Raw genomic sequence first — 144,179 nt, forward strand, 5'->3', positions numbered from 1 at the left:
GAACAGCCATCCACCTCACAACAACATCCAGCCCATGCACCTGCACCCAAACACAGCAGACAGACACCTCCTACAACCGCTCCCTTTTCCTTCAGTCCCAAACCTTCACCCTCTTCCCGCCCCAGTGTCCCTAAAAAGCTTTTCCTCTCCACCCTTGACCTCTTCCCTGCCCCTCCGCCCTGTCCTTCACTTCGGGCAGGGTAGGCAGAATCCAGGCCAGCACCTCAGCCACCCAGTCCACGGCCACTGTAGTTTCTGCAGCTACTGCAGGTGTGAGAGGCTCCAAGGAGACACCCGTCAGCACTGCCAGTGTGCCTGCACCAGCTGGCTAGGGCAAGAAGGGACCACCAGCTACCAAGGGCAAGGAGGCACCACCAGCTGGCAAGGGCAAGAAAGGACCACCAGCTACCAAGGGCAAGGAGGCACCACCAGCTGGCAAGGGCAAGGAGGCACCACCAGGTGGCAAGGGCAAGGAGGCACCACCAGGTGGCAAGGGCAAGGAGGCACCACCAGCTGGAAAGGGCAAGAAGAGACCACAAGCTACCAAGGGCAAGGAGGCACCACCTGCTGGAAAGGGCAAGAAGGGACCACCAGCTGCCAAGGGCAAAGACAAAGGTCCGGCCACTGCAGGCAGAATGGATATGGGGCTTGGTGCTGGAGCTGAATCTGAGCACACAACACAAACCATGGCACTTCAGCCATCTAAGGCTGCAGGGGAAAGGCTGGAGCCTCCCGCCACCACTGCTAGCATCGCCACCAGCACTGCCAGCTGCACCACCACCGGCAGCGCCACGTGCACCACTGTCAGCACCACTGCCAGCAGCAGCCCCAGTGGGCAGCCATCCAAGGCTGCAGGGGAAGGGCTGGAGCCTTCCCCCACCCCTGCCAGCACCACCATCAGCACCGGCATTACCACCACTGTGCAGCCGTCGCAGCCGGCGGATGGACTGTAGTCCTGCCTCCATGGAGTGTCATGCATCCTGCCCACTGCAAATCTCGTGGGTCTACACACATGTGAGGGACTGTGACATGGCACTCCCCAAGTGCTGCATCACTGGGCACAAAGCCCCCTTCAGAACCAGTGGAAGAAGCCACCCAGATGGAAGACTGTGGTTTTGCACTCCCCAGGACCAAGCAGTGGGCAGACCACCCACTTGAGAGACTGTGGCTTTGCACACCCCAGGACCAAGCAGTGGGCAAACCACCCACTAAAGAGACTGTGGCTTTGCATTCCTGAGGACCACTCAGTGGGCAAACCACCGACAGGAGAGACTGTGGCTTTGCACTCCCCAGGACCAGGCAGTGGGCATGTAGCCCCCTCCAGGAGCAGTAGCGTTGTACCATATTTTGACCTGATGCCCCAGCAGTGTTCTCTCTGTATTGAGGCAGGAGTCAAGTGGGGCCTTGGCCTATGTGATATGGCCCTGTGGCCCACGGATATTATGGAATGGGCGGTGTCCCTCCATTTGTATTTTTGTATATACTGTGTTTATTTTTGAGGACGTATACCTGTTATTTTATCTTATTACACTCACTTTAATCAATTCCTTTTGTCCTTGCATTATTCCTGCGGGGTACGGGGTGTATATGTAATGTTACTGCATCTGTTTGTGTGTATGGTGTTGGGGTGGGAGTGCTGCATGTGTGTGTGTCACTCTCTTTTTCTTCCCCCCTCCCCTGTGTGCTAGGGCGGTTCTCACTGTGGTCGTCTTCGCCGGCGTTGGTATTCCTGGTGTAGGAGGAGGTAGACCAGCATGGGTAACACCTGCAGTTCGGGCTCCATGGCGTCGTGGTTGTTCCCTGATTGTCCAGAGGTGAGTCCTTAGCCTTCTGTGTACTGTTTCTGCTGTGCTTTTGATGGCTTTGGTACCGTCCCGGTAAAGGTGGCGGATTGGCCTGTTGTAATAGGGTGGGCGGTACATTGTCTTCTGCCTGGCTGTTGGCGGTTACTGCCGCGGTGCTTGTTGCAACCGCCGTGGCAGTCGATGTGTTAAAGTGACTGTCTGTGTTGGTGGTTTCCGCTGAGGTCATTATTCCATCTTTGTTTACCGCTGGCCTGTTGGCGGTATTACCGCCACTTTATTACCGACCACCAGGGTTGTAATGAGGACCATAGTGTTGTCTGTGATTGATGTCATTCAGACAGACATGTCCCTTTTACATCATGGACAAAGTCAGCTGCGTTCCATCATGCAGTTAGGTTGGACGTTACAGACTTTGAAAAATGGCCAAATTCCATGGAAGTACATTAACGGTAGTGAATTGTTCACCGCCTTTAATTTATCCAGGGAACAACAGACAATGGCTACAAATCAAGCAAGTTTCACCATGCTTTACATAGAGAAGTTGCCTTTCACAGTTGCAGAAAGTCGTATAACAATATGGCTCCTACATGATATCATAAATTTGCCCATTTCCACTTTTTGTTTTTTGAAATGCCTTACACATCTTGCTGTGGGCAGGTACGAGCGACTAGGCTATAGCTATATTAAAGAAGAATGGGAGTTGCCCTTTGAATACAAATATCTGAACGGCAAAACAGAGGTCTTTCTCAGCGGAAGCGAATGCAAGACTACTGTTAGTCATTCAGTTATCTCCAAGCAGGTGTCCCTTCACGGCCTTTGCAATGCAGGGGTCACACATTTCTTTTTCAGAAGGGGACTCCTGTCTCTTTGATTTGACCAGCATTTCATGTACTTTCGAATGGAAGTGATGTGGTGCTGAGCGACCAAAGGTGTTGCAGTATGCGACCAGGAATTGCCTACGCAATTTCAGTCTCTAAGGTCGTTACGTGTTGTGGACAAGCTTTATTCCCTACCCACGCAAGAGGTAAAAGTATCAGAAATGTGGCCTCACATTGATACTGTTCATGTAAATTACGACAAGCTGAGCAGACTAAAGGTACTACTGTTCCGAAAACAAGTCGCATTGACATCAGCTAGAGAGACGTATGCTCTCCAGATTGCGAGATCATCAGCCGAGATACAATCCCTATTAAATACCAACTTCCCAAAGCACTTTGGAGAGCTGGTATCCAGAATTTTCAATGCCTTGACCACTACTGGGATTGTCCACTTCTTTAAGGCTGTTGGGTCTTGATTTGTGTCCATCTTCCAGACTGTCTTGGGAGTCATTCCATCGGCCATCCATTCACTTTTTCCAGTGTGTTTGGCGGCTTTCCTATAATTTTGACATTAATTGGTGAAATACTGCTGCTATTTATTCTGATTCGCAGTGGTTGTGGCTTTCCAGCTAGGCGCGGCAATGGAGCCAATCACACCAGCTCAGCTGTGCCGTGAACACATTGTTCTGGTCTTTAATGCTTCGTTGCTGGAGGAATTGGAGGGTGATTGGTCATTGCCATTCCGACCACTCCTATGGTGCGTGCAACCAGTCTTTTGCTGCGTATGGTGACTCTTCGAACACTTGCCTACAGTGAGTCTTGCTGTTACACCAGTGCCTCCTGTGGACCAAGCACTGCTGATGTTTCCGATGAGGGTTCATTCAAGGTCATGCCCCTTTAGACTAAGGCTGATTCGCGAGGCCATTTATGAGCCCCCCTGGGTGAACGATCTGGCTCTTTTTGGCATTGTAGAGTGCCACTCCTGCAGGTGGACCTGCACAAGAGACTACTACGCACTACTACTCCGTGGATCCGTCTGCCTATCCTGTGATTGATCTAACATCTCATGATGTGGCCTCTTTCCTGATGTCATTTCCATTCAATGGCTTCGAAGATGCTCTTCAAGATCATGACTATTGTTAGAAAGAGTGGATGATAGGCTTATTATACCAATTTCAAAGTTGCATATATTGTCCTTACTTTGGCCTGCCGTGTTTGTCATTATCGACATTATGGCTCTCATTATGACATTGGCGGTAAATGCCACTTACTGCCATGCTGACGGCCGCCAACTTACTGCCGCGCTGGCGAATATCCGTTCACCATACTATGACACACACACACCAATCCAACAGAACACAGCCACATACACAAATCCGCCAGACCAAAGGTCAGTGCAAAAGTGACGGTCCCAAACCCCACACCGTTACGCCAACAGGACAACGCTCATCACATTATGACCCACGAATCACCATGGCGGACATTCAATGGTGGTAAACCATTGATGGTACATACCGCTGCATCCACAATGGACACCCACAGGTAAAACAACACGACATTGGACAATTCAAACAACACATACCTGACACCCACACACACACCACACCCACACCATTATAAAACACACACCCACATTACCCACAACCCTTTACGAATACAAATCATTGCCACCAGACAGACACCAAGACCACTGCCACAACTAGACACACGCACCATCTACATGCATACACCCCTCACGCATTCCACATCACACACCCCACCACATTACCTAACACACCTTCACCAACACACATCACATAACACCCCTGGCACCACAAAGGCACCCCTGTTTCACTGAGGAGGAGTTAAGGGTCATGGAGGAGGAAATCGTCAGGGTAGAGCCACAGCTCTTTGGAGCACAGGTGCAGCAGATTTTAATAGCAAGGAAGATGGAGCTATGGCGGTGAATCGTGTACAGGGTCAATGCCACGGGACAGCACCCAAGGACAAGGGATGACATCAGGAAGAGGTAGAACGACCTACGGGGGAAGGTACATTCCATAGCAGCAAGGCACCAGCTCGCTATCCAGAGGACTGGCTGTGGATCTCACCTCTCCCCCCACAACTCACAGCATGGGAGGAGCAGGTACTGGCAATACTGTATCCTGAGGGCCTGGCCAGAGTTGGAGGAGGTCTAGACACTGGTAAGTCAACTTTTTCACCCCCCAAACCTGCATGCCATCACACACCCACACTCTCACTCCCATTACTCCACTCCATCCCACACACATCACCATCACATCACACCTATCCCACTGCCAAGCCCTGCATGCTGTACCAATGCATGGACACCCCTCCCAGCCCTGCATGGACACTCATCACCAAAGCATGCACAGCATAGGGAAACTAACATAACTACAATATACCAACATACACAAGCAAAAGCTGGCAGGGGAACAACAACCATAGAGGGGAAGCTACACAAGTACAAATGTCAGACACCTGATGCATAATACATCATTTACATCCCCACAGGTACCCCAGCCAATGTCACTGGAGAGGAGGTGCAACCACTATCCAGTCCCCCAACAGAAGAGGCCCACAGTGATGACAGTAACTCTGGACTTCTGGATCTGGACAATCTATCTGGCCAATCAGGGACCACTGGACAGGCGGTCACCCAAGCACAGCCACAGACCACCACAGAGCTTCCCCCAAGAGGAACCAACACCACAGCACCCACCCAGTGTACCCACACCTCTGTCCCCCGGACACGTCAATCAGCAGTGTGCCCACCTGTACAGGGACTCCAGGCCACACCTTGCACACAAGACAATCAGGGACCTGGGGTCAGTGGCAGTGGGCACATGGTTTAGGTAACAGAGGCACAGGCCAACAGGGACACTGGAAGGACTGCTGTGCCCCAGGGGGAGGACAGGACCAGGGAACCGACTTTCCAGGGGGCACTCTCTGAGATCCTGGGAGCCTGCCAACATTCCCAGGACACGATGGGCCAGATCCTAGACAATGCGCAGGAGAACAGGTGCTGCAGGAGAGACAGTATCAGTGGATCAGGGAGGACTTGCAGGCCATCAACGGCACCCTGATCTCCATAGCAGGGGTGCTGCCAGACATGGCCAACATTATGAGGGAGGCAGTGTCACACCAGCGGGCCCCTACCATTAGCCAGTCATCTAAACAGCCATCCACATCTGCTGCCGCTAGTGGCCACGAGGCCTCGCCACAGGACCAACAGGCCAACAGCACCCCTCCCCCTGCAGAAGGTGAACAACCCTGCAAACATTCCCTGTGAACCAGACAGAAGCCAGAGACACTTGCCAAGGCCACCGCCAAAAATGTAGACTCTCCTGATTGTCCCCCTTGTGTCCCACTCAGTCACCTTGTCCACCTTGAACTTCCATTGCTCCCCTTCCTATGTCCCCCATGGACAATGCACCTGTGCTACAAACAGACTGGAACAATACCCTGGACTTTCCTCCATCATTACCCCATCCCATTGCACTTCCCCCTCTGGATTCTAGCACTACAATAAAAACCATTGGATAAAAATCAACTACTAGTAATTCATGTATTACAAATTTGTATTGATAGAAACAGCTACAACCATTGCAAATGAACTGTACATAGAATGTGCATAGAATTAATTACCTGTAGATGGCTGTTGTGATCACACCAGGAGAATGTGTCATATCACCAACACCTGCAAAATTAATATCCAGAGGTAACAGTAAGTAGGGCAAAGATGTTGGTAATGAAAGCATAGCAATTCCACACAGAATATAACAATACTCATAGAAATGTAAAGTTGCACTGTCTCACCTGTGTGTCATTGGAAGTTCTGATGGATCACTGATGTTCTGTTGTCCACATCCTCATCCTCTGCCTCCTCATCCTTACTGTCCTACGGGTCCACTGCTGCTACAGGGGCATCTCCAGTCTCCTCCTCATACAGAAAAGGTATATGGCGTCTGAGGGCCAGGTTGTGCAACATGCAGCATGCCACTACTTTCTGGCAGACCTTCTTGGGTGAGTAGCACAGGATCCACCAGTCAGATGGAGGCACCTGAACCTGGCCTTCAGGAGGCCAAAGGTCCTTTCAATGATCCTTTCTGGTTCGCCCATGTGCCTCATTATAACGTTCTACTGCCCTTGTCCTGGCATTCCCCTCAGGGGTCAGTAGCCATGATAGGTTTGGGTAGCCAGAGTCACCTGCAAATATTGAGGGACAACATTTCGCCACACACTATCCTATATGGCCAACACCATAGGCATACACCAACATATACTGGGTGGGAACCAGGGATCACCTATTAACCACACCCTGTGCCTCTGTAGTTGGGACATCACATTTGAGATGCTGCTATTCTCCAGGACAAAGGCATCATGCACCAACCCTGGATACTTAGCAATGACGTAGGAGATGTACTGGTCCGCCAAGCACACCATCTGCACATTCATAGGTGGAAACTCTAACTATTACTGAATACCTGTTCATTCTGTCAGGGGGGCACAATTGCAATATGTGTTCAATCAATCGCACCTGTTACATTGGGAATATGTCCCATTGGATAGAATCTGACCTTTACAGTGGCCAAATCCTCAACCTGGGGGAATGCAATGTAGCTGCACATGTGTTTTATCAGGGCAGACAAACACTCTTGTTAGCACATTTAAGAACATTGGCTGTGACATTCCTGCTGCCAAGCCCACTGTCACTTGGAAAGAACCTTTTGCCAGGAAATGGAGAACTGATAGCACTTGCACAAGAGGGAGATCCCAATGGGGTGACGGATAGCAGATATCAGGTCAGGATTCAATTGGGCATACAGCTCTGTGATTGTAGGCCTGTCCAGTCTATAGGTGAGTATTATGTGCCTGTCCTCCAGTGTAGCCAAGTCCACCAGGGGTCTGTACATGGGGGTATGTCTCCATCTCCTATTCATCCACAGTGGTAGGTATCTAAGGGACACAAAAGTGAGTAGGCTTTCACAAACTGAACAATGGAGCCACAACAGCAGTCCACAATGTGCAAACATGTAATGGGACAGTGTAATCAGTGAAGTATGTGCCTATTAATCTTGTGATGCAGCAATAATCGATAGGCCTGTTCACCCCCCTGAAATGGAGACTGCCTGTCCTGTGCTTAGGGACAGGTGGAAGTGAGGTAATGCCCCTGACGTTGTGTGCCATGACAGTAGGCGGTCGTGAACCACCATGCAATTCCTCATTGGTTAATATTGGGCTGTATGTGGTACAGTGGCCAAAGGTGACGGTATGCACCGCCGCAGACGTAACTACCATTTTCTATCAGATTCCTCACTTGTTTCCTGACCTTCCATAGGAGAGGACCTACACTGCATGTGCTGCTGTGACCTGTGTCTGGAACCTACCAGGGCTCGTGTGAATGGGGAAAGGGCCCCAGCCTTCACTTCTGAGGAGTTGGAGCGACTGGTGGATGGGGTCCTACCCCAGTACGGACTGCTGTATGGGCCTCCAGACCAACAGGTGAGTACACCGTGTGCACGATACATGTGGCATGAATGGTTGGAGTTGTGTGTGAAGGCCTCATGTAAGGGAGGTGGGTGGATGTCCTCTTGGTGGTGTACATGTTGTGGGCTGGGCTATGTGTGTTCCAATGGTGATGCAAATGGGCATGTTGCGCCATTTGTGTGACAGGCTGGACTGTTTGTCTAATGGTGTTCTCCTGTCTGTATTGCCTCTGAAAGTCAGCACCCATCAAAAGAAGGGAATATGGCGTGCCTTCGCCAAGGAGGTGCGAACCCTGGAGGTCTATGGCAGGTGGAGGACCCACTGTCGCAACGGAGGGAGGACCTGAGACACTGGGCACATAAGACCGCGGAGGCCCAGCTAGGGATGGCCTCCCAATGAGGAAGGGGTGCCCGTCAGACCCTGACCCCCCAAATGTCCCGCATATTGGCGGTGGCTTACCCTGAGCTGAATGGGCGCTTGAGGACAACACAGCAGCCACAAGGGGGTGAGTGCAGTGGCTATCATCACAACTTACGGCTGGTGGGGTGGTATCCGGGTGGTGGTTTTGTGTCGTTGGGTGCCCCTAGGCCAGGCCAGACATAGCAGCATAGGTCCTATGGTGGCTAAGGGTTTGAATGGGAAATACTGTTTACCTAGTTTGTTAGTATTCCCTCTTGGGCGGGGATGCGTGGGTCCCAGGTGTGCTGCAGTTGGCGGTGTGTGCCCCTCCTCAATCCTTGGTAACTAGCACTTTCACTGGTAGTGCCATGCATAGTGCGTAGGGCTGTTCCCTGTGTGTGAGGGTGCTGTGTACACCGACGGTGGTGCTGGTGCAGTCATTGACCCTGTATATCCTTTGTCTCTCTCCCCCCTTTCTTGTTTTGTCATCATGTCCTTATGTGCATTAGCATCATCTGGCAGAGGAACTGAGGCACCAGTGACAGAGGGAGCTGCATCCCACAGGACCCTGGAGGCAGAGTCCACCGACGCTGAGGGCACCAGTAGGACGTAAGGCGAGGGGAGCACCACAGCAGAGACTGGAGGGGACAATACAGACTCTGATACCTCCTCCAATGGGAGATCCCTGCTGGTGGCAGATACCTCTGTGACCACCCCAGTTGCAGGTACAGCCGCCACCTCCATACCAGCACTGCCCTCCCAGTAGCCCCTCAGCAAGTTGCCCGTGCCCACTCACCCAGGAGGGTGGGCATCTCCTTTGCCCTAGGCACCTCAGGCTCTGCCCCAGTGAGCCCTGCTGCCCTGAGTGAGGAGGCTATTGACCTCCTGAGATCCATCTCTGTAGGGCAAACAACGTTTGTGAATGCCATCCAGGGGCTGGCAGCCCAAATGCAGCAATCAAAAGCATTCCTGGAGGTCATTCACAGTGGATTGGCCGCCCAACAGAGATCGATTCAGGCTCTGGCCTCCTCTCTGATGGCAGCCATTGTCCCTGTTTCAACTGTCCCCCCTCCAACTTCCACTTTCAAGTCCCATTCTCCTCAACCCCAACCCATCCCAAGCACACAGGCAAACGAGCATGCACACAAGACAACACCCAAAAGTGTCACAGGCAAACACAAGCACCACACTTCATCCCACAGGCACTCACACAAACACCATTCAGTTGCAGACACAACAACATCCACTATCTCCACTGTCTCCCCCTCCTCCTCCATCTCCACCTCCTACCCAGTTGTGTCTACATTCACACCTGCATGCACCACATCAATATCAACTACCAGCATCATCACCTCACCAAGCAGAACACACATCTCACTGGCAGACACCTCCACAACATCCATGCACGCATCCCCTGTGTCCCCTCTCACCGTGTCTGTCCCCCCTCCTAAAGTACAGACATGCAAGCGCTCAGACACCCAACAGCCTTCCACCTCACAACAGCATACAGCCCATGGACCTGCACCCAAATCCAGCAGACAAACACCTCCAACAACCACTCCCTCAACCTTCACTCCCATTACTCCTCCCTCTTCCAGCCCCTAAAAAGCTTTTCCTTTCCCAGATTGACCACTTCCCTGCCCCTCCCCAAGTCCTGCACGAATGGGCAGGGTAGCGAGGACCCAGCCAAGCACCTTAGTCAAACAGTCCACTTGAGAGACTGTGACCTTCCACTCCCCAGGACAAATATCAATAGGCATGTTGCCCCCTCCAGAACCAGTGGGCTTGTTCCAGCATCCGGCCGAGGCGCACCCCTCCCCTTGAGGTGCCTGCCTATTTGACAACTGATGCCCCTGCAGTGTTCTATCCGGATTGGTGCAGGATTCGAGTGGGGCCTTGGACTGTACCCTGTGGCCATGTGGGCCCTTTGAACTATGAACTGGGCAGTGTCTCTTTTTTATACATGTGTACAGATCTGCATCATGGCCAAATCAGATTTTTCATTTTATTGTTGGACTGATTACAATAATTTTCGTAAATTCTTGTTGCCTTTGCATTATTCTGCAGATTTTTGTGGTCAGATTGTTTTTGTAATGCATATGGTTGTGTGTATGGGGTGTGTATGTCGGGTGTTTGTCACTCTTGTTTTCCTCCCACCCTCCCTTGTGTGCTAGGCATCTGTACTCACCTTTGATGTTTTCGCCGGCGTTGGTGTTCCAGGTGGAGCACAATATAGAAGATCATCGGAAGGACTTGCAATTCGGGTTCCATGGCGGCATGGTTCTTCCATGTGTCTCCAATGGTGAGTCCTTTCTCTTCTGTAATGTGTTTCCGCCAGGCTTTTGATGGCGTTGGTACCGCCCCGGAAAAGGAGGCGGAATCTTGTCTCAAAATATGGTGGGTGAAACTTTGTCTTCCGCCTGGCTGCAGGCAGCTACCGCCGTGGTGACTGTTGTTTCCGCCCTGGCGGTCGGTGTGGTACATTGACTGTCTATCGGAGATATCACCCAAAGGTCATAATTTGGCAGTAATTACCACCAGCCTGTTGGCGGTATTACCACCACTTTATCACCGACCGCCAGGTACCCAATGACGGGCAATATCTCTTTGTATGTTTTTACCTGTTGCTTTTTAACACGTTTTTAAATGTGATTTTTTATCCACTTTTTATGCTTTTAGCTTTTAGTTCAGAGCACTTTTTAGCATTTGGGTTCATTCACCTTTGGGGGCTCCAACTACTGGCGTTATACTTGTTACAGCAATGGGGAGGGTGTAGTGAATCTTAGTTTTAGTGGGATGCAGGAGTTAGCTCAGCCTTTGGCTTGCAGACATGTGCCCCAGTCATTTAGTGACTTTTACCCTATTTAGCTTGCTCTGTTTAAGCACATTTATTTAATTAAATCTTTTAAGATGGCTGCCTTGTTTTTAGTTAGGCCTATGTTTTAGTTTTGCGTTATCAGTGCCACCGTGCTAAGGCGTCAATATCAAGCAACAAAGATAAACAATTTGTAGGTGTTCACATTAGGTACTTTCCCTCTTCACGCTTTCGAGGGAATTGTTTACCATCCCAAGCATTTCTTGTTATCGATTGTTTGGGAACAGACCTACGTCAGGGGTCCAAGCAGATCAGTATAAATACTCCTCACTTAAACAGAGAGTCAGAGGGATTCCGACCACATGCCATCGCTGCTATCAATGCTGCACTTTGCCTTGACGCTGACCCATAGTCTTCGTGTCCCTACAGAGTCTGAGCTAGAGACCTCACTCCAAGGTAACAAGGGTTGGGGGCTCTTCTCATGGAAATGGCATTGGCAGATTAGGTTTATCGCACCTAGCTCTCTTTTAGGTTAGGGTATTAGGACATATTTCACATCTCATGTCATTTCATGATATTGCAAGATGGTGGGGGTCTTTGTATTAATGACTCTTTACCATTCTGTTTCTTACACTGTTCATTATCCTAATCATTGCAGCCTGTGCTACTTATCGCAAATTGCAGTTTTGTTAAATAAAACCTATTGAAACTTTACTGCACCTTCTTCATTGCCTGTGTTTGAATGAGACATGGGGCCTGATTACAACTTTGGAGGAGGTGCTAATCCGTCCCAAAAGTGACGGTAAAGTGACGGATATACCACCAGCCGTATTACGAGTCCATTATATCCTATGGAACTCGTAATACGGCTGGTGGTATATCCATCACATTTGGGACGGATTAACACCTCCTCCAAAGTTGTAATCAGGCCCATGGTGTTTTTGTGAGAAAGGGGTAATCACCGTTTAACCCTCCCTGACCAGGCTTCTTGACATCAGGTCTATCTCCAGTCATATCTCATGCAGGGTTCATTCCTCAGTGGTAAGGAGTCAGGAATCTTTGTGATTTATTTGTCCTTGAAGAAGGCAAACAGAAGATCACCGGCTTGAACTTTGAGCAGTTTTAGTACCTAAGTGCCAACAAGATTCAGAAGTCATTGGGGCCTTGAATGAGATCTCTTTTCTAGCAGGAGTCATGAGTCTTCTTTGGTCAGGGTCTTCTTTTCTTCAAACAGTGATGTTCTGAGGAACAGTGGTTAGTTGAGATACTAGACTTACTCTGTGCACTAGCAATTAAAAGTTGAAATTCTACAATTCAACCCTATATTATTGTACCCTCCCAACTCGATTTGCAGGTCTTCCTCTTTGCTTTACTGTAGAATTATCCAGAAGCCCTTGTTCCAAGATGGTGGATCCTCTCTGAAATTACTGTTCAGATGATCTCTCCTCCTACCTGACCCGGTCAAAACTAGTTTGTTTCCCTTACTGTGAATGGAGTTTGGCTGTATGGGAGAATCTTTGAAATGAATTAAAAGAACCCTCAGTGGCATCCTCTAGTTGATCGAGAAGGGCTCAAGCTGCCCTACTGTTACTGTACATTCTCAGATGGCTATACCCTCCTGCCATGAGGTCAACAGTTAACATCTGTCTGCTTTTCCTAGACTCAGGCATAGGCTATTGTTCTCTCAGACAGAGCCATTTACTTACCAAGCCAATTATTTCATCCCTGGATGGGTGTGCAGCAAAACTGTCTTTAAGGCAGTTTTGGCTAGCATTTAAAAAAGGACTGCTAGCCCTGACATCCTTGGTGTGGTCTTTCCACAAACATTTTGTCTTCAACCCTCCTGTTTGCTGAAATTTGTTTTTGTTAGCTTTAGGACTCTGGACACTTTACCACTGCTAACCATTGCTAATATGCATGTGCTCTCTCCCTAAAGCATGGTAAAATTGGCCTGCACCATATCTGCATATTTAATTTATTTGTGCATCCCTTTTCATATGGTACTGCATGTACCCAGGGCCTGTAAATTAAATGCTACTAACAGGCCTTTTGAACTTATTGTGACACCCGCTAAAGTAGCCCATTAAAACTTGTCTCAGACCTGATACTACAGCCTGCAGTGAAGTTTTAAACTGCCTTCCATTTAATATATATAGGTCACCTCTAAGGTAGGCCATAAAAGCCCTCACGGCAGGGTACAAGGTAATTAAAAAGTGAAAAAATTTGATTGGGGAGCAGGTTGACATGTCATGTTTGGACTCAAATGAATTGTAATTTAAAATCCTCTTTAATTGTAAAAATGGATTTTATGTCACAATTCTGGAAATGACACTTTTAGAAAGTTGACATTTTCCTGCCCTACTTATTTTTGTGCCTCTGCCAGTTTCCTGTGTTCCAAGACTGTCAGTGCTCTGATGTTGGGATTTGTGTACTCCTGCCAGACAGTGAGACAAAGGGGACTGAGTGTAGGCAGTATGGGTCACACAAAAAATATTCCATAGTACAGCACATAGGCTGTCCATCTGTCTGGACTTTTAGAAACAAGACTGTGTAACTCATACTGAGTCATAGTTCAAATCCCAAGGTAGAGGCCCCCGCACCATGGAGAAAAGGGATTTGTCAGACATTGACCTGTAGAATAGGCAAATATGGAAGTGGATGATGTCACCTGCTTGAACCTTAGACATACCAAATCAAAGTTATCCAACACCACATAATCCAAGATACAGACAGATGGCAGTACAACAGTCCCTGATCACAGGCCCGTCATGATCCAGTTACCATGCATCTGGTGGTATGACACACACATATGTCAGTGTTGTTACACAGGCACTGTGGCCTGCAGTGATGAAGCACATCTACAGCTACATACTTGTCATGTAAAACGTATTTAGCCAATGGTAAGGTAAAATGATCTGTTTGCAATCTATGACTAAAAATGTCATGCCCACATGATGACATACATGATGCAAGTGGCCCACCACAGCACACACAGCAAATCCAATGGGCACTTCTGACCTTCCACCCAAACACTGTGCAGGCTGTTTGGCACAGTTCTCGTGCACCCAAACTCTGTGACCTTCATTACCTGGAACAATCCATGTCCACTTCGTCACTCCTGACAGCATCACAAACCTGCCAATGTCACAACTCTGAAATGCCCACATGAGGATGTCATTGTGAAGGTACCTGTACAAAGACAAAACAAGGTCTATAGGCTTGGAATCATACTCATTACACAAATCACATTGCAAGCAACTGGAAAATCTCTTACATTGCAGGGAAACTAACAAACAAAGCAACATCCTCAAGGTGGTGATGTGTCAAACACAACTTTATCAAGCTGCCTTTGTCTGGTCAATGCTGTGTCAGCTCCCTAGCTGTTCCTTAAAAAACAAACTCCACACATTCTAACAACTACAATTCATTGTTAAGTCACAGGCATATCATCACAATACATACTTATACTCATGAAAAGTAGCTGTTGATGAGATCTTCCCGCAACTCAGCTCCTTCCTCTTCACCATTGTCATCCTTACTTGGCATTTCAGGAGTCCCATCCAGTGGCACTGCAGGCTCCCGCTCCTGGGATGTATGGAATGTTCCTACGCAGGTCGAGGTTGTGGAGCATGCAGCATGCCAAAGTGATCTTACACACTTTCTCGGGTTAGTAGGGGAGGGCTCCACCTGTCCAATCAGAACACTGAAATCGAGCCATCGGGAGTACAAAGGCATGCTCCGCAAGCCACCTTGTTCTTCTATGGGCGTCACTGAGGTGGACTTCCCCTGGTTTAGTTGGATTCCTTATTGTTGTCAACAACCAAGGACGGTTTGGATGCGCGGAGTCTCCTGTCAAAGGGGTGGGAAATGTTTGCAGCAATGAGTCCCACACTTCATGATTGTTGCACCTGACATTGCACACACAGAATCAGAACAGACGTGAATTAGCAACCAGCCAGGCCCGTTCTGATTGCAGTTGTGACATCAGCTGGGGTATGGTGCTGTTCTGCATAATGAAGAAATCATGGACTGAACCCGGATAACTGGCACATACATTTGAAATGTAGAGAACTGCCAAACAGGCAACTTGCATGTTGAAGGAGTTGAAGTTCTTCTTGTTCTGATAGACTTGTTAATTGGCATACAGTGGCATCAAGCCAAAATGTGTGCCATCAATGGCTCCCAACACATTTGGGAGGTAGAAAAAAACATAAAAGTCAGCCTTCTCATTGGCTAACTCCTCACATCAGGGAAACCGGATAGAGGTGACAAGGTGTTTGAACATTGCTGAGAGGACATCCCTCAACACCAGACTGAACATAGAATGGGACATACTAGCAGACAGTTCCACTGTATGTTGGAAGGACCCTGTGGCCAGGAAATGCAACACTAACATGACTTGTACAATGGGTGGTATGCTGGTTGGATACCTAATAGCTGGCACCAGATCGCCTCCAACTGACTACATAAGTCAACAATTGTTTGTCTATCCAGACGGTAAAACATGATTATGTGGTGTTGCTTCATGGTCTGCAGGAGTGGCAGTGGATGGTAGACAGGAACCTGTAGCCTCATCCCTCTCCCTGGGTTCCACTATGTGACAAGACATGATTTGTAACATTAGTCAGTGTATTCACAGAGACATACATGATGTATGCCAAGTTTGACATGTGACACAACATTTCAGAATGCAACTACACAAGAATTACATGTGACCCACAAGCGTTCATACACACATGTGTCCACAAAATGGTATTGGACCAAACTAGGTTTTGTGTGACACAATTGCCCCTTGAAACGTGACTGCCTTCCCCAAGTGCAAAAATGACTGTCAGTGTTGGTTGACTATACATTGCTGTTAAATGTCATCAGTGCCCTGCAACATGCTAAAATGTTGGTTGAGTAGAAGGACCTACTTGACAATACAAAATCAGCATGTTTGTGAGCTATGACATATTTTAAGGGTGTGACGCAGTTCAAATAGTCCAGTACAGCATTTCAGGCTGCCAAAATGGTGGTTGCCTGACCTACTGTACTGGACATTAGGAACCACCTGCGACCACTGTTGGAAGTCTTAATGGTGGCAGGCAGTTGCAACCGTGGCGGACATAGCCATAGGCTAACGTTGTTGCCAGTGGCGGCTGCGGATCAATGGCTGTGTCCACTGGTGGTGACGACTGCCTACGTGGCTGGTGTGACCACTATGTTCTGCAGATTCACTCGTATGACTCCTGACACTGCTGCCAGCAACACCTCCAAATCGTGAGCACTGTATGCCGGCTCTGGGAGCAATCATGTTACGTCCAGCAGGCGATAAGGTCCCGGCCTTCTGGTGGATGTGGTCTTACACCTGTATGACCAGCTCTGTGGCTCACGAGAGGAGCAGGTTAGTACCTCATATGCACAATTTTTTCTCTACTTTCCTTTCCCTCCTCACAGGCTGGAATTTTCCCATGTGTGCCGGTTAGATTACTCGTGTACCTGATGTAGCAATCTGTGTGAGATCAATGGAACTGACATTGTGCAGGTATTGGTGGCCAGTGTCATATGTTAAGTTCAGTCCCATTGTGTTGTGTGATGTTATTTGGGATCCTAGATCCTCCTTGTGTTGGATGCACATAACTAAGTTAGAAATAGTTACTGCCATCCACTGCCAATTCTTTCCTCATGATTGTTGTAAATGTCAAGCAACATGTATGTGTATGACAGCATGTGCTGTTTATGCATGTTGTAGGAGTCATTTGATAGTCATGTGAGCAATGTATTTAGTGCCACAGATCTACAAATCTCTTCTGCCCTTGTGAAACTGTTGTGTGAAAGGCATGTCATGGGTCACTCTGTCCATCAGGTTGCCACACATACCACATGAAATGATGTCATGTCATGCATGGTAGTGATGGAAATGGAGTGTCATGTAGGTTCTGTCACCTCAGCCTACAGAGACCAGGGCCTATCAAATGTATCCCCCAGAATGGGACCTAGTCTAGGCTGTGGTTGAATCACTGTGGCTATGCAACTGTGGCATTGTGCCCACTCCCTGTACACCAGCAGATCCTGCCATGTGGCCAATATGAGGCTATTGTGGCAAAATCTGCCCTGAATGCCGCATTTCTTTGACTAGATTAGAAATGGGTTCAGGAGTATATCATTCATGTAGTCCTGTGTGCATTTAGCTTAATTGTCAATGTGTGTCCTAGACTCATGACATGTCAATTACTCCTACAGCTCTGTTGTCACCTTCACACAGGTCAAATTTGTCCTGTACAGGCACATCACGTGCAGAAATGACAGCTCCACAGCGCAGACTGTGTGTTGATTTCTGGGAGGCCATGATATGTCAGTAGTTTGGTCACATTGCAGAAATTGTACAATGCATGCCTTTGTTTTTTGGATGCCATTTCTGTAGGATAGACACATTTAACCAAAGGACTGTATCGTGGTACAGGTACATGCCACAGAGCCCCACCCCCTGAAGTTGAATGAGTCTGCATTTGGTAGGCCACATGTCCACACACGCACAAGGAAGACACTTCCTGTACACACCATGCCAGCCACTTCATTGTTCCTCATGTGTAATGTTGATGTTTGTACTCTGGCAGTTGCCTGTAGGGACTGCATGCAGTGAATCATTCTCACAGAGTGTTAATGGGTTGGTCGATTCATGCCGAAAGAGTTTACCCTTTATGAGCCACATAGGTATGGAGTGTTTCATAGTGGCTCAGATCACAGTACAGGTTGATAGAGCATGCGCTACCTGTTGTCAGTAAGCTTGCTTAGTCATTGTAGGCAATGAGCAGGGTACTAGGTTGGTCTGCAGATGCCAATACAGATGTCAGTGGTCATGTCTCTGTACTTCTTGGCTTGTGTGTTTTATTCTTGGGGAGTACTGAAAAATAGAAAAGCCCTAGCTTGGTGATACTGACATATCTGTGACTAAACCATTTGTGATTAAACTTTTGTATATAGGCCCTCATTATGACATTGGCGGTGAATATAAAAGTGGCGCTAATACCGCCAACAGCCTGGCGGTAATTACCGCCAGATTATGACCATGGTGGTGATACCTCCCATAGACAGGCAATGTACCACACCAACCGCACAACATACACCATTCACACACACACCATACACAGAAGCAGATGCAGAGTAAAACCAATGTCACAGGACCCACGTCTAATTAAAACAAGGACCACATTGAGATTTACCAAACACTGTAATTTGATGCCAACAGCCACCATATTGTCCATTCGAAACCAAATGCAGACGTCAATGTCCAGAAAGTGTCAATGGCCAGTCCATAGTACATTCACTATGGTTGACTGCCCCACAGAGATGGATCTCAGGAGGTCAATAGCCTCCTCACTTAGGGCAGCAGGGCTCACTGGGGCAGGGCCTAGGTGCCTGGGGCGAAGGAGATGCACACTCTCCTGGGTGAGCGGGCACGGGCAACTCGGTGGGGGGCTACTGGGAGGGTGGTGCTGGTACGGGAGTGGTGGCTGTACCTGTAGCTGGGGTGGTTCCAGAGGTGTCTGCCACCACCAGGGAGCTCCTATCGGAGGAGGAATCAGAGTCAATGTTGTCACCTCCTGTCTCTGCCGTGGTGCTCCCCTCACCCTCCATCCCACTGGAGCCCTTAGCATCGGTGGACTCTGCCTCCTGGGTCCTGAGGGATGCAGCTCCCTCAGTAGCCGGTGTCCCTGCTCCTCCGCCAGATGATGCTAATGCACACATGGACAGGGTGAAGAAGTAAATAGGGGGGGAGAAAGGGAGAACTTGGTTAATTACAGCACCAACGCCACAGATGGCATACACATTACCATCATATACAGGGATCAGGATTGAGCACAAAGCATCGCAGTGCATTCCATTGGCTAGGTACCACAGCAAGATGTGAGCCAAACACTACCAAATCCACCCCTCCTGGGACCCACTAAACCCTGTCTGACATGGAATGCCACCTAGCTAGGTTACAAGATTTAGCTATACACACATTTACCTTGAGCTGGACCATGCAGCAATGTCTGAGCTGGCATTAAGGGGCACCCACTAACTGAAACCCACCACCAGGATACCATGCCAGCCAACAAAAATGGTTGTCACGCTCACTGTACTCACCCTCTTGTGGCTGCTGTGCTGCCCTCAAGCACCCATCCAGCTCTGGGTAGGCCACCACCAGTATGCGGGCCATCAGGGGGGTCAGGTTCCAACTGGAACCCTGCCCTCGTTGGGAGGCCATCCCCAGCTGGGCCTCAGCGGTCTTCCTGGCCCAGCATCTCAGGTCCTCCCGCCTTTTCCTGCAGTGGGTGCTCCTCCTGCTATAGACCCCCAAGGTCTGCACATCCTTGGCAATGGCATGCCACAATCCCTTCTTCTGATGGGCGCTGACCTGCAGAGGTAATACAGACAGGAGGACACCATTAACCATACAATCCAGCCTGTGAAAAATATGGCCCACAAATTACATTTCCATCCCCATTGGCACACACAGCACCCAGAGCCCTGCATGTACACTACCACCAGACATACCCCACACCTTGTTGCATGCATCGCACGATTACAGAGGCACGGGGTGTGGCTAATAGGTGAGCCTGAGCCCCAACCCAATATATGTCAGTGTATGCCTTCTAGAATCATCCCCCATACCATTGTGTAAGGCTAATGTTTGTCCCTCAATTCTTGCAGGTGACTCTGGCTACCCAAACCTGTCATGGCTCGTGACTCCTGTGAGGAATGCCAGGACAGGGGCTGAGAATCAGTATAATGATGCACATGAGTGAACCAGGCGGATCATAGAACGTACCTTCAGCCTCCTGAAGGCCATGTTCAGATGCCGTCATCTGACAAGTGGATCCCTGTGCTACTCCCCTGAGAAGGTCTGCCAGATAGTTATAGTATGCTGCATGTTGCACAACCTGGCCCTCAGATGAAATGTGCCTTATCTGCAGGAAGAGGAGATTGGAAATGCCCCTGTGGCAGCAGTGGACCCTGAAGACAGTGAGGATGAGGAGGCAGAGGATGAGGATGTGGACAACAGAACATCAGTAATATGCCGGTACTTCCAATGACACACAGGTAAGACAGTGGAACTCACCATTCCTCTAATAATTTATGTTTTCAGTGTGGCTGTAGCAGGATGGCAGTCACTTCCTTTGCATCTCAACTGAATGTCACCTATGCCTTCTCAATTTGCAGACATTGGCGTTATTACAACTGTGTACTCATGTGATGACTACAAACACTTACAGCTCATTATTTGGATACTATACTAAAGCTCATGTTAATTGCATAATATGTAACTGTTAACATGATTGCACATTTTCATCACATAAAGCACTATCACTCAAGTTGTGTCCAAGGGTGTTTATTGTAGTACCATTTATAGAAGGAATAGTGCAATGGAATGGGGTGATGGTAGAGGTAAGTCCAGGGTATTGGTCCAGACTGTTTGTAGCACAGGCCCAGTGTCCAAGGGGCCATAGGAAGGGGAGCAATGGCAGTTCAAAGTGGACAAGGTCAGACAGTGGAACATTCAAGAGGGTCTCATTTCCTGGCAGTGGTCTTGGTGGCCTTGGTCTTGGCAAGTGTCTTTGGCATCTGTCTGGGCCGCAGGTAACATTTGCGGGGTGGTTCACTTCTGCAGGGAGAGGGGTGCTGGTGGCCTTTGGGTCCTGTGGCAGGGCCTCCTGCCCGCTAGCTGCAGCAGATGTGGTGGGCAGTTGACTGGCTAGTGGAAGGGGCCCACTGGTGTGCTGTATATTCCCTCATGATGTTGGCCATATCAGCCAGCCCCCCTGCTATGGAGACCATGGTGGTGTTTAGGGCCTGCAAAACTTTCCTGATCTCCTGATGGTGTACCTCCTGCAGCTGCTGGTTCTCCTGCATGTTGTTAAGAATCTGGCCCATCTTGCTCTGGGATTGTTGGTAAGCCCCCAGGACATTAGTGAGTGCCTCCTGGACAGTCAGTTCCCTGAGCCTCTCCTCCCCTTGGCGCACAGCTGTCCTCCAAGTGTCCCTGTCCCCCTGTGCCTCTGTCCCCTGAATGGTGTGTCTACAGCCACTGACCTCAGAACTCTGATTGTCTTGGCTGTGAGGTGTGTACTGTGGTCCCTCTACAGGTGGGCACACTGTTGATTGATGTGTCCTGGGGACAGAGGTGTGGGGACGTTGGGTGGGTGCTGTGGTATCGGATACTGAGAGGGGAGGCTCTGTGGTGGACTGGGAGTGGGCTGGGGTGACCGACTGACCAGTGGTTCCTGATGGGCCAGGTAGTTCATCCAGATCCAGAAGTCCAGAATTACTGTAATAAATGGGGTCATCTTGTATTGGGGGACTGGAAAGTCGTAGCACCTCCTCTCCGCTGGGATTGGCTGGTGCACCTGTGGAGATGTAAGTGATGTATTATTCTTCATGTCTGTGACATATTGTACTTACCTAGCTTCCCTTATATCACTGCTGTTGCCCTGCCACCTTTGTTTGTGTATGGTGATGTATTGTGGGATTGTTAGCTCTCCATGCAGTGCATGCATTGGTGGTGGGTGTACATGCAGGGCTGGGAGGGCTGTACAAGCATTGGTATGGCATGCAGGGCTTGCCATTGGGGTTGGTCAAATGTGTAAGTGCACTGTGTGGGATGGAGTGGAGTGATGGGGGTCAGGGTAAGGGGGTGAGATGGCATGCAGATATGGGGGGTGACAGGTAGTAAGCATTGACTCACCAGTGTCCAGTCCTCCGGCTACTCCAGTTAGTCCCTCAGGATGCAGTATTGTAAAGACTTGCTCCTCCCATGCTGTCAGCTGTGGGGAGGAAGTGGGGGACCACCGCCAATCCTCTGGATAGTGAGCTGGTGCCTTGCTGCCATGAAACGTACCTTCCCCCGTAGGTCGTTCCACCTCTTCCTGATGTCGTCCCTTGTTCTTGGATGCTGTCTCACGGCGTTCACCCTGTCCACAATTCTCCGCCATACCTCCATCTTCCTGACTATGGAGATTTACTGTACCTATGCTCCAAACAGCTGTGGCTGACTATTTCCTCCACCATGACCCACAACTCCTCATCTGTGAAATGGGGGTGCCTTTGTGGGGACATGGTGTTGTGTGGTGTGTGTTGTGCAGTGGGTGTTGAATAATGTGGTGGGGTGTGGGGTGCGTGACGGATGGATAGGTGTTTGTGGTGTGTGTAGTTGTTGTGATTTGCGTGGCCATCTCTTGGCTATTTTTCTTGTTCATAAAGGATTGTGGGTAATATGGGTATGTGTTTCATAGTGCTATGGGTGGGTGGTTGTGGTGTGTGGATCAGTGTCAGGTGTGTGATTTTAGTTTTGGCTAATGTTGTGTTGTTTTGTGTTTGGGTAATTGGTGTACCCCCAATGGTTTACCACTGTTGAATGTCCGCCGTGGTGATTCGTGGTTCATAATGTGGTGGGCATCGTTTTGTTGGCGTAACAGTATGGGTGTTCGTACCAACACTTTAACACTAACCATTGGTCTGGTGGATATGTGTTTGTGGCAGTATTCTGTCGGTTTGGTGTGTATGTGTCATAATATGGCGAACGGATGTTCGCCCCCGAGATGGTATGTTCGCTACATCACTGTGGCTCTAAGCGGGATTTACCGCCAATGTCATAATGAGGGCCATAATCTCTTGATTTGTCTTTTGCATCAATGGAGGTCAATGCCCATCAAAAGAGGGCACTTTGGAGAGCCATCGCCAAGAAGGTCATACCTTGGGGATCCGCAGCCAGCAGAGCGCCCACTGAAGTAAAAGGTGTGAGGACCTGGGATGTTGGGGCAGGAAAATCTCTGAAGCTCAGCTGGGGATGTCCTCCCAACAAGGGTGGGGTGCCCATTGGACCATGACCCCCCTAATGGCCCGCATTCAGGTGGTGGCCTATCCAGACCTTGACAGCAAGGCAGCCACATGGGGGGAAGGGCATATTCTTGCCTCTCACATTGCCAAGTGAATGTGTTAGGTTCTGATATCTCCCCCAATGATTAGGGATGAGCCATGTGTGACACAGTGGATGAGTGATTGTTTGTGTAGACATGTCATGTGATGCATACTGATTTGTCTTGCCTATTGGCCCAGGGACCTAGGACACAACTTTGTACATCCACAAACAGCTTGTTCTCCAGGGATGACATGTGGATGTGTAGATTTCTGAATCAAGTACTGATTGTTGTTGTAGAGTGTGTACATTTTATGCAACTGACCACTACTACTCAGTGCTCCAGGCCAAAGGTAAGGAAATGATGGATCAGTGTCCTCAGCCATGTGTCTGGGTAAATGAGTATGTTGGCATGTACCACTCAGAGACTACTTGTCTTCAGCATATAATGGGTGCTGATGCCTCATTACAGTCTGTAATGTGAAGATGGACATTATGCATGTGACAGAGAGTACATTGTACTTGGGTACAGCTACCTTATCAACACTTTCCCTTGGTGAGTGGGGAATGTCCATTGACATGATTTATGCGGCATTGCTATTGCCAACATTCCTTGTGCCTACATGTCAGCATGTGTCCCTTTCTCATTAGCAAAACATTTGTAAGCTGCTGTTTCATGCATGATCTACCTGTGTAGGTGGGATGATGTCTGTATTACCACACATACATTTGCATGGCAACCTGTATGTGGACTAATAGATTTACAATCAGGGTATGTTTTTATGTGGTGCCAAATACAGGAGTGTGTCACCATTGATTTGTGGCAGACACACACCCTCATGTGTTGTAGCATGTCATTTGGCACGTACATCTGCAGTAGCAATGTGGGACCTGACAGGTAGGCCTAGAGTTCTGAGCCACAATGTGCATTCCAATGCATTGATGTGACATCATGTAACAAAGTGCACTGCACATGTGTAATGGGTAAGGTTTATTTGCTGACTGTTAGCATGCATCGTGGACTGCCTAGCAGTTATGTTGAACTCACATGTGTTTGGGTACAAATATTCATCCATAGACATCTTGGTCTGCATGACCATAATAGAGACAATGATGTAGCTTCCAAGTGGGCAACATGTTGTGGGTCTTTAACAAGTACTTGCAATTCGCTTGGCCTATCCAATATACAGCGGACTAATGGCATCTACTGATACACTCAAAGTATGCCATTGTAAGGGGTGCAGACATTAGTGGTGATTTTCCTGGGGCTTGCTGATTTATTGTGTTGGGAATTTTAGAGACATCTCTTCCTGACATGTTGCACATGATGTCTACAGTGTCCATTTCCAGATAAATGTTAGTACTGTCTCCATGACACCATTGGGATAAATATCACTTGGTGAAGTGTGCATTGTGGAACTGCTTTCAATGTGATATGAGCATATCCATATCACCTTCTCCAGGCTATTGTACTTTTTTCAGCAACATAACAGGATTTTGGAGCATCATTTCTTTCTGTTGTGCCATTATGTATGTGACAAACAAATGTGTGCATGCCCTTGTGAGGGATCAGTGGGAATGCATTTCTCATTGGCCCACTATTGTGTGACAACAGGTAACTGAGGCCTGCTCCATGGGCCACAGCTTTGAGGTTAATGAGGTCTCCCACTACTTCAATGGTTACTGTGATTGCCAAAAGTCAGCCATGCAATTGTAGCTGTGTGATGTCCTGATTTTCATTTGGGCAACTGCTGACATTTCATATGGTATGTATGCATATGGTATGTGTAGGAGGCTGATCTGGCTTATAGTGGGTACCTGATGGTACTTACACCTTGTGCCAGGTCCAGTTATCCCTTATTAGTAGATTAGTAGTGTTCTAATAGCTTAGGCTGATAGAGGCAGAGCAGCTTAGGCTGATTTTAGATTTTTGGTGATTTTAGATCTTTTTCCTACCTTTTGCCGTGTGGGGTCCCTCAGGGCTCCTCTTTAAGCCCAACGCTATTTAATGTGTACGTGGCACCACTGGCAGAGCTGGTTCGTTCTTTTGGCTTCTTTCCCACTTCATATGCTGATGACACTCAAATCATTATCCCTATTGATAAAGACCTTGAAGAAGTGGCTATCCGCTTCAATGCTTGTATGACAGCAGTCAATCACTGGATGAAGTCCAACTGGTTGAAACTGAACTGTGAAAAAACGGAGATTTTGTGCTTTGGAATTGAAAGGGTACATTGGTCCTCTAGTTGGTGGCCTGAGGAGTGTGGGACGCTTCCTGTTCCACGGTCTACCTCAAGAAATTTGGGAGTAGTATTTGATGAGCAACTGTCATTCAAACCTCAGGTCAATCTGACAATCAAGTCCTGTCTGTGGACTATGAAGAAATTAAAAAATATATTTCCTTTTATTCCACAGACCTGTAGAACTACCATCGTTCTGGCTCTAGTCATTTCCAGATTGGATTATGGAAATGCGCTCTTACTTAATTTGGATAAAGAATCTTTGCACAGACTTCAGCTGATGCAGAATACTGCTGCCAGGCTGTTATTAAAATTGCCTCGTGGAGCCTCTGTTAAGAGGTGCCTTAAAGATCTACACTGGCTTCCGGTTATCCATCGGCTTTCTTTTAAGGCTCTCTGCATCACTCACAAGGCTGTCCATGGGATTGGGCCTGCAACACTTACCACCAAGTTGCAAAGGTATAGGCCTAATCGGCTGTTGCGCTCGGCTGGTGCCTATCAAATTCAAATATCCCGCACTAAGAAAGTAAAATGGGGAGACAGAGCGTTTACTATTGTAGCTGCTAAAATCTGGAACTCCCTACCACTGAATATAAGGCAAGAACATAATTATTTAACATTTAGGAAACTGGTCAAGACCTGGCTGTTCCCCCAATAAGTTTGGGAATTCTCTGGCCAAGTTCCTCCGCCTCACTCAGTTAGCGCTTCGATGCCCTTGGGCCGGAAGGCGCTTTATAAATACTCAATACAATACAATACAATACAATACAACAAGGAGACATGCAAAGCTCCTACTATACCACTTATATCATATAGGTACTATATCATAAGAAAGACAATCCTCAGAGTTACTAAAAATAAAGGTACTTTATTTTAGTGACAATTGCCCAAAATATCTCAGAGGAGATACTCCCTTAGCAGTAAGTAAAATACACAAACCAAAATCAGGTAAGTAAAACAGTCAGAAAGTAGTGCAAACACTGTAGAATTCAATAGGATGCAATAGGCCTAAGGGGAACACAAACCATTTACTAAGAAAGTGGAATGCGAACCATGAATGGACCCCTAGGCTAGTGTAGTGTGTAGAGGGTCACTGGGAGTGTAAGAAAATACTAAGGGTGTCCAAGATACCCACCCCAAGACCCTGTAAAGTAGGAGTAAAGTACTACTATTTCCCCAGAAACATACTAAACTTGTGATAGAGGATTTTGCAAACACCACAGCAGACTGCAAAGCACTGCAGATGGATTCCTGGACCTGAGGACCTGAAAAGGAAGGGGACCAATTCCAAGAGTCGTGAACGTGTCCAGACAGGAGCCCACTAAACCCCAGATGAAGGTGCAAAATGGCTCCCTCTGGATGGAAGAAGCTGAAGATTCTGCAACATCGAAAGGTGCTAGGAACTTCTCCTTCGTGCAGAAGATGTCCAACGGAGTGCTGGAGAATTCAGAGTTGTTTTTTTGGCAAAAGACTGCAAACAAGCCTTGCTAGCTGCAAGAGTCACAGTTGAAGAAAAAGGGTGCTGCCCGGGTCCATGAATGACCAGGATGTCGCACTTGGGAGAGGAGACAGAGGGGGCCCTCAACAATGTTGAGAGCCCATGCACAAGAATGTAGCACCCACAGAAGCACTTGAACATGGGTTCAAGAATTCTGAACACAGTGGTCATCTCAACACTGCCAAAGAAGGTCCCACGAAGCCAGAAATCAACTCAGGGAGCTGAGCATTGCAGGACAGAGTGCTGGGGACATAGGCTCGGCTGTGCATGAAGGATTTTGTGGAAATGTGCACAAAAGCCCTGGTAGCTGCAGTTCCCATGGTGCACAGGATTACTCTATGGAGAGAGGAGGCAAAGACTTACCTCCCCCAAATTTGGACAGTTGGACCACTGGACAGTCTGGGTCACTTGGGTCCACCACCTGTGTTCCAGGTGCCACGCTCGTCAGGATGAGAGGGGTCCCGGAGTACCGGTGACGCTGAGGTTTGGTGCCTGCTGGAGCAGGGGGAAGATTCCGTCAACCCACGGGAGATTTCTTTGTGGCTTCCAGTACAGGATGAATGCAGGCAGCCCACAAAGCATGCACCACCAGGGAACAGTTGAGAAAGCTGGCAGGATTAGGTGCCACAATGTCGCTGGTAGTCTTCTTGCTACTTTGTTGCAGTTTTGCAGGTGTCCTGGAACAGTCAGCGGTTGATCCTTGGCAGAGGTCAAAGAGAGAGGTGCAGAGGAACTCTGGTGAATTCTTGCAAGTCGTTATCTGAGGAAACTCAGAGAAACTGGAGAGACCCTAAATAGTGCTCAGAGAAGGATTGGCCACCTAGTCAGGTAAGCACCTATCAGGAGGGGTCTCTGACGTCACCTGCTGGCACTGGCCACTCAGAGGCCTCCAGAGTGCTCTCACACCTCTGGATTCAAGATGGCAGAGGTCTGGGACACACTGGAGGAGCTCTGGGCACCACCCCTGGACTGGTGATGGGCAGGGGAGTGGTAACTCCCCTTTCCTTTGTCCAGATTCACGCCAGAGCAGGGACTGGGGGTTCCCTAAACAGGTGTAGACTGGCTTATGCAAGGAGGGCACCATCTGTGCCCTTCAAAGCTTTTCCAGAGGCTGGGAGAGACTACCCCTCCCCAGCCTTTAACACCTATTTCCAAAGGGAGAGGGTTTAACACCCTCTCTCAGAGGAAATTCTTTGTTCTGCCTTCCTGGGACTGGACCTGCACAGACCCCAGGAGGGCAGAACTCTGTCTGTGGGGTGGCAGCAGTGGTAGATGCAGAGAAAACCCCAGAGAGCTGGTTTGGCAGTTCCCGGGATCCATTGTGGAGCCCCGGGGATGCATGAAATTGGCACCCCAATACCAGATTTGGCATGGGGGGACAATTCCATGATCTTTGACATGTTACATGGCCATATTCGGAGTTACCATTGTGAAGCTACATATAGGTAGTGACCTATATGTAGTGCATGCGTGTAATGGTGTCCCCGCACTCACAAAGTCCAGGGAACTTGCCCTGAACTATGTGGAAGCACCTTTGGTAATGCAAGGGTGCCCTCACACTTAGTAACTATGCACCTAACCTTCAGCAAGTGAAGGTTAGACATATAGGTGACTTATAAGTTACTTAAGTGCAGTGAAAATGGCTGTGAAATAACGTGTGCTTTATTTCACTCAGGCTGCAGTGGCAGTCCTGTGTAAAGGTTTGTCTGAGCTCCCTATGGGTGGCAAAAGAAATGCTGCAGCCCATAAGGATCTCCTGGAACCCCAATACCCTGGGTACCTAGATACCATATACTAGGGACTTATAAGAATTGGTGAAAATGGTCACTAGCCTATAGTGACAATTTTAAAAGCAGAGAGATCATAAGCACTGAGGTTCTGATTAGCAGAGCCTCAGTGACACAGTTAGTCACTACACAGGTATACACATTCAGGCCACAAACTATGAGCACTAGAGTCCTGGCTAGCAGGATCCCAGTGAGACAGGCAAAAAACAAACTTACATATATGAAAAAATGGGGGTAACATGCCAGGCAAGATGGTACTTTCCTACAGTATGGCACATGTATAGGCCACTTGGGTGTAGCTTGATGCTGGGGCCTACTTGATATCATGGTGATGTTTACTAATCAGCGTTGTTCAAGTGTGATCATGGACATGTGATTATGACCCAATTCCTCTTTGGCTTTGGAGAATCAGCAACGGGAAGTTAAGGAGACAGGGCACAGCGATTGGGGATGCATATGACCATGGGACCTCGGGTCAAGACACCACAGACACAGAGGGACCCATTGGCCTGGAGGGTGAGAGGAATGCCACGAGAGACACCGGAACATCCTCAACATCATCGGATTCTTCCTCCAGTGGATACTCCCTAGTGTTCGCAGACCCATTGGGGCATACCCCATAACCACAGCCACCAAGCAAACAGACATACAAACATCTACCACTCCATTCCCCAGCACCTCTACCTCTCAGCCCCCCAAGACACACAAACACACACACAGAGTGGGAGAGATGTAAGACTCCCCTCCAACCTTTTCCTGTAGTTAGTACCCCCTTTGAAAGGGTCACTATTGACATTGTGGGGCCTCTGGATCCCAAGACAGCCATGGGTAACAGATTCATCCTGGTCTTGGTGGACCTTACCACCTGCTACCCTGAGATCAATCACTTCCTCTGCAGTGGGTCATGCTTTGATGGGTGTTTTTACCCGCATGGGGTTCCCCAAGGAAGTGGTATCTGACAGGGGTACCAATTTCACATCCACATCTATGAAATCCCTGTGGAAGCAGTGTGGGGTAACTTATAAGTTGACCACTCCTTGCCACCCCTAAAGCAATGGTCTGGTTGAGCGATTCAACCGTACCTTAAAAGGCATGATCATGGGCCTGTCAGAGCCCTTCAGGCGGAAGTGAGGCATCCTCTTGCCATGCCTTCTGTTCGCCTACAGGGAGGTGCCTCAAAAAGTTCTTGGCTTTAGTCCTTTTGAGTTGCTGTATGGCCACCCTGTTAGGGGACCCTTGAGTCTGGTGAAGGACAGCTTAGAGAAAGCTCCCAGTAACCCTCCCCAGGGTGTATTTAGCTACATGCTGGATTTCCGAAACCAGACTGCCTGCTTCAGAGCTCTCGCACAAGAGAAACTGGAAGCCAGCCAGGCAGATTTGAAATGGTGGTATGACCAGAATGCCACTCTGGTCGGGTTTCAGCCTGGGCAAAAAGTGTGGGTGATGGTGCAGTGGAGCCTCGGGTCCTCCAGGACAAGTGGACTAGGCAATTTGAGGTGGTGGAGCGCAAGAGTGAAGTCACCTACCTGGTGAACTTGCAGACTCCCAGGAACTCCTTACGGGTCCTGCATGTGAACCATCACAAACCCCACTTGGAGCGGACTGAATTGTCCATGCTCCTAGCAACAGATGGTGGGGTGGTGGAAGACAGTGAGCCCCTTCCTGACCTCCTGTCTGCAGGAGAGAATGATGGGTCTGTGGAGGCAGGGAACATCTCCCCCTCCCTGACCGCAGAGCAACAGAGGGACTGTCGCCAGCTGTTGGGTCAGTTCGCCTCCATGTCCTCCCTGATCCCAGGGGTCACACTCTTGTGAACACATGGTGTAGACACTGGTGACAGTCCACCCATCAAACAGAAGGTTTACAGGGTGACTGACAAGATCAGGGCCAGCATCAAAGATGAGGAGTCTAAGATGTTAGCGCTAGGGGTGATTGAATTTTCTAGCAGTCCTTGAGCCAGCCCTGTGATCTTGGTCCCAAAGGCTGCTGCTCCTGGTGCCACCCCAGAACTCTGGTTCTGTGGGGGCTACTGGGGTCTCAATGCGGTCACTAAAACGGACTCGCACCCCATCCCCCGAGCTGATGAGCTCATAGATCGGTGGGGAGTGCCAAATACCTCAGCACATTTGATTTGACGTCCGGGTATTGGCAGACTGCTTTAACTGAGGGGGCCAAGGAAAGGTCAGCATTTTCTACTTCAGATGGACACTTCCAGTTTAAAGTGATGCCATATTTCAGAGATTGGCCAACCAGGTGTTGACTGGGCTGGGTGACTTCAGTGCAGCATACCTGGATGACATTACAGTGTTCAGTTCCACTTGGGAGGAACAGTTGCAGCACCTTTGCAGAGTGTTGGAGGCCTTGCAAAAGGCAGGCCTCTTTATTAAGGCAAGCAAGTGCCAAATCGGGCAGGGTTCGGTGGTGTATTTGAGACACCAAGTGGGGAGTAACCAGGTGGCACCCCTACAGCCAAAAATTGAAACCATTCTGGCTTGGGTGCCTCCCAAGACCCAGACTGAGGTGAGAGTCTTTTTAGGTCTCACGAGCTACTATAGGAGGTTTGTTAAGGGATATGGCACCATTGTTGCCCCATTGAATGAGTTGACTTCCAGGAAGCAACCAAAGAAGGTGATCTGGACACAGGCTTGTCAGACCACTTTTGATGCCCTGAAGGCTGCCTGGTGCACAGTACCTGTGCTGAAGGCACCTGACTACTCCAAGGAGTTTATTGTACAGACAGACGCCTCAGAGCATGGTATAGGAGCAGTACTCTCACAGCATAATGAGGAGGGCCTAGACCAACCTGTAGCCTTCATTAGCAGGAGGTTACTTCCCAGGGAACATAGGCAGAGTGCAATTGCGTGTGCAGCTTTTGCTGTGGTCTAGGCACTGAAGAAGCTAAGACCCTACTTTATTGGGACTCACTGCCAGGTTCAGACAGACCACAGGTCCCTCAGATGGCTAATGCAGATGAGGGGTGAAAATCCCAAATTGTTGAGGTGGTCCATTTCCTTAGAGGGGAAGGACTTTACGGTGGAACACCGCCGTAGCACAGAACTTGCCAAAGCTGATGGTCTGTCCAGATTTTTTTGCCCTAGTGATGAGAACTCCCATGAGGTTGAGTAGTTGCTCCCCACTTTCAGCTGGGGGGACACGTGTTAGGCTTGGCATTGTTGGCATGGTCTCCCCTAACATTTTGCCTCTGTTTCCAGGTTGTGTGCTGGACTCTGTTTTTGCTGTTTTTTTGTTACTCTGGGCAATTTGCCACTGCTATCCAGTGCTAAATTGCAAGTGCTTCTATGTAAAATGCATGTGCAATTGACTTTCCCTGATTGGCATATTTGATTTTCTAGTGTTAGAAATGGGGTCTTTGGTTGGCAGTCAGGTTACCCCCTGTCCAAGCAAGGACCCTCACTCCAGTCAGGGTAAGTCACACGCAATCCAAATTATCCTGTGCCCTCCCTGTGGTAGCTTGGCACTGAGCAGTCAGGTTTAACTTAGAAGGCCATGTGTAAAGTATTTGTGCAATAAATCATACAATAACACCATATAGCACCACAAAAATGCACCACACAGTATTTAGAAAGACATGTAATATTTATCTGATAAGATGCAGGTCAAAATGATTAAAATGCAATAAGTATACAGTATGTTCAGGTATCACTGTAAAAGTGATATAAAGTGTCTTAAGTCTTTTAAAAGAAAATAAAGTCTCTGCCAAGCACAAAGCACCTGGTTTTCGTGCAAAATCTCTGCAAAGAACCGTAGAGAAGGAGATGCATGGAAACAAAGGGGTGTGCGTCGATTTCTCGGGACACACACAGTGATGCGTCGTTTAGTTTTCACGCAGGGACAGCTGTACATCGATTTCCGGTGCTCGGTCTTGGATCCTCTTCAGGTTGGTTTTTTTTTGGACACTCCTGGTATGATGCATTAATTTACTGCGCTGGTTGGGTGAAGTCACAGGAGCTGCGACGATTCGGTGGCCGTTGCGTTGAATTTCCTACCGCACGGCAGGCGCTGCGTTGATTCCTCCCTGAAGGTCGTGTTGTGTCGTTCCGGCTGTGCGTCAATCCAGTGGGCTGTGCGTTGAATTTCCGGTTGCTACACTGGCGCTGAATCGATTTTTTCATTGCGAAGTCAGGCTCCATTGTTCCGGTTCGGCGTGCTGTGAAATTTTCACTGCGGTGCAGGCTGTGTGTCGTTTCTAGCAGGCTGTGCGTCGCACAAGGACTCCTTCTTGTAGAGATGAAGTGTTTTTGGTCCTGAGACTTCAGGGAAAAGGAGGCAAGCTCTATCCAAGCCCTTTGAGAGCATTTCTTCACCACAGAATAGCAAGGCAGCAGGGCAACAGCAAGGCAGCAGCCCTTCACAGAAAGCAGACAGGCGAGTCCTTTGGGCAGCCAGGCAGGACCTCTAGCCAGGATGCAGGTTCTGGTTCAGGTTTCTTCTCCAGGAAGTGTCTGAGTTGGTAGGGTCAGAGGCCCTGTTTAAATACTCAAATGTGCCTTGAAGTGGGGGAGACTTCAAAGAGTGGCTTAGAAGTGCACAAGGTCCCATTTCAGCTCAACCCTGTCTGCCAGGGTCCCAGTAGGGGGTGTGGCAGTCCTTTGTGTGAGGGCAGGCTACTGTCCTTTGACGTGCAAGTGTCAGGCCCTCCACCCTCCCAGCCCAGGAAGACCCATTCAAAATGCAGATATATGCAAGTGAGGCTGTGTATCCTGTGTTTGGGGTGTGTCTGAGTGAATGCACAAGGGAACTGTCAACTAAACCCAGCCAGACGAGGATTGTAAGGCGCAGAAGGATTTAAGTGCAGAGAAATGCTCACTTTCTAAAAGTTGCATTTCTAAAATAGTAATATTAAATCCAACTTCTCCAGTCAGCAGGATTTTGTATCACTATTCTGGCCATACTAAATATGACCTTCCTACTCCTTTCAGATCAGCAGCTACCACTCAAACAATGTATGAGGGCAGCCCCAATGTTAGCCCATAAAGGGAGAAGGCCTCACAGCAGTGTAAAGACAAATTTGGGAGTTTTACACTACCAAGACATGTAAACTACACAGGTACATGTCCTACCTTTTGCCTACACAGCACCCTGCCCTATGGGTTACCTAGGGCATACCTTAGGGGTGTCTTATATGTAGAAAAAGGGGATTTTATAGGCTTGGCAAGTACTTTTAAATGCCAAGTCGAATTGGAAGTGAAACTGCACACACAGGCCTTGCAGTGGCAGGCCTGAGACAAGGTTAAGGGGCTACTTAAGTGGTTGGCACAATCAGTGCTGCAGGCCCACTAGTAGCACTTAAGATACAGGTCCTGGGCACATATAGTGCACTCTACTAGGGACTTATAAGTAAATTAAATAGTCCAATTGGGTATTATCCAATGTTACCATGTTTAAAGGGAGAGAGCACATGCACTTTAGCACTGGTTGGCAGTGGTAAGGTGCGCAGAGTCTTAAAACCAGCAAAAACAGTATCTAAAAAGTGGAGGGAGGCAGGCAAAAAGTTAGGGGTAACCACCATAAGGCTGTCAGGTCTAACAACTAGTAAGTCACTAGTACAGTGCACTAGGGGTGCCCAGGGCCTGTAAATCAAATGCTACTAGTGGGCCTGCAGCCCTGGTTGTGCCACCTTCATTAGTAGCCCTATAAACATGGCTCAGACCTGCCACTGCAGTGTCTGTGAGTGCAGTTTTAAACTGCCAATTCGACTTGATAAGTGTACCCACTTGCCAGGCCTAAACCTTCCTTTTTTATACATGTAAGGCACCCCTAAGGTAGCCCCATGGGCAGGGTGCAGTGTATTGTTAAAGGTAGGACATGTACTTATGTGTTTTACATGTCCTGACAGTGAAATACTGCAAAATTCGGTTTTCACTGTTTTCCGGGGGACATGACGGCCGCGTAGCGCCGCGGCCGTGAGCTTCCGGTTCTCCGGCTGATGCACGTTGCAGACGCCGGCGCAGTGCGAACGCCTCTGATGTGCCTATCCCGTGGTCCTACCCCCGGGCACGCTGCAGGGCAGTGCGGGGAGATGAAGAACGCCAGGGAGAGGATCGGTACTTGGGGTATTAAGCCCTGGACAGACGCCACGGGGGTTTTTAGAAGGGGAGACACGGACTGGCTCTCTGCCACTGCCTGGGGGCCCCTGTTTCTACGGCTCTTTTCTGGAGGAGTGAGGCAGTGAGCAGAACCCAGTTTTGGGCCAAAAACTCGGATTGCACGGTAGGAGAGGCTCTGCACATGACGCCAGTGAAGTTAAGGGCCCGGGGAGTCAGCAGTGGCCCATCACTGGCGTCAAAGCAGCAGCCGGATTTTCTTAGGGGGGTAGTTGGCCCCCTTGTGAGGGTCCTGTTGGAACTGCTAAAGTACTTGGTCAGGAGGGGGTTTGTAAGAGAAAAAAGAAGGGGGCCATAAAAGCTAAAAAAGAGTGCTTTTTGGTTCACCCGCAGTGAGAGGCAAAACCGGTGGGCAGGCACTGTAGTAACCCGGGTGACCCTTGTAAGGTTTCTTGTGTTTAAGGCCACCTATCAGGAGCAGTTTGTTTGGTCTCCCCCTTATGCCCTTTTTTAAAAGGACTATACGCGGCTCTGAAATGCAGTCCTTACAGAGCTCTGAATTATCTTCCCCTTCCCCAGTCTCTCTTGCTCCCCTTTCTGGGGAGATGGCAGGTGACAAAGAGGTAACACATCCTTCCCCGTTAGAGTATGGCGGCGCTCAGGGCTCCACATTGATTAAAGTAGTGGAAATGGGTCACCTCCCCAGGATTCCGCGGTACAGAACCTGTTGATATCATTAACAGAGGAGATCAGGGGCAAATTTGAGATATTTGAAAATAACCAGGCAAAAATTAGAGAATCTTGTGCTGCATTGGAATGTAAACTTAATGTGCTGGCGGAGAGGATGAGTAAGCTGGAGACGCCTGTTTCGGAGCAGGAGGCCCGAGTGCTCTCTAACTCCCAAGATATTTCCCAGTTGACACGTAAGGGCGAGATGCTACAGGAAAAGCTGGAATATTTGGGGAATGGTTTACGAACGAATAACCTTAGGTTATCGAGCGTTCCCGAAGGGCTAGAAGGGGATAATATTAAAGATTATGTAATGATGCTGTTTAAGAAATGTTTTCCTTCTATGGATCATTTAAAGACGGAAGAAGATATCCAGATAATTCATCGTGACCCCTTTAGGAGAAAGCCCAATAGGAAGTCTCAGAGGAAAATTCTTGTTAACTTTGGTACTTATATCATTAAGGAGAAAATACTATCAGAGGCCCTAAAGGCGGGCAGTTTCTCAATGGGTCGTTCAAGATATATTCAGACCTTTCTAGGGCAATGCTTGACAGGCAATGGGAGTTGGGGAAGTATATGCAGGAGCTTAGGTCTTTTGGAGCTACGGTTCAAATGAGATTTCCTGCATTTTTGAAGATTATGTGGAACAATACTATGTTTAATATCAGAGACCCTGCGGATGTTCGGGCTTTACTTGATAAGATGAAGTCTTCAGGTTGATGGCTTGCTCTTTTTGTTTTCTTTTTGTCAAAGTCGGCCGGAAATCAAGCTCAAATGGGTGGTTGTATTCACCTAATTAGAATGTATGGGAGGGTTCCCCGTTGGGGGTGGGTGGTTGAGGTTCATGGGGTTTGTTGGTTGGTGGGTTGTTAGCACTAGGAATGTGGGGTGTGGGGTGGGGGGGAGCTTGGGAATTATGCATTTTTTGGAAAAAGTCCTCAAGATGTGGCAAGTGGCTGTGTGAGGGATCTTGTGTTATTTTTTGTGTTTATGATTTTTCTTTTGGTCTCCTTTTTGACTGATGGCTAGTCGAAACAAGGTGTTGATGACATTTTTATCTTGGAATGTTGATGGCCTGCGGGTTCCAGGGAGGAGGAGGAGAATATTTGAGTTTTTGAAAAGGATAGAAGAAGAGGTGATTATTTTACAGGAAACCCACCTATTAGAAGCAGAATGGGAAGAGTATCTCAAATACTTGAATTGGGTGGGATTCTGTGCATGTACCAATCAATCTTGTGTTGTGAAGGGGGTGGCAATTCTCATTAAGAAGTTGGTTACTATGAAAGTAGAAAAAGTTATAAAGGATTCTAAAGGTAGGTGGTTGATTGTGGAGGTTGCCCTATATGGGGTTTTGTTTACTATTGCTGGTTATTATGGGCCCAATATTGATGACTCCGTACCATTTCAAGACCTTGATAGCCATCTTCTGGCTGCTAAGCACCCGATTTTAGTAGGGGGGGACTTTAATATTTTATTAAACCCCACTTTAGATGAATCCACAATAAGAATCACTGTGAATTCACCCAAAACCCGGCAGTGTATAAAACAAGGAATGTTGGATCTTGGCCTGATAGATATTTGGCATCAGAAAGGTAGGGTAGGATCGCGGTTTACATTTAATAACAAAAAGTATGGCCATTACTCCATGATCGATTTCTTTTTATTACAGCAACAGTTGAGGGATATGGTTAGATCAGTAACTCACGCACCAGTGCAACTTTTGGACCATTCAGCTGTCAGAATTCAGGTTTGTTTTGAAATGTTTCCATCCATTCCTAGGTGGACAGTCAATCGTGCTCTTTTCTTGGACACAGTGATAGTAGAGGGCCTGAAGAGGGACACTAGAGAATTTTTTTAATTTAATTATCGATCTACTACACTGCAGCTACAGTGTGATGCTTATAAAGCATTCATTAGAGGTAGGTTAGTTGCTTTGGCTAATTGGTATTATTGGGAAGAGAAGAATCAGCTTAAACAACTAGAGTCTCGGGTCGCCGCCTTGCAGGAGGCTACTCAAAAAGCTGAAGAGAGCCAGTTGGACTCTCTGAATGCTCAGCTGGAGTGGGCTAGAAAGGATTTGGGGTTAAACCTTGAGAAGAAAATTCGAAGGTCGTGGGAATGTAGCAGGTTTGCTCACTATGAGTACGTGGAAGGTTGTGGGAAGCTTTTAGCTTGGAAGACCAAAACAGATCGCCCCAGGAATTTTGTTTCCCCCATTAGATCAGAGGATACTGGAGCCCTAGCTACAACTGAAGCTGAGATAGAGGAGGCATTTATAGGCTTTTTTCAGAACCTTTACACTGAAGACCTGCATGTTTCTGAATTGTTGGTAAGAACTTATTTGGATGCCCTTCATCTTCCTCAGTTGTCAGAAGAGGATCAGATACAAATGGTCAGGGAGATAGATGGTGAGGAAGTGCGGGCTGCAATTCAGAGCTTAAAGAAGGCGAAGGCTCCTGGCCCGGATGGTTTTCCTAATGAATGATATCGTAATTTACATGAGGAGTTAATTCCATTCCTGACAGAATTGTTTAACCTTCTCTTACAGAAAGGGGCTGTCATGCCTAAATCCTGGAATGAGGCGGTTATTACTTTCCTTCTAAAGCCAGGGAAAGATCCAGCTTCTTGCAGCTCAGATAGGCCTATCTCCCTGTTGAATTCGGATTACAAGATCCATACACATATTTTGTCCAAAAGGCTTCAGGATGTGATTTGTAAATTGATGCACGTGGATCAGAAGGGATTCGTTAGAGGTAGAAAATTGCATGAGTTAACCCATGATTTGCTGGGTGCGGTGGATTTGGCGGTCTCTGAAAAAGTTTCCTTATCTGTCCTTACTTTTGATGCCGCCAAAGCTTTTGATCGTGTTAATTGGCGTTTTTTGCAATGCGTTATGGAGGGTTTTAGGCTGGGCTCTAAATTTATTGGGACTATTCAAGCTATATATAAGGCCCGTCGTTCGGCAGCATTTTGATAAATGATGGGATTTCCCCCAGATTTAGGATTGAGAGGAGGACGCGTCAGGGTTGTCCCCTGTCTCCCCTTCTCTTTGATCTATATATTGAGCCTTTGGCTGCTACAATTAGAGCAGACATTGACATACCTTTCTTTAAGTGTCTGGGTTGGGAAAAAAAGGTGGCTTTGTATGCGGACGACCTTATGATTTATACTGTCCATTTGCCACTTGTTTTTCCTAGAATCCTGCAATGTTTAAAAGACGTTGGTGAATTGTCAGGTTATTCTGTTAATTCTGAGAAAACCGAAATTATGTGCTGGAACACCACCTATAATAGCCCTTTAGTCAAGCAGCAGATCAGATATTTGGGGGTTCAAGTTATTTCTGACTTGAATGATCTAGCATATTTCAATTTTGAAAAGATTTGTAAGGAGATCCGTGCTTTGCTTAAGACCTGGGCTGGGCTTCCTTTATCTTTTATAGGGAGAGTTAATGTTCTTAAAATGATTATTTTTCCCAAATTAACTTTTCTGTTTAATGCTATTCCTCTGGAATTCAAGAAAGGTTGGTTTAAAAAGATACAAGCAGATTTAACTTCTTTTGTATGGTCCTCCAGAGGGGTTAGGATCGCTTGGCTTCAGTTATGTAGGCCTATGGGTAAAGGGGGGATTGCGGCTCCAGACTTTTATAAATATTATTTGGCTTTTCATTTGAAGAATGTTCGGTTTTTACTTCGTGACAGTTCAGAATGCACTTTTTTGTGGGCTATATTGACTCAAGAGTTTTCAGCTGCTGGTAGTTTCTTCTTGCATAAGTTTGGTCATCCCAAATTCTTTAAAAAAAATTGTTTGAAACTTCTCAAAGATGCTGCTAGAGTCTGGTGGCTGGCTCGGCAAGCGCTAGGTATTCACTGTTGTAGTTTTTGGGCTTCGATTTGGGAATCGCCTGATACTCCTGAATTTCTTTTAGATAAATTGTCTCTTCCATTGAAGGGTATAATGAGGTGGGGACAAATTATGGAGGAGTCCAGGCTGCTATCCTGGTTTAGGCTCAGGGAGCTAACAGATTACAGGCTTTCCAAGTTTAAATACTTGCAGCTATTGAGTTGGGCGGCTTCCCTTCAAGAGGGGGGGCACTAAGAACTACTGGGAGGAGAGGCTGTTAGGTTTGATTCATAAAGCGATTTCAGTCTGGTATCGGGCGTTGCTTGAAGCTTCGGACTCAGAGGCCTTCCTCCCAGAGAAGAAGTGGGGTAGTGTCTTGCCAGCCCCAGATATAGCGCAGATTTGGGAGTTTTCATTTTCCATGCTTTGGTCAGCTACTAGATCAGTTGCCCTGCAGAAGAACCATCTGTATATAACACACCGGGTTTACTGGACACCCTAGAGGTTAACTGCTTTGGGGAAGGTAGAAAACAAGTGCCCACGTTGTGAGGTGTCTAATGCAGATGATATACACATGTTCTGGAGTTGCCCTAACCTCTTTTCTTTTTGGTCCTCGATTAATGGCTTTCTTAAACAGGCTATTTGCATGGAGGTAGAAGTGACTCCAGTATTAGTGTTTTTCGGGGTTTCTCTGGGTACCTCATAGGACTCTAAGTTGTCTAGATCACATAAGGGTATGATGTTTTTACTGATGTTGCTGGCTAGAAGACAAATATGTTTAAACTGGGTTAAATCTACATCTCTGAATATACGTGACTTGTTTGTATCTGTTAATTATTTTTGTGATTTGGAACGCATGGGCCCGTTGGGTATCAGAGATGAAAGTTGGGCCATTTGGGAGAACTTTGTGCAAACCGTCACCTCAGACATATAGTCCAATGATTATTACCACCTCCTTCTGTCCAGTTTCTTGCCCTGCCCCTCTCTCGTGGCTGGCTGCCGGCTGGTGGTTTTGCAGGTCACGAGTCTTGGTACCATATGTCTGAGGTGACGGTTTGCACAAAGTTCTCCCAAATGGCCCAACTTTCACCCACCTCTCCTCTAGACAGTGACACAAAGGGAGCTGAGGTATAGCCTGCATATCCTGATGGGCCATCTGGGCTTAGGGGAGATGAGGAGTGGTCACTTACACCTGAAAGGGCTGTGCCTGCCCTCACACAATGTAGTCTCCAACCCCCTGGTGTGTGTCTGGAGCCTGGCCTGGGCAAGGCAGGATCTTGAAAACAACAGAGACTTCTCTTTGAATTAGGCCTACTTCAAAGGCAGAAAAGGGTATAAGAAGAGCCCCCAAAACCCCTGAAAATCAGATCACTTTGGGATTCAAGAGGAACCTCTGCCAAGGAGAAGAGCTGAAGAGCTGAGTAGAAGTGCTCTCCCTGCCTGTGACTGTGCTTTGTTGGGCTATCCTGCAGTTGCTGCTTCTTCTTGTGGAAAGGGGGCAAAGACTGGACTTTGCTGTGCATTCCTGCTTGATGAAGAGTCTCCAAGGGCTAGAACTGAGCTTGCCTCCTGTTGTTGAAGTCTCACGGCCATCAAAGACTTCCCCTGCCAGCACCTGGACTCTCTGCTGAGACTCCTACCCTGCCAAATGGTATCCTATCCAGTCCCTGGGCCCTTGAGAGGTGAACCTGGCAGCCAAGAACTGAAAATCCACTCACAGACAGTTGTGCAAGGAAATTTTTTGCGCAGCTTCCAAGTCGCGGCTGATAAAGAGGCGCCGCTGGCTTTGTGGCTGAAATCAACGCTCCACCTGCATCACAACTGGAAGATCAACACAACGCAGCTGAAGAAATGACGCGCAATACCCACTAACGGAGGCTGATAACTACGCAAACCCAACGCAATGCGGTTTTGTGATACCGTGAGACTGGATTTTCAATACAACGGCTCTAGGTGCGGTAAACCAACGCAAAGCGTGCCCGTGACCTGGGGTGCCTGTCCAGATCGACGCATCGTTCTCTTGTGGGAGAGAAGAAGCTACGTACGCCGGCCTAACTGTAGGAGGAATGACTCACGGTCTCGCTTGCGAGTGAGAAATCAACGCATCACTGACCTTTATGGATGCACTCTCACCCGTGCAGTGTAATTTTGATGCTACCCAGGTACTTTTGTGCGCAACAGCATTCTCACTGTTTTCTAAAGGATTTAAGACTCTTAGGTGGTCATTACGACCCTGGCGGATTACTTCCGCCAGGGCCGCGGGACGCGGTGGCACCGCCGACAGGCCGGCGGTGCCCCGCGGGGCATTCTGACCGCGGCGGCTTAGCCGCGGTCAGAGAAGGGAAACCGGCGGTCTCCCGCCGGTTTCCCGCTGCCTGCGCCGGCTTGGGGATTCCGACTCCCCCTCCCGCCATCCAGTTCCTGGCGGTTCTCCCGCCGGGAACCGGATGGCGGGAGGGGGAGTCATGGGGCCCCCGTAAGAGGGCCCCAAAATGTATTTCACTGTCTGCTTTGCAGACAGTGAAATACGCGACGGGTGCAACAGCACCCGTCGCACCTTCCCACTCCGCCGGCTCTATTACGAGCCGGCATCCTCGTGGGAAGGGAGTTTTTCCCTGGGCTGGCGGGCGGTCTTTTGGAGACCGCCCGCCAGCCCAGGGAAAAACTCATAATACCCTCCGCGGTCTTCTGACCGCGGAGCGGTATTATGGAGGGCGGAATTCTGGCGGGCGGCCTCCGCCGCCCGCCGGAATCGTAATCAGGCCCTTATTCTTTTAAAATTCATATCTTGACCAGTGTATGTTGGATTTTTGTTGTTTTGGTCTTGTTTTGTTTAGATAAATATTGCCTGTTTTTCTAAACCTGTGTTGTGTCATTTTGCAGTGTTTTCACTGAGCTACTGTGTGTGTTGGTACAAATACTTTACACATTGCTTCTGAAGTTAAGCCTGCCTGCTTGTGCCAAGGGGGTGAGCTTGAGCTAACTGAGGGTGATTCTCCTTTACCATGACTAGAGTGAGGGTCTTTGCTTGACTACTAACCTGAATACCAACCAAAGACCCCATTCCTAACAGGGGCCAAATGGACGAGCCAATGGCCCTTGACTTACAGACCTTTGTATATAATAAACCCAAACAATTGTGTTGTTTGAGTATACATTTGTCCTGCAATTCCTTTTCTACCTTACTGTTGTTCCTGAGTGACTTGTGTTGTCTGTCCACAGTTGGGAATTCCTGAGACTGCTTGCTGATCAATCTGCTGTTGTTTGCAGCATCTGACTTTGTGTGCAGTGTTGGTGTCCCTCAAGTCAAAGGTATTTGTTGACTGTATGGATATGTGGCCGTAAATACAATGGTGATGTAAACGCATTGTGTACTGTTGGTTATGGTAAGTATTTCATCTTGTGTTTTCCAATGTGAGCATGTATGATGTGAGCCTTGCTTCCCTGATATGGATTATGGCATCATGTGATGTGTGCGAGCTTGAGTTTTGGTGGTGCAGGCATGGAGTGTGTTGAATTGTGCTACCTTTGTTTGCATTCAAGTGTGCATGTGTTCATTTTGCTGATTGTACCTTGCCGCTACTTCATGTAGAAGTATGTCCCATTCAGTTGGAGGTGTATGTGCTTTGTTGACTTGCACTTCCACATTGTGCAGATAGTCATGTCATTTGACTCTAGTTTTGTTTGTCCCTGTGATACATGTAGGGCCAGTTCCAGTGCAAATGTTGTGTTGGACATGTGCAAAATGATATGTGTCCCAGTGCAGCCTCCTTTCCTGAGTGTTCCTGATGCCCCAATCCCTATTGTGCATGGATTCTTTACATAGTGATCTTTGTATATTTGTGTCTTAGACTATTGTTCATCCCATTGTCCTTCCATTGTGTTGCAATATGTGTGTTATGTGTGTCCATTGCAGGGCTGTTTAATGGGAGTGGTGTTTGTGTTTCATGCAACATCCACACATATGTATTTTGAATGTGATGACAATCTATGGCATGTGAGGGATGTGAGTGTGTGAGCTGTATTTGTAGATGTGATGTTGGTGTGTTGTTGGTGTTGTGTGAGACAATGTTGTGTACACTTCACTGTCCCTGTGCCTGTGACGGTCAGCTGTGTGTTTTTGTGTGGTGTTGTGGTGCAAAATGAGTGACCTGCCCAAAGGGGGCTTATTGTGACTCTGCATGCAGGGGCATAGGTAATGGGATGTATGGGGTGCTAGATCCCTGTATTTGTATGTATTTTCTGATAAATATTTGGGTACAGGTGCTCTCAGTTGGGTATGGAGAGGTGTCTGTCAGGTTTCACCAGGAATTTTTACATAAAAACAGACAGCAACGCACACCCACTCTATCCCTTGCTGTTTAGGAAGTCTTCAGAGATGTAGGTTATTTCACAAAACTATTGTGTTTTCTATCAGTACTCCTATCAATCCTTTCCTCCCGTTCCACTGTCCCTTAGGCCCCTGTCATGCATTCTGCTTGTCCTATAATGTATTTCAACATTATATGCCAGCCTGATTGTCGGAAAATCTGAAGGTCTCACCCCCCATAGGTCATTGACCATGCTACGCCTCCTGTGTGCACGTGCCCTTCTTTGGGTAGTATTCTGATGGGGGACACAATGACAAGTGTACTTGGTGCCCATAGCATGACCCCATATGTTGAGGATGACGGTACGACAACCTTTTGTTGCATGACACAGGTAGGTACGTGTGCTTACGGTCGTGGGTGTCCAAGGCGGCTTGGATTTCGGTCTCCTTTGAAGATCAGCAGCAGCAGCAGGACATGTGTGATGGGCTCCATGGCGGCACCGGATGTGTATGGCTTCCTGCAGGAGAATGTCTCCCTTTATAGTCCCCGTTTCCACCTGCCATTACCTCTAGGTTAAGCTGATTGCTGTTGTGCCAAGTAACCAGTGACAAGAATTGTGTTTGTTATCTGAGTAGGGGGTCCAAACCAATGTTCCCTCTAATTATTCTTCCTGATGTGCAGCAATAGAATGTTTGTGTGAACAACCAAGTGATGAGATGTGCAGCTAGGCTTGTCGATCACAACCTCTTAAAGGTAGATAATACGTACTGGCAATCCAATGGGTCTAGCTTTAAAATTAAGGTTACTCCTGATAGCGCGTCCAATCCTTATAAATTACTTATACTTGGACACGTTGGAGGTCGGTGAACCTTTCAACCGGGTTGAGTTCTCCTCATCCAAAAATAATCGGATCCCTCAAATCAATAATTAATAATCCTTTATAATCAATAACCAATACTCAATTAGTAATCAAACAACAATTTAGGAATCAATAGTAATCAGTAATTTGACACACCATGACCTTTCAGTCATGAATAACCACACCTGTTTATTAAAAGTTAATGAGTTTATTTCCCTATATTAACAAAGCTAATACAATATAAGTAAGTCTCAAAATCAAATGGTATACGAACATTACTAGCTGTCCATAGCAACGGAAGAAACGCAATCTACGCAGAATTTGGATTATAATGCATTCAGTTATAGCAATGTAAATCACTAGTAAGAATAACTGAATTTGACTAATTGCATACATCGGTCAGCAGAACAAGATTTCAATTCAGCACGGTGCATCAAATGAATACCTCAACTAACCTCTGATTAGCATTGGCATGTGGGGCTTCATGCAAAACGAATTTAGTCAACATAAATTTAGAAAACTTCTAGCTTGGGCTCTGTCAAAATAAGCAGTTGGTACATAAGAAGGAAAACACAATGCATAATACAATTATCCTTTTATAATTACCAATTACAATCAGCATTCAAGGTAAGTCTTCCTCCTTCAGCTACCGGTTCGATCAGCATGGGGCAGACATCAAAGGGGCAAAGTTTTAGGGCATGTTTTCCTTGCAGCAAATAGGATCATGGGGCAAAAGTTATTGTATGGGCAAGACGGGGTAAAGTTAAAGTTAAAGTCTCTAGGGTGAGAATTCTTAAAGTCTCCTTCTCTCTGGAATAGAGAAAAAGCATCAAAGGGTCATCAAAATGGCTTCTTGAATCTTGCTTCAAAATGGCATCAAAGAAAATGTCTGACTTCTCTTTGTCCGGTGGGTTTCAGTAAGAAACGTTTCATATTCTTCAGGGTCTTCCATTGGAGGGTCCATGGGGTGGTTTCTCTTTGACCAATGAATAGTGTCTTTCCCTTAGTACTCATTTATGCATAAGGTGTCCTTGGAGTTTTGGAACACAAGTGGCAACAAAGTTTGCCAATTGTTTCTGTATCAGTGTCTTTAGTGTCTGCACCCGCAGAAACTGACCTTGCTTCAAAAGGGATGAAACTTGCCTAGCACGAAACCTTGAGATAAGTGTATTAGTCATTCTACTGGAAAAATACAGCCTTAAAGTTTAAAACACATTTTTGTTAATACAAGTGAAAACCACGCAGTTAAATTTGAGACCAGGCAATTAGGCCAAAGCCTCTGCTAAATTTAAGCTAAGCATATAACAGTTTCAACAAGAAAATCATAGAATACATCTGCAATTATGACGGATTACTACATTGTCGATTCTTCATGATTAATTAAGCTCATCTATAATAGTGGCAAACTACTTCGTGGGCACATTTTCCTACATACATTATTTTCTTTGCTAAAATCACATTGCCTTGTACGATTTTGTTACATGATATATGAGTGTTTGTTAGTCTTTCTTTTTCTGCTTCATCAATCCCTCCTCTGATGACTAATTATGTCATCACATTAAATCTTCCATCACAAATTTTATTTCATTAAAATTCTGTTTAATAATCTTGCATTTCAGTCATCTCCCTCTTCCTTTTGTTCCCTTTGATTTTTCCCTGTATATTTCTACTATTTTATTTTGTTCTTTCTTTTCTCTTCTCCTCCTGTTTCTTGATTTCAATATTTTAATAGCTTTCCATATTCCCCAAATAGCTATTAAGCAAATTAATATTATTAATATCCCTTTTACTATTTTCAGTAATATTCTGTTCCAAATGTTGCTTAGCAAATTTCCTACAGAAGCAAATCCTTTTCCAACCTTTTCCCATACTCCTGGTTCTTTCAATTCTTTCAAATCTGCACTATCGTTAGTTAAATTTGCAAGCATATTTCTAATTTGTCTACTGTTGTCTGGTATATATGAACAACAGTGACGTGCACTAAGCATTTTGCAAACGCCGCCATTCTTTGCTAAAAGAATATCTAAAGCAAGCCGATTTTGAAGAGTCATAGCTCTTTCTGCAGCAAGTTCAGCATCAATCAGGATCATGGCTCCTGAGAATTTTGTCAGCATGTTATCCACAATAGTAGACAACTTTCGTATTTTTATTGAATTCAATATAACTCCTACGGAAGGAATCATTGCTCCAAATATATCTCGTACCACACCAGAAGCTGTCTCCCTTTTCTGAATACGATGTAATTCAGACAGCTTTGTAAATTTCTTTAAGTCGTCCAGTTGATAAATCTTTGGAGAAACTATTCCAAAATGACATCTCCCATACCATCCTTTTGGAAGACGATAATAGGCATTGAGTCCACAAATATAGTATACTCCTGGAGTAGCTGGATCTAGGCCATTAAAGATGAACGTCCATTTACTCTGGACTAAAAACACGTGTTTACATTCACTCGTTCCTACAAAGATTGTGTCACAGTATGATTTAGGTCTATATATACAAAGCTTCCCTATAGTGTCTAAAGCCAGTTTCCCTTGTGTCTTTATTGCGGCAAAAGCATAGTTATCTACAGATGCCCTTTTGTGTAATTCTTTTTCTAATTTTTCTTTTACCATTTTCCTTCTATCTTCAGTGTGATCTAAAAAGCTTTTCTCTGCAGGTGAAAGCAAGCATGTAAGGTTTTCTTTATGTGCGTGAACTGTGGAAAAAGGCGATAATGGTTCAAAGAAACCCCTAACTAATTTTATATAATAATCTCTTGCTACTTTACTCAGGTACTCAATTATGGGGACATATGAAAATACAACATCATGATTGGAATAGAAGTATTGAATATACTCCTGACCATAAAATCTTGTTAGTAACAAACTACATGTTATTCCATACGTAAGCGGCATGCTATGATATGTCACTCCTTCTATGACTGAGGTAGGTATTTGTGTGCATAAATAACAATCTTTCGCATCCATTGTGTCAACATACTCATTCAGCAAGCGATAGAAGACATTAGACGAAAGTTCTTTCTTGTCATGTAAATATTTTTCGTCTTGTTTGAGTTTCTTCAAAGGAGTTAGTTCAGTTATAGTTTTAAAGGTAGAAGCATCATTCGCGTCTCTTTCATTCCCTCCATGCATTCCAAGAATTATTGCCATAATTATTAGTACACATGCAGTTAATTAGACCTATACACATCAATCAATCAATCATTTATAGAGCGCGCTACTCACCCGAGCGGGTCTCAAGGCGCTGGAGGGGGGGGGAGTTACTGCTGTTCGAAAAGCCATGTCTTGAGGAGTTTCCTGAAGGCGCGATGGTTCTGGGTAGTTCTTAGGTGTGCGGGGAGGGAGTTCCATGCTTTGGCTGCCAGGTAGGTGAATGATCTTCCTCAGGCGGTGGTTCTGCGGATCCGTGGGACGGTGGCGAGAGCGAGGCTGGCTGAGCGGAGCTGGCGGGTGGGCGTGTAGAACGAGAGGCGGCTGTTGAGGTATTCGAGGCCCATGTCGGTGAGTGCTTTGTGTGCGTAGGTGAGGAGCCTGAAGGTGATCCTCTTGTTGATGGAGAGCCAGTGCAGGTGTTTCAGGTGGGCGGATATATGGCTGTGGCGAGGAATGTCGAGGATGAGGCGTGCGGAGGCGTTCTGTATGCGTTGTAGACGTTTCTGAAGCTTGGCGGTGGTTCCTGCGTATAGAGTGTTTCCGTAGTCCAGTCGGCTTGTGACGAAGGCATGGGTAACTGTCTTTCTGGTTTTGGCGGGAATCCATCGGAAGATTTTCCGATGATGACGAGACAGCGTTAACTTGCTTGGTCATTGTGAGGCGGGGGTCCAGGATGAATCCGAGGTTGCGTGCGCGATCCGAGGGGGTTGGTGGGTGCCCAGCGCCGTGGGCCACCAGGAGTCATCCCAGGCGGATGGGGATTGTCCGAGGATGAGGACCTCCGTCTTGTCTGAGTTCAGTTTTAGGCGGCTGAGCTTCATCCATTCCGCAACGTCTTTCATTCCTACCTGTACGTTGGTTTTGGCGGTGGTTGGGTCTTTGGTGAGGGAGAGTATCAGTTGGGTGTCGTCGGCGTAGGAGATGATGTTGAGTTTGCGTGCGATAGCGGTGAGGGGGCTCATGTAGATATTGAAGAGGGTTGGGCTGAGCGAGGATCCTTGGGGTACGCCGCAGATGATCTCGGTGGGTTCTGAGCGGAAGGGAGAGAGGTGGACTCTCTGGGTTCTGTCGGAGAGGAATGAGATGATCCAGTCTAGAGCCTGTCCTAGGATTCCAGTGGTGCGGAGGCGGGTTATTAGGGTGCGGTGGCACATGGTGTCGAAGGCTGCCGAGAGGTCCAGGAGGATGAGGGCGGTTGTTTCTCCGTTGTCCATCAGGGTCCTGATGTCGTCGGTGACAGCGATGAGGGCGTTTTTTGTGCTGTGGTTGGCTCGAAATCCAGATTGGGATGGGTCGAGTGAGTTGTTAGCCTCAAGAAAGGTGGTCAGCTGCTTATTGACGGTCAGGAAGGGAAGAAGAGAGATGGAGCGGACGTTCTTCAGCTCATTGGGGTCTGCCGTGGGTTTTTTCAGGAGGTCATTGATTTCTGCGTGTTTCCAGCTCTCGGGGAAGGTGGCTGATGCGAACGAGCTGTTGATGATGTTCCGGAGATGGGGTGCGATGACGGTGTCGGCTTTGTTGAAGATGTGATGGGGACAAGGGTCAGAGGGGGAGCCCGAGTGGATGGTGTTCATGGTGCTTCTGGTCTCTTCTGAGCTGATGGGGGTCCAGGAGCTGAGGGTAGTGGTGGGGCTGCTGGTTCCGTGGTAGGGGGCGGGGTCTGGGGTCAGAAGCTGTCGTGTAGATCTGCGATCTTTCGGTGGAAGAACGTAGCGAGGGAGTTGCAGAGTTCTTGTGAAGGTGTGATGTCGTTGGAGCTGGCGCTAGGGTTGGAGAGCTCTTTGACGATGTTGAAGAGTTCCTTGCTGTTGTGGGTGTTGTTGTCTAGTCGCTCTTTGAATGATGTCCTTTTGGTGGAGAGGATCAGCTGGTGGTGCTCACAGGTGGCGATCTTGAGAGCTGTCATGTTTTCTGTGGTTCGTTCCCTGCGCCAGGTTTTTTCGAGGGTTCGGCAGGATTTCTTAGATTCTTTGAGGGCGTCCGTGAACCATGGGGGTTTCCTGATGCTGGTCCCGCCTGGGATTTTTTTAAGTGGTGCGAGGTTTTCGGCACAGTTGGTGATCCACTGTGTGAGGCTGTGGGCTGCATTGTTGGCGTCGTTGATGTTGGCTGGTGGGTTATGGTTCAGTGTTGAGAGGAGCTGCTCTGTGGAGATTTTGTTCCAGCGTCTGCGGGGGATTTGTTGTGTGCAATGGTGGTGAGTCTCCCGTTTGAAGGTGAAGTGGACGCATCTGTGGTCGGTCCAGTGTAGTCCGGAGGAGTGGCTGAAGGAGACGTGGTTGCTGGCGGAGAAGATGGGGTTGAGTGTGTGGCCAGCGGTGTGGGTGGGGGTGCTCACCAGTTGCTTGAGTCTGAGGTTGGCGAGGTTGTCGAGCAGGGTGGTGGTGTTGAGGTCGTTGTTTTTCTCCAGGTGGAAGTTCAGATCCCCGAGGAGGATGTATTCTGGTGAGGCTAGGGCGTGCGGGCTGATGAAGTCTGCGATGGTTTTGCTGAATTGGGTGCGTGGGCCCGGGGGTCTGTAGATGAGTGTTCCTCTGAGGGTGGTTTTGGGGTCGGTGTGAATCTGGAAGTGTACGTGTTCGGCGGCGAGGGGTGTGTCTTCGGTGGTGGTCGTGATGTTGATGGTGTTCCTGTAGATGATGGCGATTCCTCCTCCGATTTGGTTGACGCGGTCCTTCCGGGCGATCTTGTAGCCGTCGGGGATTGCTATGGCGATGTCTGGGGCCGAGGAGGCGTTCAGCCAGGTTTCTGTAATGAAGGCGACGTCTGGTGCTGTTGTGTCCAGGAGGTCCCATAGTTCGATGGCGTGCTTGTGGACGGAGCGTGTGTTGAGGAGGATGCACTTGAGGTGGTTGTTGTTGTTGCGAGGGCCGGTGGGTGGTCTGCAGGTTCGGAGGCATGTGTATTTGCAGGCTCGACAGGTGAAGGGTCCATGGGTTCGTTTTGGGCTGGCTTGGTAGCAGGTGGCTGTTCGTCCGTTGTTGAGGGCGTTGAGGGAGGCGGAGTCGTATCTTAGTCGGGTGCTATGTGTGCGGTGGGGGCCAGGGGTTCTGGCGCTGGGCGCGGTCCAGGCGCGGACGGGCGCAGACGGGCTTGCCTATGGCGCGCCCATAAGAAGGGAGGAAGGGAGGAGGGGTCAGCTGGGAGGCGGGAGGGAAGGTCAGCAAATGGGAGCAGGGGGGGCGGGGCCGCACGGGTGGCAGCGGCGGGAAATGGAAAGCGCACAAGAAAGGGAAAAACAAAAATAGAAAAATGCTAATAAAGGAAACGAACGCAAGATCAACGTGGCAGGGGCCTGGGCAGGCGGAGCTGCAGCAGCGGGGAAGCCACCTACCCAAGGGTCAAGGGTCGCTGTCTCTGCTGCGTAGCGGCCGCCATAAGAAGGGAGGAGAGGAGGAGGGGTCAGCTGGGAGGCGGGAGGGAATGTCAGCAAATGGGAGCAGGGGGGGCGGGGCCGCACGGGTGGCAGCGGCGGGAAATGGAAAGCGCACAAGAAAGGGAAAAACAAAAATAGAAAGATGCCAATAAAGGAAACGAACGCAAGATCAACGTGGCAGGGGCCTGGGCAGACGGAGCTGCAGCGGCGGGGAAGCAACCTACCCAAGGGTCAAGGGTCGCTGTCTCTGCCGCGCAGCGGCCGCCATAAGAAGGGAGGAGGGGTCAGCTGGGAGGCGGGAGGGAAGGTCAGCAAATGGGAGCAGGGGGATGGGGCCGCACGGGTGGCAGCGGCGGGAAATGGAAAGCACACAAGAAAGGGCAAAAAAAAAATAGAAAAATGCCAATAAAGGAAACGAACGCAAGATCAACGTGGCAGGGGCCTGGGCAGGCGGAGCTGCAGCGGCGGGAAGCGAACTACCCAAGGGTCAAGGGTCGCTGTCTCTGCCGCGCAGCGGCCGCCATAAGAAGGGAGCAGGGGAGGAGGGGTCAGCTGGGAGGCGGGAGGGAAGGTCAGCAAATGGGAGCAGGGCGGGGCTGCATGGGTGGCAGCGGCGGGAAATGGAAAGCGCACAAGAAAGGGGAAAACAAAAATAGAAAAATGCCAATAAAGGAAACGAACGCAAGATCAACGTGGCAGGGGCCTGGGCAGGCGGAGCTGCAGCGGCGGGGAAGCGACCTACCCAAGGGTCAAGGTTCGCTCACATCTATTTACAATATTTCATTTTATGTCCTTGTGTAGTGTAGTCTGTCATGATCTATATAGAATCAGAAAGTTGAAGACACCTTATCAAATCAGATTTGCAGATATATAAAGGTTGAACGAGGTCAAAGTACACACAGTTTTCTTTAGCAGCTTAGTCTCTTATCGGTTTAGCAGCATTGTCTCAAAATCGGTTTCAAAAGTCAATCAGGTTATCAATGTCTTATTCGGTAATGTTCATGAAATTTCACTTTTCAAGTACCAAAGTGTTGTTCTGCTTCTTCGTTTTCATGACTGAAAGATAGAAATTTGTCTGACCAATCGTTAGTGGCTGTGTATGCCCATTCTGGGCCAGAATATCTTCTGCTCGGTATTCTTTTCCTTTTCAATTTTGCATCTCCTTTTGATTCTCTTTCGCTTATGTCTTGTTCTTTGGCTGTGTCTTTTTCTTCATTTGATTTGGTTATGATAGACACTTCCTTTCTTTTCTCCTTCAATTTTGGCCATTTGTTTTCGTTCAATGTCTTCTTAGTCTTTGATATGCTTTGTCTTCATTTCGCGTTGTTTTCACCTGATGGACCTGCAACCGGCTCTGGAAGAATTTGAACAATTTCACTCTGCTCTGTCTTGTCTCCTTCCCCTAGGAGGTCAACCAGGTTTTCTCCTTTGTTTTCCTGTATCGTCTGCTTCTGGGAAAGCCCTCCTCTTATTAGGCTCCCCTGCTTCTTCACCTGGGATAGGATCTTTGTCACCTCCAGGATCTTTGTCACTCCCTGAGGCTTCTTCTCTGTTGTCCTCAAAAGGATTGACTTCGTCTTCCTCAGAGAATATTTCATCTGTCCCAATTTCTTCTTGTTCGCTTTCAGGCTCTCTTCGTTCTGTTTCAGTGCCTGGTACTTTCCTGTTAGCTGTTGGTAATTTCAGCGCTTCAATTTCCTCTTCTGTGGGACACGTCACCCTCTTCGTGTGACTGGCGTGAATCCAGTTGGGAACTCCCGCACACTTCACAGCGGTGGTAGTTGTCAGAATCACTTGAAAAGGTCCTTTCCAACGGGGTTCCAGACATGACTTCCTCACGTGCTTCTTTATCACAACCCAGTCACCTGCTTTCAGGGTGTGTCCTGGACCTTGGATCGGTGGCAAGGTGGTTGCCTCCACCTGGTGAGAAAAAGAGCGGACCACATCAGCCAGACCTTTGCAGTAGTCCAATACCATATCATCTGTAATATTTACAAGAGCATTTGCAGGAACTGCTGGAAGTCTCATGGCTATGCCCATGAGAATTTCGTGCGGTGATAGTCCAGTTTTTCATAGTATGCATGTATCGACTCCTTAACCTCCTGTGCTGTCCTGTCAATATTCTGCCAATCTACATTTTTCGACGCAACTTTTGTTTTCAGGTACTCAATCACTTTATGGTACATGCTCATTACCGTAGGCGATGGTGCACCTGTGTCCCTATCTCTTTCTGGTTCACTTGTTGGCCAATCTACAGCCCTTTTACAGTCTTCCCACAAATCTGCCGGAACTACAATTTCAAATAAAGTATTCAGGTCTTTCCAAAGAAATTTTGCGAGTTTCACATTGGTAACATGGTTATAAGATCATCATTCTGTTGTACTTTCTCATTCCGATCTGGGGTACTTTCTTTCTTCTTATCCTTTTTCTTAACCCACCTGCTTTCCCACTTGTCTAGACATCTCCAAACCTGCGCGCTTTGCAGTATCTCTTTAAGGTGTGTTTTCATTCCTGCAGACCTCATGTGTTCAAAATCTTTTGTATCAAAGTCTAACCTGTAACTCCTGCTTAAGTGCTTGGTTCTACTTATGTCTATTTTGTGCCTGTCTGCAATTTCTTGTAACCTCCTATGTATGCTGCTTAATTCTCTAGTAATTCTAGGGCAAATGTATCTCAGCTCTTCTTCTGTGTATGATTCTAACCTGTTCAGACCCATCGTTCCCTCTACTAGTTCATCTGCTTCCATGCCCAATCTTATTTTATTCAAATATTCTTCTCCTTTCCCGCTGGGTGTACTCTGTGGGGAGTTCAGGCTGTTCAACCATTGTGTTAACTGTTGTGCGTTTAGTCCCATTAATGTGGCATTTACGTCTACTGCTACTGATGGTTTCTGTAACATTTCTGTTTTTGAAGTCAGCGGTACTATTAGTGGTGGACTTGACCTTACCACAGTTGACGGAGCACAAATTGGAATTGGACTAAATTCCAACAAAGACCCAGATCTATTTGACAGTGTTCCTACCGGAGTCGTTTCTTGAGTATTTTCTATGTATCTCCTCCCTGTCTCATTTTGTGTCATTACCCCTTGATCGCATACACTTGGCTTTGCCTGTATATATAATGGTAATGGTGGACCTACAGTGATAGGCAAAGATATTGCGTCCGGATTCTGTCTGTTCCCGAAATTCTGTGGCATGTTAATTCCCACATTATGGTTCATCATTGCTGGCATGTCTGACTGGTTTTCTGCTGTTTGAATGTATTTTGGCACTTCTTGCATCTGCTTTTGAGGCATCAAAATTTGTGTTGATTTGGTTTGAATCAATGTCAGTCTTTGGTAATTCTGTCCTCCCTGCACCATTAAATTAGAAGTCATTTCCAAATTATGCTCATCATAATAGCGCCTTTGAACCTGTGGCTGATAATCACTAACAGGTTTCAGTTTAGTTATGTCAGGATACATTCTCTGAACTTGTGGTATTTCTGGTGTATAAGGCATATCGGGACTACTTTGCCTCTGCAATATTCTCAAATTCGGGGCTACAGTACCCTGTATTGGTTCTGGAGGGGCAGTACTAGTGCTTAGGCCATTTTCGTATGGTGGTGGACGCTCATTTAGCAATTGCAGAATGAACTCCTCATCGTCCGATTCATCTGACCTTTTCGGGTTTCTATTGTTTTCTCTATCTCTGGACTGACTCCTGTTTGTTTTATAGGTAGCTTTCTTTCCTTCCATCTCTGCTTCATCAGTAATTGCTGGAAACAATTTAACTCCCTGCAATAAATCTGATCTCCAAACCTTTTGAGTACTATCCCATCTAGCATCCGCTAGTGTCTTTTCTACTTTTCTCACTCTTGTCTCAAATTTCTTTTGTAGTTGCCTTCTAGCCATTTGTTCCCAAATTGCTAATGCTTCAAACTGTGCTGGTCTTGGAGGTATTTTCATGTTGTATAGCGCAAATCTTAGATTCTCCAAAATTCTTAGGTTAAACGTCCCATGGATGGGAAACGCTACACTTCCATGCTTTTCTGTTAATTTACACCATTGCTTTAACCAAATACATGGTGCGACACCCTTTTCTTCAATCACGATGTAAGCTGGTGTACCCTCAGGCTTTGTTTCTTCTCCTACGTTTGCTTTAATATATACATCTCCCCTTAAGGCACTCTTAAGTGCTTTGAAAAATTTCATCTTTCCGTCTTTTATTTTCTTTAAAATGTAATCAATAAGTGACTTTAATTCCCGGAATACTCTTTGCTTGCCTTTCCCCACCAATTGCGCTTCACAGACTGCGTCCAATCCGTGCGCGACCCTTCTCACCAACCAACTTATCCCAGCGCGGCTCCTAGTGACACACCCACACCCACACACGGCGGCTGACAAAGCCTTGCGGCTTGTCCTCCTTCCTTCAGCTTCACTCAAAACTAATTTCTGCAATATATCACGAGCACTAACCAAAAAGTAGAAAACAAATCTGTCGGTTTACTACAGGAAAGGTAATACAATTCCTTCAGAAACCTTAGGGATTTTTCACTAGCCTCTGCAGTTATTCCATCTTTCTTGGTTTCCCACTTTCGCAAGCAAAATTTGACCTGCAAACTTTACTCTCAACTGATCAATGAACTATTCTAGTGCACCTTATAATTCGTCAAATCTCAAAGTCGAAAATGTTCTTTTATTCCTCAACATTCGTACTGACTTGTTGACCACGCTCGATCAACCTATTAAACCGAACAAATTACAACATCAATCAAGTGTCTCATACACTTTTTCAACATACTCCGGAGTCTCTTGACCTCGCAGGGCCCGTCTCAACATCAACAACCACGTGGACAATTTTTCTTGCACAAAGCGCTACACACATGTGAAGTTCAACGACTTCCCTACTCTCACTCTTTGGAGTATCACTCCTCTAAAATTTTGATTGGAGTTCGTAACCCCCTAAAATCCTCGCAAACTTCACAGTTCATCTGCGGCATAAGCTGTGCAAGCGCGAAACCCTAACTTCACTCATACTGTCACTAGAAACGCCGAAAACATTCTCACACCTCTATTTCCTCCATTCGCAAGCTCCGAGATTCCGGGAAAGTCATTGGGGATTTAGGGCATCATCATCTCTCCAACTTGTTTTATCAAAGAAAAATTCTAACTTGAATCCATCTATTGTTCGGATGGGGTCCCAAAGGGCTAAACCATCAAACTCTGCTACCATCTACTGGTAGCGCATCCAATCCTTATAAATTACTTATACTTGGACACGCTGGAGGTCGGTGAACCTTTTAACGGGGTTGAGTTCTCCTCATCCAAAAATAGTCGGATCCCTCAAATCAATAATTAATAATCCTTTAAAATCAATAACCAATACTCAATTAGTAATCAAACAACAACTTAGGAATCAATAGTAATTAGTAATTTGACACACCATGACCTTTTAGTCATGAATAACCACACCTGTTTATTAAAAGTTACTGAGTTTATTTCCCTATATTAACAAAGCTGATACAATATAAGTAAGTCTCAAAATCAAATGATATACGTATACGAACATTACTAGCTGTCCATGGCGACGGAAGAAACGCAATCTACGCAGAATTAGGATTATAATGCATTCAGTTATAGCAATGCAAATCACTAGTAAGAATAACTGAATTTGACTAATTGCATACATCGGTCAGCATAACAAGATTTCAATTCAGCACGGTGCATCAAATAAATACCTCAACTAACCTCTGATTAGCATTGGCATGTGGAGCTTCATGCAAAACGAATTTAGTCAACATAAATTTAGAAAACTTCTAGCTTGGGCTCTTTCAAAATAAGCAGTTGGTAAGAAGGAAAACACAAAGCATAATACAATTATCCTTTTATAATTACCAATTACAATCAGCATTCAAGGTAAGTCTTCGTCCTTCAGCTACTGGTTCGATCAGCATGGGGCAGACATCAAAGGGGCAAAGTTTTAGGGCATGTTTTCCTTGCAGCAAATAGGATCATGGGGCAAAAGTTATCGTATGGGCAAGACGGGGTAAAGTTAAAGTTAAAGTCTCTAGGGTGAGAATTCTTAAAGTCTCTTTCTCTCTGGAATAGAGAAAAAGCATCAAAGGGTCATCAAAATGGCTTCTTGAATCTTGCTTCAAAATGGCATCAAAGAAAATGGCTGACTTCTCTTTGTCCGGTGGGTTTAAGTAAGAAACGTTCCAAATTCTTCAGGGTCTTCCATTGGAGGGTCCATGGGGTGGTTTCTCTTTGACCAATGAATAGTGTCTTTCTCTTAGTACTCATTTATGCATAAGGTGTCCTTGGAGTTTTGGAACACAAGTAGCAACAAAGTTTGCCAATTATTTCTGTATCAGTGTCTTTATTGTCTGCACCTGCAGAAACTGACCTTGCTTCAAAAGGGATGAAACTTGCCTAGCACGAAACCTTGAGATAAGTGTATTAGTCATTCTACTGGAAAAATACAGCCTTAAAGTTTAAAACAAGTTTTTGTTAATACAAGTGAAAACCACGCAGTTAAATTTGAGACCAGGCAACTAGGCCAAAGCCTCTGCTAAATTTAAGCTAAGCATATAACAGTTTCAACAAGAAAATCATAGAATGCATCTGCAATTATGACCGATTACTACATTGTCGATTCTTCATGATTAATTAAGCTCGTCTATAATAGTGGCAAACTACTTCGTGGGCACATTTTCCTACATACATTATTTTCTTTGCTAAAATCACATTGCCTTATACGATTTTGTTACATGATATAGGAATGTTTGTTAGTCTTTCTTTTTCTGCTTCATCACTCCTTAGTAACTGACCAGTTTAAGCACTGAATAGGTCATCATACATGCACTCTTGTCACTCATCCTTGCACTGGTGCACGCACTAATAACTTATTAATTCCTGCATTCGCCCACTTAAACAACCACAATACAATGTTTACACCAGTCAACCCACACATGCAAGATAAATGAAAACAAAAGTAGAAAAAAGAAAACATGCTATTGTTTTAAGATCACACATGTATGCTTGCAATAACACAATTAAACAAAGGAGGTGGAAATCATGCTTGGTATTGTACATAGTGGTGTATAGTTACAGCTGACTCCATGTTAGAACTGTGCTGGACATCCTGCAATACTAAAGACAATGATACAGTATGAATAATATCATTCCATGATAGTCAGCTAATTTAGATGCAGCTGATATGCAGGTTTCAGTACACTGCAGGTAAAGTGGGCGTCAAGCAAGTAGCCAGTTAGGACTACTGTTTTAGGCTGTAGTATGCTTTAAAAATGAAAATAAAATGAGGAGAAGGAAATAAATAAAAGGCACCTATAGGTAAAAAATGGAAAATTAAAAGTCTACCAGCTTTGGCATTGAGGCGCACTCATTTTCAGATGGACGTGCACATCTGATCAGACAAATGCTGTTACTTACAGGGCAAGCGAGCAAATGACTGAAGTGGGTTTACCTGTTGCTCATGCTTTAAGCTGTCATGGTTGGAAGGAGAGTGTAAATTATGCCCGTACAGACCAGTGGGAGAAGAGAGATGGCCAATTTCCCCTTTATTTTTTTGGACTTACATTTATATGTACTTATTTTTTTAGTGATTATTCTTGACAGGAGCCTGGAAGACAATGTAACCTGTCAGCGTTTTGAAGAGATGCTAGCAGGAAGTATTACAGTTCAAATCTTGAACCCTCAACGATTATTAAAAAGCTTAATCAGTACCAAATTCCGTACCTAAAAATTGTAATCTGGGTGATTCCAAGTAACAAAATACATCTGCAGGCTTTAACAGGGTGCAATAACAATCGATCCGTAAAGGCCTATTGACGTTAAGGGGTGTTTCATAGTAAAAAAAAACATGCCTACTGTCTTTGTCAGACCTTTTCATATATGAGACAGATCAGACCTATGACACCTGAACAACTCTTCCCATTGAACCGGTCAGGTCCCTAGCATTTGTCATTGGCTCGTCACCGTAATCAAGTCAGACCATCTATATTGAGTTTAAGCTTTCCTGCAAGGCAACCATCAGGTATACTGCAATAAAATTACAAATATGTACAAAATTATAGTTGTCTACACAAATGCCGAATTTGCATTTTGTGTAATTATGCATTAATTTTGCATAATTTTTCCCAAATTGTGAGAATGTGAATTTTATACACATCTAAGTTTTATTGCATTATGTTTTAGTTTGACACGTTTTTGTGTTCCATTTTTAGGGTGGCTAGGGAGTTTTCTGTTGAACATATTAACCAAATGTTCCCAGTCCGAAGATGGTATCAAATAATTACTAATCGGGTGTAATTTCTAGATAATTATTTGTTATTCTTCTGTGAATAATCTGCTTCATTTTATTTCGTGGTTGAGGTAGAGGCAGTCTGGCTAAGAGATTCACTTTGTTACACTGCTTCAACACTTCTGTGGAATGCATTATTTTAACTCACTGATTTTATGAATCACTCAAACACTTCTACACTAACCTTTTCATACTCTCATTTGCTTACTGACAAGCTTATTTTCTCAGTCACTGCTTTCAGATACCTAGTGCATGTATTTTCAGTCACCAGTTAAAGTGCACTCTGTTACTATCATTCGAAGCACCTGCTGTGGGAGAGGCTAATCATCAACCTTTGACTTGATGCAGGAGCATTAGACGCACATGCACACACACAAGACTGCTCTGCCTCCTCAAATTAAGAAACTCTGAAAACTTGTGTGTCTGAGCTTATATTGTCACCAGGAAGAATGGGGAAACTCGCATACAGGTAGCATGTAATGCTAGTCTGTATCCTCACAAAACTGGTGCACAATGAACTCGCAGCTTGCAAACCCTCCAGTCCAAAAAGAAAACATAAACCTGAGACCCAGGGAGATACTACAAAAAAAACTGAGTGGGTGATGAAATTGCCACACTTCGCCTTGTTGTTCTCTAGGGGTGAGCAGAGGGACATGGCAGACTGGCCTGAGGCTGTAGTGAAAGCTTTGGTGATTCTTTCCTGCTCCTACAGGACTAGCCTCCATTAGCATTTGTAAAGACAAACACACCGTCTTCAAAAATGCATTTAGTAGTGCAGCATCAACATCAGCGGCACTTCAAAGGATCAAATAAAGTACTTAATTGAATCCTTTGTAGTGCGCGCTGATTGTAGGTATGTGCGCCGAAGGAAACCTATGTGTGCGCGCCCGCTCAGGCGCACAGTTTAGAGGGAACTATGGTCCAAACCCCTCAACAATAACCCAATTTCTTTCAAGTATATATTTACAAAGTTCCTCTCCTACTTAATGTATAAATAGTATCTTTTCTCCATCAAATCAGATTTTGAAAATTAATTAAGGAATATATTTGAAGCATAGTTTGCGCATCCGCCCCTCCCCATTACCATTACCTGTGCACTGTCTCCTGCTCTTCTGAAATTGGTGCTTTTTGGCTGAAGGGAGGTGCTCTCCTCCCAAAAACAGCTATGCATGCTGTTTCAAGCATATGCTAGGCCTACAATTCTGTATCCCGAAGCTTGTGTAGGCATAGCTGGATGCTCAGCTTCCTGCTTATGCCCATGCCCAACCAACCTTCTTTGTTGTTGTTACTCTTGCAATTAACTCCATCTTCACCTCCCCTTTTTTCTCCTCACTCTATCATAGACGGGTTTGCCTTGGTCGCTGTCAACCTTGTGACTTCAACCATACATTCAGCTACTGTATCGGTACCCTATCCATGTTGTCATTTTTGTCACAAAAACTAATGAAGACATTTTTTTTAAACCAAACTTGGAAGCATTTTGTCAAGTCAGGATGTAGGAGGAACATGGGAAGGAAAACATGTTGGAGATGGCACCTAGGACAAATGGAAATAACACCATGAGACATGTAACATCTACATTTCCCAGAGACAGAGTTTTCGCAACAAGAGGATCAGCAAACTCAGACCAACTCCCGGGTCAAAAGTGGAAAACAGTGTATATGGGCCTGACTCATACTGAACTCCCTTGCCTGGCAAAATACTCCTTGCTATTGGAGTTAGTTCATATCCTTCTCCTGTAGTGACATGTTATCTGCCTCTTTACCCCTTTGTTTATTTTCTCTTTCCTATCCAGACTTCCTCTATCTTGGTGCTGCCTTTGTCTTCACCGTTGCCTCCTGTGTTGGGTTCGTAGCACACCGGGGACTAGTTACAGCATATCTTCTGCTTGCTACACCAAAGTACCAGTCTGTGGTATTTGTGTTTTTTGCTTCCCTCCTGTTGTATGACCCCTTAGAATCTTGATATGTTTCAACGTGAGGTACTGAGCCTAAGGAATCCAGGCCCGATCTTCCAATAATAGGCAGGCAGGCTATCTTTCTCTCTTTCACTCTCTCTTTCTTTCTCTCTCTCTATCTCAGTTCCCTCACATCTTTGACACTCTTTGTTACCATCCCTGACCTACATCAAGGGAGTGAGTCATCCTCTAGGAGAAGAGGGAGAGATTGCCGTTGACATCCTCATTCTTGCAGTACAGAGTCCATGACACATAGTAAATAAAAGTTATAATCCCATCTAGGTCTGTTCAGGGAAAAGTCTATCAAAGCCTACACGGTGAAATAGCATTTTGTTTCACACTAGCAAGAACACACTAACCACTATTTGTAGCATGCTCTATTTGAAAATATTAGTAAGCATCCTGTCATGTGGGCCTACAAGGGATACTTTAGGAGCTACTTATGAAAACATAAAAATAGGCTTTTCCTACATAACACAGGTATTTTCCTTGCATTGTGCTACTGAAGAGCGTTGATTTGAACTACAGCCCAGCTGATACACAGTGGTGCTACTGGCAGACATATACTTTTGTCATATATAAGGGTGGTATACATACTGTCACCCACAAGACAGTAAATCATAAAATAGGTGCATTTTAAGCACCAACTTCAATGGACTTCCAGAGCACTTAAATAATCCAAACAGGAAGCTCCAATGTAAGTTACTGCCATTTAGCGGTGGTAATGCATATGGACCCATAAATTCAACAATTTGACACACGAAAAATAGAGAGAATGTAATTTCTAATCTATCTATCTATCTAGTTACAGGTAGGACCTACTTTCCATATGAAATGCATGTTTTTGTTTTGCTAATAATTTTGGCATCATTTGATAAATCTTCACAACATTTTCAGAACAAGTTTGTCACACATTTCAGCTGCTGTCTGGAAAGTTTTGGGGTGATTCGTGAAGAGGGGGTGAGGAAATTGTTGCATAGATGAAAGACCGCCGCAGTCCCACCAGCACACCAGCAAATCTAGACCACAGCGTTTTCGTGAGATAAGCCAATACATCTGTTGGAGCGTGGACCAATTAGGAGATGGCTTTCTACTGATGTGACTGTGGTGGTCCAACCTCCACATCTGAGCTGGTGAAAAGGGAGGAAGATAAGGCTGAAACTAACCTGTACTCTGCTTCACACATCCTGTGCCACCATGGAGGAGATTATACATGCACTTCCCTGCTTGAGCTGCTAGATGATGCCCAAAACCGATGATGTTGTAGATGCAACTAATGGTGAGCTAAACACTTACCCATTTCCATCAACTCCACAGCAAATCGATGCCCGCCATGGACCTAGCATGGGGTCTGTGATCCGTGGGACAAACATATTTTGTGCGCCCCTGTTTAGAATTGTACTCAATGTGTGACCCAAACACAACCCTATAATGCCCTCTATGGCCAGGACACTGCACAGCCACACTCTACAATAGTTTATATTTGTGCACATCCCATAATAAAGGATAGTGATGTGTCTATACCATTGTGCCACACAACAGCAACTCCTCATCAATATCACACTTACAAATCTAAGTGACATCCTCACATTGTCCACATGCCATGGCCTGTTGTGATATAAAAGATATATCTGTATTGATGTGTCATTGAACTTAAAACACACCTTCTCTGCTAAATCTCTATAATGGACTCCTACATATCACCCACATTGCAAGATAATATAAGGTAAATGGGATGCAAAATAATTAGTGTCAGAAACATTCAATGGTCACAATGTAAGGAATCCCTACAGAGTAGGTTTGCCTCTACCAGGGAGACCCCTGGAAGCCTGGTGCCCTGGGCCACATTCCACTTTGCACATGCCTCAAAACCACTATTTGCACAGGAACTGAGGCTTGATGTATGTCAGGGACAACCAATAGTATAACCAAGTGCCGTGCATGTGTGGGAAATGGGTAAGTACTAGCCATGAAAGCAAATACAGCAGTAACAGCATGGGTCACACATTTAGATAAAATAGGTGTAAGGTACACACATGAAAATGTCCATTAAAATGTATAGAAAGATATGACAATTGAACACCCTCCATGTGTGGACAAACAAATCTCTAGCATGCACACATTAAACAACTGTCTAACCTACACCATCGGGAGAAATACAACCCAATAGATGTTGACCTTGACCAAGAGAAGATGAAATACTTACCATATGAAATACCACCCAATGCAATGTCAGCCCCAATTGGATTACATCCCACATATTGATCCATTTAACATTTCCCCTTATCCTGGGTGACTCCAGCATTGGTTCCAAGGTCAGATCACACCAACCATATCAAATTGATCATCAATGAGGTTGAAACAAACACAACTGCAGTCATACATCCCAAAGTATTCATGAATATCAAAATGGTAGAAATGTAATTGCAGGACCAATGTGTATGAAAACGAACAACTTATTTTTATTAGAAAAAAATGAAGACATGTAATGAAGGCCAATGGCCAGTCCAATTGTCCAGATTTGATTCAGCACACTGCTGTGCTCCTAAACGTGCCTCACAGAAAACTGCCAAGGGAACCTGCTCAGGAAGGGACATGTAGTGAGCAGTCCAAGCACCTCAATGATGTCCTGTGGGAGGCGTGGGGTCAGTTTTGGGATGGGTAGGTTTGGTTTTAGTAGGAGTAGACCTGACTTTGGGAGGGATGTCATTTTGGGGGGTTTCTTTTGGGTATGGCTGGGTTCAGTGAGGGGATCAGGTGTCACAGGGGAGGACTTGGATGTGGAAGGGATATATTGGGGTGGGGAAGTGGTTCCTTTGCCTTTGGAAGAGTTATTCGTACAGGGGTAAGCACAAGAGCAAACATTAAACTTTCTTTTGGAAAATAGGTAGGGGAAGGGATTAGGGGTTGGGAAGTTGAGAAAGTGGAAGTGGAAGTGGCAGGTGTGTGTGTGTGTGTGTGTTGTTGGTGCTGCTATCTCTGTGCCTGTAGTATTATGATTGTGTGTTGTAGGTGTCTGTTGTGTGGGTGAGTGTGTGCGTTTGTGTTTTTTTCTGGTGTGTGAAGTGAATGTGGTAGGTATACTTGGAGTGCTGGATGTGTATGTTGATGTGGGTGTGGTGTCTGGCGGTATGGTGAGAGTGGTGGATGTGTCTGTTGGTGTGGGTGTGGTGTCTGAGGGGTATAGTGGGAGTGGTGCCTGGGTCTGTGGGTGTGGGTGTAGTGACTGGAGGCATGGTGGGGTGGTGGATGGGGTCTAAAGAGTGTTTTGTGGCATTTCTGTTTACATGTGCTGCTTTGGGCTGTTGAGGTGAGTGTGTGCTTTGGTGTGAGTGTGCTTGGGACAGGTATGGGAATACCGAAATTGGGTAAGTAGTGAGGTGGAAGTATGGGATAGGTGGAAGGCTGTCATAAGGGAGGAGGTCACATACTGAAAAGATCTCTGTAAGACATACATAGAACTGTGGAAGCCTTCCAATTAGGCTACCATCTGTTGCAGATAGCTGCCCTGCCCCAGGATGGCATTCAGAAGTACCATCTGACCCAAAGAGTTGTTTATCAGGAGATCAATAGCCTCCTCACTCAGGGCAGCAGGGGGAACAGGGGCAGGGGGTGAGGTGTCTGAAGTGAAAGAGACGGCTCCCCTCTTGGGAGAGTGGGCCTGGCCAACTGGGTGGGAAGCAACAGGGAGGGTGGAGATTGTAGTGTGGGTTGCAGACAAGGATGGTATAGGAACTAGTCCTGTATGTCCCACCACCACTAGGGAGTATCCACTGGAGCTGGCCTCAGGTGATGATGATGTAGAGTCTGTTTCTTCCTTGCCACTTCCCTCACCCTCTGGGCCACTAGGTCCCTCTGTGTCTGTAGTGTCATGCCTGGAGGTACAGTGGCCAGATGCTTCCCCACAGATGTCAGCCCTGTCTCCTCTGCTTGCCTAGGATGATGCTGAATGACAAATACAAATAGGGTAATTGCATGTGTCAGAACACACTTGACTAACAGATTTGATCACATAACGTTACTATAATGTACAGTAGACCCCAGCTACTATTCCAACAAAGTGACTCCAACATTTGCAAGGCTATTCTCCTGTCTTCGGCTCTTCTACCTCCTCCGTCTTCTTCCCCCGAGCCTGCCCTCCTGCTCCTTCCTCATCCCCCTCCCTCACTCGCCTCCCCCTCTCTCACCCCTAGCTAACCCGTTCGCTATCTACCTCCCTCACTCCTCCTATCTTCCTATCTCTCTAGCTCCCTATCTCACTATCTAACTCCCCCACTCTCCACCTCCTCCTACCTACCTATCTGTCTATCTATCTATTTCCCTATCTATCGACTTCTCTATCTATTTTCTCTATCTATTTCTCTATCTCTTCCCCCCTCCCGCCACCCCCTCTACTACCTATCTCCCTATCCTCTCACTCTACCTCTCTCCCTCACCCACCTCTACAACCCCCCCTCCCCTATCTTCACAACCCTACTCCTATCTCTCTCCCTAATCTCCAAACCTCCTAACACTCACCCTCCTCCACCCTAAACCCCCTCCCCCAGCTCCTCTCACTCTACCTGTCCCCCCCCTCCCTCGCGCTTTCCCGCCGCGACCTCCTGCACGCCCCTGCCCCCCAGCTCCCATTCGCCCCCAGCTGACCCCTCCCCCCCCCTCCTACCTCTTATGGCGCCCGTCCGCGCCTGGCCCGCGCCCAGCGCCACGACCCCTGGTCCCCAGCTCCCCCAAGCCCCGCTGATCTGCTACGACCCCACCACCCTCCACGCCCTCAACCCAGGGCGCTCCAAAACCTGCTTCCTAGCTCACCCCAAACGCACCCATGGACCCTTCGCCTGCAACTCCTGCAAACGCATCTTCCACCACGCAACTACCACGACCACAAGCCCACGCGCCATCAACCACCTCAAGTGCATCCTGGTCAACGCTCGTTCCGTCCACAAGCACGCCGTTGAACTTTGGGACCTCCTGGACTCCACAGCCCCGGACGTCGCCTTCATCACGGAGACATGGATGAACGCCTCCTCTGCTCCAGACATCGCTACCCGCCATCCCCGAAGGCTACAAGATCTCCAGAAAAGACCGCACCAACCAAGTAGGAGGAGGTGTCGCCATCATCTTCAAAGACTCCATCAGCGTCACCACCTCCACCGAAGACCCCCCCCTCGCCGCTGAACACCTGCATTTTCAGATTCGCACCGACCCAAGGACCACCCTCAGAGGATCCCTCGTCTACCGTCCTCCCGGACCTCGCGCCTCTTTCAGCGACGCCATCGCCGACTTCATCTCCCCGCACGCCCTCGCCTCACCGGACTACATCCTCCTAGGCGACCTCAACTTCCATCTGGAACAAAACAACGACCCCAACACCACCACCCTGCTCGACAACCTCGCCAACCTCGGCCTCAAACAACTGGTGAACACCGCCACCCACATCGCCGGACACACGCTCGACCCTATCTTCTCCGCCAGCAAACACGTCTTCTTCAGCCACACCTCTGCCCTACACTGGACCGACCACAGCTGCGTCCACTTCACATTCCGACGCGAGACCTCCCACCTCCGCACTCAACCCATCCCTCGTCGACAGTGGAACAAGATCCCTGAAGAGCAACTCTTCTCCGCTCTCGCCGCCAACCAACCCACCCTCACCACCGACCCCAACGACGCAGCTCTCAACCCCACAAACTGGATCTCCAACTGCGCTGACAACCTTGCTCCCCTCAAACGCACGCATCGACAGACCAACACCAAAAAACCTCTCTGGTTCTCTGACACCCTCAAAGAATCAAAGAAAACTTGTCGTGCCCTTGAGAAGGCCTGGCGCAAGGACCACACCGCTGACAACATGACCGCCCTCAAGAACGCTACACGCGAACACCACCACCTGATCCGCACTGCCAAAAGGAACTTTTTCACCGACAGACTAGACAAAAACAGCCACAACAGCAGAGAACTCTTCAGCATCGTCAAAGAGTTCTCCAACCCCAGCGCCAGCGCCAACGCCGTCACGCCCTCACAGGATTTGTGCGAATCCCTCGCCACTTTCTTCCATCGCAAGATCAGCGACCTCCACGACAGCTTCGGACACCAGACCCAACCATACACCACTGAACCCGCTTCCCCGGACATCACCCTCAACAACTGGACCCACATCAACACGGAAGAAACCAAATCCATCATGAACTCTATCCACTCCGGCGCCCCTTCGGACCCCTGCCCGCACTTCATTTTTAACAAAGCCGACGACATCATCGCCCCGCACCTCCAGACCGTCATCAACTCTTCTTTTTCTTCTGCTACCTTCCCCGAATGCTGGAAGCACGCTGAAGTCAACGCCCTACTAAAGAAACCTACGGCTGACCCAAGCGACCTGAAAAACTTCCGCCCCATCTCTCTTCTACCTTTCCCAGCCAAGGTAATAGAAAAGACCGTCAACAAACAGCTGACCACCTTCCTGGAAGACAACAACCTGCTCGACCCTTCACAAACCGGATTCCGAACCAACCACAGCACGGAAACCGCCCTCATCTCAGTCACAGACGACATCAGAACCCTGATGGACAACGGTGAAACAGTCGCCCTCATTCTCCTCGACCTCTCGGCTGCCTTTGACACCGTCTGTCACCGCACCCTAATCACCCGCCTACGCTCCACCGGGATCCAAGGCCAGGCCCTGGACTGGATCGCCTCCTTCCTCGCTAACCGCTCCCAAAGAGTTTACCTCCCTCCGTTTCGCTCAGAACCCACCAAGATCATCTGCGGCGTACCTCAAGGCTCATCGCTCAGCCCGACACTCTTCAATGTCTACATGAGCCCCCTCGCCGACATCGTACGCAAGCACGACATCATCATCACCTCCTACGCCGACGACACCCAACTTGTACTCTCCCTCACCAAGGACCCCGCCAGCGCCAAGACCAACCTACAAGAGGGTATGAAGGACGTCGCAGATTGGATGAGGCTCAGCCGCCTAAAGCTGAACTCTGAAAAAACGGAAGTCCTCATCCTCGGCAACACCCCGTCCGCCTGGGACGACTCCTGGTGGCCCACGGCCCTCGGCACCGCACCGACCCCCGCAGACCACGCCCGCAACCTCGGCTTCATCTTGGACCCTCTTCTCACCATGACCAAGCAAGTCAACGCCGTGTCCTCCGCCTGCTTCCTCACTCTCCGCATGCTCCGCAAGATCTTCCGCTGGATCCCCGCCGACACCAGAAAAACCGTGACCCATGCCCTTGTCACGAGTCGCCTGGACTACGGCAACACCCTCTACGCCGGGACCACCGCCAAACTCCAAAACCGCCTGCAACGCATCCAAAACGCCTCGGCCCGCCTCATCCTCGACGTACCCCGCAACAGCCACATCTCCGCACACCTGAGACACCTGCATTGGCTCCCAGTCAGCAAAAGGATCACCTTCCGTCTTCTCACCCACGCACACAAAGCCCTCCACAACAAGGGACCGGAATACCTCAACAGACGCCTCAGCTTCTACGTCCCCACCCGCCCCCTCCGCTCCGCTGGACTCGCACTTGCTGCCGTCCCTCGCACCCGCCGCTCCACGGCGGGTGGGAGATCTTTCTCCTTCCTGGCGGCCAAGACCTGGAACTCCCTCCCCACCAGCCTCAGGACCACCCAGGACCACTCCGCTTTCCGGAGACTCCTAAAGACTTGGCTGTTCGAGCAGCGATAACCCCCCCTTTCCCCCCTAGCGCCTTGAGACCCGCACGGGTGAGTAGCGCGCTTTATAAATGTTAATGATTTGATTTATATGCGTGCATGCTACATGATCTGTAAGCAGATGTCCACAGTAGCTAGAATTGCAGACAACTCTAAATGCATGAGTGAAGTTGTGTAATCACAATACCCGTGTATCAAGTAGGAGACCTTGTCACCTTGAATGGTTTGACTCTGGTAACACACCTCAGTAACCTGATGTCATCAAATAGTATGGCACTGCCAAATGTATTCCTGCAGATGCCACACAAGGCTCTGTAATAGCAACTGTTCATATACCTAACACCACATCATGATGAAATGATGGTCAACTAATTCAGGTATGTTGCAGCAAGATGTATAGTAGCCGGAAGAAGGTGGCAAGGTAGAATTCATGACACACTGTAGAAACTTCCCAATGGTAACATCCTAGTATATCCACTGTAAAAATAGTCTCATGAAAGTTGTATTAATGTAGCTTCACTATATGACACATGTTGCTCAGTAAAGAACACTAGAGACAATCTGGATAAAATGATTTGCCTTCAAATATCCACAGCAGAATGAATCAGCTAGGCCTAGGGAAATCACCAGTTGTCTTGAGTGGTACTGGTGAGAACACCATTCTTACATTGCAGAACTAAAAGTCAATAGTCCATTGAATGTTGTTGCAGCTCGGCGAATCACCATTACCTGAAGAGGTGGTTTAACCTGTTTCTCAATGGGAAGGCGCATCACTCACATATGATTCCCACATTTCTGCATGTCACTCCCTGAGGCATGTGAACAATGAGGTAATGGACTTTCACCAATAAACGTGTGTGAATCACTTAGATTAATAATTCCACATCATTGGCAAGGAAATGCACATTGTGAGTAATCAATGTAGGTCTGCCTGTCATGTTCTTCATTACTTCAGCAATTAGATATGGCTAATGACAATGGGTAATGGATTAGGGTATGTGTGACCCACCAACCAATGCTGACACACTACTGTCTGTGGTAACACATGAACTGTATATCCATCACATATAACTATTTTCTAATACATTGTTGCATGCACACATATGTGATTGAATTGGACATCATCCTATGAAGACAGGTTGATAATGTGTGAAACATTAGTGTAAATGATACTGCAAAAGTGAAAGGTACACATTCCAACATGTAGCCACAAATACTGATGGCAACAGTGATGTTCGTCAAGTCATGTAACTGTACATTCCCTACTTATCAAGGGAAACTAATGCTCAGTGACTGCACCCAAAGTGCATTATATGCTATCTCACATATATGAGGGCCACCATCACATGAGACACAATAGTGAGGTATCAGCACTCGACAGACTGAAGACAAGTGGCCTGTTGAGTAACAATGCAAATATACTCTCTTGAGCAAACACATGGTTGAGTACAGTGATCAATCAGCTTATGTTGTTTGATGTTGTGGATAACACATTGAAGACAAGTGGCCTGTTGGGTACAAGTATCACCCACATGATCAGCTGATTGATCACTGTACTCAGCCATGTGCCTGCTCAAGAGAGTATATTGGTAGTGGACTCTACTCTGCTGTGTTCCTGGTCATTAGGACAATAGGTGAGGCACATCAGCATGCACCCACCACCAGAACTACACAAATAATAACTCTTCTTGTGCGTCACACATGGGCCACCTGCAATATTCATGGGGAGATGACTGCCTCTAGCACATAAAGTTGTCAATGTAACATGTATGAATCTGCCCAGGACTCACCCCCTTGTTGCTACTGTGATCCCCTCACCCACCCCTCAGGATCCTGGTAGGCTACCTCCAGTATGTGGGCTATTAGGGAGGGACAGCATCTGGCGTGTGCCTCACCACATTGGGAGGGTAGCCCCAGCTGGACCACCATGATCTTCCGGGCCCAGCGTCTCATGTTCTGCCACCTTTTCCGACAATGGAAGCTGCTCTGGTGATAGACAGCCAGGGTCTGCACCTTCTAGGCGATGGCTGTCTAAATGGCTTGCTTCTGAAGGGCGTTGACCTGTATGGATGCAATAGATGAATGAAGAGCTCATAATTGTACAATATAAGATATTTGTTGGTGAACACACATATTCCTATCACAAGCATTTATAAATTGTTAACACGCTACATGTGTAAATATCACATGCTGATAAGTACAGCGAGATAAATACACACTTTTGTAGTCATCTGCTGACTATCAACAATCCTGGTCATGGACTCCGCTGACTAAGCCAGCCCACCAACATCATGTAGTCCAGGGCTAACTGACATGTACTGTGAATTGAGTCACTATTAAATACAGCATACCATTGTGACCTTCTGAAGGGTAAACTACTTGTGCATGACAGTACAGACACCTTTACAGCCAGGCACATTGACCTGCTGCATACAGACCATACAGGCTACTACCATAGTATAGACTACACCCTTAGACTTAGATGACAATGAAAGGGCTTGCATGGGTGTCACTGAGAGTTTCCTCTCTATGGATGTGTGGACTACCTATTGGAATCTCATGCTACATCTGAACATGACATCTAACAAGTAGTTAAGCCAACACAGTGGAGATGTAACATATGCATTTACCCATTCTAAGGCCTAGTTGTGTAGGATACATGTGAATATACAACTTGGTTGTATAAGTGGCAGTAGACATCATGTGAACAGAGCAGAGTCAATGGATTAACTGCTACTTCCAATTGTCTGAAGCAGCTTCATGCCTTAAAAATGCTTGATGTACACACTTGGTAAGGTGCCATTTATGGCATCAATCATTTCATTTTGGGATACTAGGACAACATCAACCTACGTAGGCAGACATATCTATGAGTTAAGCATGCTATGTAGATTACTCAGTCCATGATGAGTGGACATCAATTGTGACATGGCAAACAAGTGAATATGGACAAGAGTACAATGGCCTCTTGTTTCAGTTTACAATAACAGCACCTCATGGTAGTTGTAGTCCTGCCACTCTTTCTACTTCCAAACAGTACATAAATGATCAATTCCATGATGTGTGAACATCAGTTGTGACATGGTAAACAAGTGTGTTTGGGCAAGAGCACAATAACCACTTGTTTTGAGTTACAGAAACAGGGCCTCATGGTAGTTGTAGTCATGTCACTCTCTCTGCTTCCCAACACTACTCAAATGATAAACTCTATGATGAGTGAACAGCAGTTGTGACATGACAAACATGTGTATTTGGGCAAGAGCACAATGGCCTCTTGTTTTGAGTAATAGAAACAGGGCCTAATGGTAGTTGCCATCATGCCACTCTCTCTACCTCCCAACACTTGACAAATGTTTAGTCTTACATAGCTGTTGCCACACTGCAGTTCGGTTGGACCATACATTTACATGTTGACATATACCATGGGTCCTGGGATGATCTTTTGATGGTTATTCCAACCCTGGCGGTCGGTGTTAAAGCGGCGGCCAAACCGCCAACAGGCTGGCCGTAAAAAAAATGCAATTCCGACCCTGGCGGAAACCGCCAACAGAGACCGCCACTTTAACACACCACCCGCCACGGCGGGACAAACAAACAGCGCGGCGGTCACCGCCAACAGACAGGCGGGAGACAATGTACCGCCCACCCTATCACAACCCACCAATCCGCCACCTTTTCTGGGGCGGTAGCCCCGCCGATAAAAACACGGCGGAAACAGCCATTTCAAACGGAAAACGCTCCCCTCTTACACCCCACGAGGAATCTGGACAGCATGGAACCCGAACTACACATCCTACCAGCCATTGTCTTCCTGCTCCTCTACCAGGAGCACGAACGCCGGCGCAGAAGACAACGGTGAGTACTGCACCTACGACACAGGGGAGGGGGAGGCAAAAAATTACGGGGACACACATGTGCGACACACCCACCCTCACCCTCAACCACTACAACACACACACATCAATGCATAGCAACACATCACAGTTACACCCCCAAACCCCCCGGAAGAATGCAAAGGCAAAAGGAAATGATTATAAATATAGAATTATATTGTAAGACTGAGTATAAAATATATCACACATCTATAACTTTATATACATAAATTGTCCAGTCCGATATGTCTATCAGCCATTGTTCGTGGGCCACTGGGCCAAAACACATGGGCAAAGCCCACACAGGATACCTGCCTCCAACGGAGAGAACACTGCAGGGGCATCAGATAGGAAAACTACAGGCACCTCAGGGGGAAGGGAAGGGGGGGCACCTCAGCCAGATGAGTCCACGACGCCAGATCCACGAGGGGCCTCCATGGCCACTGTGCCATCCTGGGAAGTGCAAAGCCACAGTCTCACAAGTCTCTACAGTGGGTGGGTTGCCCACTGTGCCATCCTGGGGAGTGCAAAGCCACAGTCTTTCAAGTCTCTACAGTGGGTGGGTTGCCCACTCTGCCATCCTGGGGAGTGCAAAGCCACAGTGTCTCAAGTGGATAACAGTCTCCACTGGTACTGGAGGGGGACTAGTGCCCAGAGTGCTTCGTGCAGCCCTGCCTGACACAGATGCGGGCCTGCCCCTTCCGCCAATGGGCCAGCGGTGCTTGAGATGAAGGACCCAGTTCAGCGGTGCTTGAGATGAAGGGCCCAGTTCAGCGGTGCTTGAGACGGCGGTGCCCAACGGAGCAGTGCTTGAAATGAAGGGCCCTGTTCAGCGGTGCTTGAGACGGCGGTGCCCTGTTCAGCGGTGCTTGAGACGGCGGTGCCCAGTTCAGCGGTGCTTGAGAGGGCAGTGCCCAGCGGAGCAGTGCTTGAGACGGCGGTGCCCAGCGGAGCAGTGCTTGAGATGAAGGGCCCAGTTCAGAGGTGCTTGAGATGAAGGGCCCTGTTCAGCGGTGCTTGAGACGGCGGTGCCCTGTTCAGCGGTGCTTGAGATGAAGGGCCCTATTCAGCGGTGCTTGAGACGGCGGTGCCCTGTTCAGCGGTGCTTGAGATGAAGGGCCCAGTTCAGCGGTGCTTGAGATGAAGGGCCCAGTTCAGCGGTGCTTGAGATGAAGGGCCCTGTTCAGCGGTGCTTGAGGCCGCGGTGCCCTGTTCAGCGGTGCTTGAGACGGCGGTGCCCAGTTCAGCGGTGCTTGAGACGGCGGTGCCCAGCGGAGCAGTGCTTGAGATGAAGGGCCCAGTTCAGCGGTGCTTGAGATGAAGGGCCCTGTTCAGCGGTGCTTGAGACGGCGGTGCCCAGCGGAGCAGTGCTTGAGATGAAGGGCCCAGCAGAGCGGTGCTTGAGATGAAGGGCCCAGCAGAGCGGTGCTTGAGATGAAGGGCCCTGTTCAGCGGTGCTTGAGATGAAGGGCCATGTTCAGCAGTGCCTGAGACGGCGGTGCCCTGTTCAGCGGTGCTTGAGACGGCGGTGCCCAGTTCAGCAGTGCTTGAGACGGCGGTGCCCAGTTCAGCGGTGCTTGAGACGGCGGTGCCCTGTTCAGCGGTGCTTGAGACGCCGGTGCCCAGTTCAGCGGTGCTTGAGACGGCGGTGCCCAGCGGAGCAGTGCTTGAGATGAAGGGCCCAGCGGAGCGGTGCTTGAGATGAAGGGCCCAGTTCAGCGGTGCTTGAGACGGCAGTGCCCAGCGGAGCAGTGCTTGAGATGAGTGTCCTGGTCAGCGGATCCGGCCCAGGCATGGATGTCACTCGCCACCTGACATGTGGCTGGCGGGGCCTTCCTGCCCATCTGTCTGGTGGCTTGCGGGGCCCTCCTGGGCTGCAGTTCTCGGCCTGTGGGTGTCCTCCTGCCCACCTGGGACGTGGCTTGCGGGGCCCTCCTGGGCTGCAGTACCGGGCCTGTGTGTGTCCTCCTGCACACCTGGGATGGGGCTGGTGGGGCCCTCCTGGCCAGCTGGCCTGCTGCCGGACTTGTTGGGCGTGCTGCCCTTCCCACCCTTCCCTGCACGCTTGTGGCCCTTTCCCACCTTTGGCGGTGTGCCAGGTGGCACCTGACTTCCTGCCAGAGCCAATGTAGGGATTTTTGTCCCTGGGGTCTTTGGTCGCTCGCGCCGGGCACTGGCAATCTTAGGATGCTTTTCCGGTGGTGGGCTGGCTGTGCCTTGGCTCCTAGCTGAACTGGATGCCCTAGAGGGTGGGGGACTCCACAGTCCATGGACAACAGTCTTCACAGGTCCCGGTTTTGTGGTGGCTGAGGTGCTGATTGGAGTCTTATGAGATGGACGGGGTGGCGGAGTTGTAGGAAAGAGGTCAAGTTTGGAAAAGAAAAGCAATTTGGAAAGCGAGGGACGGGTTGGTGTAGTGGGTATGGGAGTGGAGGAAGAGGATGTGGTTGTAGGAGTGTGAAGTCTGGTGTCTTTGGGTGCAGGTGCTTGGGCTGGAGGCTGTCGTGAGGTGGATGGCTGTTGGGTGGGTGGCTGCCTGCGTTTGTGTAGTTTGGAGGAGGGGGTGACAGACACACTTGGAGAGGACACAGGGGACGTGTAAATGGTAGTGGGGGTGGTGACTGCACGTGTGCGGAGTGTTATGGTGGGTGAGCTGGTGATGGACGTAGTGGCTGAAGATGTTGTGCATGCAAGTGTGAGTGGAGACGTCACAGGGAGGGAGGAGGTAGACGAGGAGGAGGGGGACACAGTGGAGGCAGTGGCTGTTGGTATGTCTGCATGTGGTTGTTGCTTGTGTGAATGCTTGTGTGATGTGTGGTGCTTATGTCTGGATGAGCTTCCCTTGGGTGTTGAGGTGTGTGCAGGCTGGTCTGTAGGTGTATCTGGGATAGGCAGAGGTACAGGGGATTGGGTCTGGGTGGAGGAAGTTGGAGGGGGGAGACTAGAGACATGGACAATTGCTGCCGTCAGTGCTGAGGCCAGAGCGTTGAACGATCGCTGATGGGCAGCCTGACCCGAATGAATGCCCTCCAGGTATGCATTACTCTGGTGCACCTCTCTTTGTACACCCTGGATGGCATTCAAAAGGGTAGACTGCCCAACAATGATGGTCCTTAGGAGGTCAATGACCTCCTCACTGAGGGCAGCAGGGGTGCCTGGGGCGAAGGAGATGCCCACCTTCCTGGGTGAGCGGGCATGGGGCAAACGCTGAGGGGCTGCTGGGAGGGCGGTGCTGGTGCGCTGGGTGGCGGCTGTACCTGTTGTTGTGGGGGCCACGGATGTTGCTGCCACCACAAGGGAGCTCCCTTCAGAGGACGAGTCGCTGTCACTGACATCAGCATGAGTCCCCGCTGTGGAGCTCCCCTCGCCCTCCGTCTCACTGGTGAAATCCGAGTCAGTTGCATGGCCCGCCATGGCCATGTGAGATGCAGCTCCCTCGTGCTCCGATGCCACTTCTCATCCACCTGATGATGCTAATGCGCACATGAATAGGAAGACCACAAAAAAGGGGGGGAGGAGAAATAAAGACATGTTGAGTGCATGGATTACCGCTACGGTTGGCGGACAAGACAGACACAGAAGCCCCCTGCACTACGCCGCGCACTTGGGGTCCACTACGCAATCCGTGGGACATGGCCTACAAGCCTATGGACGACAACTGCACACATAGATGACACAGGGCCATGGATACCTGTACTTGGCACCCTACAGAGGTGGGGGGCGTGGGCACAGGGCCATGCCTTACGGAGGGGCCTAGCCTACAGAAATCGCCCTGGCCTAGGGATACCCACAGCCCTCCTCCCCCACCCAGACACCTCCACTGCGCGCAAAGTCAGCAGAATGTATCTGTACTCACCCCCTTGTGTCTGCTGTGATGTCCTCACGCGCCCATCCAAATCGGGGTAGGCCACCGCCAAGATCCGGGACATCAAGGGGGTCAAATGACGACTGGCACCCCTCCTACGTTGGGAGGCCATCCCCAGCTGAGCCTCCGCCGTCTTCCTGCTCCAGCGTCGGATGTCCTCCCACCTCTTCTGGCAGTGGGTGCCCCGTCTGTTGTGGACCCCCAGGGTCCGGACGTCCTTGGCGATGGCACGCCAAATCGCGACTTTCTGGTGGGCGCTGACCTATGTGACATGAACAGGGAGAGAAAAATTGTCATCACCTTCTGCATGCTCGATGTGAGTGGCCCCCCATCCCCACCCTTGCCATGTGGCACATGCTCTCATCTGTCGTTTGATGCATGCCTCAATCGCTCCCCTCCCCACCATCTTTCATCCACCCCACTCAACCCAGGCATTGCCCACTAAGCATGGTCCCAGTGTACTTACCTGTTGGTCTGGAGGACCGTAGAGTAGCGCATACTGGGGGAGGACCCCATCCACAAGTTTCTCCAACTCCTCCGCAGTGAAGGCAGGGGCCCTTTCCCCAGTCGCATGAGCCATTGTCTCTTCCAGACCGAGGTCACAGCAGCTCTTGCAGTGTAGGTCCTCTCCTGTCGAAGATCAGGTATCGAGTGATTAAGCAGATAGAAAATGGCGGTCACGCCCGCGGTGGTGCGTACCGCGACCGCCGGCGCACATCGTCATTGGCTCCTGAAACCCATAGGGTTCAATGTTAACCAATGCGGCTTAGCGCCGCGGTCTTCGACCGCCTACCGCCGCGGTGTGCCACGCCAGCGCATTGACCTCACATCCCACTGTCGCACTTCACAGGTCAGGCAGCCGCCATTTCAAGGGCCCACATGGCCTAATTACCAACTGCGTCACACATACCTAGGCCATGCACCAACACTCATACAAGCCATTCAATGCATTGGGAATCGTGTTATGTGCAAGCTGTGGTTACGTACCTGTGGGTTGCTTGACTCTGTGCTCGCTGTTGTCCTTCTTAGGCACCGTCCGCTGGGACATGTGAGGAGATGGAGGAATCTTCCCGTGTACAGACCGCTGGTGGACCTGTCGACAATGGAGGAACGACATGTCATACTGACCTACAGGCTTGACCGAGCCACTATACAGGAACTGTGTGCCCAGCTGGAACCAGACCTGATGTCACCCATCCGCCAACCCACAGGGATCCCCCCTCTAGTGCAGGTGCTGTCAGTACTCCATTTCTTAGCAAGTGGGTCATTTCAAACAACAGTGGTCATATCATCAGGGATGTCCCAGCCTATGTTTTCCAAGGTGTTGTCCAGAGTGTTGTCTGCCCTGCTGAAACACATGCGGAGCTACATCGTTTTCCCTGAGGTGGGGGATTTGCCTACAGTGAAGGGTGATTTCTATGCCCTTGGACATATCCCCAACATCATAGGTGCCATTGATGGGACACATGTTGCTTTGGTCCCCCCCTGCAGGAGTGAACAGGTGTACAGGAACCGGAAGAGTTATCATTCCATGAATGTCCAGATGGTGTGTTTGGCTTACCAGTACATCTCCCATGTTAATGCCAAGTTCCCTGGGTCAGTGCATGACGCCTACATCCTGCGGAATAGCAGCATCCCGTATGTGATGGGTCAACTCCAGAGGCACCAGGTGTGGCTATTAGGGGACTCTGGTTATCCCAACCTGTCATGGCTACTGACCCCAGTGAGGAATCCCAGGACAAGGGCAGAGGAACGGTACAATGAGGCCCATGGGCGGACTAGGAGGGTGATCGAGCGAACCTTTGGCCTCCTGAAGGCCAGGTTCAGGTGCCTCCATATGACAGGTGGATCCCTAATGTACTCACCAAAGAAGGTGTGCCAGATCATTGTGGCCTGCTGTATGCTTCACAACCTGGCTTTGCGCCTCCAGGTGCCTTTTCTGCAGGAGGATGGTCCAGATGGTGGTGTTGTAGCAGCTGTGGAGCCTGTGGAGAGTGAAGAGGAGGAAGCCGAAGAGGACGACATAGAGAACAGGAACACAATAATACAGCAGTATTTTCAGTGACAAACAGGTAAGAGTAGACACCGGCATATTACATTTACTTAATGACTCCTACCTCTCTACTGTCTGACTTTTTCCCCCAGTGTATGGTAACTGTGTTGTGACTTTCCCTTCCGTTTTCAGAGATGTGGGCCCCGCTGCGTGACATATGGTTTGTTTCCCCATGGACTACAGCTGTGTGACAGCGGTTTGTTAGCATCACAATGTGAATGAACATTTTGGCACGGTCATGTCTAATACATTTGTTCTAAATCACAGCCAGACTCCAGATTGTTTTGAGCAATAAGTGTTTTTATTCAAGTGCTCTAAATTGGATGGGTGGTTGCAAATCGGTGAGGGGTGATGGTGGAGGATTGTCCATGGCAGAGTCCAGACTATCAGTTTCACAGGTGCATTGTCCAAATGCCTGTGAGAAGTGGAGCAGGGGCAGTTTAAGGTTGGACAGGGTGACAATGTGGGACAGTGGGATGACAATCAGGGCGGTATCCTTTGCTGGCGGGGGTCTTGACATCTTACTCTGTCTTCTTCCTGGATCTCAGGGCCCGCTTGCGGGGTGGTTCTCCTTCTGCAGGGGGTGGGGTTCTGGTGGCCTGTTGGTCTTGTGTCGGGGCCTCCTGTCCACTAGCGCCGACGGAGGTGGTAGGCAGTTCTTGGTGCATGCTAGTGTCAGGGGCCCTTTGAGGTGCCACAGTGTCCCGCAATGTCGTGACTACCTCATTCAGAGCCACTACGATGGTACCCCTGGCGGAACTGATGTTTCTTAGTTCCTCCATGAACCCCCTATACTGTTGCTCCTGCAGAAGCTGGATCTCCTGAAACCTGGCCAGGACCGTCGCCATCGTCTCCTGGGAGCAGTGGTATGCTCCCATGATGGTGGAGAGGGCCTCGTGGAGAGTGGGTTCCCTGGGCCTGTCCCCCCCCTGTCGCACAGCAGCCCTCCCAGTTCCCCTGTTTCCCTGGGCCTCTGTCCCCTGGACCGTGTGCCCACTACCACTGCCCCCAGGTCCCTGTTGTTGTTGGGGTGGTGGGTTAGCCTGGGTTCCCTGTAGTGGTGGACACACCGCTGATTGACGTGTCCTGGGGACAGAGGTATGGGCCCGCTGGGTGGGTGCTGTGCTGGTGTCCCCAGAGGGGGGAAGGTCTACTGTGGCCTGTGGCTGTGTGCGGGGAACCGACTGTCCCGACGTCCCCGATGGACCATCTAGATCCAGGGAGACAGAGCTACTGTCCTCACTGTGGGCCTCTTCTGGGGGTGGAGTGGACATTTGTGGACCCTCCTGCGCGGTGACGTGGCGTTCGAGTCCTGCAGGGGTATAAAAGTATGGTTATTGCTTCTGTGTGTGTCATAGCGTCCAATGGGTGGGTGCCCGTGTTCCCCAGTGCTGGCATTCCTTTGTGGGGGCTGTTGTGACGGTGGTTGGGGGGGGGGTTGTATATGTATGTGCAGTGGGCATGCTTAGGTGATGGGTGTCCATGCTTTGTGGACGCATGCAGGGCTAGGTGTTGGGATGGGTGGGTTGTGATGGTGAGTAGGAGTAGGATGTGAGGGGGGTGAGGGTGAGGGTGGGGGTATGAGTTGGCATGCAGGTGGGGTGGGGGGAAGAAGTAGTTAAGATTTGCCTTACCAGAGTCCATTCCTCCGCCTACTCCAGCGAGGCCCTCAGGATGCAGGATGTTCAAGACTTGCTCCTCCCATGTTGTAAATTCTGGGGGAGGAGGTGGGGGTCCGCCGCCAGTCCGTGCACCGCGATGTTGTGCCTGGATACCATGGAACGCACCTTCCCCCGTAGGTCGTTCCACCGCTTCCTGATGTTTTCCCGATTTCTTGGGTGCTGTCCCACAGCGTTGACCCTGTCCACTATTCTTTGCCATAGCTCCATCTTCCTGGCAATGGTGGTGTGCTGCACCTGTGCCCCGAACAGCTGTGGCTCTACTCGTACAATTTCCTCCACCATGACCCTGAGTTCATCATCAGAGAACCTGGGGTGTCTTTACGGTGCCATGGGGTGGTGTGGGTGATGTGTAGGGTGGATTGTGTGGTGCTAAGTGTGGTGATGTGTATTGTTGTGTTGTGTGAAGTGCGTGCAAATATTGCTGGGTGACAGTGAATTGGGCGTCTGGGTGCTCGGATGTCTTTTCTCGGTGCGTGTTCACGAATCTCTAGGAGTGGAGGTTTGTGGGTGACGTGGGTGTGTATTTTATATTTAATTGGGTGTGTGGGAGTGGTGTGTGTATGTGTCTCAGGTGTGTGTATTTTGAATTGTCCAATGTGGTTGTATTTTGTAAGTGTGTGTGTATTTTGAGCGTGGTGGTGTGTACCGCCAATGGAATACCGCGGTTGAAAGACCGCCGCGTGGATTCGTGTGTCGTGATAGTGTGGGCGTATTTCTGTTGACGTGACGGTGGAGGTTTGGTCATCGCCAGTTTCTCGCTGCCCTTTGGTGTGGCGCACTTTTGTGGATGTCTGTATTTTGGCGGTTTGCCTGTTGTGGGTCAGAATGACCGTGGCGGTTTACCGCGGCCGCGGCGGTGTTATGGCGGTCTTCTGAACGGCGGTAGGCGCCTTTTACCACCGAGGTTGGAATGACCACCTTAAACACTTACAAACCTCTATCCAACATATGGCATGTAATGGAGATTGATACATGAGCTGCTATGTACAGTGATACCTAATCTACCATCTCTAATCGTTTGGGTATTGCATGTTATGAAAGTAAATGAACAACACAGTGGCAAAATTTGAGATGTGAGCATACAGGACATTGAGGTTTTGCAACAGTTTTTGTGGTGTATTTTACCAGACTCTGGCCCCCCCAGCTATTCCTGTCAAGCCCTCAGGACGAAGGATGGCCAAGACCTTCTCCTCCCAGGAAAAGAGTTGTAATGGGATGCTGGGAGGAACACCACCAGTTGCCTGGAGGTCAGGGAATGCACCTTCCCCCTCAGGTCATCCCACCTCTTTCTAATATCCTGCTTTGTGCACAAGGGGATGCCTACAGCATTCAACCTGTTGACTATCTTTTGCCATATTTAAATTTTCCTACTGAGAGGAGTATGTGGACTTGGGCTCCAACCAATTGTGGCTCTACTCTTCTGATTTCATTCACCATGACTCTCAACTCCTCCTCAGAAAAAACTTGAAGTTTTGGGACATGACATGTAAATTAAAGTGTGTGACAGTGACTAACTAAATAAGACAATTGATATTGGGGAAAAAATGAGAAGAAGTCTGTGAAAAGTATTAAATGAGATGGGGAAAAAGGGCTGCCTTTTGTCACAAAAATGAAAAATTATGTGTGGTCTCTGTCTTGCTCTGCTGCAGTGGAGACGCAAGGAACCAGGGTCTGGGATGGCGTGTGTTTTATAATGTGATTTACAGGTGGGTCCACTTGGCCAATGGATGTCAGCTGTGTTACTTTTGTATCCATCTAATGGGCACTTTTCTGGTGCTTTGCTGAGAGCGTACTGTGACGGCCGACCTCTGTCAGCTAACCTCTGTAAGGCGGCTGCCATGTCAACTGTGTTTTTGTAATAGGCTCTGTGGTTGGCCGTGGCCATGACTATGATGAAGTATGCACTGTCTACATTGAAGCCCGCCACTGGTGAGCAGCGCTATGTCGCACGGTCAGCAGTTCAACCTGCATACATTGTAATACGTCAGTTGGAAGACCACTGGTGAAGCTTTCTCATTGGGACTGCCACCAAAGCAGACTGGCAATCCGACTGGCAAACTTGTAATCGGGCTCTATGTCCACTCCCCCCACAGCACCTAACTACAATATGGTGCATGCCCTGGGTGGGCTGCAGGGTACCCAGCCATTATTATCTGGGCCCTAGGGAATGGGGAACCAGGGGCCAGAATCGGCCTGGGGAGGGGGGCTACGTGGCCCCCATCATCCTTTAATAATCAACAAGGTCCAGAGGATGGTGTCCCCATGGCCGAGAGTGGCCTGGGCAGGGGAAATTTTGAAAGGGCCAGTGCCCCAGGGGATGTGGTCCCTGTGGCAAAATTAGTCTGGAGAGGGGGGCTGCGTGCCTTTCACCCTTTATAATATGGCCAGGCCCCAGGAGGTGGGATCCCTGGGGCCAAAAACAGCCAGGGGAGGAGAGCTCTATGTCCCTTTCCCCCTTCAATCCAGCTGTGGCACTGGGGATGCGTTCCCTGAGGTCAAAAAGGTCCCAGGGTGGGGGCTACATGCCCCCACCCCCAAATATATGAGCCAGACCCCAGGGGCTAAAATCAGCACAGGGACTGGGATATGTGCCACCCTGCCATAAAATGTGCCTGGCCTTGGGGTATGGAGTTCCCAGGGCTGAAATTCCCCCAGGGAGGAGGGCAGCGTGGCCCCTCCTGGAATGCCTGCATGCAGGGGGTTGGCAGCATGGAGGTGATGGCTGTAGGGCTTGATGGTAGGCAAGGTCCTAAGGACAGTCCCACGGCGTGCTCAGCTGAAGACCATGTGTGGCGGCGATTAGTTACTTTATCTTTAAAAAAAAAACTAGAAATTCACTGGAAAAAAACAAAGGTTACATGGACATTATTTTAGTTAGGAAATAGCACTAAAAAAGTAGAAATTCAAGAAAGAAACACATGGTTACAGGTACGTTTTAGTTAGGTCCAGAATATACACACACAAAACCATAGAAATTAATTAGTTGTAGTCAAGAAACTATAACTTGTACCCTAATGTAACTTTCACTCACACCCTCACCATTCACTTCTAATTACTCCATACCAGCCATGACATCTTCTATAACTTCATTAATTAATATCACTGCAACATTTCCAATAAAATTATTGATGAGAAAATTGTGCATGGTGGGGACACGAGTCATAGTTACCTTTGGGCATAAGTTATAGTTTCTTGAGGTACGTATAGTTGTAACTGCTGAATTTATCTGACCCACCATCCTAGAGAGCCACAGCTAGATACTAACAATAAAGACAGATTCTAAGAGAACCACATCTAGATACTAACAATGAAGACAGATTCTAAAATACATTAACCAGGGTAAAAATGGAGGCAAAATTGGAAAAAATTAGACTTTGTTTCCATTACGCCAAAGAGAAAAGTAATTATTAGCCATAAATTATGCTGTGGATATATATACAAAATGAAAATACCATAAAACAAAATACAAACATGTAAACTAATTCAATAAATGTTATTGCAAAAACATCTAAATAATTACTGAAAAAAATTTAAAAATAATATGTTAATAGGATTAGTTAATATATCAAAGGATACTTTCACTAAAAATTCATATAAAAGTTGTTAAAAATCGTTTAAAAAGTTACAGGTGAAAACCTAAAGAAAAGTATTAATGTATTTTAAAAATTATATAATGCTTGACTGTTTCTTCATATTAATTACAAATGCAAAACATGCAAAAAAGAACTTTTTAAAGTACCCTGTTTATTGGTGAGGTTAGATTTTATATTTCACTAGTTTACAAATGCCACTTTTAGAAGTTGAGCATTTCATTGCACTTAAAACTATCTGTGCCTTACAGCCTGTCTCCAATCAACGTCTGGTCTGTGCTGGTTGACAGCTCCCTTGTGCATTTCAATGGACAACCGCAAACACACGACACTCAGTCACATCTGCATTCATCTGCATACTGAAGGGGTCTTCCTGGGCTGGAAGGGTGGCGGGCCTGACACTCACATTTCTAAGGCCAGTGGCCTGCTCTCACACAAAGGACTGAAATCCTCCACAGAGACCCTGGCAGGCAGGACTGGGCTGAAAGGTGAACTTGTGCAATTCAAAACCACTCTTTGAAGTCTTACCCACTTCAAAGGGAATTTTGGGTATATAAACTGGGTCTCTGACCCCACCAACTCAGACACTTCTGGACCTGCACCTGAAGACTTGCCTGGCTGCCCAAAGGACTCTCTGGACTGCTTTGCAGAGAAGGACTGCTGCCCTGCTCTTGCCCTGCTGCCCTGCTGGCCTCTAACTGTGCTAGAAGGCCTCTGCCTTCCCCCAAAGTGCTATCCAAGGGCTTGGATTAAGCTTGCCTCCTGTTTTGAAGTCTCAGGGACAGCAAAGACTTTAACTGCTAGGTTTTTGCTACTAACCTACTCCAGTGACTCTGGAAGGACTTCAGTAATGCCAGCAACACCGCAGCCTGCTTCTGCTCCATGGACCTCACTGCACGCAACAACCGCGGCCTGCAACGCAAGTCCGATATCCACTGAGGTCCACTCAGGGTCATCGCACACTGCGAAGTTGACACATCACGCCCTGATGGACCGAAACCAGCGACCCCGCCAGGTCACAAAGAATCGACACATCCCGGACGACCATGCGTCATCTCCGCCTGCATCTGGATGCTTCCAAAAGGTACTGTAGCAGGGGGTCCATGTGACTCCATGACTGGCACCGGTGGTGTTGGATTGTTGGGAACTACTCCGTCAACGACACAGTAATAGCCCCAGTTGGAGCTATTGTGTTTTCTAGGTGCTTTAGTTGGATTTAATCTTTAGAAATTCATACCTCTGCTTGTGCACATTGGATTTTCATCATTTCAACAGTATTGTATTCAGTTAAATATTAGCAATTTTTCTAAACCGGTGTGGCGTATTTTTGTGGTGTTTTCACTGTGTTCCTATATGATTTATTGTACAAATACTTTATACATAGCTTTGTAAGTTAAGCTTGACTGCTCAGTGCCAAGTTACCAGAGGGTGAGCACAGGATAATTTGAACTGTGTTGTGACTCACTCTGACTAGGATTGTGGTCCCTGCTTGGACAAGGATGTATACCTCTGCCAACTAGAGACCCCATTTCTAACAATGATGGATACAAATACTTTAATAGGATCAAACATTTTGAAGACACCTTACTTGGTGATATGCACTTGATAAATAATTGCAGAAACACAATTGTAACATATCATTTGTGAGCTAGGTTTTTATCAGTAAAACTGCATTGCAATGTGAATTTTACAGCCATTTCAATGGAAAATATGCTGTTCATAAATTACATCTTCGTACCACACCATGCCTTAGTAACATAGATGTGATAGTATTCTTGAAAATGCATCACTGGTTACTTACAACACCCTTTCCCCTATCCTGCTGAATGGGCAGAGCTCGATTGCCATACCTATCACATGGCTAAAGACTTCCCAGGTAAGGGAAGTGAAGGAAATCACCGTGAATTCACCTGATATTTTGGCAGTTTCAATTAAACCAAAATTGGGCCCCTTGCTTTTGTGTGTCAACCTCTACAATAGACCAGGTCCATCTAGTAAAATCTCAGAAACTATATCATTGCTAAATACATTTGTGGCTGACCTACTTCCTTCGCATTTTGTCATCATAGCTGGTGACTTTAATGCTTTATTAGAGCCCAGTTCCCTTTTTGCAGAGCTAATCCAGAAAGAGGATGAACTATGGGGAATTCCATCTTTTCCCATGTCGAGAAACAAGCCCAAATCTAGCCTAAGGGTGCTGCAGGTTATTGAGTTAATGCTGCTACTTGGCCTATGGCCAGGAAATGGGCGTTCTCCCTCAGATATTCCAGCACGTTCTACTTTTTTTAGAGGGTCCGATAGTAGCATGATTGACTATCTTCTTATTGATGTTAGGATCTGGCATGAAATTAAGGATATTAAAGTGGGAGACCAATGTTACAGTGATCATTTTCCCCTTTTGTTAGAGTGGGATATGTGGTTTGCTGAAATTGAGCAAAAAAAGCAAGATCAGAGAGTTATGCCCGTCCTGGAGGTGGTCTGCAATCAGCATGTACTAAGATGGGAGACTTTCATGAATAAAGGTGCCTTAGTAGCTCGAAAGTCTGATTTGGTTTCCAGATGTGCAGTCACTCTTGTACCTAATTCCTATTCTGCCGACCAGATCATGGCTAAACATGTCGAGTTCTTTGCTTCCCTGAAGGCCCTCCTTATCAGAGACAACAGGGGAATGGGGAGGTGCAGAGTGTATAAATTAAATCAGGGTTCAACAATGCTTGCAGGAGGGCCAAGAGTGTCCTTTTGGAAGCAGTTAGACAATGGGATAGACTTGCAATAGTAATGGCAAGGCGTGACTATGCTGATGTAATCAAGTCTAGTAAGGCACAGTGGATGGAGGACATATAGCAATAACTGTTGGTAGCAGCCAAGGACTCAAACATAAAGCGTTTTTGGTCCCTGGTTTCCCAAGAAGGTTGGAATTTGAGCTCTAGGCCTGATTGCCATATTCCCTCAAATACCTTGATCTCTTATTTTACCAAACTCTATAGCCAAGACTCTGATTTTCCTGTGGGTATAGAGGATGTATACATGGTTAGGATTGACTGGACAGGTGCTATTGCACCGTTCACTAGGAAAGAAACAGAGATAGCTATTATGGCCCAAAAACCAGGGAAGGCTTCTGGGCTAGATGGGATCCCATCCGATCTATACAAGTCGGACCTGACAATATGGGGCCCTTATGTTAATCAAGTTTCAAATGCTATCTTGGAAAGTAATATATTTCCCCATTCATGGAAGGGTGAAAAAATTGTCCCTATCTACAAAAAAGGGGACAAATCGGCTCTGGGAAACTACAGACCGATAAGCCTCTTAGATAATCTCCAAAAAATGTTCTCCTTTCAGGTTTTGGGTAGGCTTAGAGCCTGGATCGAAGACAATGGGGTCTTAAGCCATTTACAGGTGGGTTTCAGGCGAGGGATTGCCACAGTGAACCAGGTCTTCTGCGTTCTTACAATTAAATGGTATGTGGCGGACCTGGATGATGACAGGCTGTTTGTCGCCTTTGTTGATCTTAGATCTGCTTTCGATCTGGTCTCCGGTCCCAAGCTGTGGGAGACTTTGGCCAAAATTGGAGTCCCAGGCCCATTGCTAAATTTGGTTAGGGAATTGTAGTCAGACAACTTTGTTAGAGTAAGGTTGGGGAAGGACAGAGAATTACCTGATGAGTTTCCCTTACAGAAAAGTGTCAGACAGGGATGCGTTTTGGCCCCAACTCTTTGTGTACTTAAATAAAAGCCTTTATCCCGTATTTGCTAGATAGCCAAAAAGATGCTCCGAAACTGGGTGGTATTAAGACACGATGGGGGTCATTACAACCCTGGCGGACGGTGTTAAAGCTGCGGTAAGACCGCAAACAGGCTGGCGGAAAAAAAAAGGGAAATATGACCGTGGCGGAAACCGCCAACAAAGACAGCGACTTTAACACTCCGACCCCCACGGCGGTACAGACAAGCAGCGCAGCTGTCACCGCCAACAGACAGGCGGGAGACAAAGTACCGCCCACAGTATCACAACCTACCAATCCGCCACCTTTTCCGGGGCGGATTCACCGTGGATAAAAACACAGCGGAAACAGCCATTTCAATGGGAAAACGCTCACCTCTGCACACTCCACGAGGAACGAGGGCACCATGGAGCCGGTACTCCAAATACTCCCTGTGATAGTCTTCCTGCTCCTCTACGATCATCAGCAACACCGGCACCGAAGACAGCGGTGAGTACTGTACCTACGACATAGGGGAGGGGGGAGGCAAAAGTCAGGGACACACACACACAACACCCCCACACCCACCCCGACCCTCACACACTACAACACACACACCAATGCATATCCAAACATCACAGAAACAACCCCCAACCCCCCAGGAAGAATGCAAAGACAAAAGGAAATGAGTTCAACCATTGTAATGTATCAAATTACAGTAAGCTATTATATACAGATATGTATACACATTCAACAAAATTTACATCACGATTAGTAGTGCAGGTATGCACTATTCAATGTCTGTGGACCACTGGGCCCAAAATGCATGGGCGAGGCCCACATCAGATACCTGACCAGAAATGGAGAGAACACTGCTGGGGCATCAGATCGAAATACAACAGGCACCTCAGGGGGAAGGGAAGGGGGGGCACCTCAGTCGGATGACAGCACCACGCCAGATCCACGACGGGGCTCCATGCCCATTGATGTATCCTGGGGAGTGCAAAGCCACAGTCTCTCAAGTCTCTACAGTGGGTGGGTTGCCCACTGTACCATCCTGGGGAGTGCAAAGCCACAGTCTCTCAACTCTCTACAGTGGATGGGTTGCCCACTGTACCATCCTGGGGAGTGCAAAGCCACAGTCTCTCAAGTCTCTACAGTGGGTGGGTTGCCCACTGTACCATCCTGGGGAGTGCAAAGCCACAGTCTCTCAAGTCTCTAAAGTGGCTGGTTTGCCCACTGTACCATCCTGGGGAGTGCAAAGCCACAGTCTCACAAGTCTTTTCAGTGGGTGGTTTGCCCACTGTACCATCCTGGGGAGTGCAAAGCCACAGTCTCTCAAGTGGATGACAGTCTCCACTGGTTCTGGAGGGGGACTGGTGCCCAGAGTACTTCATCCTGTTAAGGACAGAGGTAGTGGATGGATCTCTCCACTGGTTCTGAAGGGGGACTGGTACCCAGAGTGCTTCATCCTGTTAAGGACTGAGGTAGTGGATGCTGTTCTCCACTTGTTCTGGAGGGGGACTGGTGCCCGGAGTGCTTCATCCTGGTAAGGACTGAGGTAGTGGATGCTGTTCTCCACTGGTTCTGGAGGGGGACTGGTGCCCAGAGTGCTTCATCCTGTTAAGGACTGAGGTAGTGGATGCTGTTCTCCACTGGTTCTGGAGGGGGACTAGTGCCCAGAGTGCATCACTCTCCCCTTGACGGTCCCAGTTCCGTCACTGCCCCTGCCGCACATGGGCTACCAGTGCTTGACTTGGCGGTGCTTGCCCTGTTCAGCGGTGCTTGCCATGGCGGTCTTTGCCCTGTTCAGCAGTGATTGCCCTGTTCAGCGGTGCTTGCCATGGCAGTCTTTGCCCTGTTCAGCGGTGCTTGACTTTGCAGTTTCTGACCTGTTCAGCGGTGCTTGCCCTGTTCAGCGGTGCTTTCCATGGCGGTCTTTGCCCTGTTCAGCGGTGCTTGACTTTGCAGTTTCTGACCTGTTCAGGGGTGCTTGCCATGGCGGTCTTTGCCCTGTTCAGCGGTGCTTGACTTTGCAGTTTCTGACCTGTTCAGCTGTGCTTGCCCTGTTCAGCGGTGCTTGCCATGGCGGTCTTTGCCCTGTTTAGCGGTCTTTGCCCTGTTCAGCGGTGCTTGCCCTGTTCAGCGGTGCTTGACTTTGCTGTCTCTGACCTGTGCAGCGGTGTTTGCCATGGCGGTCCCTCATTGCCCAGCGGGGCTGTGGCTGCCGGGGCCCTCCTGGGTACTGACTCTGGCGGTGGTCTCCTGACCAGTGATGATGGGCCTGCCCTCCTGGGCACTGACTCTGGCGGTGGTCTCCTGACCAGTGACGATGGGACTGCCCTCCTGGGCACTGACTCTGGCGGTGGTCTCCTGACCAGTGCTGATCGGGCTGGCGGTGGCCTCCTGGGCAGCGGGGATGATGGCGGCCTTCTCCGCCGTGCTGCTCTTCCCAGACTTTGGCGCTTTCTTCTGCCCCTTCCCCACCTTGGGAGGAGTCACAGCTGAGTCGACACTCCCCCCGGGACCCTTGTGAGCGGCTTTGCCGGCTGGAGTCTTCCCCCTATCCCGTCGGGCACTGTCCAACTTCTGGTGCTTCACAGGGGGGGGACTGGCTGTGCTTTGGCTCCGTGTCACACTGGCTGCCCTGGTGCCCGGTGCACTCCACATACCTCTAACAGGCACCACTGGTACCGGAGATTTTTTGGCTGAGGTGCTAGTACGGGACCTATGAATTGGAGGGGGGGGTGGTGGGAAAAAGGTCAACGTTGCTCAGGAAAAGTTTCTGACGAACACTGGGACGGGTAGCTGGAGGGGGTCTGGGAGTGGAGGAAGAGGAGGTGGCTGTAGGAGGTGTAACTTTTGATGATTTAGGTGCAGGTGCATGTTCTGGAGGCTGTCGTGAGGTGGATGGATGTTGGATGTGTGTGTGCCCGCGTTTGTGTACTTTGGGAGGGGGCGTCACAGACACACTGGGAGAGGACACAGGGGACGTGTAAATGGTAGTGGGGGTGGTGAGTGCAGGTGAGCAGGGTGTGGTGGTGGGTGTGCTGGTGCGAGTCCTAGTGGCTGTAGTGGTAGTGCATGCAGGTGAGAGTGTAGACGACACTGGGAGGGAGGAGGGAGACGACGAGGAGGGGGATACAGTGGAGGCAGTGGATGTTGCTGTGTCTGTATGTGGGTGATGCTTGTGTGAGTGCCTGTGGGATGTGTGGTGCCTATGTTTGCCTGAGCTTCCCTTGTGTGTTGACGTGTGTGCAGGCTGGTCTGATGGTGTGCTTGGGATAGGCAGAGGAACAGGGGATTGGGTCTGGGTGGAGGAAGTTGGAGGGGGGAGGCTATACACAGGGACAATGGCTGCCATCAGTGCTGAGGCCAGAGATTGCAGGGTTCGATGATGGGCAGCCTGACCAGAATGAATGCCCTCCAGGAATGCATTAGTGTGTTGCAACTCCCTTTCTACACCCTGGATGGCATTCACAATTGTATACTGCCCAACAGTGAGTGACCTCAGGAGGTCAATGGCCTCCTCACTGAGGGCAGCAGAGGTGACAGGGAGCTCCCATCGGAGGACGAGTCCATGTCGCTGGTTGCTGATCCGGTGACCGCCGTGAAGCTCCCCTCGCCCTCCATCCCACTGGTGTATTCTGAGTCCGTGGTGTGGCCCTCCATGGCCATGTGGGATGCAGCCCCCTCGTGCTCCGGTGCCACTGTACCTCCGCCTGATGATGCTGATGCACAAAAGAACAGGGAGAGCACAAAAAGGGGGGGGACGACAGAAGAAAGACAGGTTGAGTGCATGGCTTACCGCTACCGCTGGCGGACAATACAGACACAGCAGCCCCCTGCACTACGCCGCGCTGTTGGGCTCTACTGATGCAGTTCCTGGGATATGGCCTACATGGCTATGGTGGACATCTGCACACATAGATGACACAGGGGCATGTATACCTGTACTTGGCACTCTACAGAGGTGGGATGGAGTGGCACATGGCCTGCATTACGGAGGGGCCTAGCCTACGGAACTCGCCCTGACCTAGGGAAACCCACAGCCCTTCTCCCCCACCCAGACCCCTCCACTGCGCGCAAAATCAGCTGAATGAGAGTGTACTCACCCCCTTGTATCTGCTGTGATGCCCTCAAGTGCCCATCCAACTCAGGGTAGGCCACCGCCAGGATCCGGAACATCAGGGGGGTCATGGTGCGACGGGCACCCCTCCCACGTTGGGAGGCCATCCCCTGCTGAGCCTCCGCCGTTTTCTTGCTCCAGCGGCGAATGTCCTCCCATCTTTTACGGCAGTGGGTGCTCCGTCTCTGGTGGACCCCCAGGGTCCGGACGTCCTTGCCAAATATCCTTCTTCTGGTGGGCGCTGACCTACATGACATGTACAGGGGAAGAAGAGAATTCATTACCAACTGCACAATCGAAGTGAGTGGCCAACATCCCTACCCTTGCCATGTGGCACATGCATTCACAGTCCTTCATGCTCGCAGAACTCTGCCCCCTTCCTTCTTACAACCAGCCATATCCACCCAGGCATAGCCCATACAACTTGCACTCTATGTACTCACCTGTTGGTCTTGAGGACCGTAGAGTAGCGTGTACTGGGGGAGGACCCCGTCCACGAGCTTCTCCAACTCCTGTGCAGTGAAGGCAGGGACCCTTTCCACAGACGCACGTGCCATTGTCTCTTCCAGACCGAGGTCACAGCAGCACTTGCAGTATAGGTCCTCTCCTGTCGAAGATCAGGTATCGAGTGATTCAACAGATAGAAAATGGCGGTCACGTCTGCGGCGGTGACGTCCGCAGCGGTGCGTATCATCACCGCTGGCGCACTTCGTCATTGGCTCCTGGGACCCATAGGGTCCAAAGTTAACCAATGCAGCATTGGGCAGCAGTCTTCGACCACCTACCGCGACGGTGTACAACGCCAGCACAGTTACCTCACATCCCATTGCCCCACTTTAGAGGTCAGGCAGCTGCCATTTCAGGGGCCCACATGGCTTCATTTTCAACTGCGTCACACATACCTAGGCCTGGACTCAACACACATACAGACAACTTTTTGGATTATGTTTCATGTTCTGTGTGGCTGTGGGTACATACCTCTGAGTTGCTTGACTCTGTGGTCGCTTTTGTCCTTCCTAGGCACCGTCAGCTGGGACATGTGAGGAGATGGCGGAATCCTCCGGTGTACCGACTGCTGGTGGACCTGTTGACAATGGAGGAGCGACATTTAATCATCACCTACAGGTTTGACTGTGCCACAATCCAGGAACTGTGTACCCAGTTGGAGCCAGACCTGATGTCAGCAATCCGCCATCCCACAGGAATCCCCCCTCAAGTGCAGGTGCTATCAGTGCTCCATTTCCTGGCAAGTGGGTCTTTTCAAACAACAGTGGCCATGGCATCAGGGATGTCCCAGCCTATGTTTTCCAACGTGTTGTCCAGAGTGTTGTCTGCCCTGCTGAAACACATGAGGAGCTACATTGTTTTCCCTCAGGTGGAGGATTTGGCTACTGTTAAAGGTGACTTCTATGCCCTTGGACATATCCCTAACATCATAGGTGCCATTGATGGGACCCATGTAGCTCTGGTCCCCGCCCACAGGAGTGAACAGGTGTACAGGAACCTGAAGAGTTATCATTCCATGAATGTACAGATGGCATGTTTGGCAGACCAGTACATCTCCCAGGTAAATGCTATGTTCCCTGGTTCTGTGCATGACGCCTACATCCTGTGGAATAGCAGCATCCCTTATGTGATGGGTCAACTCCAGAGGCACCGGGTGTGGCTATTAGGGGACTCTGGTTACCCCAACCTGTCATGGCTATTGACCCCAGTGAGGAATCCGAGGACAAGGGCAGAGGAACGCTACAATGAGGCCCATGGGTGGACTAGGAGGGTGATCGAACGCACCTTCGGCCTCCTGAAGGCCAGGTTCAGGTGCCTCCATATGACGGGTGGTTCCCTATTCTACTCACCAAGGAAGGTGTGCCAGATCATCATCGCCTGCTGTATGCTTCACAGACTTGCTTTGCGACACCAGGTGCCTTTTCTGCAAGAGGATGGTCCAGATGACGGTGTTTTGGCAGCTGTGGAGCCTGTGGACAGTGATGAGGAGGAAGCAGAGGAAGAAGACATTGACAACAGGGACTCAGTCATACAGCAATATTTCCAGTGACACACCAGTGAGAACACTTTCTTGACTACTACAAGTACTTTCACACTTCTACCTTTATCCTGTCTGTCAATTTCAAGCAGTATTTGGTAACTGAGTTGTACATTTCCATTACGGTTTCACAGGTGTGGTTACCAACGTGTGTCATCTGCTTGCATCCTTCATGGACTTGTGATGTGTGACATAGGTATGTTGACATTACATTTGAAAACGCATTTTGTCACTGTCATGGCTAATACACATTTTCAAAATCACAGACTGACTCCCGATTGTTTTGTGCTTCAAGGGTGTTTATTGAAGTGCTAATTATTGGAGGGGGTGGTAAAATGGTGATGGGTGATGGTGGAGGAATGTCCATGGCAGAGTCCAGTCTATTAGTCTCACAGGTGCATTGCCCATATGGGCATAGGAAGTGGAGCTGGGCAGTTCCAATATGGACAGGGTTACAAAGTGGGACAGTGGGATGACAATCAGGGCGGTCTCATTTCTTGGCGGGGGTCTTGCCATCGTGCTCTGCCCTGTTCCTGGATCTCAGGGACCGCTTGCGGGGTGGTTCTCCGTCTGCAGGGGGTGGGGTGCTGGTGTGGTGGTCCTGTTGCGGGGCATCCTGTCCACTAGCGCCGGCGGAGGCGGTGGGCAGTTCATCATCCACGCTAGTGTCAGGGGCCCCTTGGAGTGCCACAGTGTCCCTCATGGTGTTCTGTATGTCGTTCAGCACCCCATGATGGTGCCCAGGGCGGAACTGATGGTTCTGAGTTCCTCCCTGAACCCCAAATACTGTTCCTCCTGCAGGCGCTGGGTCTCCTGAAACTTGGCCAGGACCGTAGCCATCGTCTCCTGGGAGTGGTGGTATGCTCCCATGATGGAGGAGAGGGCCTCGTGGAGAGTGGGTTCCCTTGGCCTGTCCGCCCCCTGTCGCACAGCAGCCCTCCCAGTTCCCCTGTGTTCCTGGGCCTCCGTCCCCTGGACCGTGTGCCCACTACCACTGCCCCCAGGTCCCTGTTGTTGTTGGGGTGGTGGGTTATCCTGGGTTCCCTGTAGTGATGGACACACAGCTGATTGACGTGTCCTGGGGATGGAGGTATGGGCCCGCTGGGTGGGTGCTGTACTGGTGTTTCCAGAGGGTGGAAGGTCAGTGTTGGGCTGTGCCTGTGCGAGAGGAACCGACTGTCCCGAGGCCCACGATGGTCCAGGCTGGTCATCTGGATCCAGTTGGCCAGAGCTGCTGTCATCACTGTGGGCCTCGTCTGTGGGTGGGGTAGAGATGTCTGGACCCTCCTGTCTGGTGACATTAGGTAGTGTTCCTGCAGGGGTGTAAAAGCATGATTATTGCATCTGTGTGTGTCATGGTGTGCAATGGGTGGGTGAGCGTGTACCCCAGTGCTAGCATTCCTGTGTGGGGGCTTGTGTGATGATGGTTAGGGGGTGTTATGGGTATGTGCAGTGGCCATGCTTTAGTGAGGGGTGACCATGCTTTGTTGTGTCATGCAGGGCTTGGTGTTGGGATGGGTGATTTGTGTTATTAGTACATTAGTGAGGAGTTGGAGTGATAGGGGAGGGGGTGAGGGTGGGGCTGTGTGATAGTATGCAGGTAGGGTGGGGGATATGATAGTTAAGATTTGACTTACCAGTGCCCATTCCTCCACCGACTCCTCCAAGGCCCTCAGGATGCATAATGGTCAAGACCTGCTCCTCCCATGTTGTTAGTTGTGGGGGAGGAGGTGGGTGTCCGCCGCCAATCCGCTGAACCTCGATGTTGTGCCTGGAGACCACGGAACGCACCTTCCCCCGTAGGTCGTTCCACCTCTTCCTGATGTCCTCCCGATTTCTTGGGTGCTGCCCCAATGCGTTGACCCTGTCCACGATTCTTCTCCATAGCTCCATCTTCCTAGCTATGGAGGTGTGCTGCACCTGTGATCCAAATAGCTGTGGCTCTACCCGTACGATTTCCTCCACCATGACCCTGAGCTCCTCCTCCGAAAACCTGGGGTGTCTTTGCCGTGCCATGGGGTGGTGTAGGTGATGTGTGGGGTGGTGTATGTGGTGATGAGTGTGGTGATGTATAGTGGTGTGGGGTGTTTTGTGCGTGGATGTTGTGTGGGTGATGGTGTTGTGTGCCTCTGTGTGGTGGGTTTGTCTATGCTGTGCTCTTTCTCTCGCCTTCGTCTATAATTTGTGGTCGTAGGGGTTTGTGGGTGATGTGGGTGTGTGTTTTATATAGTATTGATTGGGTGGGAGTGGTGTTTGTATGTGTATCAGGTGTGTGTATTTGGAATTGTCCAATGTGGCGGTGTTTTGGAGATGTGTGTATTTTGAGCGCGGCGGTGTGTACTCCAATGGAATACCGCGGTTGAAAGACCGCTGCGTGGATTCGTGGGTCGTGATAGCATGGGCGTGTTTCTGTTGGCGTGACGGTGGAGGTTTTGTTTTCGTCAGTTTATCACTGACCTTTGGTGTGGCAGACTTGTGTGGGTGTCTGAATTTCAGGGGATTCCGAGATGTGGGTCATATTAGCTGTGGCGGAATTCCGCAGCCGCGGCAGTGTATTGGCGGTCTTCTGCACGGCGGTAAGTGGCTTTTACTGCCAATGTTGTAACGACCCCCCATGTCTGTTGCTTTCTGACGATACCTTGCTCCTATCCCAAAATGCCTCTGGATTATCTAGGCTTCTGGATAAATATTAAAGGTTTTGCAAGGATTATGGATTACAAATAAATAGCACCAAAACCAAATGTATGGTATTTGGTGACCCAAAATTTAGATTAAAAAAAATATAGTCCTTGATGGTGAGGTCCTCGAACGTGTTAGCGATTTTGACTACCTGGGAATTAGGCCAGACAACTCCCATAAATGGACATCACACTTGACAAAGTGTGTTATGTTCCTTAAACAAAAGACAGGGGGCATCTTGAGATCTGCAGCCAAAACGCCCACCTTTCCTATTGCACCTGCAGTGGATATCTATAAAGTGCAGGCTAGAGCGGGCGCTTTATATGGTGATGAGCTGTGGGGCCATGGTAAACTTCATGATATAGAAAGAGCAGAGAATTTTTTTATCAAGGCCCTGCTAAAAGTTCCTTAGAGTTCTCCTACTTTGCTTATCTGAATGGATCTAAATTTGCATTCTATTGCTGATATTGCTGCCTTGAGAACGTTGCAATATTGGATTTGGAAATGGTCCACAGAAGTGTTAGATCCTTACAGAACATGGCTAGTAGCGCTTTTAAGAGACTCTCAGGTTGGGAAAATCCCATGGTGCCAGTATGTAAAAAGAGGTTTCCTTAAACTTGGGTTGGGGTCCTACTGGGCGGACCCTTTGCACCCTCCAAAAAATGCTTCACAGATGTTGAAGGATGCATATTGGGAGAATGTACAAATATTAACTCTAGCAGCTGTTCCGTCGGGTAGCATGACAGATAGCTTTTTATTATTTAAGTGCAAGTATGAGTTTGAGCATTTTTTTTATATCATTACACATCCAGTGGCGCGTGCACTGTACCTAAGATTCAGACTAGAATCCTTACCAGTGCGTGATCTTACCGCCAGATGGAAGCAAACTGTTAGCCTGTCAGATCATTGCCCGTTGGGATGTAATACTAGGGAATCAATTAGCCATCTTTTATTCCGCTGCCTTGCATATAAAAAGCAAAGGGTCCGTTGGATAAGACCCCTTTTTTAATACCATGGGCATTAGGGATCGCAACTCGGCTCTCAGGATTTGCAGTACTAATACCCATGGGCTGGTGGTGTGTGATGTGGCAAGCTTTCTTGCAGCTACTTGGCATTTTAGAGCAGGTTTTATATATTGACACAATATGTATTTGAGGGTAGCGAGTGTGTTTTTAATTGATTTATTATTGTAAATTTTAGACCTTGAATATATGCCTGTATTATACCAGACTTCCTTTTAATATAGGGAGGAAATTCATAGGTTCTAGAAATATGCTCGCTTAAGTTTTATCTTGTTGTTTGCTTGATTTAGAATCCAAGCTTGGTTAATTATTTATGCCACAGGCTCATAAATTTTGAGGGAAACAAGCCACATGTATTTTTGACAGAGATATTTGGTGTGTGATCCTCACACCCAGGACACTGATAATGTGAAATGATTTTTTATCTTGAGGATTTTATTATTATTATATTTTTTAATATGTCCTTTGCGAACTATGGTTTTACATGTGTATTTGTACTGCTTTTATGGTACTTTTTGCAGAAATGAAGCTCTAATGATGATGACTGCCATACTTGTTCTTCAGGTGACACACAGATTTTTTACAATCCCTATGACCTCAGTGATGTAACATTGAGGGCAGCACCCCACTCTGAAAATTGTTCCAACACCACTAAATTCGTGTCTTTTGTTCTGCAATAGTCAGGCTACCTGTCGTTTTTTCTACTGTTAAAAGCATTGGGCAGGGTGGAATATTTAGCAACTATACATAGACAAAAATGTTTTTCGAAATTCAGTTTTGTTTTTTTCATGACACTTGAAGACGTGATTGATTTAGACATATTCCTGTAATTATGTTCCTTGGCTCATCATTAAGGGGCGGAGCGGGCGATGATTGACGGGTCAATTATGTATCTTCTCACCATTTAATGAGGGGATTAATGGAGCAGCTTCCTCTGGAGTGTCAATATCTCATTCTAAGCAGATCCCCGTTGTGCTCCATAATTTTCTTGGCATAAATGCTTATTATCAAATAGATTTGCTTTACTGCGTTGTACCTATGCCATCTACCAAGCCTTGGACAGCATGTTGTGCTTTATAAATAAGTAACAGCATAAAAGGCCAGACCATGCCAAGATAAATGTTCATCGCAAAATTCATTTTTTGTTTACTCCGCAGTCAGTAAATCACAAGCATTCATTCTTCATAAAAAGAGCTGCTCAAGGCCTGGTTCAAGATCTATAATGTCGTTTATTAGAAATACAAGTTTTTAGTTACATATTTTTATTTGACAGAGACTACTACTCGTCATATACACGTTCTCTATTCCTCGTCTTCCGGAAACGTATTTTATTTCCTAATATTTCAGACTTTTCATCTGGAAAATGCCGTTAGAAAGTTAAAACCATTCTAGATCGATTATTTGATAAATTAACACTGTAACCATTTTAGTTCACAATTATTATGCGTTTTGACGCCAAAATCGAATTCAGCTAGAACGTTTGGTGTTCTGCAACATCCTTATTTTCTGTCAGGATACCTAAAAGTTGTATTACTAGGTATCTTATCAGGCAAATCATCAGAAGTGCAGTGGTGAGGCAAACATTTCTAAAATCCCATGGGCCAGATTTAAGAGAAAATGACGGAGCACGATGATGTACTAAATTTGGCAGCGCCCAGTACCGTCATTTTCAAAATGCAGCGATGTGCTGTATTTACTAGAAGATGGCGCACCCCTGTCTTTCCCTCTGCACCAGTGCTAAATCTGCTGCTGTGCGCCAACGCAGGAACCCTTGCATCATAGTGCAACAATGGCTGAATTGAGAGGGAGATTGTAAATGGTGATCCACTCTTCCTGTGTGTGCTCACATAGGAAGAGCAAAAAACAAGGAGAAATGATAGCATTTCTCCTCTCCTCCATGTGGTGGCGTTAGATTTTGGAGCTGCCTCAAGTTTAAGTAAACTCGTAAATCTGAGGCAGCGTCAAAATACAAAGAGTGTTGCTGTGGCACGCTCACAGCAACATCGGTTGCATGCCACTTCCACGCAAAGTGCTGTGTGTGAAGGGGCTGTATTTACAAGGTGGTGTTAATCCACAAAAAGTGGCTTAACGCCATCTTGTAAATACAGAGCTGTGCACAAAAAGTGATGCTCCGGTGGCGCTAGGGGCTCTTAAATACAACCCCATGTTCTGCTTTGCACAGTCACTCATTAGTCGTAAATAGTTAATTCAATATTGCTGTGGTGTATGTGCATGCACACCAGTACTAGTCTTAAGTCGGTATCACTCCATCAACACTGCAACTGCTGAACATCATGCGCACCACAACTATTTTAAAACAATGTAGTAATGTGAGAGCCCCGGACAGAAGCACACAGTGGCATATTTATACTCTGTTTGCGCCTGATTTGAGTAATTTTTTTTACGCAAATCAGCACAAACTTAACTCCATATTTATATTTTGGCGCTAGACATGTCTAGCGCCAAAATTATACAGCTAAGGTCATTTTTTGCCTGCGGAAAACTACCTTGCGTCAATGAGATGCAAGGTAGGCGTTCCCGGGCAAAAAATTACTCTAAGGCCCTAGCGCCTTATTTATCCTCCCATGCAAAAATCACGCACGGGGGGGAGGAGGGGTCAAAAAATGGTGCAAAGCGAGCTTTGCACCATTTTTTAACGCCTGGGTCAGGGCAGGCATTAAGGGACCTGTGGGCCCATTTCAATGGTGGAACACCCTAGAATAATCTCACAGATGCCCTCCCAGGCCCCAGGGACACCCCCACCCACACCAGAGGGACAGCGGAGGATGGGGGACCCCATCCCAGGTAAGTATAGGTAAGTACAGGTAAGCATTTTTTTTTTAAAGTGCCATTGAGGGCCCTGAAATTGCCCCCCCTACATGGCATTGGGTGCAATGGCCATGCCCAGGGGACACTGGTCCCCTATGCTGGCCATTGGGGTGGTGGGTATGACTCCTGTCTTTTCTAAGACAGGAGTCATGTGGTACGGATGGGTTTGAGTCATTTTTGGTGCAAAATCCCCTTCTTCCATCCTGCCAGCCCCACCCAGCTAACTTCATTTTTTTTGTTTACGCTAGCCTACCATTTCCACTGGCTTGCACCATTCCATAAAAATGGTGCCTGGCTGGTGCTCAGAATGGTGCAAGCCGGTGCTAAATTTTTTGGTGCAAAACTGAGTTGGTGCATTTTTGCACCAAAAAGTATAAATCAAGGCCTTAGGGTCTATTCACAGAGGTAAATGTATATGTGTAAATATACTCTTGTGTTGATTTATTCTTGCAATTAGGTGAACACATACATTTAGACTAACATGTCTCAACTCTCTAAATCCAGGGTGTAGAGACCTCCAATAGAAAATATAGTAGTGTAAATTTACTACCGGTCACTTTTCACACATTGGAGGGGGAAGAATGACCATGTGTGGTGCTTGATTTTCTCCAAGGCTGGGCTGAAATACATTGACAACTATATTGTCATCTTTTGGGCTGTGGTAACTTTTAAAGTGTAGTTTGTGAATAGCAATAGATTAAGGCCCTCATTACAACCCTGGCAGTCGGTGTTCAAGTGGGTGGATTGCCCACTGCTTGGTCTTGGGGAGTGCAAGGCCACTGTCTCCAAGTGGATAGCTTCTCCACTGGTTTTGGAGGGGGCTTTGTGCCCAGAGTGCTTCATCCTGCCAAGGACTGTGTTAGTGGATACTTTTCTCCACTGGTTCTGGAGGGGGTTTGGGGCCCAGAGTGCTTCATCCTGCCAAGGACTGTGTTAGTGGATGCTTTTTGCGACTGGTTCTGGAGGGGGCTTTGTGCCCAGTGATGCTGCACCTGGGGTGTGGCAGTTGACTTCGTCTCACCTGGGTGTCTCAGCCACGCAATGTACCTGGAACAAGTTGCATGATACTCCATGGAGGCAGACCCACACTCCATCCTGCGGCGACTTAGGCTGCCAATTGCTGGTTCATGTCAGTGCTGGAGGTGGTGTCTAAAGTGGCGTGTCCAAGGTCCAGGACGTCACCTGCAGACTCTGAACACTGCACACTGGGGATGGAGCTGACTTCTGACAGAGTGGCATCAGCTGTGCACGTGGCGGTGGCGACTGTGGTGCATGTGGCAGAGATCCCTGCTGATTTGTTGGTCACCAGCCCCTCACCAGGTGACATTGTGCCCAGAAGAGATGTTCCCTTTGGCTTATGGCCCTTCCCCCTCTTGACAGTTGCTGCAGGGACCTTGGCACTGTTCACTCGGTGTTTTTGCGAGGCCTTGCTGGGTGGGTGGCGTGACTGTACCCTGCTGGAAGCCGGCACCTTTTTGAACTTTGCAGGTGGTGGAATAGGGTGGTCCTTCTTTTCTGTCGGTGGCACACTGGCAGCTCTGACTGATGCCCCCTTAGACCATACTGGAGTAGCAGGGACCACAGCAGATGCAGATTTGGTGGCTGAGGTGCTGGGCTGGGATCTAGACATCCTGGCCCTAGGGGAAGGATGGGGGGGAGGTGTAGGGAAGAGGTTCAAGTTAGCTAGGAAAAGTTTTTTTAACACACTGGGACGGGAAGATGGAGGTGGTTTGGGAGTGGAGGAAGAGGTAGTGGTTGTAGGAGGTATACGTCTGGTGAGTTTGGGTGAAGGTGCATGAGTTGGAGGCTGTTCTGAGGTGGATGGCTGTTGAGTGGGTGTGTGCCTGCGTTTGTGTACTTCGGGAGGAGGGCTTACTTACACACTGGGAGAGGACACAGGGGACGTGTGAATGGTAGTGGGGGTGGTGATTGCATGTGAGCGGTGTGTAGTGATGGGCGTTCTGGTGATGGAGGTAGTGGCTGAGGATGTAGTGCATGCAGGTGTGAGTGGAGATGAGACTCCGAGGAGGAGGAAGACGTGGAGGAAGGGGACACAGTGGAGGCAGTGGATGTTGGTGTGTCTGCATGAGGATGGTGCTTGTGTGAGTGCCTGTGGGATGTGTGGTGCTTCTGTTTGCTGAGCCACTTTTGTGTGTTGATGTGTGTGCATGCTGGTCTGATGGTGTGCGTGGGATAGGCTGAGGTAGAGGGGGCTGGGTCTGGGTAGTAGAATTTGGAGGGGGGAGGCTGAACACAGGGACAATGGCTGCCATCAGTGCTGAGGCCAGAGCATGAAATGCGCTCTGTTGGGCCGCCACGCCAGAATGAATGCCCTCCAGGTATGCATTTGTTTTCTGCAAATGCCTCTCGGCACCCTGGATGGCATTCAGAATGGTTGACTGCCCATCAGTGAGGGATGTCAGGAGGTCAATAGACTCCTCACTGAGGGCAGCAGGGCTGACTGGGGCAGGGCCTGAGATGCCTGGGGCGAAGGAGATGCCCACCCTCCTGGGTAAGCGGGCACAGGAAACTCTATGAGGGGCTGCCGGGAGGGCGGTACTGGTGGGGGGGTGGTGGCTGTACCTGTTGTTGCGGTGGGCACCGAGGTGCCCACCACTGCAAGGGAGCTCCCATCAGAGGAGGAGTCGCTGTCACTGGTGTCCCCTCCTGTCCCCGTCATGGAGCTCCACTCGTCCTCCGTCCCACTGGTGCCTTCAGAAACCGTAGATTCACCCTTATGGGCCATGTGAGATGCAGCTCCCTCCATTGCTGGTGCCTCTGCTCCTCCACCAGATTATGCTAATGCACACAAGGACAGGGTGACAAAACAAGAAGGGGGGGAAAGACAGAGAAGACACATGGTCAATGCCAGCAACACCACTACCTTTAGTGGACACAACACACAGGGAGCAGCCCTATGCACTAGGCCATGCACTAGCAGTTAGTAGGAAAATCACCTGCCCATGGGGTACTATATCATTTGCTTCACACCTGGACCCCACAGGAGCCTGACTAGTTGTAGATGCCCACTTACACTATTGGGGCTGGGGTGCCTCAGAGTCAGCTGAATGACACTGTACTCACCCCCTTGTGGGTGCTGTGATGCCCTCAAGTGCCCATCCAACTCCAGATATGCCACCGCCAGGATCCGGAACATCAGGGGGGTCATGGTGCAACGGGCACCCCTTCCACATTGGAAGGCCAGCCCCTGCTGGGCCTCCACCGTCTTCTTGATCCAGCGGCGCAGGTCCTCCCATCTTTTGCGGCAGTGGGTGCCCCGTCTATGATAGACCCCCAGGGTCCGCACTTCCTTGGCGATGGCACGCCAAATACCCTTCTTCTGGTGGGCGCTGACCTAGAGGAAAGGTACAGGATGAAAGGAAATTACTCTCCAATCCAGGCCGTCATACTCATTGCCCACCAGTTCCCACCCATGCCCTGATGCACATACACTCACCATCCTCACATGCAGGCCTCAGCCCCCCTCCCATGTATCTTCCATCCACTCCAAACAGGCATTGCCCACGCATCATGCTCACAGTGTACTCACCTGTTTGTCTAGAGGACCGTAGAGTAGCGTGTACTGGGGGAGGACCCCATCCACCAGTTTGTCCAACTCCTCCGCAGTGAAGGCAGGGGCCCTTTCCCCAGACACATGAGCCATTGTCGCTTCCAAAACTGAGGTCATAGCAGCACTTGCTGTGTAGTCCTCTCCTGTTGAAGGTCAGGTATCAAGTGAGTGAGTAGATAGAAAATGGTGATCAGGTCCGCGGCGGTGCGTACCGTCACCGCCGGCGTACATCGTCATTGGCTCCTGGAACCCATAGGGCCCAATGATAAACAATGCTAAATTGCGCAGCGGTCTTCGACCGCCTACCGTGACGCTGCACAATGCCAGCGCAGTTACCTCATTTCCCCTTGTCCCTCCTTACAGGTCAGGCAGCCGCCATTTCAGGGGGGCACATGGCATGGCACCTAACTGCGTCACACCACATTTTGGCAGATATACGGACAAACAACGCCACACACGGATTTACTCACATTACTGAAAACATACTTGTGCAACCTATGTGGTACATGACCCTCAGCTCACCCTTCTCCTCCATAGGGCACATCTGCTGGGGCAGATGATGAGATGGCATCATCCTCCGGTGTACAGACCCCTGGTGGACCTGTCGACAATGGAAGGCAGACACATCATTATCACCGACAGACTTGATCGTTCACAATCCAAGAACTGTGTGCACAACTGGAGCCAGACCTGATGTCAGCTATCCGCCATCCCACAGGAATACCCCCTCTAGTGCAGGTCCTGTAAGTGCTCCATTTCATGGCAAGTGGCTCCTTTTAAACTACAGTGGCCATGGCATCAGGGATGTCTCAGCCAATCTTTTCAAACGTGTTGACCAGAGTGTTGTCAGCCCTGCTAAAACACATGCGCAGCTACATCGTTTTTCCCCAGGTGGAGGATTTGCCCACAGAGAAAGCTGACTTTTATGCCCTGGGACATATCCCCAACATCATTGGTGCCATTGATGGTACACATGTGGCATTTGTCCCCACCGCAGAAATTAAGAAGTGTACAGAAACCGAAAAAGCTACCATTCTATGAATGTGCAGATGGTGTGTTTGGCAGACCAGTACATCTCTCATGTGAATGCCAAGAATCATGGCTCTGTGCAAGACGCTTACATTTTTCTTGAGGAATAGCAGTATCCCTTATGTGATGGGCCAACTCCAGAGGCACCGGGTGTGGCTAATAGATGAGCCCAAGGTCCCCACACAGTAAGAATAGGTGTCTGGGTATGGGGTAGTCCCCAAGGGTTAGTGTGTGTATAACAGATATCCCTCGACATTTGCAGGTGACTCTGGTTACCCCAACCTCTCATGGCTTCTGACCCCAGTGAGGAATGCCAGGACAAGGGCAGAGGAATGCTACAATGAGGCACATGGGTGAACTAGGTGTATTATTGAGAGGGCGTTCGGTCTACTGAATGCCAGATTCCGGTGCCTCCATCTAACAGGTGGCTCCCTATACTACTCACCGAAGAAGATGTGCCAGATAATTGTGGCATCCTGCATGTTGCACAACCTGGCATTGCGGCGCCAGGTGCCTTTTCTGCAGGAGGATGAGCCTGATGATGGTCTTGTGGCAGCTGTGGAGCCTGTGGACAGTGAGGAAGAGGAGGCAGAAGAAGAAGATATTGACAACCGAACGAACATCATCATGCAGTACTTCCAGTGACACACAGATAAGAGACTGGCACTGCTCATCTCATATGTGACTACTGTAGGACAATGTATAAGTCAGCCTCTTAACCTCTGTCTATGGACACTGACAGTTCACTTTGGCTTTCCATTTCACAGATCTGGGTACCTCATTCTGCTATATTTACTGCTGCCCAACAACTGTCATACATTACGTGTTGTAATTATACATTTGTGAAAGAACAGACTGACTCCAGACTGGTTTGTGATTCAAGTGTGTTTATTTATGGGCTAATGTGTATAGGGGTATGTGGAAGGGGCTGGGGTGATGGTGGAGGAAAGTCCAGGGTAGAGTCCAGTCTCTTGGTATCACAGGTGCATTGTCCAAGGGGGCATAGGACAGGGAGCAATAGCAGTTCAAGGTGGACAGGGTAACAGAGTGGGACAGAAGGGTGACAATCAGGAGTCTTATTTCCTGGCGAGGGTCTTGGCAATGTTCTCTGGCTTTGCCTGGATCGCAGGGACCGTTTGCGGGGTGGTTCTCTTTCTGCAGGGGGTGGGGTGCGGTGGCCTGTTGGTCCTGTGGCGGGGCCTCCTGTCCACTAGCACCGAAGGACGTGGAAGGCTGTTCATCGGTTGGGTTTGTGTCAGGGGCCCGGTGGTATGCCACTGTCTCCCTCATGGTGTTGGCCATGTCTGCCAGCACCCCTGCAATGGTGACCAGGGTGCTGTTAATGGACTTCAAGTCCTCCCTGATCCCCAGGTACTGTCCCTCCTGCAGCTGCTGGGTCTCCTGAAACTTGGCCAGTACCGTGCCTATGGTCTTCTGGGAATGGTGGTATGCTCCCATGATGGGTGAGAGTGCCTCGTGGAGAGTGAGTTCCCTGCGCCTGTCCTCCCCCTGTCACTCAGTAGTCCTCCTAGCTTCCCTGTTGTCCTGTGCCTCTGTCCCCTGAACCATGTGCATATTGCTACTGACCCAAGGTCCCTCATCATCCTGGGTTAGTGGGGTTGCCTGGGGTCCCTGTAATGGTGGACACACTGCTGATTGACGTGTCCTTTGGACAGTGGCATGGGCCCGCTGGCTGGGTGCTGTGGTGGTGTTTCCTGAGGGGGGAGGTTCTGTGGTGGCTTGAGACTGTGGCAGGGTAACCGAATGTCCTGAAGTCCCTGATGGGCCGGGCTGGTCATCTTGATCCAGGCGTGCAGAGCTGCTGTCATCACTGTGGGCCTCTTCTGTGGCGGGAATGGGTATGGCTGGCACCACCTGTCCGGTGACGTTGGGTAGGGGTCCTGTTGGGGTGTAAATGCATTGTTATTTTATCTGTATGTGCCATCTTGTGCAATGGGTGTGTTTCCCTCTATTACTGTGCTTGCAATATCGCCTTGGCCCTTGTGTGAGTGGTGATTGTGTGCCCTGGGTGAGTCTCTCCCTTGGACATGCTTTGGTGATGGGTGTCCATGCTGGTCTGTGATGGGTGTCCATGCATTGGTGTAACATGCAGGGCTTGGTATTGGATTGTGTGGGTTGTGATAGTGGGGTATATGTGAGGTGGCGGGGTGATGGGTGTGAGGGTAGGGGTAGGTGTTTGTGATGGCATGCAGGTAGGGCGGGGATATATTATTAAAGATTTGCCTTACCAGAGTCCAGTCCTCCTGCTACTCCTGCGAAGCCCTCAGGATGCATAATTGCTAAGACTTGCTCCTCCCATGTTGTTAGTTGTGGGGGAGGAGGTGGGGGTCCACCGCCAGTCCTCTGTACGGCTACCTGGTGTCTGGATACCACGGAAAGTACCTTCCCCGTAGGTTGTTCCACCTCTTCCTGATGTCATCCCGTATTCTTGGATGCTGTCCCACTGCGTTGACCTTGCCGAGAATTCTCCGCCATAGCTCCATCTTCCTAGCAATGGATGTCTGCTGCACCTGTGATCTGAATAGCTGTGGCTCTACCCGGAAGATTTCCTCCACCATGACCCTGAGATCCTCCTCAGAAAAGCTGGGGTGTCTATGAGGTGTCATGATGTGGTGTGAGTGATGTGTGAGGTGATGTGATGTGTGGGGTGATGTTTTGGGGTGTGTGGTGTTTTGTGCGTGGATGGTGTATGAGTGATGGTGTTGTTGTGTCTTTGGATGCTGGTGTGGTCTTTGCTTTCCTCTCTGCTTCTTCAAAATTTTTCATTGTAAGAGGTTGTGGGTAATGTGGGTGAGTGTGTGGGTGTGGTGTGTGTATGTGTGTCAGATGTGTGTAGTTTGAATTGTCCAATGTGGTTGTGTTTTGTAAGTGTGTGTGTATTTTGAGTGCGGCAGTGTGTACCGCCAATGGTTTCCCACGGTTGAAAGACGGCCGCGTTGATTCGTGGGTCGTGATAGTGTGGGCGTATTCCTGTTGGTGTGACGGTGTGGGTTTTGGTATCACCAGTTTATCACTGACCTTTGGTGTGGCGGACTTGTGTGGGTGTCTATATTGTGGAGGATTTCTCTGTGTGGGTCATAATACCTGTAGCGGATTTCTGCCGCGGACACGGTATGTTGGCGGCCGTCGGCACGGCGGTCAGCGGACCTTACCGCCAGGGTTGTAATGAGGGCCTAGTCTTTTGTGGGTTTGTGTTTCTATTTGTGTGTCTCTCCCTAAGCCCTCTTTACCCCTCTATAAATCCCTCCTTACTCACTACATCGCTCCTATTTAGTAACAAGAATTCCCCATTTTCCAACCACTCCTTGATCCCTCCCACATTTACCACAAAAGTTTATACTTACATGTGCCATTTTAGCAGGATCTCTGCATAGAAAGTTATGAGAGGTGCCTTTTACCTCATCTGAAAATGTAATTAATTTAATGCTCGTTTAAGTGCTGGCTATTGTTATGTGCTAATGATCACCCCATTTCAACAAGCCTGATCCAGAATTCTCTGTCTAGAAAAAACATGTAATGGCTTATCCAGATGAAGAACGCTGCATCTTAAAGTGTTATAGGCTTGACCCACCTGTTGGCTACCCTCAAGCACTCTTGTACCAACCAAACAACCTTCCATATAAGCATATTCCATGTGATAATTTAGTCTAGTATCAATGAAGCGTTTGTTTAACTGGAGAATAATTACTTCGAGTGTTCTTTTACGCAACATAATTCAACAACCGTTTTCCCCTCTGCTTTGTTTCATTTAAATTTTTTCCATTCTGCTCAATTATTTCACAGCAGTGCCCGCTCATGACGTCCAAGGTTGATGCGATTTTTAGGCACTCACCTTAATGTATCTTCAGTGCTTTTTCGAGTGATTTCAAAACTTCCTCAAAAGAACATTCTGCATATGTGTTCATAAGATGTCACCACATAATACCTTTCAAAGATTTCCTTGAAGTGCGGCGTTTGCCACGCTTGCAAAATCACTTACCTCATTGTCACATTGTCTGTGATCGGGAACGATATGTGGTCACACAAAAGGAGCCTCAATTTAGACAATCCGAAGCCTTACAACAAAAACAGCATAAACACACCTTTTAGGAGCCTCCTAGGACGCAGGAGGCTTGCTTTGCTTGACAACCAATCTCTTATTTTCTAATTGTAGTTTTTTACACTCCAGCTTCTATTTTTGTAAAACATTCTTTTACGTTTTTTAGATATTGGGGAGAGAAAATGGGGTACATAGGAAATAAGATACTGATCCATACGGCTGGGACACAGATGATGCCCTTGCCTGAATATAATAAATAGTTAGTACATTTCTGATAGACCATGCTTATTGCGGACAAGGTGCCAGGAGGAAAATAGATATATTCAGACCTTAAACAGGAACAATAACATGTGAATAAATAGGGATAGGAGTGGGGTTTGGGATACCACAACGATGGCAAGCATTGTTATGGAGTGTCAGGGTGTAGCAAGGAGGCGATATGGGTACGTGGACTGCACCCAGGCAACGACTGGGCAGGGTATGTTTCAAGGGTGCTGAGAGGAAGCAGAGCTGTCCAGCAAGAGGTCTTTAATTAACAGTATAAGTCCTCCTAGGATCATATGAGAGGGAAGGTCCCCACTTCTGCATCCCCCTGCACCAAGCCTCTGTTGGGGTGCCTCAGGAGCCTTCTAATGTAGGGTGAGTGTCCGTTTAGCCAAAATTATGGCCAGGCTGGAGAAGCAAGAATGGACAACCTGGCGCTTCTGGTGATTGAAGACACCGAGGGCACAGGCCTCCCAAGAGTTGAGGTCAGTGAGTTCCGTGACTTAGGGTAGTTTGGATTCCACACCAAAAGGCTGTCAGTATAGGGCATGCACACAGAATGTGTCAGGGATCAACGTCACCCGAGCGGCATTTACGGCAGGTCAGGTTTGCAGTGGGAAGTACTTGTTTAGTTGTGATGGGGTTAGGTATGCACGGTGTAGGATGTGAAATTGTATGTTCTTGAAGTACGCATTTCTGGAAACAGTGTGTGGAAATTCCGGTGCTCAAGCCCATTCCTTGTTGTGAAGTGCCCTTTCTACCTCGTCTTCCCATATGGCTAGGAGAAGTGAGTGATATATCGGTGTGACTGTGGAGGCCCTTGTTAAGCTATGTGATAAGACGGCGTCCGTTTTCCATAGTGAGTAGGGTGTGGAGCACAGTGTGAGTGGGTGATTCTTTGTCTCTAATGCCCCACAAGTGAAGACAGGTGTAGTGAAGTCCGTCACATGTGAGGAACTGGAATGAAGGTAAGTTAAAGTCCATGGGGGTTGGGAATGAAAGAAGGTAGCCATCTGAGAACAGGTCCCTGGCCGTGGTAATTGAGCAGTCGTGTCAGCACTGGAGGGTGCCAGTGGAGTAGTGACCTGCGTAACTCGGGAGGTCCAACAAGGGAAAACTCTGGGTTTATGGGGGAGTATGCTTCATAAGAGAAGAAAGTCGACAGAGGCACCTGAGGGCCACAGTCACCTGCAAGGAGCTGGGTAGATCAAGTGTTGACTCTGGGAGGAGAAGACGTCTGATGCAGGCAAGGGGAAGGGGCAGGAATGCTGGCATGTTTCCCCTAGGTTGTGGTTGAGAAGCCACCTGGCGGTCCCTTGCAGCTGGTCAGCCAAAAAGTATAGCGCAAAGGAGGAGGCACCCAGTCTGCTCTCATGAGTCAGCAACTGCAATTTCTTCAGTGCAACTCTGTGATGACCCCTACCCCAGATATGTTTAATAAGTAAGGAATCTAGGGCCAGATGTAGCAAAGGTTTTTACCCATTCTGTGTCTATGGAAAAAAGTGTTCGTACATGTGGCCCCTAATTCCTTAAAGAATGCTCTGGGGGGAATTACTGAGAGGTTAGTAGAGAAATAGAGAAGACGGGGTAGCAACACAATTTGTGAGAGAGCGATTCGTCTCATGGTAGCTTGGGGCAGTTTGACCCAGATGGATACTAAGGGCTTGACCGAAGACAGTACTGGGCATAAGTTACCTTTATAGAAGACTGTTGGGGAAGTTCTCCAGGGGAGGGAGATGCCGTTCATTGTCAAGTCAAGTGGTGGGAGGGCGGCATGGAGTTGATAGATAGATGATTTATCCCAGTTCACCCGAAGGCCTGACACCTCAGCAAAGGACAGCAGGGCACCTCGGACCAGAGTAGGGGTTATCTGAGTTCCACGCAGGTACAGAAGGCAGTCATCCATGTATAGCGACACTGTATGTTCTGTCTGATTAAGTTATACTTAAGCCATATGAAAGCCTGGACCTTATCTATGGGGTTAACCCTCTAGAAAATATCTCTAGGAAACTGATTGGTTTCCTTAGAAATCCCTCACCCACCAGAGTTACCCCTTAGGGACATGATTCATCACTGGGTCCCTTTCGTTCTGCTGTGGAACGAGGTGTGCTACACCCAACAGATTAACTTGCAGCAGTTCATATATGAACTCCTATGATAGTGTGTAATAGGGGTGGGGGGTCATAAAAAGGATTTAAAATACCTGCCTCCCAGGTAAACTAATGTTTTAATAACTGCCCTAGTGGTGGTATGGTTAAATACAGGTGATTGGAAGGGGGGGATATATAATGAACCTTCCTTCCTAATGTGTGGTCTACATGTTTCAAGCTTACCCCTCGGCTTTTCATCAGGACCAAGAGTGTCTCCCTGGTGCCACTCCTTCTATGGGGAATGTGCTAATACACACCCCTAATGTCTTAATATATAACCATACTACAACTTATTATTGGTGAGCTTCAATATTTAACCTGTAATACATAAATGGAGATTTAAACCGCCATCACATGGCAGTGTCTTGCACAATTAGATATAGATGTTGTACCTAGTATAATATAAGATCCATAAAATGTGAAAGTCACATGAATACTATCTGCAGTATTAAAAAGGGTGAAAAGCACACAGTGATGCCTGCACACTGAGACACACTACAGAGAAAAAACATATAGCACATAAAAACACACTACATACATATTAGAGCATAGGATCATATGTCATGGATCCTCTGGGGGTGTGTGTGCTTGTAGTCACAGATAAGCACAAGAGTCATACTGTATCACTCTGTAAAACTCTATGGTAAAAGTCTATTTGTCTTCTGTGCTGCTTAAACCAAAGTGTCACTCCCGCTAATCAACCTGTCTGTCTCATGCCTGAGGTCCAAATGTTATCAGCCTTGGTGAATGTGGCTCATTTGTAAAAACCGAGCGTATGTTATTTGGAGCCAACTATGCGTCCTCTCGCTGTTGGGATTTCACCAAAGCTGGTAGGCAGGAATGGTCCTACTCTGTTTGGCGCTCCAATGGGGGAATACAGTGCTCAACTTCTTCAATCTTTTTGTCTAGTGAACGTCAAATTCCAGCAATCTCCTGTAGGCAATGGCCTCGGGTGAATACTTTGAATGCGTCCGACTCAAGGAATTTGGTGCCGTCATTTATTTTGAAGTAGTCACGTGTAGAATGTGATCAGCTTGGGCATCCTGGAATGCCAGGTCTGCCAAACACTCATGGGTAAGACACCAAGTAGGAGTCGGGGTTGAGGGGTGCCCCAGTGAATTTCAAGGACATGATCCACTCTTCCCAGATAGGTTGCCTTTCGATACTGAGTATGTGGTTGAGAGGATGGAGCCTCGCCAGCGCTTTTGGAGTTGGGGTAGTTCTACAGAAGTCATATGTGTCTCCTGTAGGAAGACTATGTGAGGGTGTTGACGTTTGAGATAGGAATAAATTGACTAGCACTTCTGGGTAGTGTGCATGCCCTTGACATTGAGTATGAGAAAGCAGGTAGTGTTCTTACATGTCATTGGCGGGATGGTAAGTCGTGATAATGCTGGGGAGGAGCACATGTTCACTGGGTGCCTCTGCGACCCTCAGACACAATCCCTGGGGTGCTGAATTGGCATTAGTGCCAGGCAAAGTCATGGTATTAGGATATGAACAGTGTGGGTCAGTGTAGGAAGGGATAGGTGCAAATAAGTAAAACCTTCTGTAACAGCGGGAATGTCCAAACTGATTAACAGTAAGAAATCTCAGTATGTGGGGGGTGGCTATAATGTTTTGGAGAGGTGGAAGTTGGGTTATCCATCCTGTGAGTTGCAGTGTGGCATGTCGTGTTGGGGTCCGGCGGCCTGGGTAGGCCCAGAAAGAATTGACCACCAGCGCATTAGCAAAGGTCACAAGCGGCAGCAGGAACTTATTGCCAATAATACAACAGCAGATAGGGTGTATTGTGTTTAACAAAAACACAAACACAAAGCCCGTCTTAGTCAGCAACTAGATTCAAAGACATTAGATTATTGTTTCTGCTGTCTGAGGGGTCACCAGTGGAAGGGTGAGAGGTGGGTGGACTCTTGGGAGGAAACAGAGGCTCCTTCCGTGGAAAAAATGTAGGGGAGACTGTTGATGTTGGAGAGGGCAGTCTCTGAGTTTAGCTGTGCCACTGCCTCCAGGGCCCGGCAGTTGTTCTCTATAATTTGTTCCATATCAGGAACTGTGGGCAGGTTGGACCCCGTGGTGGAGGAAGGAAGGCTTTTCTGTGAGCGGATTGTGCATCTCCTCTTGGGCCTGGCGGATGTCTTGGCTTTGGAGAGAGGGTCCAATAGTGAGGTACCAAAATATTTGTCGGTCCTGTTCCACACTTCTTTGGGTCCCCAAAGAAGTAGGTCTCGCCCGGGTGCATCATTTTCAGTATAGCTGGGAACAACAGGGAGTACTGGACTCTTAATTGCCGGAGGCGCTTCTTGGCTTCAAGCAATGTGTTGTGGTGGCATGTACTGTGATGGTGTAGTCAGGGAACACTATCACGCAGGAGTTCTCCAGCATGAGGGGCTCCTTCAGGTTAGCCACTCGCAGAATGGCATCACGTCTCTGTAGTGGATGAGTTTTGCCAGCATGGGTTGGGTGGGAGCCCCCAAGAGGCCCTGACGGGCAGGGACTCAGTGAACCCTTTCCAGTGAGTAGAAGGCAGTGACATATGAGTATGAAACAAATGAGAAAAACTTGAGTGAGACTCTGCATCGTCCGCCTGGTTTTTAATGGTGCGAACTCTGTCTTCTAGGTCCTGGATACCCTGTTTATTGTCCGAGGTTTGCAGTTGTAGAGAGGCCAGGGTCCACTCCCCCTCAGCTATGCAGCCCTTGAGTTTCTGATGGTCGTCTCCAAGGAAGGTGAGCTCCGTGACCAATGACCGAAAGACAGTCTGCATGGATTTGAGTGAGTTTTCAATTCCTGCTATATGAGTCTGTGTTATGGGGGCTGCGGAGGGGCAGCAGATGAGTTTGTCCAGAATCGTTGAGGGGGGATCTAGCTGCAGGATTTTTTTTTGTGAGGATATGGAGGCCTTCTGACGTCCTATGACAATCAATGGTGGACAAGGAATAGGTTCCTCCCATGCAATGCCCACCACCTGTGGAATTTGACGGTCTCTCTCAGAGGTGAGAATGATGGACTCTGTCGATGGGTCCATGTTACCAGGGAGGTGTCCAATGCAGAGCAGACAATAGTACAAACAGGTCCCCAAGCTACAAGAGGAGGGTGACATAATTATGCATCTGATGAGGCCGCGGGCAGCACTCCCAGGCCGGCCAGGTGCTCCCAGCTATCCCCCTCTTATGGGAGAGGTGTTGCCAGAATGTAGAACTGTACTGCAAATGAGAGGAGCACTCAGGATACTATCTAGCAGTCTGCGCCTCCCAGTTATCATAGTGCCTGGTAGTGCCCACTGCATGTCTCCAGGGTGGTTAATGAGGTCCTATTGTGGGGGCCAGATGAGCAGAAGGCAGGTAAGTGCAGCATAGAGGGGGGCCAGCAGGGGTCCTAACACAGGGTGCAAGAAGTCAATATGGGGGAGAGCTCCACCATCCAGACCCCCCTTTGTGTCAATCCCTCAAGCTGATCTATAGAGGCAGGAGTTGGGTGAAGGCCCCTCAGTGTAGTCACTTCACAGGCATGAAGCAGTGTAAAATTAAGCAGGGAGAGTAGCCCCAGGATGGGCTGCATCTGGGCTTTGTCTTATCGCCTGAGGTGTGGGCTTACCAGGAGGCGCAGGGCGCGAGACCAGTTTCTGTGGCCCAGGGGGAATGCTTCCAGGCCAGCAGAGTTAGCCCTTAAATGGGGGGAAGGGCTTTCTAGGCCACCAGCACGGCCTAGTTTGCCTCAGTGGTGTCCCGGCCCCTTCAGACCCCGGGGGCAGCGGTAAATTCCTGCACCCGAGGTAGGCAGCAGGTGTGGAGGTGGCTGCCCCTCAGACTGCCACAGTGTTGGGCCATAAGAGCCGTACAGCCGCCCTGCATTTTTATGGCGCAGCCACAGCAATATCAGAGCAGCCGTATCTCTCAGGGCAGCCAGCTGGCCAAAAAAATGCAGCGAGGCTGCCACGGCGGAGCCGATGAGGGACACTGGCAACCTCTCCCCTTTAGACGCTAGGGCCAGATCGGGAGTAGTGAAGTATGACAGGGTTAAAGACACAGAGCATTACAGCAACGCATCTGCCATGCTTGCCTGCTTGGTCACACCCCCCACTCTCACTTGTCATGACTAACAGTCCCAGTAAATGTGTTAAAGTTGGCTTTTAAAGTCACATAATACCCTTGATGAGACAGGGTGAGGCTCTACAGATCCCACCCGTCAGATGTGCTAAGCATATCATGTCACTTCCTAATGCCTAATGAACTCATTTAGTACTTAGAGGATGGGCCTGCCGGGATGCAGAATGCCTACCCTCCATCACCCGCTAAGCCTCCTGCATCCCACACTTGCAGTTCTCTGGAACATCGAAAGTGGTTCCACAAACATGGTAGGACCACTTGCAACAAAAAATTTCAGTGCTTAACGGCCTACCATGTAACTGTTTGTTTAAAAACACATCCAAAGCGAGGTTTGTGAAAAAAGGCTGCAGCTCTGAAGCACTGTGAGTTTTCTCTAGTGTGTCGAAACAATTTTTACTTTTTTCCTGCTTGAGACCCAGTGCCTTAGATGCATGTTGTGGGCAGAAATAAATGGCATCACAAGTTCTAGCTCACATTAGGTGGGCCTTCTGAAGCTGTGAAGCTCTGAAGCTGGCAGGCCTGCAGTGGGTGGATCAATGAAGAATGTTTCGACCTGTTGAGGCGTCTAAGGTCGGTCATCATTCACTTATCAGTCCACCCACAGTATTGCATTGATGCAGCATGGCATTTAAATTTGGACATTTTATCCAACCCAGCAGGAACGTCATCCCTACTAGCTCAGCAACGTATCCACACAGGCACAGTGGACAATATAGTTAGAACAGACAGTTGTATACATACATAGTGCTTCTCGTGTGAGATTACAGTGTGCTGCAATAAAAAACAAATGCTCAGCAGTGTGATTAAATGTAGTCTGGCACCTGTCCATGCCTGGTATGTTTGCATAGAATGCCATTCAGGGAGGCAACAGGTCATATATATCATATTAGATGCACCAATGTATGCACAGGACCAATATTCATGAAGTCTATCAACAATGCTTATGAAGAATCTACATACCGAAGCTACTTATTTTTTTCATTATTTTTTTTTACTTTCCATTAGGAACGAGTAAATATGGTAACAATAAAACACCATGCAGTCACACAGAGGAAACAGTGAATGTAGCCACAGTCCAATGGGATAGCAAAGGATAGGGACTTATATGAAATCTCTTGTCAGCTAGCATGTCAATGAGGTTAATTACACGTATATGGAGAATGACTGAGAGAAGTGGTGGAATTTGGAAACACCAAGCCTGGGATCAGGCATCTGATCAAGATCACTCTGGGCAAAGGAGAAGACATAACTGCCATATGAGCATTCTGCAGTCTTCCAGTAATTGTCTTGGATTCAAAGAGATAAACAATCCATGTGTTTGATCTGTTACTCTGTGAATTAAAGGAGTAATCTTTCTCTTCAGGACAGAGGTAGTGCCATGCATCCTTTAGGCCCTGATCTGTAAATAAGGCCCACATTGATGTAGATGTATCCTTGGCAATTTGTGAGGAGTGTTGTGATCTATCCAGGTCCCACACTATATAATGGTCTCCTCCGAGAACTATATTCTCCATTGCCTACCTCACCTACTCGGGTATTGCATTCCCCAAGAGTTCTTCCTGCTATGTGTTTGGTGCATATATGTTAGTCACTAAGAACTGTTCTCCCTGCTTCTCAATGCTGATGGTCAAATATCTGCCTTTGATATCAGTGCCATGTTTAATGCCATTATTATTATTATATATAAGCAATAGGTCCTGCTTGAAGAGGATGTCCACCTTTACTATTTTAGATCTTGTGGATGCTTCTATTTTTCATGTTGAATTGATCGGCCCTCAGTAGATGCGTTCCTGAATTAAAATATCCAGATCTTGTTGTCTATGATGCTTCCACACTTTGCTCTGTATATTAGGTGAGTTGTTTGATGAGACTAACCAGAATGGTGTTCCAACAAAATATTTTGGAAGTAATATTGTGAGTAACAAACGTTGCGTCTTAAATATTGTGATGTCAAATATATTGTGAGATATTGTGAGTAAGAATATCAATGATCATTTTTCAATTTAAAATTTTTAAATTGGAGGTTTCAATTAGCATGTCATAATGTTTAGTGACTTCTGTTACAGGGAAATATGCTAAAGCTATTAGTTATTTTTAATTCGTATGAAAATTCTAAGTTAATTGTATTTTATATGCTCAGGATAGATTCTTGTTCATGCCTCCACATGCTCAGGTGTAGTGATAGTAGAGTCCCTTATTTGCAGTTTATGGGTAGATTTTAAGTATGGTTAATCCTTGGGCCAGATTTACAAGGACCTAGTGCCTCCATGCGCCACACTAGCATCATTTTGTTTACACAAATGTGGCTCAAGGAGGCAATTTTCGCTGCAGCATATTTACAAAGTGGCGCAATGAAAGCATTGCACCACTTTCCGTCCCCTTGCTCAACATTATACCTGCGGCAGGCATATTATATGCAAGGTGGGGAGTTCCGATGATAGGAGGCCTGCAAAAATGGCGTAGTGAAATCTACAAGATTTCACTGCGTCATGTTTGACGTAATTTTTTACGTCTGCTCACAGCAGGTGTTAAAGTGACGCACCCATTTTAATCAATGGGCCACCTTGCACTTTGCTGCACTAGCATCAAAGTTTTTGAACGAGTGCAGCAAAGCACCAGAATAGCATCAAAAATGTTGATGCTATTGGCCTAATGTGTGCTATGGTGCGCCATATTGTAAATATGGCACAATCATGGTGTTCTTAGCTGGAGCAGGGTCGACACAACTTCTGATGCACCAGTTTCTTCTAAATATGCCCTATTGTGTCTTAAATATTGTGATGTCAAAATATTGTGTCAGAATATCACAGGTAAAATTGTATATTTGTTTATTTTAAATTTAAAAGTAGGGTTTCAATTAGCAAGTAATAATGTTCAGTGACACAGCCCTGTTACAGGCGACATATGCTAAAGCTATTGTTTTTTTATGTTATATGCACATTTTAGGTTAGTTATATATTCTATGCCCAGAGTGGACTTTTGTTGGTGTCTCCATATGCTCAGGTTAAAGTGAATGTAGCACTCCTGAATTGCAGGTTGTGGGTAGGTTTGCAGTATAGCGGGACTGACTGACTTTCAAAATCTATCATTTTTGTAGGCTAAAGTTGTTAGTTCATTTTTATATATGTTAACATTTCATTATAAATTGTAGTTTGCTTCTTCCTAATACACTAATAGAATGCTTGCATTTTGATAGTGGCATATGTGTTTATTCGAGTGAATGCCGGAAGGCATGACTTAACAGGACTTTCCATTATCTATGTGTTACATTGAGTTAAATTTAGTAAATTGTTATTGATATCATATTATAATAGTAAATTATGTTTTTATAGCTTTTTCAGAATGTCACATAGTGAAAAGGTTTATTTTTAATGCATAATTATTAAGTGCTGGGGAATGTCTATATCTTCTTATATATTTTTTAGGTACTGCCAGTGTTTCTTTGGCTGGTCTATAAGTGCTGGTAATGAAACTTTTAGGGCTTGTACGGCAGGCAGTTGGTCTGTTGCTTGTTCAAGAATGCAGTTGGCTTTTGTGAGCGCGTGCTGGCCTATTTTAGGTCCTGTAAAAAAACAGTGATTTCAATTTCAGTAATACTATGGGATATTTAGGGCTCCTAACTCTTTCTAATATTTTATTTTTTGTGGTAGCCCTTCCATAGCATGTGTTTGAATAGTATTTAGTGCAAGTCAAGTGTGATTTGTCACAGGAGGGCTCTTCTTACTATCAGTATATCCTCTATAATTCACTAACTACGCTCCTTTTTGGGATTTGATCTATTGTGCTGTTTTTGTCATTTTATCTGTAGCTTTTACAGAACAGAAAATATACATTAATTTAATAAAAAAACAATACATGCTGTTATATTTATTTTAACATTTTTACATTACAGGTAAGCATTTTGTCCTACTTTCTGGATATTGTCTACTTCATTTTAGCTGCAGAATATTGCTTTTGCAGGTTCATTTGGTGTTGTTTTTGGGACAGTTTTCTTTTGTTGCAGGCTGTTTGGAGGAAACATGTCTTATTTGTGTTGATGCCATTTTAAATCAACAAATTAGTTCATGAGCTGTTTGTTTAATTTTATTTTTCCAATATGTTAAAGTGTTATTTTTAGTTTAATTTTAGTTTTCTGTTTTCTTCTTTGGTTACTATAACTATTTTGAAGAGATTTATTTTTAATTTCAAGTAATTTGATGCCTGTGTCTTTTCAATTTATTGTTTTTCTTTCTTATAGCGGGTACATTTGTAATTTGGAGTGACAGTGACCTGCTATAGCTATTTTTAGGAAGCATTTTGTGTGCATTTTCATGGCCTAATTATACATTTTATGAATTGTAAAATCTTTTCTATTTGTTAGCTGTTTTCAAGTTTAATTTGATTGGTTTGAGAATGTTTGAAATAGAATAGTTTTGCACCATTTATGGTAAATGCTAATTAGTGTTTTCATTTATTATGTAATGAATATTGGCACATATGTTATATATGTATACATGTTATGCATTATCATGTGTTTTATTTAGAATCCTGTTGATCTTGTTTCCTAAGTTTTATCTTCTAGAATATATTTATTTATTTTTCTTTATAACATCGTTCTAGTTTACATAGTGTTCCCAAATTATTTGTGGCTTTAATATTTGTGTGCTACCTGTTTATGTATAGGTTGTAATATTTATTTTGATCCTTTTTGGCAATATTTGTGTATGTTTAAATTGTTTTTCGTGATACAGTTTCATGCTACTACTTAATGTCAGTATTATGTCTGTGTGTCTCTCTTTGCTCCATTTGTATTACACCTCAGCCTAATAAAGTGAGATGTTCTAAGGTCCCTGAAATCCCTTGAACTACTAAATATACCAACTGTCCAAGTGCCCCCCAAATCAAGAGGCTCTAAATGTGTCCTGGTTCATCAAGAATCATCAGCGACTACTTCCACAGTGAGTAACTTTGGCTGTATCAATATGCATCTTATAAGTATTTTACCTTTTGAACACTCTTATGCCCTTCCCTGAATTCTTATTGGTGGAACCAGCATATTTGCTCCATATGCATGGTAAATCTCCATTTTGCATATCATTTCTCGGCCTGGGAGAAATTTTAATTACCGTGGCGTAATCAGAGTAATTTTGTGTGTTTGAGTAATTATGAGCAATTTAGCTCTTCATATAGGGGGCTCCCCTAGTGCCCTCGGAATGCGCACTGTGGCTCCCTGAACTTGTTCTCCGACAGCCTGAAAAGGCTGGCGTAGAACATGGTAGTAATCAGCACGGCGGTGCTGACTTCAGCGCCGCCATGGCTGATTACAACCATGACTGCCATCATCCCATCGGGATTAGAGATCCTGGTGGAGACAGTGTTCTTTTGGCAGTACCAACGGTGAATCTTGTAATATGGAGGTCGGACTACCACAGCTGCAGCAGTCCAACCTCCACCGCAAGTCTGTCAGTCTTCGGACCACTAGACCAGTAATCGGGCCCATAGTTTCTTTTGTCCTTACATTCCTGAGTATCTCTGCAGTCATGCTGGACTCTTCATTTCCTTGTAGTTGACCTGTTTCTCTGAGTTTGCAATAGACAGGAGAGAAAATCATCAGCCCCACTGCTACTTTGTAAGTTCTAGGGCTGATCTTGATTATTCAAATCTTAATCTGACTCCATCCTGTATGCTGAACAAAGGTTTTCCTTCCTCTGGAGTTGAGATTGTGTTTTTTTTTCTTTTGCATCTGCATTTCCTCTAGAAATTACCATGGGTATATATTTGTCAACTGTGTTCATGTACTATTAACTTGTATTATTTACTATTTTGTAAGGTGGCCGGTTCCAGAGCCTGGTAAAGTGTGTCACATTACTTTCATAAAACTAGATCAGCCTTCGTGAATAGGCTAAAATCCTAATTCACTTTTTGAGGGGAAAATTGAGAGCTTAACAATGTTATCTCCTAGACAGTTGTTCAAGTTAACTTGTCTCATGCTCACTTTATTGGCTCGTTCTTTTGCTATTTGATACTGAGATGGTTCTTCAGGATGTTCAGAGAGAGATCCATCACAGGGGCCAGCATAGTCATCTCCTCCTTCTTAAGGTTACAAATTTGCAAGAAAATGTGGATCTTTGTAGATGCCCCTTCCCTCACTTTTTGCCCCCATTTGGACTACTAGATGCTGGTCTTTTGACTCTTACAGCACACTGGAACCTGCTAACCAGGTCCCAGTGACAGTGTTCTCTCCCCAAATTGATTGACGAAATGGTGATTCCCTGATTGGCATGACTTTATTCCCTCATACTCCTCTAGCAAATGGTACCCGGGGCATTGGTGGTAACAAATTGCTAATGGCAGGCCTGCCACTGCAGACTGCCTGAGCAGTGCAAACTGCTTGATTTTGACTGTGGCATCACCATGAGTGGCATGGTCCCATGCACTTCCTTACTCACATGTCAAGCACCCCTATGGTAGGCCTCTGCGACCCAGGAGGCAGGGTGCATTATGTTTAAGGTGCAGGCATATAAGCACAAGCTTATATGTATCTATAGCTTCCTTTCAATTGAGGTACACTATAAGTGCAGGCTGGTCCATAGGATAACATGAAACTTAAGCCAACGCAAACCTGGGCTGCTAGCGCTAATATGGTACCACCTAGATATTTCAAATTTGGGGTCAAACAACATGCTTTCTCTCCTCCAACATGAATCTGGTGCTGAGGGACAGCTGACATGCACCCAGGTGGCACACTATAGGTTGCCCACCTTTTTGCTACCCTTCCTTGTGCTATGGCCAGTCAGCCTGCACTTTTTCCCATGCTTGCTGCTGCCAAGACAGGTTTCTTACCTCCTTTCAGGAAGTGTGAGTGCTCCCACGAATCAGAAATAAAGCACAGTAGGATTCTTATTATACAAACAAGACTGCTGGATTTGGGAGGCAGCACGACCGCTTGTGGGTGACTATGTCACCCAGTTTGTGGCTGCCGGCCCAGCCCTACTGGCTGGCTAGCAGCACGTCACCAAACCCAAGAAGGAAAGGTCAATTGTGGTCACCTATCGCATAATACGCTAGTGACCTCTCAGGGAAGTAACGGTGATCAGACCTCACACCTTTCTCTTGTTGGCAAAAGGTCTCATACACACACACACAGTTAAATGAAAAGATGCAGGATGCTTTTCAATACATTGACTGAAAAGACTGCAATCTATGATAACATATATATAAGCTATAATTATGAGGAAAATGAGGCATAACAAAATTAGGATTGTAATTGCTAGTGAGAAAAAGATGAACAATCCCAACACATTGCAATGAACCTGTATTTGGAATTCTTACCTAATGCCTAGCATCTAGCTTCTAGCGAGAGCACAGTGGTGATATCCCAATCTGTCCATACTCAGTCCATGGGATTAGCACCCACCCCATTACCTTAAAATCAAGGTCTGCCCTTTGTCTCCGTAGCTGGCTTGCAGAGACAGGGCTGAGGTCTTGTCATGCAGCATAGATGGAAATCCTGGCCAGAAGGACCCCTCTCAAACCCCACTTGGCCTACAATGGAGTTCTAAAGAAAAGCATGTTTTTTGTCCTTTGAACATTTTCTCTTCTTCCTCCTTGTTCTGCAAAATATGCCTGACCTGGACATGTGCCTAAGTGTTAGACCGTGTGCGTGCTCTAACGACGACAATACCAAACATTATATTGTGTTTGTCTCATCATGTTACCTGTCAACTTTGGGTCAGATACATGATGAGAAATTTGTGCATAATAATAATAATGCTCCCGCAGAATAGCAGCTGATTCAGAAAGTAAGACATCGTTGCTGAAAGGCAAGATATTCTAATATGATGAAAATTAATAATAGAGTATAGGGTATATTATTTGGTTAAAGGGATACAGGCCGCAGGCCTAAGTGAAGCTAAAATATATGTGCCCGAGGAAGATACCAAAATAAACCCATGACAAAAGGCTGAGGCAGGAAGAGGTCACCACCCCCACCCCCTAGCTGGGCCAGAGAATAGATCTGTTAGAAATTGGGTTTCTGGTTGGCTAGGGTATGTACCTATGCCAGAGAGAACCCACCCACTCTAGTGAGGGCAAGGGAGTTACACGTCCAAGATAACCCCTGCTCACCCCCTTGGTAGCTTGGCACGAGCAGTCAGGCCTAACCTGGAGGCAATGTGTAAAGCGTTTGCACAACACACACAACACATGTGACGCAAAATGTACAAAGTAAACACAACACTGAGCTATGTAAAAATAAACTGTATTGCACAAAACATAATTAGACAAACAATACACGTAAGTAATACCCTGCTACCTTAGCAGGTGTCAGAATGTTACACAAGTTACTAATACTCTGCAAGTATAATCAGTTGTCATATTAGAACACGTAAGTACACAGGATTCTACAACATAACTAGTAGTCAGGAATTACCATAACGAATTCTATGCATTTGTCATGAATACCTCGTAAATACCCATAAAAGGAACATTAGAGAACATATTACAAGTCATAAAAAATACATATCAGCATGTCATGCCCATAAAAGGAACAGCAGCACATATATGTAATGTCACCAAAGCAGGTAGGAAACCTATAAACCCCACAAGGTCCATACTGGGCTCCTGGAGCCAATATCTCCTAAAAAGTACTTGTTTTTGTGAAGAAGAGGCACTCCTTGTGCCTAGAAGAGGAGCATAGGGGTCCCCAGCGCTCCTATGCGCGAAACAGGGGCCACGCGGTGCTCCTGTGGGAGAGGGGTGGACTGCACCCTCTCTATGCGGTAAACGGGCCCCTCCGGGGGCCCGGGATCTTGGTGGGGGCCTTCCTCTGCCTTCTCACACCCTGCACGTAGGGTGGGGGCCAGGCAAGGCCTAACAAGCAGTTATGTGGCGGGAGGAAGGGGGCCTCCATCGAGGTCTCCCTTCCCCGTTTCTAAAGGAAATGTGCCCAGTTTGAAAAGAAATGAGTGTCCTGCTCTGACGGCAGAGACCGGGGGAAGGGGGTGTTCCCCTCACCTTCCCATGTGTCGTGCTGTTGAGGTTTGAAGATCAGACCCCTCCTGGGGCCCGTGAAGGCGCTCGCCTGCTCCCGATATGGTGCGCGAGTGTTCTAACTGGTTCCCAGGCCGCCGCAGTGATCCAGGGAAAGTAGAGGGTGGCTGGTCCCCCGGGGGCGCTCCAAGGAGCAGACCGTGCCCCGGGGGCACCTATAGGAACACGCTTGCCCCGCTTTCCTTTTTCTTGTGCCCCAGGGGCACTAAGAGATGCGCGATCCTCGCGCTTTGGGTGTAGAAGACGCCCGGGTTGCGGCAGTGAATCCAGGCAATGATGGAGCGCTCTCCCAAGCACGAAAGGCACCTAGATTCGGCCCGGCCGTGGCAGTGATCTTTACAGGCACCAAAGAGTGCTCCAAACATCGCTACTCCAGCAAAACAACACTTCTTGTGCTGAAGGAAGTTTTACAGAGGTCAGGGGCCACAGCACCCTGCCTCTGGAGACAAAAGAGTGAAGAAGGGGCACAGGGCTGGCGAACCCAACTACAGGCCAGCACACAAGGGAATGTCAGCAGTGGCAGTTTCTCCTTGTGACCAGGCAGGTCACAGGTCAGCACAGCAGCAGCAGTCCAAGGTGGTCCTGGTGAGTCATCTCTACAGCATCCTGCGTCCAGCTCCAGGTAAGGTTCCTGGAGTTCCAAAAATGTAAAATATTATGTCTAAATTGTGAGGAAGATTCAACTGTACTTATGCTAGGTTTACAGTGTGTTTTACAATGGGGAGGAGAAGGGGTTCAAACCAGTTACAACTGGTTCTGGGAGTGCATTTACTCTCCACCACCACAGGCTCCAAACATCAGTGGGGGGTAAAGGACCCTATTGTGCGAGGCCAGGGCACAGCCTTTACAAATGCAGGTGTGCTCCATCAATACGTAGATGCACCTCTGTGACACCTCCACCCTCCCTGTGTACAGGCTGTCTGAAAAGTATGCACAAAGCACCAACTGTAAAGTCTGGCCAGATGTGGATTGGAGGGAAGCTGCAAAACACCAGAGTCATAAGCACAGATAAATACGCACTTTCTAGAAGTGGCATTTCTGTGATAGTAATAAAAAATACACCTACACCAGTAAGCAGCATTTCTCATCACTATCACAACCATACAAACATGCCTACGTTACCACTCATAAATCAGACAATACCCCTTGCACATAAGGCAGGGCATTTCTAATGCAATCCTATGAGAAGGCAGCACTCACAGCAGTGAGACACCAAGTTAGGCTGTTTGTTACCACCAGGACAGGCCACGCAACCTGGCACATGTCCTGCCTTCTGCATACACTGCACCCTGCCCATAGGGCTAGCTAGGGCATACCTTAGTGGTGTCTTACATGTAGTAAAAGGGGAGTTCTGGGTCAGGCAAGTAAATTTAGATGCCAGGTCCCTGTGGCAGAAAACTGTGCGCACAGGCCTTTCGCTAGCAGGCCTGAGATAGGTTTGACAGGCTGCGTCAGTGGGTGGCACAAGCAGCTCAACAGTGCCACTAGCAGCATTTAATTTACAGGCCCTGGGTATAGGGATACCACTTTACAAGGGACTTATAGGTAAATTAAATATGCCAATTAGGTATAAGCCAATCATCCACATTTTACAAGGGAGAACACATTCACTTTAGCACTGGTTTGCAGTGAAAAAGTGCTCAGAGTCATAACGTCAGCCAACAAAGGTCAGGAAAATAAGGAGGCAAAAGGCAAAAAGTCTGGGGAATGACCCTGTAAAAGGGCCAGGTCCAACAAGATCCATCAGGTTTGTGCACTTCAAAGGCTTCACCGCCCCTGATAACCATCTGTGCTGTTCCCAGGTGGAGGAAACAGCCCAGTGGAGGATAGTGCACTATTAACTCATGGACGGCGGGAAATTAGGTATGCAGGACGGTGCGCACTCCCAGCAGGCTGACCACACCTCTAGGGTTAGCAGTCCGGTCTATGCAATAAATTGTGCACTAAATGGTTCTGGGTAGCTAAAGGTGACCTGTCCCACCAGATGTGGTCACCTCAGGGGTGGATTAGCTGTAGGAGCTAGCTGCCCATTGGCCGCTGATCTCCACACCTCTTACTCCCCTAAATCCAAGATTTAAGGGACACCCCTGGCTCCAGAACCTCAGTTCTGACCGACTAACTTCAAAGAAGGATAAGGAGGAGCTCTGCCTCACTGACAAAAGGACTTTGCCCACTGCACCAAGGCAAAAGAGGGATACTCTGTCCATAAAGCAACAGACTGGGAACTGCATGAACAACCCTCATCCTTGGCTGAAACTCGTTACTCTGGATTACTCCAAACCAGAGAGACCCTTGTGGAAGTCAGAAGTCATGGCCCACCGTGGGACTGATAAAAGCCAGGTGGTCCTGTATCTTCTGGGAGTTGTGGTCCCAACTGCCTCCAAGTTTCAGGCTACTACACCGCTCCCCCGGACCCGGTGAAGTTCCTGAAAGAATTCAGCTCCTTTACCGATACAATGCTTGTTGGTTGCCAGTCTGGTAACTAACCCCCTAAACTCGATGCTGCAGGTGCAGGGCACAGCATGCAGCCTGCATCCAACATTTGCAACCCAGTCCAAGCTGAGATTTTGCATCCCTTTGTCAGCACCATTGTGTAAGTAGTAAAAGCAGCACCAGTGCGAGTCCTGTTCAGCAACACAGACAGCCAGGACAACTCTGCACCTGGACCCCACGGACCAGGTAGAAATGAACTGACTGCTCTGGATTAGTCCCAGGACCCACACAATCTTAACCCATAAAGGGTTCCCCAGAGCTCAACCTCCAAGTGGTTGTTTGTCACTTGGACAATGGGTTATTGGTAGGGCAGGTAGGTACCTACACCTAGCAACAAGCCACTAACCTCCACATAGGTACAGTTAGGTCTCAGTAAATTAATCCCAGCTCAACCCTTGGTAGCTTGGCAACGAGCGTCAAGGCTTAACTTAGGAGACAAAGTGTAAAGCATTAAAACATCACAAAACAGTAATTAAATAAAACACAGGAAACAGTTTAAAAATCCAAAACCAATTTATAAAAATAGTTTATATTTTTATCTTTAAAATGACACAAAAACGATTAAAATCGGTTCAGAGGAACCGGAGATATGAATTTTTAAAGAATTATTACTTTTCTAGCGCTTAGAAACCAAAAGCGCCAATCGGGTCATCTGGTTGCACCTCGACTGGGGCAAAGTCAAACTTTCAGGCCGACCGCGATGGAGCCCTGCTCGGCTACAGGTCGCGGGAGGCCTCGGTTAAAAAGTTACCTTCTGACTTAGTCTTTATTTTGAAGTTTTTCTTCACCGGGACGAACCTGCCAGTTGAATCCGACCTCCTGGAGCCCTTGTCCGGATACGCGATGTGGGTTTCCTCGGTGGAGACTTTTACCTTCGGACTTAGTCGTTTTTTCGAGATGAAAATCCTTCGACCGGGGTAAACCTAGATCTTGATCCGACGTCCATGGAGCCCTTCTCGGATACGATGGCTGGGAGGTCCCGGTCAACTTTTTACGTTCGGACTTAGTCTCTTTTTTGGATGTTTTTCTTTACCGGGACGAACCACGAAGTCAGGCCGGGTCGCGGTTGAGGCAAGCCGGCTAGAATTTCCGCGGCGGGTCGGTCCCTCTCTGGAGCTTTTTTCCAAAAATTCTCAAATATTTTCCAAACTTCTGGGGCTTCACCCAGATGTTCTTTTAAGGTTCTTTTGGGGTCCACAGCTCACCCCAAGGGTCCAGAAGTTCTGTGTTGGTCCTTGGGGGGTGCCGACTTCAACTCCCAGAATGCACCTGGCGCAAACTCCTTTTTGGCCACTGGACAGTGGTCAGCTGGTCGCTTTCTTCAGGAGTTGGTGCAGGGGACTCTGGTTTAGCAATTTTTCACCTGTAGCAAACAGGGAGTCCCTCCTTGAACCAGTTGAAGCCAGGCAAAGTCCTTCTTGTGGTGAAGCCCAAGTGTGCAGCTGGTGCAGTCCTTCTGAGTGCAGGGTCCAGGTGCAGGCCAGGGGTCCAGCAGGGCAGTCCTTCTTCTTCTTTAGTTCCTTTCTTGTTGAATTCTGGAGGGGATCTGAGGTGTGGGGGCAGGTCTGCCAGTTTTATTCTTGCTCCTGGGTGAAAAGCAGGGGGGCCCTGGTTCTCCAATCAGGTACAGGGTCGTCCCCCTGTGATGACCACTTCCTGGGAAGTGTGGCAAAAATCCATCCCAAAAGGCAACAGTCTCTAAAAATCCAACATGGCTGAATCTGATTTTTGGAGGTTACATCTGGCTGAGCCCACCCACTGGTGTGGCTAAAAATCATAAACACACCCCTCTCCTGCCCTCTCCTAATCTAATCAAGGGGGCACCTAATTGTCTGGGGTTGCAGGATGTGGGGGTGTTGCTGGGTGCTGCAAATGTCCTTCTCTGCCTTTGAAGACCAGTTTGGCAGCCCTCCCCCTTCCTGCCTCACCATCTGCTGAGGGGAGATTCACTCCCCCAAGCACATTCCTTTGTGTGAAGCCTGGCCACTTCACATCTCATCAAGGCAGCCTGGCAGAAGCTGCTGCAGGCTGGCCAATCAGAGCACAGCAGCAAAAACAATGCAGAGCTGAAATTGGCAACTTTTTAGGTAAAGTCTAAACTTTTTACCTGAACAAGTTATATTAAATCCCACAACTGGAAGTTGTGGGATTTATTACAACAATTCATTTGATACCAAATTCTTGGTATGTAACATTTAAGGAGACTTTAAAATTTAAAATAAAGTCTGCCCATTCTAGCCTATGAAGGCCATTTACTTCCATGAGGGAAAAACGAATTTGGCTGTTTTTACCTCACCAGGGCTTATAAATCTATTTTTATAAAGTCCCTGCTTATAGTTACATGGCACCCAGCCCTAGGGGCACATAGGGCACACCTTAGGGGTGACTTATATGTAAAAATAAGGTAGTTTAAGACTTTGGAAGTACCTTTAATTCCAAAGTCGAATTTGCATATAACTTTAATTTAAAAGCAGCCAGCAAGGCAGGCTTGCTTTTAAAATGACACTGGGCACCTCAGCAGTGCACCTAGGTGTGCACCACCTATGCTGTGGTCCCTAAACCTACATGCCCTACCATATACTAGGGACTTATAGGTAGGTTAACTTAGCCAATTATATTTAGCCTAATTTGCATATCCATTTTACACAGAGCACAGGCCCTGGGACTGGTTAGCAGTACCCAGGGCACCATCAAAGTCAGGAAAACACCAGCAAAAAGAGGAAAATGGGGGCAAAAAGTTATGGGGCCTCTGCAATCAGCCCTGTTTTCTCACACAACCCCCCCCCAGCCCACACGCCCAGGAGACTCAGCCCAACCCTGGGAGAGTCTTCCTGGCTTGTTAGGCGAGGAAGACAGTGAAGAAAACTGGCTGGCCCTTTGCAGGGCCTACTCTGCCTTATATCCTCCTGTCAGGGTCACTCCCTATGGGTAGTGAAGCCATCCCAACAGTAAAAGGACCCAACTCAAACTGAAACTTTCCTCTAGGGGGGTCTTCCTCCTTTCTCTCTGCCAACTTGGGTAGTGAGGTGCCCACCTCCCCTACTCCAAACTTTGCTAGGGCAACACCTAGCTTACCCAAAGAGGTCACCCAACACTTGAGCAACCCCACCATGACCAATAGGGTCAGGGGGCCTACTTTGCTATTGGCCCTGGGGTCTGCCTCCCAGGCCAAGTACATTGCTGCCAGGAAGGCTAGCACCCAGCAGAGGCTACTGACAGCTGTCAGTACCCAGAACCACACCCTAAGCTCTCCACTGACAGGTGGCTGAGCTGCTTTAGGGGCAACTTTGGGGTCCTGGCACCCCTCTTGCTGTCTAGAGTGGGGGGCTACCACCTCCTGTGGCAGACACCCTCCTTCCACTCTCTCTTCTGTCAGTGCAGGGGCAACACCCTGCATCTGGACAGCTGCCTGACTACTCAGGACTTCCTTGGGGTCAGGTGAGGCCTCACCAGTGCCAACTCTGGGCTCCCCCCTTACTGGGGCAGAAGGCCCTTGGCTCCCTGGAACTCTCTTTAAGAGTGGCCTACCCTTCCTTTTCTTCTTTCCTTTTCTTGGGGACCCCTGTCTCCTAACTGTAGGGACTGACTCCCCAGGACTTTGGGTTGGGGGGGCGCCCTGGGCGACCACCCCATCTGTGACCAGACTCACCTCTGGGAAGTCATTGCCCAGGATACAATCTAGGGGAAGGTCAGCACTGACTACCACCCTAATCCAGTCAAGGATACCCTCCCTCTCTAGGGGCACAATGGCTACAGGTTTGGAGGTGACCTCCCCTGTGGCTATCCTGACTTTCTTTGTCTTTCCTGGGACATGCATGTCTGGGGTCACTAACCGGTCACTCACTATAGTGTGACTGGCACATGTGTCTCTCAGGCCAGTGGTAGGGATCCCATTCACCTGAATGGGTTGGAAGTGCCAACTTCCACCCTCAGGGATCACCAGCTTACCATCTGGTCCAGTCTCCCAGCTCAATGCTAGGAGGACTTCATCATCTGAGGAATCCTCCTCTATGGCTACACTGGACAGCCCAGTGCTAACCACCTTCTTTGGACAGGCTGCATCTCCTCTGAAGTGACCTGTCTGCTGACAGTCAAAGCAAGCCCTACTGTCCAAGAGCTTTTTTAACCCTGGGTCTAACTGTCTCTGCTGGTCAGTGTGGGATTTACTCTCCTCCTTCTTAGGGTTCTGGGGTACAGAGGGAGTCTCTGTGGTGGGCTTACCACCTCCCTCCTTAGGTTTTTGGGGACCTGTCCCCCCCTTCTTGTAGTCTCCCCCCTGGGACTTGACAACCACCCTGGTTCTCAACCACTCATCAGCTGCCTCCCCTAGCTCTCTAGGGTTGGTCTGCTTAGAGTCTACTAGATGCTGGCGTAACCTTTCTTGGATACAATTGGTCAAGATGTGCTCTCTCATGATCAAATTGTATAACCCCTCATAAGTATCTACTTTGTTACCAATAATCCAGCCCTCTAGTGCCTTTAGTGAAATGTCCACAAAGTCAACCCAGACTGGGTACTGACCTTCTGGGTGTCCCTGAACTTCATTCTATATTGCTCTGGGGTCAGACCAAACTTCTTGGCTAAGCACCTCTTCATACTAGGGTATGAATCTGCCTCCTCCCCCCTTAAGGTCAGAAGCCTATCCCTCCCTGAGTTGGGGACCAACTCCCACAAAAGGGAACCCCAGTATTGAGGCCTAACCCTTCTCATTTGGAGTGCCCTCTCAAAGGCCCCCAGCCACTTATCTATGTCATCCCCCTCTACATAAGCAGGAACTACCCCCTTGGGTAATCTGGGGCAAACTCCCCCACCCATGGACACCTCAGCTTCTTTATCGCTGCTTCCATCTCTTTTCTCTTTGTATGCCCACTTTTTCTTTTCTAGGGCCAGCTTCTCTGCTTCCAAAGCTATGTATGCTAGCTGGGCCTCCAGCTCTCTTTCTCTGATGGATGGGTTCTCTCCTCCTGAAAGGACCCCCTTCCCACCACTAGCTTTGGATCTGCCCCTAGTGACTGTGTTTACTGAGGACCGTTCTTCCTCATCCTCACTTGGGCTCAGATGCCTTCCCTCCCCTGAGTGGTTAGAGCTTGCATCCTCCCTTCTTTCTCCCTCCTCTGGAGCTTCTTCTGACTCTACCTCTTGGGCCTCAGCCCATGCTGTCAGGGATGTGATCAGGATTTGCTTCCTGAGATCAGTGGTTGCAGGCAACCCTCTTTCAATACACAACCCCCTAAACTGGACTACTGTCAGTGTGGGTAGGCTAGCCAGATCAAGCTCCATGGTTCCCTAGTTTTGTGTCAACAAAAACTTTTTGCAAAAATTGGAAACAAGAAATTAGAAAAATTACAAAAATTCAATAATTGAAATTAATCCAAATTAAAAATTAAAAACAATTTTTGCACTAGGACAATTTAAAGGATTTTTAATTTGTTTTACCTAAAACTGTAACGTGATATTGAACACAAGTACAGGATCCCGTCGCTGCTTCCAATTATGTTGGAAAATGGGTTATTGGTAGGGCAGGTAGGTACCTACACCTAGCAACAAGCCACTAACCTCCACATAGGTACAGTTAGGTCTCAGTAAATTAATCCCAGCTCAACCCTTGGTAGCTTGGCAACGAGCGTCAAGGCTTAATTTAGGAGACAAAGTGTAAAGCATTCAAATATCACAAAACAGTAATTAAATAAAACACAGGAAACAGTTTAAAAATCCAAAACCAATTTATAAAAATAGTTTATATTTTTATCTTTAAAATGACACAAAAACAATTAAAATCGGTTCAGGGGAACCAGAGATATGAATTTTTAAAGAATTATTACTTTTCTAGCGCTTAGAAACCAAAAGCGCCAATCGGGTCATCTGGTTGCACCTCGACCGGGGCAAAGTCAAACTTTCAGGCCGACCGCGATGGAGCCCTGCTCGGCTACAGGTCGCTGGAGGCCTCGGTTAAAAAGTTACCTTCTGACTTAGTCTTTATTTTGAAGTTTTTCTTCACCGGGACGAACCTGCCAGTTGAATCCGACCTCCTGGAGCCCTTGTCCGGATACGCGATGTGGGTTTCCTCGGTGGAGACTTTTACCTTCGGACTTAGTCGTTTTTTCGAGATAAAAATCCTTCGACCTGGGTAAACCTGGATCTTGATCCGACGTCCATGGAGCCCTTCTCGGATACGATGGCTGGGAGGTCCCGGTCAACTTTTTACGTTCGGACTTAGTCTCTTTTTTGGATGTTTTTCTTTACCGGGACGAACCACGAAGTCAGGCCGGGTCGCGGTTGAGGCAAGCCGGCTAGAATTTCCGCGGCGGGTCGGTCCCTCTCTGGAGCTTTTTTCCAAAAATTCTCAAATCTTTTCCAAACTTCTGGGGCTTCACCCAGATGTTCTTTTAAGGTTCTTTTGGGGTCCACAGCTCACCCCAAGGGTCCAGAAGTTCTGTGATGGTCCTTGGGGGGTGCCGACTTCAACTCCCAGAATGCACCTGGTGCAAACTCCTTTTTGGCCACTGGACAGTGGTCAGCTGGTCGCTTTCTTCAGGAGTTGGTGCAGGGGACTCTGGTTTAGCAATTTTTCACCTGTAGCAAACAGGGAGTCCCTCCTTGAACCAGTTGAAGCCAGGCAAAGTCCTTCTTGTGGTGAAGCCCAAGTGTGCAGCTGGTGCAGTCCTTCTGAGTGCAGGGTCCAGGTGCAGGCCAGGGGTCCAGCAGGGCAGTCCTTCTTCTTCTTTAGTTCCTTTCTTGTTGAATTCTGGAGGGGATCTGAGGTGTGGGGGCAGGTCTGCCAGTTTTATTCTTGCTCCTGGGTGAAAAGCAGGGGGGCCCTGGTTCTCCAATCAGGTACAGGGTCGTCCCCCTGTGATGACCACTTCCTGGGAAGTGTGGCAAAAATCCATCCCAAAAGGCAACAGTCTCTAAAAATCCAACATGGCTGAATCTGATTTTTGGAGGTTACATCTGGCTGAGCCCACCCACTGGTGTGGCTAAAAATCATAAACACACCCCTCTCCTGCCCTCTCCTAATCTAATCAAGGGGGCACCTAATTGTCTGGGGTTGCAGGATGTGGGGGTGTTGCTGGGTGCTGCAAATGTCCTTCTATGCCTTTGAAGACCAGTTTGGCAGCCCTCCCCCTTCCTGCCTCACCATCTGCTGAGGGGAGATTCTCTCCCCCAAGCACATTCCTTTGTGTGAAGCCTGGCCACTTCACACCTCATCAAGGCAGCCTGGCAGAAGCTGCTGCAGGCTGGCCAATCAGAGCACAGCAGCAAAAACAATGCAGAGCTGAAATTGGCAACTTTTTAGGTAAAGTCTAAACTTTTTACCTGAACAAGTTATATTAAATCCAACAACTGGAAGTTGTGGGATTTATTACAACAATTAATTTGATACCAAATTCTTGGTATGTAACATTTAAGGAGACTTTAAAATTTAAAATAAAGTCTGCCCATTCTAGCCTATGAAGGCCATTTACTTCCATGAGGGAAAAACGAATTTGGCTGTTTTTACCTCACCAGGGCTTATAAATCTATTTTTATAAAGTCCCTGCTTATAGTTACATGGCACCCAGCCCTAGGGGCACATAGGGCACACCTTAGGGGTGACTTATATGTAAAAATAAGGTAGTTTAAGACTTTGGAAGTACCTTTAATTCCAAAGTCGAATTTGCATATAACTTTAATTTAAAAGCAGCCAGCAAGGCAGGCTTGCTTTTAAAATGACACTGGGCACCTCAGCAGTGCACCTAAACCTACATGCCCTACCATATACTAGGGACTTATAGGTAGGTTAACTTAGCCAATTATAATTAGCCTAATTTGCATATCCATTTTACACAGAGCACAGGCCCTGGGACTGGTTAGCAGTACCCAGGGCACCATCAAAGTCAGGAAAACACCAGCAAAAAGAGGAAAATGGGGCCAAAAAGTTATGGGGCCTCTGCAATCAGCCCTGTTTTCTCACAGTCACCAGTGGCATCCCTGCCATTGACTTCAAGCTGAGTCCTGTTCAGCATAACGTACAGCCAGGACAACTCTGCACCCAGATGCCATGGGCCAGGTAAAATTGCACTGACTATTGTGACCTGGTCCTAGGGACTGCACAACCTTAACCCCAAAAAGGGTTCCATGCAACTCGCTTTCTATGTACTGTTCTGCAACTAGTGATTTTTCACTATAGACTTCAATGCAATGTTTAAATGCCAGTTCTGCTTTGACTTAGGGGGTCATTCCGACCCCGGCGGTCAAGGACCGCCGGGGCCGGGTTCGGCGGGAGCACCGCCAACAGGCTGGCGGTGCCCCGCAGGGCATTCTGACTGCGGCGGTTTGGCCGCGGTCAGAACAGGAAAACCGGCGGTCTCCCGCCGGTTTTCCTCTGCCCTCTGGAATCCTGCTGCGCCGCCATGGGGATTCCGACACCCCATACCGCCATCCTGTTCCTGGCGGTTCGCCCGCCAGGAACAGGATGGCGGTATGGGGTGTCGTGGGGCCCCTGGGGGCCCCTGCAGTGCCCATGACAATGGCATGGGCACTGCAGAAGCCCCCGTAAGAGGGCCCCACAAAGAATTTCAGTGTCTGCTGAGCAGACACTGAAATTCGCGACGGGTGCAACTGCACCCGTCGCACCTTCCCACTCCGCCGGCTCCATTCGGAGGCGGCTTCCTCGTGGGAAGGGGTTTCCCGCTGGGCTGGCGGGCGGCCTCCTGGCGGTCGCCCGCCAGCCCAGCGGGAAACACAGAATCACCGCGGCGGTCTTCAGACCGCGGAGCGGTGTTCTGTCGGGGAACTCTGGCGGGCGGCCTCCGCCACCCGCCAGAGTTAGAATGACCCCCTTAATTTTGCTTTTAAAATCTAGGGGGTCAGTCTAACTCCGGCGGGCGGCCAGAGTTCCCCCGACAGAACACCGCTCACCTCATGGAGGATTCCAGAGGGCAGCGGAAAACCGGCGGGAGACCGCCGGTTTTCCTGTTCTGACCGCAGCCAAACCGCCGCGGTCAGAATGCCCTGCGGAGCACCGCCAGCCTGTTGGCGGTGCTCCCGCCGACCCCGGCCCCGGCGGTCCTTGACCGCCGGGGTCGGAATGACCCCCCTAATCTGTTCATTTGGGTGTTTAAAGTAAGATAAAAATAAGATCTATATTTTATATATATTGGTGTCAGATTTCTTTTGAGTTGTGTAAATTATTTATCGTCAGTGTTAGTGCTCTGAAATACTTTACACATGTTCCTCTACGTAACGCCCGACTGCTCTTTGCCACACTACCAGGACTTAGCCAAGGATTTACTAGTGTGAATCCAAGGGCCATCTTTGAGTATTGTGAGAGATGGTAAGACTTAACCCAACTCAACATAATACTCCACTTTCCTACAAAATGTATATGTGATCCGGTTGGGATGAATGCTCAAGATCTTTACTTACTCCTCAGTCATTTGGTTTGTGATTCCAGGTGACAGACAGAGTTGGGGTTGAGTTGGTCTTTTTTGGTTTCTGTCCAGGGGTGCGATCTTGAGCCTCTAGTATAGTCCTTACATATAAGCTTTGATCTCTACAATGTCTTTATTTATATAGACCCTCAAAGTGACTAGGTTTTAGTGAAAGATTTCACAAAATCCATTTGAGGTCACCTAGTCAGGCTGTCACATTCTCTTTGAGAAGAGCTCTGGCTGTCCTTACTACCCTATTATCCTCCACTATGTATGTGGAGCAGCCCCTGGCATACAGAGAAGCAGGATTCTCTCAATTTGTTTCAGATAGTGTTGTGGTGCCTTTGTAGTATAAGACCTACTACCAGATGGGTGTTCCTCTATGCACATACAGTGGTCTTCACATCACATAACTTTTGTGTGCTGCTGTGCTGTTAAAGTTCCTTGCTGCTATTGCTAATATCCATTGACCATCCTTGGCAAAGCATGAGTTTCACAGACAATTCAGAACTCCCACCATGCCAGGTAATCCAGTTAAATGTAGAAATGTGATTATTTAACTTCTCACTCCATTTTCTTACCCTATTGGCTGACCAAATGTAATGTAGCTGGGAGTGTCCTTACTGTTCCTTTGAGGGATTTATCATGGAAGTCGGCTTCATAGTGTTGTGACTTTGAGTGGCCAGATGATCGAGGCAGGTGTAGTTCACTTGCAGTGTCAACCTTCAGACCCAGTTGCCTCATGCCTTTGACTGAGCTGCCTGGGTGTGTTTCCAACACATAAACCTTTCGGTGTGTCGTCACTGCAAACACCCCTCAAAGCTCTTAACTCTGGGCCTGATATGAGGTATCAGCACTCCCCCCACCTGTTTAAGTCACGGTAATAAACTGTCTTCCCTTGCCTGCTGGCCTCTCCTTCGCACAGTTTCTCAAATGGCTGGCACAGACTTCCTGGTCATTGTGCCCTGTACCAATGTTTCTCCTCTCAGCTGCTGTTGCACCGCTCTTCCACAGTCGTGGTCTTCCCCATGGCCAGCACCTGAGAATTACCTCACTTTCCAATTGGGTCCTAATAGATTTCCAACACCGTCCTCTGCATTGGCCACTTTTTGGATTTGTGACACTTGGCAGGTAATACTTCTGGAGCATCCTCATGCTGTATGGGGAAAATTAACTTGCTGTAAATTGTGCTGGCCTCTCAGTGTACTTGGGAACAGAAAGCGGTGGAGGTGAGCTGTTTACTATTCTATTCCATCTCATCGTACTGGTGACATATTTCATAAACTACTTGAGGTTGATGTTGAATCTAGTGGTCCTTCCACTTGTTTACTCTTTTTCACTTGCAGTTGTTTATGCTGCTTCTGTTCATTTGAAATATTGTTACTACACCTTAGTTTGATTTGGGAAGCACAGTTGACATTTGCAGAATTATTAACACCAATATCTTGTTACTTCCATTTCCTAGCTTACTCTTTTTGTCCTTTGAATATTTTCTCTTCTTCTTCCTCCTTGTTGAGCAAATTTGCTATGGCTTTCAGGGTATCGGTGTTTGTTTTCACATAATCTGCTATTTGATGTAGAATGTGAAGATGTTTCCTATTTGTGTGTCGAACGCTAGCGCACGAGGAATTATATGCTTTTCCAACATCAACATCATTTTGTAATCCACTTACAAAGGTGGTGATAACAATGTTGCTCTTTAAGTTAACATTGTTCTTTGAATACATCTTTAGACTAGAACACAGCTCACAAACTGATGTTGCTAAAATGTTTCTGTTGATATGTGCTACTCAACTACCTTTACGGGTATTCTATGATTTAGTATATCCAGTAACTAGCGCTGTGCTCCTGTGACCTGTTGTTTGTGATTTTGTGCTTGATGGCTGTTGAACTGGCGCTGATATTGATTTTTAATTTTGGTTGATGGAACTAACAGTTGTCTCACTATAAAATCTCATGTAATGTTCAGCATTGACAATAACTACTAGTTCATCAGAATCGTCCTCACCTTGTGTGCTTACTTGCAAGATTGCCGGCCAATCAGATGGTGTATTGAGTTGAGTTGAACTTCAGTTTCAACTTTCTTGTATTGTTCATGTTGAGTGCCAATATTTGTTCCAGCATCAGTATTCCCAACACTGATTTATTTGTCCAGATTTATTAGGTTTCAAATGCACAGCACTTGGCATGTGTTTGTGAAATCCATTGCATTTAATATAAATCTTAAAAGGTGTTTGGCCCCTCCCTCCTTGCTCTCCTCCTGCATTCATTGTTTCTTGACTTGCCACTTACTTTTCCTCCATTTCTATTGGATGTCACACTATTTTCTTCCATATACCAATGCTTGTTCTCCGTCTGTGTGCCTTTATCAGCATCCCGAGGCCCAAGTATTGTGTTTATCCGCTTTGGTTTCGGCACTCATCAGCCACCCCCCCTCCCCTGGGGGGGCAATGCACTTTCATCAGTGCACCCACACCAATCCCCGGGACTGAAGCAGGCACCCACTCCAGTGCTCCCTAGTTTTGAGGCCAGTGCTTGTGTTATACTGGCTCGACCTTGACTACAGCTGTTTACAGTAAGGTTAGCAGTTCTACTCTTTTGACCAGTAGGGAACACCTCCGTTGGAAAATGGCTGCTGGTCTCCTTAATTGTCCACCAGAAGCTCACACGTTCATATGCGACCGAAAACGCATGAAAATGTAAGGAAGCCCACTGTCAGACATCCCCGAATGACATGATTTGCAGCAAACAAGTGATAACTATTTAGCTGTTTAAAAACAACAATTTGTCAAGAATTTGCATTCTATATTTTTTAATTTTGAAGAGTAAATATCTAAAAGAGTCTTAAAAATTGATAGTATTCGATATTGGTTTGAAGAGGCAAACACTCAGTTTGTCGGTTTTCCCAGGAAGTACTTACTTCATTTATGGACGAAGCTACCATTCAAATATGGCCACTAGGTTTGCACAATGATGAATGTAGGTTTAGATACACTTTAAAGCAGACTAAATGGTCCTGCCCTTGAAGGAGGGAGCTGCACGAACTATGCAGAACATGACTTTTGTTTCTTAAGAAAAGTTACTCCTTTGTGGCTATGAGGCACCTCCAGGCAGCTCGAGTATAGCAGTGCAGGCTTTATGGCTTCAGTGGAAATGAGTCCACGGATGGGAGGCTGCAGGAGTTGAGAGTATTCCTCTTGGAAGCACAGGCAAAGGTTATGACCATTCTGGTTGTTCACAAAGCTGAGATTGTCGACTAGCCACCCTGCTGGGCTTTTTTCGGCAGAACGGACATGGCGGGTTCTGACCCTTATTCAGCCTTGCCACTGGCGGTCGGTTGTTCCTCCTTTAACTTCCCACTTAGAAAGAATGCTGATGCGTGCCCACTACCAAAAGCCTTCTCCCACTCAATTACCAGCCCTTTGCTAATGGCAGAATTAGTCACAAAGGAAATGCGTGGAATTGAGTAAAATATTTTTTACGAGATTTGATAAAACACTTAGGCCCTCATTATGACCCTGGCGGTCTTCTGACTGCCAGGGTTAATGTGGCAGTATCACTGCCAACAGACTGGCTGTGAGACCGCCACATTATGAGTGTGGTGGGTTTGTCACTGGTAACCTGCCACATCTCCACTCATACCGCCATGGCGGTTTGCTTCACCAGGCTGGAGATGTTAGTTTCCGACCCGGCGGGCTACAGAGTACCACCGGCAGTATTATGAGCCCACCTATTGCCGTGGTTTCTGCGGCACTAGCACCGCCGTGAAAACCATGGCGGTAGGGCTACGTATGACAGCAAGCACATGAAACCCCCCCAACAGTCACAGCACCCCCACCCCCTTCAGCCATGTCATTCCTCTCCCCCACCCCCCAACCCGCATACATGCAAGCATTTACAACAACATCCATACACGCATTCACAACTCCATTCATACACTCACTCACAGCTCCGTTCATCCACGCATTCACAACTCCATTCATGCACGCACGTACAACTCCATTCAGACACGCATTCACAACTCCATTCATACACGCATTCATGCACTCATACTCACACCAATCCAAACATGCATACTCACACGCATACACACTTAAAGCAGACACGCACTCACTTCAACATTCATACATGTAAACAGCCACGCATTCAAACATTCATGCACACACGCAGTCACTACACACTCACACACGCACACACAACACCCCTCACCCTACCACTCCCCTCCTCTATCGGACAATCACCTTACCTGTTACTGGGAGGAGGTCGTCTGGCAGGGAACAGGAAGGGGCGCTTCCACCTCCAGCAGCGCCCCGCCACCAGGACACCTCCAGGCCTTATTATGGGCCATAATATGGCAGGCGGTGTCCTACTGGCGGGGCGGTGCAGGTGGTAGCAACGCCAGAGCACCATGGCCCAACAGCATGGCTACTGACTTATATCCAACCACAGTGTGGCGGATATCCCACAGTACCCATAATATGGCGGGCAGATGTTCGCCTCCGTGGCCGTGTGTTGATGGCAGTCAGCATGGCGGTATTCCGAGAATACCGCCAATATCATAATGAGGGCCTTAATCATGATCATCTTGCACGTTGCTCTGCCACAGCATTTTTCTTCTATTTCATTTTACATGTTGTTGACTGATTTAAAATGGACCAAGACTTCAATTCAAAAGACTCAGCTGGAACCATTGCTTTTTTATACAGTGTGCAATGCAAGAGTTCAATTACAAGCCACTTTGGATGCTACGGCCATGCACTAGCTCTTCAGGGGAAGCTGGTTTATATTTAATACTGTAGTCTATTTGGTAAAAAGAACATATTTATAGGCTATTGTGTTATCACCAGACTCACACTATCAACAGCTCGTCAGGGGCAGTACGCGCTATACATGTACAACACAATTTAAATTTTCACACAAGTGGCACACTCCCTCTCCATCCTCGGGAGTGCAGAACGGGGCTTGTGTGTCAGCTGCCTGGCTGAAGGCCTGTGAAAGGGGAAACACATCAGTGTTTACCTAAAGGCTTTGCTTTCATTCTAGGGCTGTGGGAGAACAGTACAAATACTGCACAGGTGCCATCATGTGACACCAGTGGGGGCTTTCTTGTGATTTTTTTTGTGAAGATGGATGCCCCTTTTGAAGTGAACTGCCCCAGCGTATAGCACTGCCTTGCTGTTTCATTGGTAGAGCAATGATTCATGTTGCAGTTTGTAGTGCTTCACTGTGTTACAGTTTACAGACTAGGCGTTTCACACAGTGCCACAAACCTTGGTCCAGCTGTGAGAGAGATCTGGTGAACTTGGGTACTTGTGCTGAATGCTACACCTTTCAGAGTGCATCGCTCTACACTGCCATTGGGTACAAGTAAGCTAAATTAATCCTCCTACATGAAGACAGATGTTGCCTCTCTGTGATGGATTGCTCGGATTCTGGTAACTAAATACAGAGCTTCAAATTGTTCCTTCCTTTAAATATTGGTGTAACAAAAATTCAATTACAATAAAAGTTCAATACATTTGCAATAAAAGTATCTATATTTTGTATTATTTGTATAAACAGCAGTGCTTGTTGAATGATAGAATGCTGTTTACCATAAAAAGTATTTTAAAGATCATTTTGGCGGTCATTCTGACCGCGGCGGGTCGCGGTCGCCGCCCGCCATGCGGTCACCGCCAAATGGCCGCTCCGATGCCATTCTGGCTTTCCCGCTGGGCCGGCGGGTAACCGCCAAAAGGGCGACCGCCGGCCCAGCGGGAAAGGCCCTGCAACGAGGAAGCCGGCTCCGAATGGAGCCGGCGGAGTTGCAGGGGTGCGACGGGTGCAGTTGCACCCGTCGCGATTTTCACTGTCTGCAAAGCAGACAGTGAAAATCTTCATGGGGCCCTGTTAGGGGGCCCCTGCACTGCCCATGCCGGTGGCATGGGCAGTGCAGGGGCCCCCAGGGGCCCCACGACACCCGTTCCTGCCATCCAGTTCCTGGAGGTAAGAACCGCCAGAAACAGGGTGGCGGGAAGGGGGTCGGAATCCCCATGGCGGCGCTGCTTGAGGATTCCCTGGGCCAGGGGAAAACCGGCAGGAAACCGCTGGTTCCCCTTTTCTGACCGCGGCTTTACCGCCGCGGTCAGAATGGCCCTGGAAGCACCGCCAGCCTGTTGGCGGTGCTTCCGTGGTCCCCGGCCCTGGCGGTCATGGACCGCCAGGGTCGGAATTACCCCCTTTGTTTCTTTTGAAGAGTAGTAGTATTAGCATACTTGTCGACCCATAGGAAGATGTTGAGTCATGCTTAGAATTAAAATAAAGGTGTCTCTGTTTAGGCATTAATCCTTTAACATATATTATGCCACATTACATGGCGTATGGCCATTGCTAACAGAAAGCACGTTCAGCTAGAGGCAAGAATGTGTGGGGACCTTGGAATGACTAGGGTTATGTGTCATGATTGACTGCAAAAATGCTAGTTGTACATTTGCTGTGGGTCCAGTGAAGAGAGATGTTTAATTTTTAGGTCTAAGCCTACCAAACAGCGCAGCTGTCTGGCTTCCTAAACACATCTTATGGACATTCAGAAACCTCCCTGGGAATACATCCCACACATTGCTTACCATTGGCTTTGTGATTTGTAAATGGAATTTCCTGGCTTTCTATTTGCTGGCTTTATTTGTTTTATGCTGGCCAGTTTCAGTTCGTCCCTCCCTCAGAGCAAAGCCTTTTCACACTCTCTCATCTTGTGTTCTTCCTTGAGTGCCCCTTTCTGTGAACAGGCCTGTAGATCTTGTCACATTTGCTGGGCATTCAAAGACAGAGGACAAATGTCTGGGTCAGTCTTCCAAGGGAACTTCATGTTTACTTTTATTTCCTTCAACTTCAAAGTGAGAGAATTTATATGACAATCTTTCTGGATAATGGGGGCAAAGGAAAGGGTTTTTTCTACCACACATTTAAGTGAATTCTGAAAGTATGATACACATCAGAATTAGAAAAGCACAAATTGTGTTAATGTTGAGGTGTGTTGAAAACAAATACTTTAATTTGATCAAAACAAATCAGTTTACTGGGTGATGTCATTTCCGCACCTTGTCATTTGTATAAGTAAATCTGTATGTCTATGCAAATGCAATGGTCATTTCAATTGAAAATGTGCTGTCTGTAATGTAAGTGCCCTACCACACCATGCATACTCCACTCAACTCCACTCCACTCTAATCTTCACTGCTCCACTGCACTCTACTCTGCACCACTCCACTTTATGCCAATGCACTCTCCTCTACACCCCCATTCAAAGTCACTCCACTCTATTCTATCCAGTTCCACTCCATGCCACTCTGCACTCTCTTCCCTTGCACTCCATGCCAATACTCTCTACGCCTATGCACTGTACTCTGTCCCACTCCACTCTACACCCCTGCATTCTAAGCCAATTATCTGTACGTGACTCTAATCTGCTCTGCACCACTGCACTCTATGCCACTGCACTCTACTACACTTTATGACATTACCCTGTGCTAGTGCACTGTACTCTGCACCACTCCACTCAATGCCACTTCATTCTACTCTGAAACAATCTATTATATGCCAC

The sequence above is a fragment of the Pleurodeles waltl genome, chromosome 1_2 (assembly GCF_031143425.1).
Source record: "Pleurodeles waltl isolate 20211129_DDA chromosome 1_2, aPleWal1.hap1.20221129, whole genome shotgun sequence".
NCBI lineage: Eukaryota > Metazoa > Chordata > Amphibia > Caudata > Salamandridae > Pleurodeles > Pleurodeles waltl.